The sequence below is a fragment of the Semicossyphus pulcher genome, unplaced genomic scaffold (assembly GCF_022749685.1).
Source record: "Semicossyphus pulcher isolate SPU_LCO1_2020_fin unplaced genomic scaffold, fSemPul1.0.p SCAF_11, whole genome shotgun sequence".
Classification (NCBI taxonomy): domain Eukaryota; kingdom Metazoa; phylum Chordata; class Actinopteri; order Labriformes; family Labridae; genus Semicossyphus; species Semicossyphus pulcher.
The window spans coordinates 13187406-13312047 of record NW_027211615.1 but is presented as its reverse complement, the minus strand read 5'-3'; the positions used below and the strand labels follow the sequence as shown (position 1 = coordinate 13312047).

Genomic DNA, 124642 nt, shown 5'->3' with positions numbered 1-124642 from the left:
TTTATACAGTATAATTAGCCTACATAACTGCACGAGCCTTCTCCATTCCATCTGTATATCTCAGTGAAAATAAAACCTTAAATGGAAAAGTGTGGCACATTTATATTAAAAACTTCAATAAGAGACAATGTCAAACAGGAATACGGCAGAAAAAAAGATGCCACAGTGAATCCTCAGCAGAAACTCACTATTAACATGGTTAAATACTCCCCTTCTTTTTCATCACTCTGGAGGTGCCATGCAAAATATTTGTCGTCTTTTTATCAATGGAGTGCTGAATTGAATCGAGTTGTAAGCGCACTTACTTCTCTACCATCTCTTCTCTTTGTCTCCTCATTGACGGATACTTTTCTCCAAAAGCAAGGTGCAAATAATTTCCCCCCTCTCAGTGTCGCTTCTCGCCTGCGGTGCTCCCACTGAGGGACGTGTCCGCCCTCCACATGGCTCCAGCGAACTGCGCTTCCCTCCACTTTCACACCCTCCGGAGAAAATACATCCAGGACATCTCGTACCCACCACAAGACGCGCTACGACGGAGCGTAAAAGTGAAAAGGGGAACAAATCGCTTCCATGATATCCATGTGTTAGTTGGGGGACATTGAGCCCTCCGGTGAGGTGCCTTCACGGACGCACGCATAGGGTAGTATTGCGCGTTTGTGGTCAGTGGAGCTTCTTCTCCTGCTGCTGAGCTGCGTTCCCACTGATCTGCTGTGGCCACCGTGCGCTCCTCTCCACCCACCGTAAAGCGAGAGAGGGGGGGGGACGCTGCTCAACACCTGCTGCAAAATCTTACCTAACAAAAGATGAAAAAGGTGCACAAAACGTCCTCACAGTTGAGATGTTGACAGTGCAAAAAAGGGGACTGTAACTCAGCAATAAGATGTCTGTCTTAGATTTGCACAGACTGGTACAAACATACATAATGAACGACTCATCTTCCAAGAAGCTCCTGCTCTGCTCACTGCCTTCCCCTGGTGGCTTCTGAGCAGCCATTTAGGCTCAGAGTGCCCGGCTCAAGATCACACTTGCAGATGCATCTAAGCAGAGAGGATATTCTCAATTTTGTGCCAAAACACAAAACAATAATGCATAATTTGCAATTTTTAAGGCAATGAGTTCAACTCAAGAGCATGAACATGATTTATTGTCTTTTCTATAACAGCCTGGGCGCCTACAGTTGGCTTTTTTTTTTCTTGGTTACATTTCTTACGGTGGCTGACAAGGGTGCTGCGACAGCTCAAGAGATTTCATATGGAAAAATAGACCGCAATTTCCGCAAGGATCCGAATTGAAAATTACATACACAAATCCGCAAATGAAGAAAAGTGCTGCAAAAAGCCAAAACAAATGCATGCAAACAAGCAATCCCAGGAAAACAGAAAAACTCTGCATATCCTTTCATCACAACATAAGTGCTCCAGGCCTGTGCATTGTTTTGTTTGCATCCCTTTTCTCCTAACGGAAATCTCTAGGGCCCCATTTGCCTTTGTTGGCCACTATATTCTTCCTCAAGAGCATTTTTGTGTTTGAGGGAGACAGGAGAGCTTTTCTCCTCACTGGTTCATTGATTTATACTGGTGACATCCCAGTCACAAGCCCACATCTCACATCCAGGCAGCTTATCAAGAAGGAGCAGACTCGAGGCAGCAGTGGCTTCATGCCCTGAAGGTCGGCTGTCAGTGCATTTACTTAATTCATCTGAATGAGCGAGACAGTGTGTGTGGTTTACGTCCCTGATGTTACTTATTATCCACCTTGGCATGCAGGTGCATGACATAACCAAGACTGACAGAGATTTTCAGTAATGTGATTGTGGGTTCCAGTGCAACTCCTTTTTGTCCTTGTGTGTGCTTGTATGTGTGCGTTAAAGAAATAGTGTGTGTGTGTGCAGATGTGTCCACAATATTGATTTGCATGAGCTGCTACTGCTAATTTAATAGAGAGACTTGCGCAGCTGTGCTGTTAGTCTTTAGTGCTCTGTCATACATGCAAACACACACACTCAAAGACCCTCCTTGTGTGTTGATTAAGCTTAAAAAAAAGGAAAAATCCTTGTCTAAGTGCAACATGAAAGATAATAGTAGGAACAGCACATAATCCCCACTTTTGCTGATGGTTCAGTCTTACAACAGCTGAGTTTGCTGCAACAGAAAGTGGAAGACAAATAGGTTGTTGTCAACAATAAAAGCATAAAATGCTTTTACACACACACTTGCTCCCCTTCTTAAAAAGCTTTCAGTCATAAAGTCTCCATATTTCAATAACTGCTTCTTCTATCTTAAATCATCAGTGTGCTCCTACTTTTTCGTCCTATTTCCTCTGCGAACCATCATTACCCGTTTTCTTCTCCAAGTAAGTTCTCTCCATCAACCAAGAGGTAGACAACCAGCTCCACCCTAAATTACACTCACATTTGCTGCTTTTGTTTCCTGCCATGTGATGCAACAGTTACATCAGTCCGTTTTGAATCTTATTTTAACACACATAATAAGTTCAAAGAGACGATGTTGCATCACACAGCTGATCTTCTCTCTCCAGCTCCTGTGTCAAATCCATTCCTGTCACCGTGTGCCTAAGAAGTCAAGTAGGTGCTTTTCATTTGTCCAACATTTACTTTAATTTCATCCAAAGACTTTCGATAAGTAGATTGAGTGCTGGATGTTGCTATGGTTACAGTGCTGCAGTAATTCTGTCAATGGATGCTGGAGCTGTTTGCTGTCCTGCAAAGCTTTTGGTGTTGGCTTGAAGGTGATAAAAAACTGAATTTATAGCAAAAAAATCAGGTCATTTTGGATGTTCTGGCTGCATCTAATGAGCTGAATATAACACAGAGAATCACACTTGTATAGACCTTGATAACCTGCTGTTCTTTTACAAGGCAGTGCGGTATTGGTGCAGTGAGCCACATTGCCAACGGCCAGATGGAGAGAAAAACAGCAGATAAAAATACTTAACCAGAGACAGTTTGTCATAATCATTTTATATATTGGGGTCAAGAAGTGTTGTGAGCCCCCATTAGTTCACTGTGGTTGAATCAGGTCAGGTCAGAGGTCACATCAGCCATGGAAGGGAGGGATTCATTAGCACCCAAAGCAAGGTGAATACACTTACAAATATCAGATTATAATTAAGGCTGTAAAATTTAAACTTGATATTTGATTAGTTGATTAAAAAATTAATTATTGTGTAAATAATGAAGTAAGGGATAATGTATAGTGAGTAGGTTGTTATCACGGAATGGATCCCCAACAGGAGACAAAACCCCTTTTTACTTCGGAAATCAATAATGTGACACAATATATTGATTTGGAAATTATTCTTTTACTTTAAAAATGATTATATTTCTGTTTTCTGTTTGAAAATAGTCAGTTACACTCACAGTGAGAGCTGCGTCCATAGCAACAGTTAACTCTGTAGCCTTCTTAAAATGAGCTCACCTAGCTAATATTAGTCACATTAAAATGAGCTAACCTAGCTTTTTTTACTCACATTAAAATGAGCCAACCTAGCTAATATTAGTCACATTAAAATGAGCTAACCAAGCTGTTTTTACTCACATTAAAATGAGCTAATCGAACTGTTTTTACTCACATTAAAATGAGCTAACCTAGCTGTTTTTACTCACATTAAAATGAGCTAATCGAACTGTTTTTACTCACATTAAAATGAGCTAACCTAGCTGTTTTTACCCACATTAAAATGAGCTAACCTAGCTGTTTTTACCCACATTAAAATGAGCTAACCTAGCTGTTTTTACACACATTAAAATGAGCTAACCTAGCTGTTTTTACTCACATTAAAATGAGCCAACCTAGCTAATATTGCTCACATTAAAATGAGCTAACTGAACTGTTTTTACACACATTAAAATGAGCTAACCTAGTTGTTTTTACTCACATTAAAATGAGCTAACCTAGTTGTTTTTACTCACATTAAAATGAGCTAACCTAAACGTTTCCACTGATGGTGAAGTAAGACAAAGTGAATGGGGCCGCATGAATCAGCGCAGCACCTGATTGAAGTTTTCTTTCTCGTCACTGTCAGAGTCTGTTGACATTTTCTTTCCATTCACTGTCTTTAAACACACGTATTCCATACTGTGTTCCGTTTAATGTTTACTTCATGTGCTGTCTTTAGTTTTATAGATCTCTCTGTTGTAGCCTTCAGTTTTTGCATCATTAAACCTTTATTGCCTTCTCACCGCTGTTTTGTCTCTTCGTTTTTTTCCCTCTGTAAACAAGCTGATGTCGGCGGATTGATACGATTACATTTAGTCCTCCAGATTGTGTTATTAGAGCTACATCTCTAGCAACTGTCTGTTCCTCGTTACAACAGTCTGTTATCGAGAAATAACAGACCTCAGAATGCGGACATAACCAATCAGACTCAAATGTTTAACACAGTCATGTAATAACAAAGATTAATCTCACTCTTTTATGCGCCTTTGACCTCATACGTCACTGAGCGCACAACTATCCACAGCAGCTTTGTAAACCTAATGGAAGCAAATGACACAACGAAGCTTGGTTTTCCATTTTTATATTCTATAATATATGAAATATATAAACATACTTACATAAAAGACTTCCTAACTTTAATGCTGTCATGTTTTGCCAGCAGGGCTACAACACTTCAGCAAGGCCTCCGCTGTGAGAATCTCAAAGTCTGCAAATCTTTCTGACTTTGTCACTGTGGCTTTAGGGCTCTTTTGTAACTGCTGCTGAATTTTCATCTGTTTTTGTTTCAGCATGGGAGTATCAAGTGTTTTTCTATCTCAAAACAGTGGATAAAGATGCTGGAAATTCATAAATGCTCTTGTTTTCTCGTCCTTTTGTCTCCAGTAGTTTCCCTTTTATTCCGATTATTTCTAAGCTTTAGTGAAGTTTGCTGTCAGACAACACGGTTAAAATTCTCATCAGGTTCAGAAGAGGAAAATATCCACTTTAAAGCCTCCACCTATTAAAGAAGCAATTATGGCCACAGTCATATATGGTATATAATGACACAGGAGGCTTATCTCTCAATCGTCTGCCAGCTCAGGGTTGTTTGCTATCAATTATTACAGCGTGTGGTCGGGTCATACACGATGGCGCAAAACAGCTATAAGTTAAATGATGTGAATTACTATTGACTTTGAAAGCATCTTATCAGTGGATATGATTACCTTTACATTGATGCATCTTTAGCTTTATGAGAAGTAATCTAACTGGCTAAAGAGGAGCACCCTTCAGGAGTTCCATTAAGGGTCTTCTCTGATAGAAAACAGCATCATGAATGCATTTGTCTCTTTGCCATCTCATTCGTAGTCTCCTCATGAAGTAGAAGCTTGTGCTTCAGCATCTCTTGTCCTAATTTGCTGACCGTTTCCCTCTAACATGACATCACCTGTACTGTAACTGGATGATGTGGCTTTTGTTACATGACAGTAATCTTATTATCAACGGCAGTGTTGCATTAATGGATGCATATTAGCATAGTAATCTCTCCAGATGTCTCGGACACATGTGTAGTAAGATATTCACCTTTGACCTGTTTGACATAAATCGCTTACAAAGTGCTTTCTTACAGGAAGTTAATTAGATATTACATTAAAAATGTTGTGGTATTAACCACTTTTATGAATATATTACTGTGGATGGTTGTTGGGGTGTATACCATTGAGTAGGTATTATACTTGATCTTATAAACATTTGGTTACAGATCAGTTTCCAAATGTTTTAGTCTCAATCATAGACAGTATAAGTTGACCTATTGGTTTGTTGACTACTGTTTTAAAGCATTTTGACCCTCACCATCTTGTCTCTTTTGGAGCCAGAGGTGACCATTTTTGGACAAGAGGGTGGAGCTGGAGAAGAGCAAGAGAAAACACTAAGGGCCTGTGTCCACTGACGGTGCTTTTTGCTCTGGCAGCGCCTATTTTCTGTACATAACCAATGGAGTTCAGCGCTTTCCGCGCTCAGAGTCGTCAGCGCAAAAACGCCCTCAGTGTCAGCAGTTTGTTGTCACAGCGCTCTCGGTTGAAAATAGTTCAACTTTTGGAACACCGCCGGGCTCGTCAATGTCACTGCTCTACCTCACCGACCAATCAAAATCAAGAAGGGTCGGGACTTCAGATATCAACTTTGTCAACAACAGTGGAAGAGGTGAAGCTAATCCTCTTGGTTTTTTTTGAGGGTACAATTTCCAGGTCTATAGTTGCTGCTAATGCTTTCCATATAGTTTATATTTGTAAAGTAAAAGCACATATTAAGCACACAGAGCGATTTAAAACAGACTCAACAATCACTACCAAGGGAAGCGGGAGTGCCGCCAGACAACTTTCATAACCTAACAACATTAAGCGCCAATGAGAGGCGCTCTGAAATTCAGGTCGTGGGCGCTGCAGGTTCAAAAAACAGTGTTAGTGGACACAGGCCCCAAGTTATCAGCTAATGCCAGACTTGTTAGCAGGATGCAGCTGTAATTCATGATGACAGTGATATTATCTGGGGTGCTAATTTAAGCTAGCAAAAAACATTGTCATTGTAAACGTTGTCTAAACATAATGTACCATGTGTCAGTCCTGTGATTGATTGGCGATCAGTGTAGCCCTACTCTCCACGCTACAACCCTGAACAGGATAAGAGGTGTAGATAATGGATGGATGGAGTCGAGGTTTTAGCAGGTTTTAGGCTTCTGTTTTCAGACCCAAAGGTTAACATCCACTTCTTATACAGTCTCAGCTCTCATAGCAGCTACTTTAGTTCTTACAAATTCAGTAAATACTGCAATATTCCTGGACAAACTTTGACAGAAAACAGAATGAAGAAAAAAAAAACCCAGAAAACAGATGACCTGCAACATCAGCAAACAAAAACGCTGAAACCTTATGGAGTTTATAATGACTAAACATACATATTTGATGCTCTTGCCTGCAAGCTTGCATTGTAAAGACTCAGAGGGTTCAAGGTTTGACAAATGAAAAACATTCCGACACCAGATAGTGCTGAACTTCCCTAAATCATTTCTACTAAGGTTGCAGTTTCCTCGCCAAACAGAGAATTACAAGCAGTACTTTCTTTGCTCAGTCTAAAAGGAGATTGCTTTTAGATCGATCTATCATCTGTAATTGAAAGACATACATACTTAAAATAAAGCAAACATAGTCTGAGTTCTAAAAAAGTTTGCCATGGAGGTGAACTGATGAGTTAAGGGTTAGTAAGTGAGGATATAGACATAAAAAAAGTCTCTCAAAATCCTCTTATAGTAAAGATAATTATACGTTTAATGGTGTAGAGAGTCCAGTTTACGGTGATCTTTTTAAAAGATTCCTGTTGTCATAAAGATCAGTGAATCTGAAAGTGAAAGTGAGAGCAGACACTCTATGGTTTCACACACAGTTAGCACTCATTTGGAATCAGGCTCTAACACAGATGTTGGTCTCGAGCTTCCCCATCAGTATGCTGCGTTTAACATCGTACTGCACGCTCGATGTAAGGTGTGGTCGTTCCAGCTGCTGATTCCAGATAACCGAGCATAAAAACCCTCCAGTGGACAAAAACCTTTTACTAAATCCCTGCAAAAGTCAATCATCATAAACAAGTGAGTGAAATGAACAAGTGAGCGAAGTTAACACCTGCAGACGCACACACATGCACGCCCATTGAAACCAACACACAGTGTATGAACTCACTCCGGTGCCTGTGGTGCTTTGAAGTCTAAACACCCGGAGAGCCAGGGAGGAAAGTCTGCTATTAGTTTGTGCTGCAACAATAATTACTTGACAGTGTTGAAGATGTATTCACCAGGCCTTCGAGCTGCAGGTGATTATCAAAGATCATGAATGAGTTGAAGTGGTTAAGGTCAATAGCATTCCCCTCAGGCTCAATGAGACTGTCTGAACTCATTGTTTGTTTATTTAGATCCCCATTAGCGTCAGCATAGCAGAAGTTATTCTTCCTCTGGTCTGCAAAATGTTACTATATGACAATACCAAATACACTTTGACACAATTCATCACAATGCAAACACATAACACTTTATGCATCGCATCTAACTAAAACTAACTAAAAATAAGTATTGACACAAATCAAATAACAGCTAATGAAAACACCAGACAAGCTCCATATGAAATTATCATTATGTCAGAGATCAATGTCAAGAATTAATTAATATTGATGACTGACATTTCTCAGTAATGGCCCTTAAGTGTTTTTTTAGTATTTAGTTGTGCTACATCATACTGTAATGAGTTCCATTCTTGCATTGCCCTGTATCTTCCTGAACGCTGATCTGATGTGGTGTTGCATTTTGGTAAGCTAAAACAGCCTCCAGCGGCGAGTCTTGTTGGGTAATGGTGTGTATCTGTACCGAAGGACAGTTTTTTAAATAAATGGAGTCTTTGTTGTAATGACATTCCTCAAGAAATGTATTAATGAATTTATTTTTAACTACCAACCAAGAGAGAGAGTCATGCATTTTAATAACATTTGTTTTTAACCCACAATATAGAGCTACAAGTGCTGCTTTGTTTTGGACCAATTGCAACTTTTTTTTATATTACTTTGTGAAATACTAGACCAAACCACAGAGCGGCAATCCAGGTGAGAAAAAAACAAGGCCTGAATGACTTGTTTAATTGTTTGTCTGGTCAGATATCTTGCGCACCTTTTGATTATGCACAAAGAGTTTCCCATTTTTGTTAACAGTCGTTGCATTTGTTTGTCCCATGAAAGAGTTTTGGTTTTGAGCACAGGGAAAAAGTGGTTCCGATTACTAGACTAGTAGTTTTTGACACGTTCAATATAAGTTTGTTTCTGTGTGTTTTACAAGACTCACATCTGAGTAGCTTCCATTAAAATACACTAATTGTCTTCTTTTGCTCAAATAGCTGTTTGTCCATAATAATGCCGACTAAGAGGTAACATAACATTTAAATTTTTTCAACATCAGCTCGTGATCAATTATATCAAAAGCTGCTGAGAAATCTGGCATAACTGCACCTATCATATTCCTCTCCTTTATGTTATAAAACCAGTCATCAACCATTTGGGTCAAAGCAGTGGCAGTTGAATATTTTCCTCTATATGCATGTTGGAAATTAGTGATTAAATTATTAGTGAAAAAGTAAGACTGAATCTATTCATAAGCAATTCTTTCCATTATCTTACCAAAAATTGGAAGTAGCCTCATTGGTCGACTATTGGATTCAGATAATGCATTTTTGTATTTTTCGGTATTGGCACTACTTTAAAAATTTTCCAAGCACTGGATGTCGGTCGAATCAACAAAATATCACTCTACTTTCTCTGAGCTTCTGCTTGAATTGTTTTTTTATTGCAAGACATTTATTTCTCAATGTACACAGTGTAACACTTTTTTTACTGTACAAATTTTAAATAAACTCCCACACACACACACACACACGAGTCTTGCATAACTAGGCATGAAACCTAAGGAGGTCAAAACTCAAGCAGCACTCTTATTACACAATCAAGAACAATTTATTGCTGGGCTGCAGTTCTTCAGCTTGTGGCCTTCATGGTAGTTTTCATAATATTGTAAAAAGAGCATTTAGATTGAACAGGCATAAAGAGAAACATTTAAAAGAATAAAAGACACCAAATGATGTATATGTTTTTACTAACTTGAGTTTGTCCACCTCTTTTTACTCTCTATTTTACTAACTCAAGTTTGTATAAGTCACTCACTAAAGAGAGGCAGGTTTCCAAGTCACTGGAGTCACTTGAGTCAGTTACCCAGAGCTTGAATCCCCCATCGGCCCGATCGCCCATTGAGCATATGGGTTACAGGGAGTGTTACTCTGAAGTCTTTTTCTAAAAATGTTACACCATGTAAACACTTTAGAAAGTGTTAGATATTAAAAGTAAGGAACATAAAAGCTTGAAAAAATAGAGAAACATTAAAAATAGCAAAGAATTAAAATCAGGTTGTTTCCTTCAGCAGTGATACCTGTGATGGCAGTGAAAAGGCAGGTTATATCCACTCCTTGACGAGGACGCAGTTTGTATCAGCGAGCAGTATCTAAGGTCTCTAAGGAGAACCCTGCACTGCACAGGTGGAGAGTCTGACTGCAACAACACCAATGGGTTTAGTGTAGACATGCTGCAGGCCTCAAAGGGGAAGAAAAAAATGGAAAAAACACTCTGGTCTTAACCTGGGAGAAAAAAAGCCCATTTTCCAGAGACAAGGACTTTATTTGTTTACATTTGCCCTCCATTCCTCAGCTGGGCTCAGAATTCAGACTTTGATGTAGAGCACACCACGTTTTCTGTCCCCCCATTTCTTCACCACCTACCGGGACGTCATTGTCACCCGTCCCTCGATGTTCTGTCACACCAGTGCGCCACGGCAACGGGGGGTTAATTAAGATTAATGTAGGGCCTGACAAGGGTATTGCTGACTGAGCTGACACACACATATTCATACACACGCTTTCCTGTGCAAGCTGGTGAGAGGAGATAACCACAGGGTTGTGTGTCCATGCAGAATATAATGGTTTGAGAACAGCAAAATAAAGTTATAAAATGTAATGAATGCTAAATATGAGTGTTAATTAGAAGAGAAGTCACATTAGGCCCATAAAGTACAGATTTTTAATTTTGTAATGTGTCTGCTCAACCTTTCTCCCTCCTTTAAAGTCCCTTGAAATGACTTTGGGATATATTTAACTTCAGCGGTATAGTCAGCATTTACAGCTGTGAAAAGGCTAATTTTATCTTAGCTAGTGAAATAGGCAAAACAACAGAAAGTCTACCTGACAGTGTGAAATCTCTATTTTCTTTGATAGGAATGATGCAATCCAGAGGGTCATCTGTCCATATTAAAAGGTAAAACAACGTCCCGTTAGCTATGGTTGGACGACAGATATAGCTATCATTCAACCATTTCCTAGCTAACACTGTATTAGCAAGCAAACATTGCGTTAGCTAGGAAATACATTTCTTGCTAACATTATGTTTGCTAAAAATGTATGCCTTTCCTACTGTATCGTATAACACTACTTAATAGTTATTTTAGCTTTCAGCCACTTCCTAGCTAACGGTAATATTAGCTAGAAAGTGGCTCATTGCTAGTGGATTGTATTTCCTAGCTATCATTATGATTACTTACAATTTACACCTTTACTGTATCATCAAACAACAAAACATCACACACCATGTTTGATATCCTATTAGCTACAACAGTTCATGCTAGCATTCAACCATTTTATAGCTAATATTGTGTTGCTAGGAAATACATTTCTTGCTAACTTGTTAGCTTAGAATTAACGCTTTTCCTACTGTATCATGTAAAACTCAAAAGGCAATACAAGCTGTCAGCCACTTCTTATCTAACGGTAATATTGGCTTGGAAGCGGCTGTTGTCTGATTTAGCTAATAGTAGTATGTATGTATGTATGTATGTAGTTTTCACATAAAATATGACCACGCTGCTCTGTGAATATGGTTAATTAACAGGCATTACCCTACATATTAATGGACAAGTACAGATCTAGTGTTGCGTGTGAGCTTAGTTAATGTTTATTATTTTATGTCCTTATCTACTGCATTGTCATTATGGTGTTTTCTATTTATATCCTCGCATGCCATGGCTCTTTTAACAGTCACTGGGTCATGGTCAAATATAGAGTGCTATGAGCTTTACACTGAACCTCAACTGGATATTTAAACATTATACCTCCAATCTGTAAAAGTTTAAAACAAAGCAACCTGAGTGTCTCTGATTGGCTGGTACATTTATGCACGTGCAAGTGGAGAAACATATTTCAGACTTCACGTGAATGGCTTTTCACAAGAGATTGAAGCTCTACAATAATATCAACAATTTTTTTCCACATGCAGTTTTATTCACGATGATAACAGAGTCGATTCTTCCTTTTTAACCAGTGACTCTGCTCTTTTCAGCCTTTTCTTCCTACTGCAGGATGCAAGATTATTATGGGATCAGCGCAACCTCCTGTCACGACAAAAATAAGGACTTTTTCCTCGGGGGTTGTCTGTTTGACAGGGTGGTTTGCAGAGTGCCTGCCCACACACACACACACACACACACAAAATGAAGACAGCAACAGTGACAAACATGAGCTGAGCTTTTGAAATGATAGCACTCTCTGTGGGGACTATTCATAAAACTGACAGGATGTCATCTTTTTTAATGGTTTGACTTTCAGTCCTGACAGCAAATTGAATCATTAATTACGATGATGTCCTCGGAGCTGAAAAGCGATGACTTCAATAATTGTTTGTTTTTCTCTAGTTCTTTGCTACTCCCCCCCCCTCTACTGTATGTCCTTCTTTTAGGACACTACACACTTACACATGACAACCTTCACTCTGCTTTTAGCGCACACCCGCCTGAGCACTCAACTCTGTCTTCACAGGCGAGTGACACACAGCGGTCAGAGACAATGACAGACGAATCGATGCACGTCTGAGAGCTGAACTGAGGGATCCATACAAGTGGATCAGGCTCTCATATTTAACTCTCGCTACATCCGTTCCTGCTGGAACGACCACTAAACAACATCACCAAATCCCAAGTGAGCATTTTTTGCACCTTGCATAACAAGCTTTAGCCCAAAGACATTATTATGTTGAAAGAAAGCACACATAGATGCCCTCCCTCTCCTCCCATCACACTGACTTTGTGATTTCCCATTTCCCACTTGGAGCCTTCAACCATCAGCAGACAAAAAGCTCATTATCTGTTGGACGGCACACTCATTTACTATACATGGAAGCCAGTATTTATATGCAATTTCATTACGTTCTTTCTCCAACAGCACTGCATCTAAAAGCGATGCATTAAAATGAGCTCTGAGTGTTGTGCAATCCCAACTTGTGCTGCAGCAAAGGACCAGACAGTTTTTATTGCTGCTCTTTAAACACGCACTTCAAACACTCATTGTGCCACACATCAGTGAGATGAACAGTGTGGGTGTTGGGTCACCGCGCTCCCTGCCACATACGTCACAGCAGATATAGCTTACTCTATCGCACACGCAGGCACAATGAATAGGAACAGAGGAAAATGGCTCAGCGGTGTTTGCAGTTCATCTCCAGGCGTTGTCTCATGGTGCTGTGTACTCTCTGCTATCTTGCCAGAAAGCAGGCGCCATCTGTGTGGAAATTATGCCTGTATGGGAACGGATATACACCAGATGTTGCCTTCTGTCTACCTGCGACTGTTAACATATTGAATAAGTCAACAATTATCTCTCTTTTGTCATGGTTGCTGTAGTAACACTGTCCGTCTGCTAAAATTAGAAATTAGATACATCTGGTTATATTTTAGATATTTTTTGTACTGTATAGTCAAAGCCTAACAGAGCTCATTCCTCTACTGTAGACCTCAACTTATATCCAAAAGATAATCAAAATATAATCACTTCTTTACAATAAACATACACACTGTAGGTTTATTTTTTGAGTGAATCCAAAATGCACTGCGGATACATGCTGTAAATACCTGCAAAATCTCCTGCTGAAAATAGTCCCCACCAAGTTTGAGAATAAACCTCACCTTACTTTCTACAGGATGACAGTGTGACTGTGGCTGGGACGGATTGTGTGTTGAAAATAATTGAAAGAAAAGATCACCCTAAAGCCAATATAATGACATAAGAAGGCCTACATTAAAGTAAAGAAGCAGCACCTCTATAATCTTCAGGAGGGACATCAAACCTCAGATTGTCTGCTTCTCTCTCGGTGTCTCTGCAGAGCATGACATTGTAAATCCATTTCTGGAGAGTGGAAAGAACAGGTTTGCGATCAGTAGAGCCAGGGGAAATTGACCACTAATCAATGACGTCGTTCTCTCAGAGGGAGAAATAAATGAAAATAAAACATGACGTTATCCTTAAAGGTATAATAAGTGGGATTTTTCCTTGCATTTGGTCAACAACACATTCAAACTGGGCCCCTCCTCCTGAGCTCTTCGTCACCAGAAGCTCACTCTCTCGTGCGAGAACACGCCCATCCCACCGAGCTAACACCGACAGCATCATGGTGACCTTTGCGCTAGCATGCTAACCGCTGGTTAGCTTGTCCTACCTGGTTTGAGGCACCTACCTGTCCAACAGAAAGAAGTAATTTGAACCACTCCCACACTTACCTATACGCTGTGATTGGCTCAGGGAACCACAACAGCGCTCCTCCTGAAAACGTCGCGTGCAAAGCAAAAGAACAGAATAGATGCAGAGGGAAGGGTCTCACATGGGTCTGCACACACACTCACCAACAAACATGTATAGAGGCCCATAAGTGATGATTTATATTATATTTGTAAAAGTCTATATTTTATTTTTCTAGGAAAATCCTACTTATTATACCTTTAAGGTGTTAAGATGAGTATTGGATGGGAAAACATGGCCCGAAAAATGTTTTTCAAGGATATCATTATGTCACAGTGAAGTTGACCTTTGACCTTTTCATGTAAAAAAAAAAAAAGTTTTCACCTCATCTAATTATTTTATCCATATATGTGGCAGTGTCATAATTTACTCATAAATTCTTGAGTTAAAGCCCAAAACATTTTTTAAAGCTCACCATCTAAAGGTCAGTTAATCCTTGAGGCTATAAGAGTCTAAGAGCCAAATTTGAGGATGTTCCTTCTCGGCTGGTGAACTTTGCCAGTCAGCACTACTTTTAACCGAGAGCTTGAACCTGTGATCAGTACGTTGAAGACTGTAGCCTCTGTAGAGGGGGCGCCTGCTCTACCAACTGATCTAAACCAGCACCCAAAGACTTAACTAGATTTAAAACAACATTAACAAAAATAGGACCCAACCTCAGTCCACTATGCCAAAGCCTTTGTTGAACTCAGTCAAGCAATATCACACAGGTGGGAGTGCTGATATTAAGTATAACAGCACAACCTTGAGTGCAATATTGCTTTTATACAACAGAACTACAAATTGTATAAATCAGTAGACGGATAATCACAGCTGTGCTGATATTCAGTACAACAGCACTCCCCTCTGTGTAATATAGCTTAAATATACATAGAGAATGGCATACTTCTCGCCATTATCAGACTTTTTAGTATTTTAGTGGGTTTGTAACTTAAAATAAATGATTTTTTTCCCATTAAAGCTTGTTTTCTGTTTTATACTGCCTAGTCACTAATCTTACTTGTGCCTGAACCTTAAATTGTCGCCGCACACAGCTAAAAGAGAGAAACACTGAGGTGGTAAACACAAAGTAATTATCTTCAAGTGGTTGATAAAGTTAGAGACAAATGAGAGAAAGAAATCTGCTGCTACACTCACTTAAAGGAGACTACAATGCGTGGCCTGTGTGGCCTGTTTAGCACATTCTGTAAAGAAGGATGCTGATCATGTTGCTGCAACGTTGAATTTGGCTGCTGCAAAGTCTGCATTATGTTTCATCTGGCAGGAATATCTAAGCTGTTGCTATTTGGCATTAATGTGCGGTTTATAATCGGATTGTTTGAGGGTGTGAAAATCAAAGCTAAGATGTAAAGAGGAAGCCTCACATCAAATCCTTTTTTCTCATTTTATGGCTTCTGTTACACCGATGTGTGTTTTTTTCAAGTGTTTTCAAATGGGAAACGGGTTTCAAGAGCCAGTAGCAGGAAAGGATAAGTGTTTGACCCGTGACTGACTGACCTCTGTTTGCTCCTTGATGCCTGTGATTCAGGCGTGATAGTGAAAAAAGCTTGCAATTACAGCTTGTGGCAACTGCAAACCCCGTCTTGCTTCAATTTTACATTCACTCACACACACACTGTGAGAGTTAGTTATTGTAGAAGGGCTCCGTACATTGGATCCGCTTGCACTTTTCAAAAGCTATTTCCTCCTCTCTGACTCATATTATCTACCTACGAAGGAAGAGAAAAGGATATTGCTTCTGGACCTTTTTTAAAGTGCCACTTAGAAAAAAAGGCCTTATGGTGTATAAAAATGAAGGTTCAACATCCAGGTGCTGAGATTCAAGATGCATTTGAGGTTTGCTAAAGAAATCTTCCTTTTGCCTGCTGTGATTCAACAAACACAATATAGTATATATTTTTTTTCGGAACAAGCACCGTCTTCAGAGAGGATGGACTGCTCGCTCCCAGAGTCTCTTCACACAATAGTAAAGCTTGAGTGCTGTGGGCTGTTCATTCTGTTCAAGCGCAGCCGTCAACCTGAGGAGCAGCGAGGAACCAGATGGCCGCAGCAACAGATGAAGTTAGTAATTCTCAGAAGTGTTTCTTCTTCGTGCCTCAAGTGCTGTGAATGAGGTGTTGGACAGGACATGTTCTCGCAGTCAGACAAGGATCTTGTTTACAGTTCAGGGAGATGTGGCTGTCTCGCCAACTGCCAAAGGTCAATTTTCAGGAAAGACTGTGGCTTTCGCTGTAATTGCAAATGTTTCCCCCTCAGACGTTGTGAGTACCTCCGGCTCCATTAGCTGAGTGAGAGCGTGATGTGAGAACAACATGGTGCGATATTGTGGCCCAGCTCACAGTAAATAAAGCAAGTTACTTTATAGTATTATTAAAAGTCATCATCAAAGCAGATGCCAATATGGAGTATCACTGCACAACAATTAATTGATACCACTATCACATAAAATAAAATATATAAAAGATATAGATCATCTAGATTTCTGTTATTGTGTTAAAAACACATTAATGAGCCACACTGTTTGAGATGATGCAGCGGTATCATAGGCTGTAAAAATAATGCCTTTTTGAAACCTCAAATTTGGCATTTTAGACTGCCTTATTGGTTTTCTGGAGACAGAAGCAGTTATTCTTGGAAAAGAGGGCGGCACTGGAGAGCAGCGAGGGAATGGAAAACGCCAAAGCTATTAATCTACTTATTTCCACTCTTTTATAGCCTGTAGAATCTATAAACTTCACAGCAAGCATCATCTGTAAGAAAAAATCCCCAAATGCAACAACATCAGAAACAGGGCGGAGAGGTGAAGTTAACACTAGCAGACAGCAGCACCAACCGTTCACTGAAAGCGGCTGTATCTAAGCCCTAATATAAGTTAATCATGTATCAGCTATAGAGACGGAAACCGTTTTCGCACCAGGCTGTAAATGTGCACATTTTGATATGTTGCATAATGGGGATTGACTCGCTTTTGGAGCCAGCCTCAAGTGGCCACCGGAGGAACTGCAGTTTTGGCACTTTGGTGTTGGCTTCACTTCTCAAACCCAGAGGGATATATACATCATCAATGCAAGAGCCTATTACAACCCATTATTTACTTTTATAATTAAGCGGCCACCTCTAATGGCTGTAGAAGCTATAACAGAGGTTTAATGTTTGTAAAACTTTCGTAGAGCAGAGAGAAGTGACATAAAAACAATGCAATGTCTGCCCAATGTCAGGTCTGAACTCTCAGGTGGGGCCAGCACAAGGAACACTGCTGAACATACTCAATGGGCCACATGACCTGGAAGTACACCTAGACGCTAAAATCTTTATTGGCAAGCAAGGATTTTTAAATTGGAGAACGGTGTCCAAGTCCCACGTGAAAGGCCACTTAAGGCATGTACATAATGTCACTTAGGTAACGTAACTCACCTACATAACAGAACCCATGTAATTGAACTTACTTAAACCTTAACCACAATCTATTTATAAACCTAACCAAGTAGTTTAAATGCCTGACCATGAGATTTGGATAATTAAAGTAGTGGAAGAGTGCAGCAGCCTTTAATTACACAAACTGGCGTGTATCATAAAAACAAGAAGATGGAGTTGGATGTACGCTATGAAATGAATCTCCTCGTGTTAAGAATATCGTGTAGGTATCTGGGATTACAACACATACTTTGGTACACACACACACATCAGATGAAAAAAACATGCAGAGACAGCAATAAAACATGCAACATTTCATTTCGTGTGTTACATAATCCCGTCCCCATCCGCACACTGCTCTCACAACAGCCACTACAATGGAAGAGAGGAAGCCTTTCACACTGACAGTTTATCAATATTAACAAGCTTCTGCTATTGTTAATTTAAAACACATCGAGAGCACTTATCATTCTTAGCATCTGTTATGCTGACTAACACATGAGAGCCGTTTTAAGTCCTGCCCTGAGCGGAGGCTCCTGTATTTGTTACCTCGAATGCCCCTTTGAATTTGTAGAAATTAAATAACACTTCTCATCTGGCTGAAAAATATTCCTTGATCTAATACACTAATGTGATTTTCATTATCTTTCTCTCATGCCTGTGAGCGGTGGCTCAGGTCTAAGGCTTTCAGACGAGCAGGGAGACTCACTGTCTCATAAAATTTTGAGGAAGCGAAATGAGCACGAACTCTGAAACTGAATGACAACACAGATTATGTGAATCCTTGTCTCCTCTGTGACCTGTGATCTCTCCCATTATGACTGTGAGCTAATTATCCAGTACTGCTCCTGTGCAAGTTCAAACCTCTCTCGCTTTAATTTTTCCACATATTAAAGTACCAGTGTGGAAATGGTATGCTTAACCATTTCAGTTAAAGGTTATATGGCATAATTTGCATGGGAAGACAGGGACACACATCACTGCCTATTCATTTCCTGTACATGGGTAGAAAATGTCCATCACCAAATCCCACTTATCAGAAATGGATGATAATTGTTCGGAGTGACCACAATTCCCTCAATGTACACTTTTGATCAATAAGGAGGAACAACCGCCCATTAGACTGCAAGTTTATCACGAAATATGTTTTCCTCATAAATTATTTGATTTATTTAACATGTAGATCTTTCTGAAAACGTATTTGCAGCTAAGGTTATTGATGCTAACTTTATTTGCAGCTAAAGTTGTCCATGTTAACTGTTTAGCTAAGGTTATTGATGCTAACTTTATTTGCAGCTAAAGTTGTCCATGCTAACTTTATTTGCAGCTAAGGTTGTTCATGCTAACTTTATTTGCAGCTAAGGTTGTCCATGCTAACTGTATAACTAAGGTTATTGATGCTAACTTTATTTGCAGCTAAGGTTGTCCATGCTAACTGTATAGCTAAGGTTACTGATGCTAACTTTATTTGTAGCTAAAGTTGTTAATGCTAACTTTATTTACAGCTAAGGTTGTTGATGCTAACTTTATTTGCGGCTAAAGTATTCCATGCTTACTTTATTTGCAGCTACGGTTGTCCATGCTAACTGTATAGCTAAGGTTAGCAGTGCTCTGTAAAGCGCTAATGGTAACTATTGTTATTCTTCACAATTTCAGTATGTTTAGTTAACGTTAGCAGGCACCTGAGCACCTTTTGTGACCTCAGCTCACATAGTGTTCCCTAATTATGTCACACACAGTTTTCTTAATCCTATGAAAAGGAACTGAAAGGTATTTCTTAATCAAATGTAGGTAATGCTTAGGCTATATCCGATATTTACACAAGCTCATCTCCTTTGCTGGACATGCTTTAAGCTAGCTTTTGGCATGTCTGGGCAGTGAGTAGGTTAGTCTTTGACTGAGAGGCTGATTTCACCTCAGGCTGACGCAGCGTATTAAAGAATTATAGAATGCAAAACCGTCTCCATCAGTTTAGAAATAAATATAACGCTCTTCAACGTCCTGGTCTGTGCAGTTAGCAAAACTTGAGCCATTAACAACCACGTCATCGAGTGGTCTAACCTGCCACTCTTCCTCTTATCGCACATGTTAGCTATTTATCTGTCTTTGTATCCTTCTTTCTGCCCTTTAGCAGCCATTGCAAAAAAGCTATAAAGAAGTATCTGTTTGTGGATCTAATGAGACAGTTTTAAGTAAATAAGCACCTAGTTTATCGTTACATTAACACTTTTGGTGTTAATTGATGCTAACTAGGCCATTTATTTAAAGCCATTTGCCTAAAGACCAAACTAATCTTCTAGAAGTTTCTAACGTATTGTACACCTGGTTGATTCTGAGCTAATTCACTGTATGTGAAATATTGCTCACAATAGGTAGCTATTTGATTTAATTTTAATGGCAGCCTCTTATTCTGTGTGTGTTGTATGTGTAAGAGGGGTTGCTGACCTTTTTTAAAACCTGCATAAATAGGTGTAGAAACACTTTGCATTCAAATTCTTCCATGCAGGGCTGGAGGGGTCATTGAAGGATATCATTAGTATGAAGATGGGGTGAGCTCTCAAACCAGGTGAAAAGAATGATCTAATGGGAGAATAACAATAGACTTCTAGAAAGACACAAAATACTGTTTTTTAACAATAGTTACCAATCTATTTTTACACGTATATACCTAATGCCTGAGTCAGCACACAACTTCAGGACATTTTCTCAACTTATATTGTTCCCCTGGTGTATCTGTAAAAAAGCAGTGCAAGTAACTGTGCTTACAGAGGAAACTGTGCCATAAGGCTGATAATATTTACCTTTCCACCTTATGTTTCTGTTTTCTTGCTGCACCTGCAGAAGCTTAAAATAAATCCATATCCATAGATCACATACAGATTCATGCTTCCACTGTAACAAGACAAGGTCAAAACCTAGTATCTGGCTGACTGCATTAGGTCAATGTTCGCTTTTGTGGGCAATGTGTTAAAAGGTGCGCGCTGTGGACGTAGATGAGGACAGCGGACGAGCAGCGGAACTCCCCAAACAAAGTATCCAGAGCCGTATAGACAGTGAGTCGTGTCAGTGGAGGCTGTGGACGTAGGTGAGGACAGCGGCGGAGCAGCCCTGCCTACTCCCCAAACAAAGTATCCAGAGCCGTATAGACTGAGAGTCGCGTCAGTGGAGGCTGTGGACGTAGGTGAGGACAGCGGCGGAGCAGCCCTGCCTACTCCCCAAACAAAGTTTCCAGAGCCGTATAGACTGAGAGTCGTGTCAGTGGAGGCTGTGGACGTAGGTGAGGACAGCGGCGGAGCAGCCCTGCCTACTCCCCAAACAAAGTATCCAGAGCCGTATAGACAATGAGTCGCGTCAGTGGAGGCCCAAACGTAGGTTAGGACAGTGGACAAGCAGCGGAAGAGCCGCCCCGCCTACTCCCTGAACAGAGTATCAAGAGCCGTATCGACAGAGAGTCGCGTCAGTGGAGGTCCAATATGCTCCATGATCCGCCATTGCGATGTCGCAACTCAGTCAACTCAGTCAAATACAGACCCGTGTGTAGGGCTGACCCTGGCGGTCAGCCAAAAATAAATGCATGCTCAACAAGCTCCCTGAAAGTGAAACTATTTTTTTCCAGTCTAGAATTCAGAGTATATCCAACACGATGAATAAAACTAAATAATGACCATTGTGCAGATTGAGAAGACAAAATGACCTCGCTTCAGAATAGGCCAAGCTCTGATTTAAGATATGTAAAAAGGAATAGAGAACAATGGGAGTAAATGTCTTTGACTGAGGCAGATATCCTCATTTAAATTCATGGATTCTTAAGAACTTGTTGCTCTTAACTCACTTCATCCCCTATTAGACATAAAATTGGGGGACAAAATCAGGTAAAAAAGTTGAGGTGTCTGTCTGTTTTGGCCTTTTAAGAAATTACTTCTGGTACCAGCCAAGCATTAAAATTATTTTTTTTTCTCTTAAAGGACCATTGTGTTTGATGGTAAAAAGCAACTTACAATAACTGCGCCCCTCACCCTCTCCCACCAAGGGTGTAGGAGAACTTGCGATGGCTGCCAAACTCTAATGGTTGTGCAACATGGCAGCATTATAGAAAAGGACCTGCTTCCTCTGAAGGTCAACCCCAATTCATCTTTAGGTCAATCGTTTAGCCCTGAAAAGCATCTCTTACTTCTCTATCTGTTAGATTAGATTAGATACCGAAATGGTTTCCAATGGTCCAAGAGGATGAAACCTCTATATGAAGGCCGATTGCATCACAGCGGCGCGTCGAAGGCTGTCCAATTATGAAGGCTTCTTCAGATGTGGCTGACAAATGCTTCCTTTTCCATCGGATGCATCCTTGGTGGCACAATAGATCCCAAGATTCATGCATGCAAATTCAAACAAGATGGTAGACTCTTAAGCGGCCAAAGAATAAACTTTTTAGATGGATGGATGAATTTGACCTGAACCAAAACATCCATACTCCAGAGGAGTCTTTCAAATATTCTTTATTTCCTTCTTTTTTTCCAGTACTTTCAATCTTTTACAAGTATGCTCCACTGTTTATTTGATGTACTTGTTAGAAATGTTTTATGATAACCCCAAAATGATCTCTCTTGTCTTTTTCATATTCAACTTTATAATTGCATTTTACATTAGCAGATATAATGAACGATGAGTCATTCATAGGATTCCCAGCTTTAAAGAAGTAATTAGTCCCTGGTTGCTTCAAAGGGGATACCCAATTTCCCAAATGCATTCTTCTTGTCATTATCATTATTTAAATGATGATTCAAAATAGGTCATACCACTGTGATTAGTACACAAGGTGGGCAGAGAGAGCTTCAAGTTGAAAGGCTGGAGGATGGAGGAGGATGAAGGATGGAGTTGTGGTTTGATGTAGTCTGAGGGATTATGGAAATCCGTCTCTCTGTCAGTCATGAAAGCAGCAGGCATCATCTGCAGCCTGATGCAAAAACATCCATACTCTGCCTTTCCATTTTTCATCCCTCGCTTTGTTTTTGGTTTTTTTCATCTGAGCTGGAACGAGACTCTTCTCCTCCCCATAGATGGTCATGCATTGTTGCCATGGTTACAAGGTCACGTCAGGGAAAAAAAATGCAATTTGTGTTTTGGTATTGCTTTAATAAACTCATAGCATAGTCATAGCTCACTGAAACATTTGTCATTCATTATCTTGGTAAATTTTCCACCTGAGTGTAATGATGAATAAGTTGCTGGTTGGTTGCTGTCTTGTCTGTTTGCAATGGGTCACATGACAGGCCTTGGCTTTCTATTTACAACAGATCCAATTTTGTGCTGGAACATCCCACCTGTACAGAACTGAACTGAACTTACTGAACCATTGGCTTATCTTATCATGATGGAGCTCCAGCAGTATCACAAAACCTTTTTTTGCTTTCTGCTTGTCATTTCACTGATATTTTGCAGTGACAGCTGTGCAGATACCACATAAAAGAAATGTCGGGTGATGCAGTATAAATAGAGAACATCCACAAAGGGAGAAGGTCCAGGTGGATAGACAGGATTTATAGACTATTACCTCATACACAGACATGATGCTCGTTTCCCCAATTGAAAAAAAATCTTGACTTATTTAAACCCAAGTTCAACTGTATTTCAATGTAACCTATTTAATGTAACTAATGTACCAATTTGTACCCAAACAACATCTCATATCTTGCCAAGTAGTTTTCATACCTTAACCACACCAAGCCCTGACTGTTAAGGTCATCTTACTATTGTGACCATGCCGACAAAGGTCATCTCAATCAACAGCATTAAGAAGCTTAACATGCAACATGAAATGTCCTTAAAAGTGTCTTGCTATTTATATCCATCCAGTTAGATGATGTTGGTTCAGAGAAAGTTAAGGTCGATTTGACCGATAGAGAAAAGCCTACGCTTCCTCCCCAGGCTTCCTCTTCAACAAACATCATAACAGCAAATTCCAATTTTGCACAAGTTCTCTAAAGCCCCAGTGAATGATTACAAATATAGTCAGCTGTGAAGTGAGAGCCACTTTTACAGAGCTATAAAAAGACAAGATAGAAAGCTGTGACTGAAGATTCAGGTGATAACATAGCATCATGTATTGTCTCCGTTTTCCCAGTATATGGATGCCTCTCCTGTGTTAACGAGGCGCATACATACAGTATATATGCACTATTACATTGTTGCCTCTTCAAGTTTTGCAAAGCACAGTAAGGTTAATTACTTTCAAAACAGGAAACATTTTTGCACGGACACGCCGAGTTAAGAATGGAATCCATAGTAGATCCTCATTCATTTTAGAGTATCTGTGTAATGCAACCAGTTCGCTTTCAGCGATCCTATTATGGAAAAATGTCATACTTCCAATTTTATTACCTTCCAGTGTGTTGGCATGGGGATGTCTAGATATTGGCAGGGTGGGAGGCCAGTGAGGGAAAAGAGGAACTGCTACAGGTTGGCAAGGCCATCTGTGTGCAGGGGGTTTAATCTAGTGTAGATAGTGTGAACCCACGTACATGCTGTGTGTGTCGGAGGGGTGGGAATCACAGGGTAACTCACAATACGATACACGATAATATCACGATACAAAGATTCAGCAATAATTGATATATTGCTAGACAATCATATAATGATGCATCACATTATCTGATCAACTTCTTCTTCATGTTACCCTCATTCATCTCATGAGCGCCACCTTGGGGAGTCGTGAAGTAGTGACACAGCAAGTCAAAATCGCACGGAAATCTGTTTAGAGCGGCATATACACGTAAATTAAAATATCAATGTTTGGCGCCAGCCTAACAATAATTGTATTGCACGAGTCAGGACGACTATATATTGCTGTATCGATATTTTGTCCCACCCGCAGCGTCAAGGGAGAAGTTGATTGTGACTCAAGTTGTTTTTAACAAGTGTCCTTGTCTCCATTAAGAAAATGTTTACCAACCATTCAGAATTCAATCTGCATAAACACTTAAGTTCACACTGATCAATCTGAATCTGTTTTAGGACATTAATCTGACATCTTCTGTCTGCAATGCTAATTAGCAGGATGTGAATCTTACACAGCCTGCAGAGAATCTCTGCTGCTAATGCAGCTGCTCTAATTCAGTGTGAAAAACATTGGAGTGTGATTAAACACATTCGCTGTGTGATTAAGTGCATGACTAAGCATTTTCCTTCTCACTATATACAGTAACTTAACACTTTACACCATAAGACTTTTCAAGTGCCTCATTTTAACGCTAAGTGTTTTGATTGATTTCACTTAAGTAACCAAAGAGGAAAACAAAGCAAGGTCAACAAGGTCATTGTGACATCAGAGAGAGAGGGAGAGAGATCTGCACAGGAAAGAGTGAGAAAAAGCCCAGACATAATAGTATATCTTATTTTTATATGAAGCTGTTAAATATTATACAACAGCTAAGTACAGAGCAGACCTCACACAGAAGTACATCCATTCTCAGGGTTTACCACTGTAGCTCTCTGCTTCCTCTCCTCCAATGCCCTTCCTCTGGCCCCCTTTTTCCCCCCACAGCAGTGAATCTTTGTGTGCGTCGCTGGGATGGAGGCGGCCATTTCCTATCTCAACAATCAGGAGAAGCGCGAGCGGGCGCTGAAAGAGTCAGAATGGATAATGCAATTGACGGAAAAACCACAGTCCCATTTTACGTCATCAGCAGAGAGAGAGGAGGGACACAGGCTCACACATTCATAAAACATTCATTCAGCACGTCACTCGGCTGGAGAGCAGCAGCATGCTGTGAATGAAGATGTCAAATACAGTAGAAGTTACTGTGTGCGTGTTTTAGGGTGAGTTAACAGAAGCCTACAAATTCATGTGGACCAAAATATCGTGAGTTTAGCTGAGTTCAAGCTCACGACAATAAAAAAGAACAGCAACAAGAGGTCACTAATGTGTTCTGACTCATTGCTACGACCGCTGGTTGTAAGACCTTGAGGAGCCTGTGGTCTTACATGAACTTCACAATGATCGAATCAATATTATTACCTCTGTTGTGATTCAGGTAAAGAGTGAGGTTAAAGTCACTTGCAGGTAGAAATTGTGTGCACGTTTGTTTTTGTTTGTAACGTTGCCTTAATGTCGGATCTTTGAGTCTCTCCCCCGTGCCACAGCTGGCCAGAGGGCACGTGGACACGAAGAAGGGACAAAAACAACATTCGCCTCATTCAATCAGTCGTCTTAATCTTATTCTAGACTACAGCAAAAAATAGCAGCAGTTAAAAATAACCCACCTCTGAGAATGAGAGGACAAATTGCTGTTTTTCAGGTGCAGCTGTGTGGCCATCGATAGGATGACATATCAACAAACATGAATTACAATGAAATCTTATCCAGACATTCTTTATCCTCAGAAGATGAATCCCAATAAATTCAGCGATACCTTAATTCTTTCCCCCTCTATTGTGCCACTTTAGCTGTGACATGTCTCAATATCCTTTGGATGGATTGGCACAGATAGTCATGGTTCCCAGAGGATGAACTGTACTAACTGACTCTGTTCCCGGTTCCATCATGAGGTCAACATTTGTGTTTTTGAGAAAAAAAAATCACAAAGAACTATTCGATAAATTTACTTAAATTATGAAACACACTTCTTGCTCCCCTGAGGATGAACTGACTTCACTTTTACGGTCACTTTACTTCTCATCTAGTGCCATCATGAGGTCAAAACCTCCATACTTTGATTTAAGACCAAACAGATGAAAAAAAAGTGCCATTCCCATCAATCTCAGATGTACTGTATATTAGGTGCAAATTAGCAAGAGTTAGCATGCTAAAATGATAACCACAGTGAGTAATAGGCTGTCCCATTTTGAAGGCTCCTTCAGCTGTAGCCAACAAATGCGTCTTCCTTTTCCCGGGCCATGAAGGACCCATCAGGTGCATCCTTTGTAGCCCAACGTATCCCAAGATTCATCGGGCGCCCATTCAAGCAATATGGCGGCCGAGGATTACACTTTTAGATGTCAAAGTTTTTGGTCTTAACTCAGTCGAATGGCGATACAAATGTTGAAAAAAAATAAAGGGGCCTTGAAACAAATTATCTTTAAAATAATAGGTTAAGTTACGTGACGTTAGTTATGATAGCTGGTTAGACAGCTAGCTACCTGTTGCTTTGATGACACAAGAGTAAAGGTGTTTTCAGACAGGGGAAGACACTCCGCCTGCGTACCCGCTCAGATCCCGCTCGGGTCCCACTGCGCTCCTCATGTGAATAGCCAGGCGGACAAACGCTCCGCAAGTAAACGCCAGGCGCTCTACGTGGGGTGACCATGGAAACGGCTTCTGCGCACTACTGCCCGAGTCTTTAATGCCAACCACAGACTTGTTGATAGCCAAAGCTAGCTAGCTACCGTAACATATAGCCTGGCTTAAGTTAAAACTACGATGCATTACCTGATATCCAGTCTTGCGCCATTGCTCTGCCATGCAAAAACCCTCCTGTTAATGTCCCGGTAACTGGTTAAAAAGTGTTTATAACTCTGGGAATTCACACACAGCAAGGATCAGTCTCTCATCCATTGTGTTTGTGGCTACTACTACACGACGTGTAGAAGAAAAGTTCAAGAACTTTCAACTCTGGCAGTGGACGGGCGTGTGCGTGAGACGAGCACGGCTGCGACAATTTCACGGGATTGCGCCTGCTTGTCGCTCCACCAGTCAACACTTTATTTCCTTTTGCTTCTGTGAGCTGCTTTCTGTGTGTTAAATGATCTTTATTCTTCTGTAGTTTGTTGCTCCTCTTCCAGAGGTCTCCTGAGGAAAAACAAAACAACGCATTGAGGCCATATTTTGTTGCAGACTCATCTGCTGCGCTTTACAAGAAATGTCAGCCTTTAAAAGAATGATTTTCTTGTTTTTATGCTTCAGCGCATGGAAGAGCAAATTTAAAGCAGTGAAACCATATGATGCTGAACATCTGGAATATGGGGGAAGAACAGATGGAGGACTGCTAGTTTCAGTCTCATCAAATATCAAGCTTGCTTATTCACTGAACACATTAGGATAAAATGGTATTAAAAAAGGCATCATTTTGAAGTTTGAAATATTTATTATGAGAGGTACATGGAGTCTGACAATGAGCCCCTTGGATGATCTGTTTCAATGATTTAGTCCTTTTCAGTTTGTGTCATTTGTTTCTTCCCTCAGAGAGATTTCAAGAACATTTTTCAGAATTATAACTCACAACTATTGTTATATTGACCCCTTAGAATAACACTCAACTAACCTTGTAGACCTGTCTCTTACTCCGGGCAATATATTCAGTCCTTCTGTTATGGATTAAGTGGTTTGAATGGAATGAATGGACTGTACTTACATAGTGCTTTTGTAATCTTTGCGACCACTCAAAGCTGCTTTTAAACTACATATCACATTCACCCATTCACACACACATCCATACACTGATGGCAGAGGCTGCTATGTAAAGTGCTCAACTGTCAATCAGCTGTCACATTCATACCTGTTGGCTATGCCACTGGGAGCAATTTGGGGTTCATTGTCTTGCCCAAGGACAATTTGACATGTAGACTGAGGGAGCTGGGGATCGAACCTCCGATTGAAAGACCACTGAGCCACAGCCAGTTTGACTGGGACTACTATCTTTCTCTTATAAATAGGTGACTGTCCATTCACTCTATTAATTCATGGAGGGATTATGTCTGTATTTCACACTGTTTTTATTCACTGTGTGTTGAAAAGAAGCTGTATTCTATAAAATGGAATGATAATTTACCTGAACATGGAGACTAAAAATGACCAGGCTGAAGTAAAGCAAGTGTTGCTTGTCAAACCTGCATTCTCACTTGATGTCCCACTGGCGTGCAGCAGACACTCCCACTGGCCTGTCAGTTCAGAAAGAGCACTACAGTATGTGTGAAAAGCTGTTTTTGTCCTGTGAAGCTGAGGTTTAGCTCTCTGGAGACACGAACATCACAACTAGAGGAGATGAGGGGAAGTAGGGACAGAGCAGGATGGAGCTCTGCTGGGTTTATGATGTTTCTGTCAGATTGAGGGAAAACACAACAGACCAACGTTAGCGTCAAGATTTCTAGAATTTAAAAACTATGTTCAAACATTAAAATATAAACTATCAGTATGGTTTGTGGTTAAATATGATGTAATCAATGTTTCCATATTACCAATACATTACTTTTATCGTCAAACCCACAAAGAATGTTCGAGCAGCTTAGTAGCTTCTTTTCCATCCAATAACTTTGCTGTTTTAAATCACGCTTGCTACTCTAGTTAGCATCATTTTGAGCAAATGCTACCTTACGAGCACCAAACCACACATTTAGATAGTTGTTAAACATAATGAAGCAACTAGAAATTTCACTCATGAGTTGTTGAAGAACAAAACTGAGCTAAAATTGTCATGAGCCAATCTAGTTTAGTTACGTTTTTGTCTTGTATTTCGGTGTTCAGTTATTATTTCTTGATTTACCTTGTCACTTTGTCCCTTGTCATGAGTTTTCATTGTTTAGTTTTGTATTTAGTTTATTCTGTGTTCTTGTCAGTGTTTAGTCTTGTTTAGTTAAGTATTTCACTTGTGTCGCTTTGGTTAGATCATTTCCTGTTTTACTTTGTCACCTTGTCTCTCGTGTTGGTCCACTTCCTGCCTTTGTGTGTTTTCCCGCCTGTTTGATTCTGTGCCCTGCCCTGATTGTTTTCACCTGCCCCTTGATTGTCTCACCTGTGTCTGATTAGCCTCACCTCCTAAGTTTATTTAGTCTTTGTGCTCCCCTGTCTCGTTGCCTGTTCATTGTCATCCAACGTGTGTTAGTCTATGTCCATGACCTTTCCCTGGATATTCTTTGTGCTTCCCCTGACCCCTCGTGTCTCTTGGATTACCTGTTCCTGGTTTTGTTTGTAAGATTTTTGCTGTGTCTTTTGATTTTCCTTTTTGCCTTCTGTTGGAGTTTAGATTTTGTTTTTGCATTTTTGCCTTTTGTTTATTAAATCCATTATTTCAGTCTGCATCTGGGTCCTCACCTTTTTTGTTTAAACCGAAACCGTGACAAAAATGAATCCTGAACCAGATAGCTAGAGTCACAGCAAAACATAAATGCTAACGTTTACGTATTTAACAGATGTTCACCATTTCAACTTCATAAAGCATTGTATTTTTCGGTTTTTCAGATTACTTTTTAACTTTTAGAAGATGATGTTGGAAGTCTTTTTTGATCTTGATATTTGGACAAACTATCCAATGAAACGTAGTGTTGTAGAAACCTCAACTGTTTCTGGTTCTTTGTCTCCTTCAATGAAAAGACAATAATTAACATATTCCTCCTCGCTGCAGTGTGGACGAGTAGGTTAAGTCTCCCCGCAGGGAAGGCACTGAGACTGAGGCAGCGGTGTTCTTGATTAATCTGCCGACACGTGACGCCGGTGACATGCTAAATTAGGACGGGTGATTTTTCTGAAGTGGACTGTAATTAGTGCTCGCTGCAGAGGAAGGTGAAGCCCTCAGGTTGTCCTTATAAATCATTCATATAGGCCTGGGTGGAGGATATACTGTCGAAAGGTGTCACTAGTTGTCATAAATGAGTCTAGGCCTCTTTCTGATGTCCACATTCACATGTCTTTACAGTAGAATCATGTGAAAAATGATAAGACAATTTCAACACAAAGCTCAAAAACAAACTCACTCATTTCATCTATAAATAAGGTATAACGGTACTTAAAAGGGCAACTTAATCATGTATTAACGTGTTTGCGTGTTAGACCAGCAGTGGAATGACAGACGGAATTGAAAAAGTTTGCCGTTATCACTCGGAAATTAATTTGATTAATTTGCCGCCGTTGCACGCTTTCATTTTCAGTAAAAAGTGTCATGAACCGGGGACCAAGAGGAAGGACTCAAATGCTAACAGACGGGTGATCAAAATTCAAGTTTAATGCCAGGCAGGGTTCGGTACACAGGTGAGCAGTCAGATCAGGCAGAGGTATCGAAAACGTGAGGCAGTAAAAGGCAAGGTAAGTAGGCGAAACACGGTCAGATCAGTAGTCAAAATTGAGAGCTAGGAAACAGAATGCTGGAACGCGACACAGAGGAACAAACGAACTGGCAACGAGACAGGGGAAGACGGGGTAAAATACACAATGTAATGGGGCTGATGAGACACAGCTCGGGAGAGCACAATCAGGAGCAGGTGAGCACACGACGAGGGAGGGGCAGGACGCAGACCGCCTGGAACAGAGACAGGGGTGAGTGATTTCAAAATAAAACAGGATATACCAGACATGAAACAGGAGGAAAAATAAAAGAAAACTTGACCTAACGGGAGGACATGACAAAAAGAGAGCCAGACTGAGTTAGCAGCTACTTTCAGCTTATGTCCTTAAAGCGAGACAGAAAGTAGTAATAACACAATCCTCATCTTACAAATGTTGAACTGAATTCGTCAGCAATAAAATGCACCCTTATTTAATTCAATATGTTCACAGGTTTTCCCGCTACAAGCTAGCTTGGTCTGGTATGACTACTAGCTTATTGTATCTTAGCTAACGTTAGCTTATGTTAGCAAGCTTCAGATAGCTGCCGTTTTCACCCGCTTTGTTCTTTCTCTCGATCTTAACATTACAAAGGCATAATAATCACTTTAAACGGCAAAGTACCCCAAATTACGTTAATGTTATTTGTTTTATGATAGCATATAAAGAAACAAGTTAGAAAAACGTCAGATCATGACTCTCTCGGTTGGATTTTTTAACTCTCCTGCTACAAACGACTACTGTACTGAGAAAATTCCCAGGTAAATGCATCAAAACAGACCAAAACAACATCTTGAATCTCAGTGACAGTAGCCTGAGCCACCTCTTCTAGCTGTTTCTGCCTCTTACTAACTTTACCTTAGATCAAGTCTGGCGTGTCCCTCTAGTGTGTTCGTGTAATAAGGTAGACGTGATGCATGGTACCGAGGGGACTGCAGTGATGAATAGAACAGATTAAGTCTGGTGTCTCCTTAAATTTATTACAGCCGAAAGCCTCTAGACCTTGGGATCCTTGGCTGTTGTCTGTGAGCGCCAGTGTGTGTGTGTGTGTGTGTGTGTACAGTTTGAGGGAAACTAAAATCTGATGGATTTGGTTGCATCATGAGAAACAGCGCGGTCTAATGGCGTGCGGCCCAGATAAATATCCGTCCAGAGAATAGTGCAGGCAAGCGATGCATACTGATTGGAATTGACAAATTGATTGATACAGATACTCAGAGGCTCTCAGTGCATTCAATGCATCACAGACAGGTGACAGGGCCTGTGGTCTGTGTTTAAAGGGAAGCTGTGGTTAAAGGGTGATACTGGAGGGTGATAGATTAAGTGTGCGGGTCACAGTGCTGGTGGCTCACGGAAACAATCAATCCATCTGTAAACAAGGGTCTGTTTTTTCTTCGTTACGGCATCGAACTCACAGAGGAACCTTTTCTGTTTCTCTGTGTTGCTAACGAGGACCTTGTCACGTTTCTTTGAAGAAAATATCACCCTCTCACCCAGAGGTCTGATTGCTCAACTAGTCACTGGATGAAACTGCCCTGAAGCTTTAACTTTCACACAACAGTTCATTATTTTTGTGGAGACGGATACACATTTGTTTGTCAAAGAGGCCTTTAAGTTTCATTGATATTTTTTTAATTGTTGGATAAGCTGTTAGAATTTGCACAAGGCATTTAACTGTACATACTGTATATCAGGAAATTATAGGACTTTATTGGCAATTTTTTGTCTCTGGAATTATCTAAATTTGCAGAAAGATTCCCAAAAAAACCCCACCATGTCTAATTTTTCTTACGGTCGAAAAAGAGAGACAAGGTTCAAGCTGTATTGCACACGTTAATCAATCAGTTCCAAGAGCACAGCAGGTCAGCTGAATATGCATATGTGAAATTTGTATTCAGTGAAGCACCTGTTACTTCTGTCCACTGGAGCAGTTTTATTAGGACATTCCTATCGCAACCTATGTTTTTAACTGGTGCTGATTTACAAAGTTCTTTCCAACAACTTCCACTGAAATTGTCAGAAAATGAGTTAGACATTAACATTTTTAGAAAAGTTAAGTGTTACCAATTTTGAAGACTTGGTCATTCCTCTGTGAAAACAACTTAAAACATGACTCAGAAGAGAGAGCTTTGGACTGGCTGCAAATAAAGGATTTTTTGGAGGCTGTACGCACAAACAGATTAAAGAAAAATCATAAAGGTGTTGAGCCAAAACTACCCGCATGAAAGCTTTAATGCTCCTTGGCAGACATTCTCCAAGTCCCTGAAATTCTACTCAGGGGAGGAAAACATCATCCGTCTTGTAAGATATTCCTTGTTTTGACATTTTAATTAAGGCCGTGAGGAGCCCTGGACCAACACGAGTCCCGTTCCATTCCATGGGTGTTTAATCCCGTTGAGACCACGAGACTATGAGGCCATAGCCTCATTACATTTCACTTACTGCACATGATGTCTTTATCACTCAGTCATTCAGATTTTTCCTCTTAAATGGGCTGCACTTACATAATGCTTTTCTAGTCTTGCGACCACTCGTAGCAATTTTACACTACATGTCACATTCACCCTTTAACACACACATTCACACACTGATCGCAGAGGCTGCTACGTTAAGTGCCCAACTGTCAATCAGTAATCACATTCACACACCGATGACACCCGGAGTAATTTGGGGTTCAGTGCCTTGTCCGAGGACACTTCGACATGTAGACGGTAGCAGTCAGGGATCGGACCACCAACGTCCTGATTACGAAAGGATCGACTAATACGAAGTCACTGAGAGAGAGCATCAATTCTATAAAGAAAAAATTGCTAATAAGCTTCTGTTTCCACAAAGCCAGTATTTCATTCACTGAAGATTGTATAACTCTTATTTTATTCAGCAGAGCAAATTGTGTCAGATTAGGCTCTTCTTGTTCTCTCAAATACACACACACTCATGATTTTATTTCTTTCCAGGAACAAGCTGCATTTCCCTGATCCAATTTACATCAAATTCAGAGTCTCACTAACTGTGTCCTTGTTCTACGTTAGCATGGAGCAACAGCTGTTTCACCTTTAGTAACAGGCTGTGTCCGTGAACTCCATTCGTTTTGCTCTACACGTACCGCCAACACAGAAAGTGAAATACCTCCCACCCTCAACCCCCCTTCCTTCCACCTTCTTTTTACACCGCCACGACCTGTCACTCATCCTGTCAAAGTGTCGCATCACTCAGCCGCAGCTTTTCGCTCGATGTCAACATGCTGAGAAAAGCCACTTAACATCATGACAAATGTTACCCTGCTTACTCCCATGATGAATAATTCAGCAAGATGAAATGTTTCCAATGCAAAGAATCCAAATTTCATTATGTTGCCTCTTACATGATAAATCATAATTTCAAAAGGCTGAAGTGGGAAATAAAATTAGGCAACAGACTTATATTTTCAGTAGAAAGTCACTGAATGAAAGAACTAAAGAGCAACACTGAGTTGGCAGCACCTTTTCACGTATGCCCTCAAAGTGAGACAGAAAAGTAGAAATAACAATGTTGAGCTAAATTCATAAAATGCACCCTTTTTAAATTCAATATTTTCTCAGGTTTTCCCACTACAAGCTAACTTTGTCTGGTATAACACCTAGCTTTTTGTATCTTACGCTAACGTTAGCTAATGTTATCAAGCTATAGCTGCCGTTTTCATCCGCTTTTTTCTGTCTCTTTATCTACGCTTCATCTAACTTCCTGGTTGTATATTTATGTGAATTAAAATTAAAATCATGTTATTCAGCATGAACATAACAAAGGCAACATAATAATGACTTTGAATGGCAAAGTAGCCAAAATTATGGTTAACGTTATGTGTTTTATGCCTATGTTAGCCTATGTTGCAAGCTTTAGATAACTCCAGATGTTAGATTTAAAAACGCTGTTTTGAGTACCCTGTGAATCCAAAAGTCAAAGTTAATTTAGCCCAAAACACGTTTTTTCCTCAACATAACACAGTATTTTTGTTAAGTAAACGTGACCAAACTTGTTTGCAATGCTAGCAGTGTGCTAGAAACGTTTGGCTAGGTTCAGGAAATATCATAGTTTCACCAATTAAGAAACAATGCAAACAAATCTTAGGTAACCATCTCGCATTCGCCGTAACATGCAAGTATGCCTACCTTAAGTAATTTTATAACTTACTTAACTTTATACACTTTGACTTGACTTTAACTTAACCCAGCAAGCATTTTATCGTTGGCAAGACGTTACAATTACCACTATGGCCCCTGTTGAAGTGAACGTTTTTTAACCGACTATTTGTTGATTAAACATGTTTAGACCAGATATCACCTGCTTCTGTAACAGGATTCATCACACATTCACACACATATTGACGGCAATTTTCAAGTCTCATATCGGCTAAAATGATTATATAAGTGAGCAGTGCATCACAGTCAAAATGGGTTGAACTGGATTTGATCAAATGATAGCTTCACTCCAGCCAAGCACTCAACCCAATCGGCTACCGAGTCCTTATGTACAACATGTTTCCATTAATGACGTACGTCAGCATCCAGGGGGTCGTTCTGCCTTCACAGTCAGTGCTGCACAGCCTGGGCATGCGCACAGCCCATAAAGCGTGTTTATGAATTTTGTATGAAAAATAAAATTTGTTGAAATTACGTCTTTGCGTAGATGGGATTTAACCCATCGCTGCCAAATGCTGCGTCACCCTTTCAACGCTAAAATTAACAAAATTGTGTTTCTGACATGTTGATGTTGTAACTGTATTTTAGCTGGTTGAAAACAGTGTAGGTCTTTGGTGTTCAGAGCTGATTTCACCCAAATTTCAACGCTGAAATCCCGGTTGGTGCTCACTGGGAACCGTACAGACTTGCTCCTCTCTTCCAGTTCTGCTTTTACGATACATTTTAGCATCCAGCAATTAAACACGATAAAGTCTTTAATAGAACTGGCTCATTAAAGTTTGGTTAGGTAATTCCTGATATCACTTTAACTTTTGAAAGATCACCATCAGCAGCTATTAATGCTTGAGCAAATGTATGCTAATCTTTATGTCTCAAGTTGTGAAATGTTTGATTAAGTAACCTGTCAAAGTAACAGCAGTTTATCAAACACAATGGCGTGAAACTATCTCCATTCATGAAATACTTTATGACTGATTGTAACATGGCAGCAAATAGGCCTAAATAGTTTTTTATCCTGAAACTATTTGCACCAGATTCAGTGAGGTTTAACGGATGTAAACTGCTGACACAAGTTGGAAAAGATACATTTCCTTCTCTTTAAATTTCTTGAACAGCCTTTCGTCCTGGCACCAGATCACCAGGATCCCACCATAAATCAGGTAAGCAGACTTTTCTGATGTAATATTAAGCTTCAGTGCCTTCTGTTGGAAACTTTGTCTTTTAATTCTGTTCAGTTATTTCTTATTTGGACCCTTTAGTGGGGAAGTACATTTTCAGGACAGTATAAACCAGTTGGTAATTAAGTTGTTAGATGCTGCCACCATGTGGTCTTAATCACACAGTTTCTCTTACACGCATTCAACAGACAACATAAGGTGTGCAAGCCAAACCTTCTTTAATATTTCCTAGAGATAACCTATAGAATTCAGTTTGCATGCGTTAAATAAGCCACACATAGACATTGCCCTGTCTTCTGTTTGATATGCAGAATCCTTTAAAATATGTCTGCAGGGCATCTTTGTGTACAAAGCTCAGCGTGAGAGTGAGGCCCCAGGTGGTGTTGCAAATTGATTTTGCACAGTCACATTAAAGAGAGTTGTTTTTGGTTATGTTTTTGTGTTTTATTTTATATTGAAGAGCTTCTTTTAATTGTTTCATATAAAAGAAACAATTGGTGTTGTGTTTTTTTTTACTTACAACAAGGAGGCCATGCATGCAGAGCCATCGTGGAGGGCGTAAAGATGTAAAGAGCAGCTTGGCAACTGTAATAGGATCAGCACCCCTCGCACTCCCACTCACATCGGCCTTCATTACCGCTCGCTGTGAGCAGGATTATTGTGCCTGGAAGTGATGCTTATGTACTGGAGGTGCTTTTGCGCTGTGCTGATGCATGAAATGTCTTTGCGTGAAATTCCAAGGAAATGAACTGAATCTATTTCTACTTTTTGCTTTGAAAAATGACTCTCTTATAACTCTGCTCTCTCTATTTCTGTGATATATCTATCCACTTATCAGATTCTCATTCACAATATTAAATACAAATGCTTTGCTACGGTGTTTGCTGCAATCAATACACACACCCTATAAAGCAGCGTGATAAATAGGTGATTGTTAACAAAGACATTCATAAAAGTGATTCTCCGATATGTTGCTTTCCCCAATAATTTCATTATTGCCTCCCTATTGGTGTGCCTCCCTCCATCCGTCAGTTGTTGTGAATCCTCTTACAGGTGGATTATGGGACTAAGATGTCTGCGCTGAGAGGGACAGCGAAGCAAAGAGTGACCATGAGGCACACAGACTGAAAGAGAAAACGAAACAGGAAGAGCAGGAGAAGAGGAAAATGGAGAGAGCCCCTCGGCCTGGAATGGGCCGGGAGCGGGGCAGAAGGTGGTCAGTAACCGGGGTGAGTAAAACAACGTGTCTACATGTGCAGCAGGAGCACAGTTCACATTTGAATTTCAAATAATTAACAAAAAAAACGATTTGCTGCAATTTGTCGTGTTTGTTGCGCATGTTTTATGTCACTTAGTGAAAGTTAGAAAGTTAGGAAACATGAAGGCCGTTTGCTTCCTCTTAATTAAGCTTAGTTAAAGTTAAAATCTCAAGCCAAGAGCAGCTGACATGGGCACGCTTGTGTTTGTGAGTGTTTATACAGTTACCTGAGGGCAAACTACAGTAATGTGATAGACTGAGGCCATCACCTTCCTCCTGATTCATCTCACCTCCTAAATATTGACTAACAGGCCGTTAACAGAGAAAGAAGGTGACAGTGTGTGCTACAAAGTGTCTCTTTTTGCTCCGTGCAGGGAGAACCAGCAGAGCCTCACAAGGTGAAGCACACACTGCCGTGTCCCTGCCCCTCTCTCACTGACACAGCAGGAACACACTAACCGGGCAGCAGCAATGTCTCTACTGTCCTTTATCAGCTCTTCTGGCTGGAGCGTGTGCTCTGCTCTCTGTTTCCTCATCGTGTTGCTTCCAGAGGCCAAAGCCGACAGCTTGAACACGACCACTCAGCGTAATGGTGGGGGAGCGCAGTGTGGGGAGTACACTAACCAGGTAATCACACCCTGAATACAAACCAAAGTGTTTATCAGAGATGTGTCAGCGGTGTGAAATAGCATCTCACCTCTGCAGGAATCAGAGTGTTTTATTTCCTGCTGCATCTGAGTGCTGAACAATACATGGTTAGATGTGCCGCACAGCAGTAGTAGAAATTGTGTTGTGCAAAAGTACTGGTCAAAGTACAGATGTTTTAGCAGCAATATATAAGAGTAAGTTCTTCTTTACAAGTCTGTATTTATATTACGGACCTTTCTCTAACGCTTTTATTGTGAAATACTGGATACTCACGTATACCTCTTTGGGCCTTGAACTTGGTGACATTAATACATTACGTTCCATTATACCGTAATTAAAATCAGAGTAAGGTTTCAACTCTTCATCTTTGAAGTTATAACTTAAATTTAGGTATTAAATACAAGCTGTGGGCTGAAAAGTACAAGTAGTATATTAGTAAAGTCGATTAAATGGAAATAATATCTGTCTGTATAAGTACTGTAGGCCTACTTAATAAATTCATTTCAGGCCTTTAAGTGCAATACCATACAAAAATGCACAGGACATACAGCAATCTTTTAGGGACATTTTAGATGTGTTAAAGTGTGAAAAGAAACTGCACAAACAGCTAAGAGCAGGTTGCTCAGTTTGAGTATATTTTGTCATGAATCAAGTAGTTTTGTAGAAATATCAAACGTCAAGAATGATGAAGACTGACCATCAGCTGGAGCACAGAATGATGTCTATAGCTGTGTTGTATACGCGCCATCAACAAGAAGCTTTCATGCAAAGATCGTTAATTAAGGGTGGTGATAAAAACATTTGTCATGGTATATGCCGTTTAATTTTTTTTTTAAAACTACATTTAAAAAACAGCTCATGGATAAAATAAAAGGACAGGAGAAAGGGTTTTTTCATCAATCCAGTGAATTAAATGCTATAAAAAATTAAGTTACTTCAATGAAATACAGCCTCTTTTTAGATTTGAATTGAATTTCAAAGAGATAGCTCAAACGCTACAAACAGTACGTCAAAATCCCTAATGACTGAGAAATGTATCCAGGTAAAAACTGTCATAAGGCACAATCCTAATTGTATCTGAAGTAAAAAAGAAGCTCCTTAAATACTGAAGCATAATGGCGGTGCTTGAGGAAAAGTCAGGTTCATCCTGTGGGGCACATAAATGTTAAAGTTTGATTGCTGGCCCTGCCGTCTTGCGGCTTAATTAGTACATGCAGTATTCATCAATTAACGGATTATACCTTCACTAATTGAGGTGCAAAATTAAGTTTTTGACCTGCAAAAGTCCCCTCTATATATTATGTAAAAAGTTAAGGTCAACTTGTGGCTGCTTATGTTAAAGCATGACATTGAAGGAAAAAGTGCTGCAGTAAACTTTGTTCTACAAGTTCTTCCTGAAAACTCCTCCATCCTCGCAGGTGATGGAGGACGGGATGTGTCGCCTCGTGGCCACGCTGCCCCAGCTGGACGAGCAGAAGTGCCCCGATATGTTTCGCTGCACGGACGAGGTTTCCTACTGGCTGAATGAGAACGAGGAGAGGAAACAGCAGATCGTGGCGCTGAAGGAGACCATCTCGGAGCTGCAGGAGGAGCTGAGGAACCACCGGCACCGCATCAAAGTCCTCGAGCTGCAGGTGAGACTTTACATATCGACTTAGCGGACCTGGGTCAACTTTCAGCAACAATCCTTTCAACTGCTTTGAGTGCTTGTTTTAGAGCTCACTGGATGTTGAACTGACCTGACATGTAACACCAGCCACTTTTTGTGCTCACTTGGAGAGTAACAATAATCTTTTTTTTGTGTCTGTAGTGTTAAATATAACTTTTCAGAGCCAGACTTTTCGAAAAATACTTACTTTTTAAAATATTTCCTCCTCATTTGACAAAATGTGTATGTCTTTAAACCAAAAAAAGTCTTGAACATGGTTTGATTTCAGTAAGGAAATGCTCCTAAAATTTCTCTCTATATGCTCTGACTTCCTGTTTGCATTTTGGGAGCACACTTGGCACTCTGACGTGTTTTAATACGGGAAACACATTCCATTAGTTGAGCACAGTTCTGCAGTGTAACGTCATGCCTGGTCATCAAGCTGGCTTCCCCCCAACATGTCCTTGACCTCAGCCGCTAACAGGATTAGCCTGCTTCTCCTCCACGTGTCGCCTCATGCGTCTCAAGCGGTGAGCCTACATACAAGCTACACCCAGCTGGACCAAAGGTGGCTGTCGGGAAGGTGTTGCACCTAAGAGCAGAGAGCAGCTCCAGGGTTTGTGTGTTAATGGGAGTTAGTGTTATCCTCAGTGTCCTGCACTAGGAGGAGAAAACAAACTGAAGGTTCTGGTTTTTTAAGAAAGGGCTTGTTCTTTTTGGCCAAAGATGTTGCATGTTATAGTTTTAATGTGCGCAGAGAGATAGACTAGATGAATTCTGTAGTATGTAACACTTGAGCTTCCCAAAGTGGATCCATCCTCACCATTAGTGTCCTTAAGGACGGGGCAAGTGTGTGTGAGATTTGTTAATGGGGAACCTCTAAGTTATATCTGAGAAACTGCAGATGCCGGTATGAGAAGTTGTAAGGAAACATGTTTAACATGTATTCTTACATAGATTTCAGTCATTGTCCATGTTTTTATATGTGTGTATGTGTGATTGGGTTCTTATATGTCTGGTGTCAGAGTGAAGAGAGGAACCACCTGAATACCTCCTTGGAGCAGCGTTTTCATGAGCTGGAGATTCACTATGCTGAAGCCACCACCCTGCTGCATCTACAGGGCACACTCATCCTGAACCTCCAGGTAGGAAATTGATCATAATTCACTTCAGCGTTTCTTTTGCAAGAATTTCTGAAGGACAAAAAAAACTATGTGCACTGGATGGTTTTTGAATTTCTGTTTAGAACCAGCTCCAAAATCTGACACATCTGGTGGATAGAGTGAAAAGAAGCCCAGGTTGCATGATCAACATTGTCCGACCTAACCCACTGATGAATGCTCAAGAAGCTCTGCACCCAGGTACCCACTCACAGAAATAACACCTACACGTCACATACAATAATCCCCCAGCAGAGGGTGCCAAACTCCCACTTACGTCCTCTCAATCCTGTCTTCTGGGCCTCTTCCCTCAGAGCTCCACCATGTGAGGAACTGTCCCTTAGACTGTGCTTCCATCTATTACAATGGAGTGAGGAGGTCAGGTCTCTACACAGTGGTGCCATCAATGGCCGGCATGCCTGTGGAGGTCTACTGTGATATGGACACAGAGGGTGAGTCTTATACAATCACACAAAGGTAGAAAGTTGGTTTAGCTCTGTCTGGAGTCCAGCTAGATTTCCAGAGTTTCAGTTCATGTATACACACACTTGTTCTGCTTCTGAGCTGAGCAGGACACACAAGGTTTGCTGTGCAGTTGCCCTGTAAACCTCCTTCAGCTGGTAACGATTCCATACAATACACGATACATTACAATTCGATACAAAACTTTACAATGCAATAAGGTACACTACAATACTATACAATAAGCCCGTATGAGATACTATACAATATCGTACAATATGATAAAATATGATATGACCGGATGAGATACGATAAGATACAATGCGACACGACTGGATGAGATGAAATACAATATGATACAATATGATACGATACATCCGGATGAGATGCAATACAATATGATCATTACGACCGGAGGAGATACAATACAATACGACACGACTGAATGAGATACAATACGATACAACAGGAAATGACACGATCGGATGAGATACAATACAATACGGTATGATATGATACGATATGACTGGATAAGATACAATACGATATGATACAACACGATATAATATTACCATAATAGATACAATATGATCCAACACGATCGGATGACATACAATACAATACAGTTTGGTACGATATGACCGAATAATGAGATACAATACGGCACGATATAAAACAGTTCGATACAGTACAATACACTTTATTGTATCATATTGTAACACGTATAATAACCTGTAAGGCATGGCATATGCTGACCCTTCCAGTTTGATGCCTGTTTTTGCCTCAGGTGGGGGCTGGACTGTGATCCAGCGACGCTTTGACGGCTCAGTGAGCTTTGACCGCAGCTGGAGGGACTACAGGGACGGTTTTGGTGACCTGCAGTCGGAGTTCTGGCTGGGGAATGACCACATACACGACCTGAGCACGCAGGGAGACTACACCCTCCGCATCGACCTGGAGGACTGGACCAACAAGCACAAACATGCTATCTACCAGAGTTTCAGGTAAGAGACAGGTAAAAAACATGTCAACCGTCTGTATCTCTTGCATTATTTTCTCTTTCTTATTGTCTCTTTATGTGTGCGCAGCGTGGAGGATGAGGAGCATCAGTATCGTCTCCATGTGTCAGGCTTCAGTGGGACAGCGCAGGACTCTTTCAGCTGGTACCACGACAAGCAGGGCTTCAGCACTCCGGACAGTGGGAACATCTGCGCTGAGATCTCCCACGGTGGCTGGTGGTACAACCAGTGCTTCTACGCCAACCTTAATGGTGTCTATTACAGAGTAAGTGAGAACAGAAAATCCACGCAAGTTCTTTTAAAGTCATGTCAGTGTTAACAACTTCCTCATCCTGCAGGGAGGCCATTACACCCCAAGGAACCGGGGGCCGCTGGGTCCTGATGGGATTGTTTGGTACTCTTGGAAGGACTCTGACTATTACTCCCTCCGCAAAGTCAGCATGATGATCCGGCCACGCAGCTTCCGGGCCCGTTTGTCACCCTGACCCGCTGCCATAATGACCCCAGTGAGGACACAAGAACAATAACAGACATAGGGATCATTTGGGCATCTCACTGGGACGCTGAGGTGGTGATGTCGTCCAGTGATCTTTTATAAGACAGTGGAAGTGAATGTCGAGTACGTCACTGCTAACAAATTTTCTACATAATATTTTTGAAAGACACTTTTTACTGCAGATTTCGTTTTTGGGAGATGGGTTATTTTTAATAGAAACATGGGAAGTAAGTTCTTCCTGATTTTATACTTCTATTTTGTACCTTCAGCTTCATACTAAACACTTAAAGGGGGGGTATTATGCTAATTTCATATTTCACTATGTGATACCTGTGGAGTAGCTTAGCATAATTTACAGTTTAAAAACTCAATTTTTCTCACACTGGTGCTCTGTGCAGGCCCTCATACAACCTCTGTCTGAAACGACTCACTCAACTCTGTCCCTTTAAGAAACCCCGCCCCAACAAGCCTGCTTTCTTCTGATTGGCCGGCTCTCCGAAGCCTGCTTTTGAAAAAAAAAAAGGGAAACCTGGCATTCACAGCAGTCTGCAGACGGAGCTGAGAAGCCTGGGGATTACTCCAACATACTTTTACCTACAGATTTGAAACTTCACCCACGTTTAGTTTGGACATCCAACATTGAAACATATATATATGTAAAATGTGAAACAGCATAATCCTCCCTCTTTAAGGCACAATTAGAAACCAAGCCAAAAAAAACCCAGTATATGTGTATGATGTGTTGTTGGAGGAGTCACAGTTTCTCATACAGATTATGGTGTTTATTGCCTATTTATTCAATATGCTGCACAGGTTTGTGCTTATTGCAGATTTATGATTACTCTAATATTGTTTTGAATTTCAGCCAAGTAACAATTTAATCATTTGTATAATGTTTATTGTAATAAAAGAGATTTAAAACTATAACCCATTTAATACTATTACGCAGCCAATTCAAGACATAAGAAAACCGAATTTATCATGTATAGTAACCCGACCCCCTTTCATTTGAGTTACTGTCTCCCATCTAGAGTCAGGCAGAGAGGACTGTGTGTACAAACATACTGTATGGTCTGTATAATAAACATTACAGAATACTGTATTTGCAAAATGTGACACAAAGGATACTGTTTTATAAAACAGGCGACTGAAAGGGGTGAAAAAATGTGTGTCTCTTATCTTATAGCATACTTAACTGTGGCATCCAGGGTGTTACTTACATTCAAATTACTTCACACGTGGGTTTCCAAAGACCTTTAGCCTGTTGGCAAGCTTGTGTCATTATAGCAGGCATGTGATGTGAGGAGGGAAAGTTTACAGGCCAAATGATACAGCAAAAAGCTGCAGATTTAAAAACCCACTTACCTTTAAACTCTTACACAACCAGGAAATAAAATAATCAATGCTGTGCAAAGTATTTTAGGCTGAGTGATAGCGTATTTTCATAGTAAAAGATTGATGTTGTCACCAGAAAACATACACTCAATAATAACTGCAAAGAAAAAGATAATGCATGTTTTGTCCAGTGTATAAAATCTTCTTGACTGGCTACTTTATGTGCCAACGCGTCCAGCTGCACCTGATTGGAGCGCGAGCTGAACGTGCGGTAAAAGGGCTCTTTCACTTCCTCCACAAACACACTCTTTGACCCTTCGCACAGGCTGCCGACTCATTCTCATTCCTGTCCATCTCTACGCAAGGGCCTGCCGAGGCGAATAAGGGCTGCACTGTGAGCGAGTCAGAGAGTGCGTAGTAGTGCCTTTCAAACACACAAAGAAAGAAATACATCAAGTCCCAATGAGTACAAATCATTGTTTAATAAATCAAACAGAATTTCTGCTCCTCTTCGAGTTACACTGTATTGCAAATACTTCTATACATAAAATAGTATCTCAGTGACAAGAAGCACCTGATAGGTCAGATAGAATATATATATATATAAATGTATATTTTTCATGTATCAAGTGATAAGAAAACAAAAAGTGTACAAGATTAGAGACTGATTGAAAGGTGGGCAGTGAAAAGCAAAACTGCATACGGGACATAATCCATGTCTCCGCCCTGAACTCTCCTTACATTTAACATTGCTGCAACACCTTCATATAAAACACCATCATCTGGTCAAAACAAGGACAAATATTCTTCAGGAGAACCAGGAGAGAGAAATCATATTTGGCAACACCTGCAGGGAGGTATCACTTTACCAACATTTAAAAGGACTTGAGCATCTAGATCCCACATTTTCTCTCCTCAAATGTAAACCGCAGTGTCATGATACGCAGGCTAAGTGTGGGTGGCACGACTAAAGTCAACCATTTTTTCCTTTTCTTAAAGGGATAAGGCACGCAGGCAAGACGGGAAGAAGGTGGAGTTTCCTGTTAGCTTTTGAGGAAGTGCAGGATGAAAGGGGTGGAAGCAGTGGACATACAGAGAACAAGCGCTCTGCCTTTGTTATCTCTTCAAGGACTACTTCTGGAGCATGTTAGGACTCCCGCAATGTTAACAGTGCTACTAAAGAGGCCAAAATAAGCCTTCAAAAAGAGGCAGTTAAGCTGTGTTTCGCATTCAGGAATCCAACTCACTGACGGAGGGGAGGATGGCTTTGGTTTTCGGTGTCAGTTCGTCACTACTTCAAGGTGCAGACAACAGTTTGCCACGTGTAAATCCTTTCCTTTACCTTTATTTTTAACGTGGAGAAAGACTGCTAAAATGTTAAGAAATAACGCAAGCACATGCATGTTTGCATTATAACGGTTTGCAACTAGTTTGCATCCCACAATAGTAACTCCAGGGTTTTACTTGGACCTGGATGTTTACTTCCTCTGTCACAAGCTGCGGATATTTGCCAGATGAATAAGTGTGTGTAAATAGTGTGCATTGCTCTGCTATCATTGCTGCTCCAGAAGAAAAAAAGCCTTCTTCTCTCTTCGTCCATATACGTCTGAGAGCAACGGACAACATGAGCAGTAGAGGAAGAGATGAGGTAAAAGCAAGAGAAAGAGAGAAGTGAAATTTAAATTGAAGAGAGGAAACAACGCAGAAGAAGCAAAGTATTTTGGATGTCGCGCTGGTTTCACTCTTCTTGTCTTGTAGTGAGAGACCGAGGACTGTTTGTTTCACATGGTAGTGAACTGGCTGTGTGCTTGTCTCAGTTTTTCAGCGATCTGTACATGGAAACACAAAAAGCAGCGGGAGGTCGTTAAGTATCCGAGCACAATGATGCTGCCCAGGTAACATAAAGGACAGATTGTGACACGCTCCAATTAACCGTGAGAGATGGGCGATAAAAAAAGCCCCTTACCGTCTCGTAAAACTTGACTTGCTCTTCCAGGTACAGCTGCATGACCCTGTTGTAGTCATAGATACGGTTGTTATGGAAGTGGTTCATCTCAGCTGTGGGAAACAAGAGGGGAAACAACTTGAGTCAGATATCATGTTTCCATAAACACAAACACCTACATGTTTCTGATTGAGTGCGTTACCTTGTAATGAGTAAGACATGGTGCTAAGTCGTTTAGCCATGGTGACTTTGTCCTGGTGGGTGATTTTACTGGCGGCCACCAGCTTGTCGCCCTCCTTCACCTTGTCTATGGCCGCCTGCAGGAAATAAAACATGATATCTTAAAAGACTAAAGCTGTCATGTTCAATACCTTTTATCTCTTCTAGGCCACATTCACAAGGCGGCCATTTTCCTCTGAGGTGACGCTCAGGGTGGGAAGCTAAAATGCTTTTATTATGTTGTACTACTCTGTTCAAAGTCGTATAAATTAAGGGTATATGACAATACTTACAATAACATCTTGCAATTAATGAGCAACTGACAATTATCAGAGAAAATCATGAGTCGCATTTAACCATATTTCCAAGGAAAACAACATATTTGAAAGTTATAATTCTTAGCTTAGCGCTTGTTTTCAGTAAATCACAGTGTAATATTGCATTAGATAGAAACTTACACCTTTCCTTTGTTCATTGTAACACTACTTAAAAGTAATTTTAGCTTTTAGCCACTTCCTAGCTAACAGTGATATTAGCTAGGAAGTGGCAGAATGCTAGTATTAGCTGTTGTCTGACCATAGCTAATAGATTATCATATGTTAATTTAATTTTTAAATAGTTGTAATCTGGAAGATCTCAGTTTCGTTCTCTTTGGCGCCACCTATGGCAATAAACGGTAATTGCGGGAGCACACTTCCCAGATATCCAGACAGTGTTGCATGTGTGACGTCCACGGTCCCTTTGTTACGGTTGTAACTCTTGATTTTCCTCGCTGACGGACGCTTTCCTTTTTAGACAGTTTGCCTTCATCTGAGCGTCGAATTTGTTCTTTGTCTTTAAATTTTCACTTATTTATTTATTTATTTTTAAGATTATTTTTTTGGCCTTTCATGCCTTTATTGAGAAAGTTCAGTGGATAGTGTTAGAAGCAGGAGATGAGAGTGGGTGATGACACGTGGCACAGAGCCGAGGGCGGGACAGATGGCACAGACTTTTCACTTATTGTTGAAGTTGTATCTGTAGTCATCGAGTTTTTCTGTGTTTGTTCAGCCATAGTAGATTACTGTTTAAACGCAACGCTTGCAGAGACCAGAAGAGCAGCCACTTAGCTCCACCTACCCTCTCTGGCAGACCAACCACTGCTGGCTGATGGAAAACACGTCACTAACTGGGCGCCGCTTGTGATTTTTTCTGCAAATGTCTCCACAGACACCCAGTCTGTAATAATACTATATACTGCAAATGCAAAGGCTTTCATCAGTGGGCCATAGGCTCAATCATTATTGTGTTACCTCATACGGTGATAGATAGAGACTTAACAGACATTTATTTAAATGACAATCTTAGAGATTATATCTTTAAGGTTATGACTTATATCTAAGTTTGAACAAAGAACATCTTGATGGTGTAAACAAAACAGACATCCCATTACATTTGTTTTTTTGATAAACCTTTGTGTAAGTGTTTCCTGACGTACCTTATGGACTCCAATGGTGTCCGGGAAGCATCCAAGCAGACCTTTATATTCATTGTTGGTCTCCATGAGGAAATGGAGGTCTTTCCTGGGCTGAAAACAGATGGCAGAGACAAAAAAAGAGATACATGTAACCTAAAATTGGAACAAAGATAAATCCAAAACAGGAAATAACACACAGGTCGAAAGTGACAGGAAAGAACACGTGGAAACTATACATCACAGGGGAAACACAACAAACTTTAAATAAGGGAGATTCAAGTAACATTTTCATGAGGAGACTGAGGAGCATCGAGCTGGGCGAGCTGCTGTAGCACTTGATGGAAAGGTGTGTGTGGCCTCTATGGGTTAATGCAAGATATACATTGCATTGCCATCAGAGACCACAACCATCACAGGTATAGCTAAACTAAAGACTAGAGGAGCACAGAGGAAAAGTGTCTGCAGCAGCACACGCTTACCAGAACAATCCTCCCTCTGGAAGCTGCTGGGACATCAAAGAAGGCCTAAGTATGATTTTATTACTTCACATCACACTGATCAGAGCACACAGAATGACCAGAAACGCCACATTTAAACAGCAGGTTTAACGTGATTCAGGAAATACTACAGATATGTTTCCCTGTGGCTTCTTCCTGATACAGACTTCACGCGCAGGACGCTGTGTTAAAGGGGTCATTACAAATGCCAGAACCAGGACGTAAACACTGACTGCAAGCAGGAAATGTTCACTGACGTTGTGAGATGCTGTGATTATTGTGAGAACGCAAAACAATCAGCTCCACTGTCGAGCACTTTAAGGAAATTCAAGTGAAGAATATCTAACGCCCAAGCAAGGAGCTGTGTTGAAGGTACAGCACATACCTGCTCTGCAACCATCTGAGCTATCTCCTCGTACGTCTTTCCCGCTGCTGTCATGGCATCAGTCAGCATTGACTCGCCTGCAGCAAAGAAGGGGTTAAAACGTGTCACAGCTGAGTTGCTTAACAGCACCTGTGTGCTAACTTGTTTCAAAACAGACACACATAGGGAATGACTCCATCTACATTTTAAAGGTGTTAACAAAGACAGCAAAGACACATTGTTGTACCTTGGTATCCACTGCTGGTGAAAACAGACGAGAGGTTCTGGAAAGCTTTGCCGATTCTCTGGTACTCCTTTGGCAAAGCTGTGGAGGGGAAGAAATTAAACATGAACACACACACTTTAGTTGACAAAATACTCAACATAATGGACCATTATATAATGTAAACAGTAATTACAGCACAAAGTGAAGGTGTGGCTTGTGTGTGCCGAAACATTTAGTGCAGTGTGTACGTACGGCCTGTACATCTCTTCCAGTGCTCGTTGCCCACCGTCAGGATCTCCTTCACCCCGTCATCCATGGCTTTGGTAAACTTGCTGAACTGCTCGCATTTCTGTTCCCTGTGGGCACATTTTACATACATAAATAGACATCAGCTGACGATACAGTCACACAGTTAATCATCAGCAGGTTTAAAGACAGTGTATTTGCAGTGGTTAAGAGTAATGTTTGATCAAAACTCACACTTCCACAGCATCCAGGTCTGCAGCTTCAGGCTCTATTGTGGAGAAAATCATCACTCCAACCGTCTCGTCCTTCTCTGCTTTTCTCTTCCCCATCTTCCAGTCCTGTAACCAACAAATTACTCATTTTATTTAAGCAATAATCAAAAAGGTTTCTGTTGTTCAGTCTTTAATAAAAGGTCTACTACATACAGCTGGTGAAAGACAAACTAAAAAGATGATTCAAAAGCTCAAAGGGAGAAGAAGTGGAGGAGGATTAGCAAACCTTCTCATCCTTGTAGGTGAGGAAAATCTGGAAAACTTCGCTGCTGGAAACAATCGGGTGCCTGCACATCCGGCTCATCCAGCCCTGCAACCGCTCCATACGCATCTTTATAAACTCTTCCTCAAATCGGCCTGAGTATGCAAAGAAAAAAAGCATTTTCATGTGGTCTTCAGTGACGTTTATCTTTTCCGTGTGGTACATTTATTGAAGTCGAGAGCTTACCCGTCACCTGCTTGTCCGGTAAAGAGGGGATGGGGATGGCTGACCCGAATTTGTCTAGCAGCCTCTCGTAGAGCCAATCAAAGTGCTTGTATCTGTGATTGACTGGTCGGTTTGTGGTCTGTAAACCAATAACATATTTAATTTACTGAATATCTCCAGAAAATATGTTCGATGTAGCTCTTTTTCGTCAATTGACACATGATAATGATGTGATTCGGCCTACAGTTCCTTTAGTGCTAACAAGCAAAACATTTACGGATTATATTTTTAGATGGTTAACTTTATCAAGTTTAGTTTAATCCCAGATTAAAACTAAAAAAGGTGCCTTGAAAATGCTACTTGGGACTCACGCTTGGTGTGATTTGGTACTCGATGTAGCTCTTGAGGCCGTACATCTTTGAGCCTTTCTTGGGATCAGCCACCACGCAGTCGAGCTGACTGTCAGGGTAAGACCACACAGGACCAACTTCTCCCATCTAAGCAGAAAACATCACTTTAGAAACCTGCTACTGTGTATTTTATGGCATACAAACACAACTTTCAAAGTGGTAAACCATAAATATAAAATAATCATGCTGTAAAATTACTTTATATACTGTAGGAAGTATAACATCTACAACTGAGATGATCTGTTTTTGCATTATGATACATCATATTGTTCTTAGATCACATAGGGAGTTTAAATTACTGATATAACAAGTAAAACCACATCATGATATAAAGCAAACAACAGTTAAGGATATTTTGAGCTCACTCACATAGATTGGCAGCTTTTCTTTGCCCTTGGTGAGCTGCTTGCACAGGAGGTAGAGCTCAGGACCGGACTTGGAGAACCCAGGAAACCTGCTCAAAGAGAGAGTGAAAAGTCACGATCGCTCACTTTAACTCTTTCACCACTTTATGATGGAGCTTAAGACAGCTTCCTGTGGTCCTGGAGGTTTTTTTAATCTAGTAGCCCTTTCGAAAAGTGTTTTCATATAACGAGCGCCTGTTTTGATTAAATCATGCACACTGGTGATGCAATACACGTTCCTGCCAACAATTTCACACTATTCACACTGATCTAGAGGTGGTGGCAACATGCCAAGTTATGCAGCAATGATCCAACAAATACAGGGAGGAGGAAGACTGCTACGAACCTACAAACCTTTGTTTGTGTACAGAAAATCTCCACAGGGCTCCTTCAGTCATAGGTACGCTACAATATGCAGCATTTCAGTCTTTGCGGTTTTAACAGGAATGTTTCTGCTACTTAAAGCAGTAGCAGTAATATAAGCAGTGTTATTTTACTTTAAAAATATGCAGTTTGCTCTGCAGTAGCTTTAAAGTATGTTTTGATCCAAATGTTTGCAAATTTCAGAGATTAAAGGAGCATCAATACTGCTGCTTCATAATTCAGTGAAACTCATTCTATGACTTCCTTACTACTTATTAAGTCTTACTTGTTGAGGGAGATTTTCATTGAAGAGCCATGAGCTCCTCCTCTCTGTATCGCTCCGCTGTCTCCAGATTCTGACTCAGCGTAACCTCCAGTAGACTTCATGTCGTCCCACTCATCGTCCCACTCATCATCCTCTGCTCCTGAGGGCATGAAGCGTTGTTTTTTTTAGAACGCACACACTCGCACACAGTATATAACATATGTCGGAGAACCTTTTGTACAATCTGTAAATGTACAAGAAGCCGACCGTGAGACTAAAATTCACAGCTGCTGGGAGCGACTAACTGATACACAGAAGCTAACAAACCAGCACACACACAAACCAGGCAAAATAGGAAATAATAAATAAATAAGTCACATTTCTGACATTTGTTTGACTATATAAAGTATTACTATCCCATAGAAACAAATACAATTTCAGATAAAACAGCCTGTAAAGTTAGCTAAACTACAAAACACAACGTTAGTTAAGCTAGCGGGTAAAACAGCCACAGCTAGCCTAAGCTAAAGCTAAATTTAACTACTATAGTTTGTACCCTGTTCCTGTTATCGTCAAGTCTATTTTAAAGATCTAATATTGTAGAAATTCAGTTATTAGTTTGACACTAAAAGAGAGAATAAGCTAAATCCTAATAATTCATGGGTGGAGAAACAAAAAAAGGCTAACAGTGGCTAAGCTAACAGTCCTGCTAAACGATTGCTAGCCTAGCTAAGCAGAGCAACAACTACCATCTGAGTTCGCCAGCTTGGTTCTTCTTGCACGCTGTCTAAAGGTAGAGTTAAAAATCTGTCTGAAAAGGCATTACAGTTACACTAACAAGCTAACTAACAAGCTAATTAACAAAGCTTAAAACCTTTGCCTCTCACGTGAGCTCTCTGTCTTTGTAATTGAAACTTATCAGTTAACACTAAACTACAACAGAAGTCAGAGCAATGTCGATGCTTTAACATTCTGATTTCACACAAAAAACAAGTGCAAAATGTGCAACAAAACCCATTTACTCTCCTTCTAAATGTCAGAGGTTAGCCACACGAACAGCACTTTCCCACACAACACAATAAAGTTAATGCCAGGGTTATATCAATATACAAACTGAAGTATCAACACACATGCTTTTAAGGCTGGAATTAATTTCCCAAAACTATTTGTTGCAAAGTCTCCTCATGAGCCAGTCCACACGCACACACACATTAGGAAAGAGCTTCCCCCAGGCGATGCAGGGATACCTGTGTAATCGATAAGGTAAGGATACGGGTAGATATCTTTGGCAAGAGAGAGAGAGAGGGAAAGGAAAGGTCTGTTATTTCTTCTTATTGCCATTTATTCGCCCAGTTCTCTTTTTACAATAACAACAGGAGAATTTAAAAAGCAGGTCCACTGATCTGTCCTTCTGAGTCATGCATGAGGTTAACTTTTCCATACTCCGGCAAAAAACAAGAATCATGCCTTGATGGTCCGGTCCACGTGCTGGAGCATCTGTGTGGACGGACGGGCCAGAGACAGACTACTGAGCAGAGAGACTTCTCAATCACTCCCAAAAGCTTATAGATAAAACATACAGGATCAATATACTTGATTTCTATATCTTTCACTTAATATCAGCTTAAGCCAAGAGCGACAACACTTTACTCTGTCCTGAATATTAAGAACATTTTTTGTTATGTTGCTCCCTGATGCAAACCCCATCTGCTAAGTATTATTTTCCAGAACTACCTGACCTACATTTCACAACACAAAACATGTGTTAAATAATCTTCCTGTTGAGCATCAAAGGTTTTCAAGGCTATAAATAGGGGACATGTTATACATTTAGGGCATTTCAATCTTACGTTGAAGGCACCTATCATAGTCGCAGATAATATGTCTCTTCTCAAACAGTCAGGATTGTCTTCCACTTTCCAAAGACCACATGCCTGGAGAGCCGGATTATGGTCAAAAACCTCACATATACACTATATAGAGGGTATTATTTTAAACAGTGAATGTTATAGGGTCTGTGTTTCAAAATGAGCATCCTAACAGAAAGACCAACATAATTCACAAGTCATACAAATAACTGGGTTGCATAGCGGTGTTACACAAGCTAGCTTTATTTAGCTTTTTGATGAAAGCAACACCTCCAGAGGGCTAACCAGTCATTTTTGGCACTCCAGGACACCCCATCCAACCGAAGCCATATATTCTATCTGCTCCCACAATCACAGTTAAAAAAGTAAACAGTTAAACTGTCTTGCAAGATAGTGACAACAAGAACCAGTGTGTGACGAGCTAATCATAGTTGCTAGAAAGCTCTTATTTGTTTTGGCTAAATTAACAGGACAGATGAGGAGAGACAGGAAATATGGGGGAGAGAGAGTGGGGGGATGATATGCAGCAAAGGGCCGAGGACAGGAGTCGAACCTGCGGCCGCTGCAGAGAGGACTGTAGCCTCCGTATATGGGGCACCTGCTCTACCGACTGAGCTAAACCAGCGCCCCGAAAAGCTGTTCTTACCTGGGCCCTGGTAAGCCTGAGGGTGGCCCTGTGATACTGAGCCCCACGGGTCTGCAGCACCCTTCCCAGTCTGGGTGCCCTCCGGATTGGACGCCCAGTTGTTGTTGGCTCCTCCTGAGGGGTCCGTGTTCCACGCCGTCCAGGGATCATTACCGTTACTAGCCTGGAAGGTACAGATAGAGAAAGAAATGAGGAAGAAAGAAGCATAGAAGAGTGGAGTGTAGTTTGGAATCTATTCAACGAGAAGCTCGCATAATACAACATGCTTTTTTCAACACATGAGCAGGAAATCTTAAGATCATCAGCCTTACAGTCGCAGTTGCTTAGTGCTACTAAATACTGTAAATGCAGAAGCAACAAATATCAAAATAGTGCATATCTAAAAAAAGGCACATGCTCACAATGTGCACACTCGTGATTAAACACTACAGTACTAAGTCCATACACACACGTTTGTTTTATACAATAGTTACAAGCTTGATGTGCATCTGCATGCCATGCTTTCAAGGCAGACGTGCAGACTGTGTCAACACTTTGAAAACGTATGGACATCGGCATGCAACAAAATGTATATGTGACTTTTGTGGGTTGAAGTTAACCTAATGCTAATCAGTGCTAACACAGACCTGCTGCAGGGCAACTTAATACAAACAGACACAAAGAAAAGTTCTGCACGAGACGAGAAGTTTCACAATAAAAATGACTGTGATGGCATCGTCAAGAGTGAACACAGCAGTGCAGCAAGGAACAACACTTTGAAAAACAGCATTTTCCTGCACATAAATACATTGACAGGAACTTTATGTAACATTCAGTCAACATTTAATTAATAATCTTCAGTTGTATTTGCAGGATTCATCATGTGGAGTCAATTTTCATGTTCTGTGCTGATGATTCGTCTGTGAGATTATTTCATTAAGTGTGAGGGACGAGAATCGTTGGCTCTGAACTTCTGATCTGTGAAGTTTCACTGTGGTGTTGATTCATACCACTGAGATACATGTGTGGGCGTCGATTTGTGACATGTGAGAGTGTGTGTGTGTGTGTGTGATGTGTGTGTGTGATGTGTGTGCACTGCAGTTCAAAGTGAGGCTGAGATCATGCTTTCTGCAGGCAGTAGGAGTAGGAGAGGGAATTTGCCAATCAGAGCGGAGGGGGGGCTTCAGGATAACGGGTGAGGGCGGAGGGCTCGATTTCATGCCACTGGCCTCATCCACCGCCCCCCCAAGTGGCGGTTACCTCATCTGGGGACGAAAGGTAGGGGGAAACTGGGGTGTCGGGGGTGTCCGGCGGGGGACTTAAGCCCCCAGCTTCAACCTTGAGAGGAAAAAAGGTGACATCATCACAAAGCGCCAGCAGTGAACACTCAGCAGGGGAAGGGTTAAAGTGATGCTGGATATAGAAGTGTGTGTGTACAGAGAGAGAGCTGAGGGATGAAGGCTGACACATTTCCTGTGCCCACATTTCTACTGATCCAGCAGTACAGCTCATAGTTGTGGAACTTCCTGCCTGCGCAGGACAAAAAGACTTCACTGCACTTATTTCCTCCTGGTTCAATTTTACAGTTAGAAATGACACACGGGCAACGAATATGCTTCCACAGCAGCTGCTCTCACTTCTGCATCTCTGGGGTTCACACATGCTGCACGAACGTCAGTAAAAAGCTGTCATCGGGCCACTTCTGCTTTTTTCTTCGACATCGGACCATCACAAATAGTTCTGTGTGGGTGAACTGGACCACAGGAGGTGCTTCACCTTCTATTTAGAGAAGTTAAGGCTGCACACTAATTTACTGCTCTTACTTAAGGTCAGCAAACAGCCAAAAAAACAGGTTTGGATTTGATACGAGAATTAATTTAACACATACATATAGCTTTATCATGTGCATGCATTACCTGTGCAGGTGCAGACGGGGGAGCGTAGGCATCAAAGATGGACAGATCTGGCGATGCGACATTTCCTAAACTTGGAGCAGGTGCTGCAGGTGCTGCAGCTGGGAACGATGGAAATGTCTGACTGAACTGAAAACGAAAGGATAAAAAACAGGCACCGGTGCCATCAGAAGAACAAATTCAGACATTCATTCAAGTGTGATTTAATGACTTTTAAAGGTGCATTCCTCTGTGGTAATGCGATCGTGTCTTCTTGACATCGCCTGGTTTTGCAAACTGTAACTTTAAAAGTTTAAACCAGTCTGTCCACCTTGGATAAACACAAAATTACATATTTAAATCTCCTTTATTCCTTGTAAATACGCAGATACCAAACTTATGATTATTTTTGCGGTTCAACTTCTTTCTATTCTTAGTTTCCCTTAGGGTGCGCTGACATAGAAAGCAGTTTCTTGAGAAACAGACTGTTCCCTGATGTTTTTCATCAGACATTACATAACCCACCAGTGCAATTGTCATTAGTGTTTCAATGACTCAGAAACAGGATTAAATTAAAAAAAATGTCGCTGCAGCTGGGTAGGTTGTGTAAGGTCGCACAAACACACAAATCAACATGAGCTTGTTAGCTAAGTAAAGCAGACGGATAATAATAACCTCTCTCTTGTACACGCACAGATACTGCTTTGTTAGATGTTGCATCAAATGTGGTTGAGAGCGAGGCTCAACTGTTAAACAGACTTTACTTTAATCTCTGTTTCTCTTTGTGAATGTCTTCAGAGTGAATCATATCCTCATGCATGATGAAGTCAGAGCTACTGGATCAAACTGGACACACACACACGCACACACATAAACACCCTAATCAGCAAAACCCTGAAGGAGGCACATCCTGTTGTGATTTTAGTTTGAGGCTAGAGACAGCACCGCCGCTGCAGTCTACACAGGAACATAATCCTCGTCTGTAGTGACAAATATCTCACTGATAGAGACTCTGAGAGAGCGCAAAGATTATTATTTGTTTGTACTTTTGTTTACTTAGAACATACTGTGCGTCTTGACCTCAGAGATGAAAGCAGATTCTTTCCAGCTTAATTTTCTGGATGTTAATCTTTGTCACATACTGTGAGGGATGTGAGATACCTGAGGTGAATTCAAACATCACAGTTAAATCTATCTTACCTCGATGTAGTCCTCTGGTACCAGTCCAACTTCCCCTTTGGAGTTCTGAGCTTCAATCCAGCCGCCTCCAATATGCTGAAAAAACAACAGAACCGAAGGGGCGGCAGTTTAGCTAAGCGGCTAAACGCACAAACAGAGGTTCAGTCATCGGAGCGGCGGCCCAGGTTCGACTCCCAACCTTGGCCCTCGCGCTGCGTATCTTCCCCCGGCTTTTTCCACCAGTCCGTAAGAATTTTAAATAAATAAAACCTCTACACACACAAGTGCAATTAAACCCCTTTTGTGCAATACTCACTTGTGAATGTGCAATACCTACCAGGGAATGTATATTTCCACCTCTGCCTTAAATGTGTATATTATGCCTACATTATATATATTTAGAAACATTTACATATCTCTCAAATATCCTTATTTTTTATTTTGTTTTATTACTGCATCCATTTTTTAGTTAATATATTTTATTTTATTATAATTGATATGTGCCTTATATCTAATATTAACCCTTTTCATTGGAGCCTCCCAGCACAAGAATTTCACACAGCTGTTCTTGTATAACCGGCGTGACAATAAACGGTTTTAATCTCTCTTAACCTGTTTCTGACTCTATCCACTACCTCCTTTCAATAAAGGCATGAAAAAGGGCCAAAAACTAGGGATGCACCGAACATCGGAATCGGACGTTTTCCGCTGTGTTGACAGACATCGGTCCATCGGCAAATAAGGTGGCATGTGCCGCATGGCAGTAGCCGATGTCTTTAACTGCTTTAATTGTGCAGTAAATTTAATTGTGACATAAAAGTGTTTATGTTTTCAGAAAGATTTTTGTTCGGCTATGTAAGCACTGAAAAATGTTTGTACTATTACCAGGTGATTCTAAAAGATTATTTTTACGTGAAAGAAGTTTAAATAAAAAGATGTTTTGGGAATATGAAAGATTGAATTTATGCCTTCTCAAAGAGTGTGATGAAGGCCTGAATAAATTCAATTTTCTAAAATTAAAGTAAATTTTGGCCCCTTATCCAGACGAGGGCATTAAAAATGACAAAAATTACAGTTATTGAAAAAAACATTGGCATTGGCAAAATCGTTGTTTTAAATCGGCCCCGATTTTCTCAATCGGTGCATCCCTACCAAAAAGTAATCAGGAACAAAATAAGTAAAGAGAGAGACTGAAAACAAACATGTCGGAATCAATGGTGGAGAGTGGCTAAGGCTAGCAGGAAGTAGTTGTGAGAAACAACCGGCTTCTAGGAAAAATCACATTAATCTGCAGTTCTCTGAAATGATGCTGCAGCCAAAAAACAAAAACATCAGTAAAATGAGGGCGTAAACATTGCTGTGCACACGAGTCTTCTTACCCAAACATGGAGCTAATCTCAATAGACTTGGTATGTTTCAGTTTCATTTAAGGTCACACACATTTCAATAATAAAGGTGCAAAGCCACAATGCTTAAAGAAATTCCCCTTAAGTGTGGTTGCTCTGCTGCCACAGCCACACTTACTGATACTGTACATTTGACTGCATGTGTGCATAAACGTGGAGAACACCATGTTTCTCCCTGTTACTGTAACTGTTTCCCTGGATTTGTTTCTGCACTTCACCAACATTTAAAGGTTCACGTTATAGCAAAGAGCTGACAATAACCAGGTTACCCAAGTATCTGTAAACACAGCCAAAGCTCGCAGGACAAATTCCTCCACGGTCAGTTTATTTAACGAGGAAAAAGTACATTCTGTTGTTGTCCTTACACAGGAGGTCCTGATTGGCTTAACACCAACTTTGATTAGAAAACTATGTAGGTCAGCACACAGTGAGTGACCTTTGAACTGTTGCGACTGTGCTATAATGACATCATGTTTGCTCCCTCACTTTCGTCCTTCCTTCCTCTGCACTTGTTTGTCACGTGAGCTGGGCCTTTACAGGACTGTTGGTTTCCGAGAGCGACGTACCGAACTAGTCACAGGAACATTTGGATGGAATAGAGGGAATACAGAGGAGTTGTAGTAAGGATTTACCTGATTGGTGATAGTAACCGTCTCTCCTTCTTTCACTGTCAGCTCGTTGTTTCCAGGCTCAGCAGAGAAGTCGTATAAAACTTGTGCCTGGACACAAACAAGAAAAAAACCCATAAGACTTGCTGCATGTTTTATCAACACTTGTGTTTGAACCTATACCTGCACTTGTATCAACACATTCAACAGCAACCCCATTAATCTAAGTGAAATAAAAGGCACAGTGAAACAGGACAAACTAGTTCTTCTAGGCCATATTCTGCTGAGTCTTAACTAGGCACCAGCATCAACCAAAAACAAGGCCAGAACCATCAAGTTACCTGGTTCAGTTTAATACAGGAGCCTGCAGGTTCTCTCACACTGACCCACATCCACTAATCTGCCCTGCCCCTAGGCCCCCAGACACGCAGACAAACAAACATACATATGTGTGATAAAAAATACAGAAATTTAAGAGTGAAAAAGACTTTCACAGTTCATTTCATGGCTAATTTTCAGGCTGACTTTCATAAATATGACTATCCAAATTTGCTTGTATTGCTGGCTCTTATCTAAACAAAAAAAACAAAGAAGAAATTCAGCTTGCGATGTCCAACCAGTATATTATTAACTGTGTTTGACTATCTAGCTCTCATGTTCATTAGCCGATGACATGGATTACAAGGCCATTTGTTCGTGAACAGAGGTCTATTTTTAGTGTCAGCCTGCCACCTCCCAGGAGTCAAGGAAGTGGGATGGAGCAGGAACTCTTGAATGCTTCTGGCCGCAGCTCTCCTGGCTCACTTAGTATTTGTATGTAGTGAAAGCACTATGTATTGTTTTGATGCCTGCTTGATGGCATAACGTGACTTGCACAGATGTTGTTGTTGATGCCCCCCTCTAGGCAAATAGATGCTTAACTTGTTGTTACTTCACTTTGATGTTTGACACTAGCAAGCTGGTGGAAAAGGGGGTAGAGTTTCTCTTGGCTCACTATATAAGATAAGGTAAGATAAGATCCCGAAGGAAATTATAGTGCCAGATAGCTCCAAAAATACATTACAAAATTAGAGCAATAATTGTAAAACGCAAAATTGTAATTAAAAAAATCAACCTCATATCCACCAATTTCACGTTATTATAATAGCAATAATACTCAAAGGCAGCAACACTATTAGTACTTTCGGTAATTTCAACAACTGAATTATTGATGAAAAAACTAGCTGTGCCAAATCATGATTACTCATCGTAGTCTATGATGATGAATAACAATCTTCACTCTCTCAATATCGTATTGAATAGACAAAAAGCCCCACACACGCCTAAGACGCCTACATTTCCCAGCATTCCATAGAGGCAGAAATGACCCGCACTGGAAAGGTAGTAAAATGTCACAAGACACTGTCTTAATGAGGCACATTTTCCATGTACAGCAAAAACATTCGTTTCACATTTACTGCATGCAAATGTGTGTTTTAAGCGCCCATTACTCACTTCTATATCAGAGTTTTTAAATGTTTTTGACTCTTAATATGAAGCTTATCGAGTAAATTGTGGCTGTGAAACTGTAACTGCCTTTGCCTCTACAAGTCTGCAACGCGTATTAGTCGTCAAAAAAAGATACAACTGTCAGGGGAAACTGGGGAATGTTATGCACCCGGGTTGACGTTAAAAACAACCTAGAAAAGTGGTCTGACTTACCTTTAGCGCCATTGTCGAAGCATTGATCAATCATTACAAACACAGGCCCTGTAGTTTTCAGTGTTTCCAGTCCTCAGCTGGACATTTCCCCCCGCTGCTTTTCAACTCAAAGCGAAGAAAACACGGTAATTCCTCCCGGTGTACAGCAGCCGCTCCAAAGACTTTAACACATTCGTAAAATCACTTTGTCACTTAAAAACTCAAAAAACTTGGAAACAGGCGGAAGGAGCAGACGACTACAGTACGGCTGTAAGTTTGCACCGCGTAGAGAGCTGCTGTCAGCACGGAGGGAGTGACCTGCACCGCCGAGAGAAACCGGAAAGGTAGTTTCACTCAGACATGGCCCTCCAAGACCTGACTAACGTTTGCAAGAGTTAAATTAATATGATATTAGAAATCAGTTCACTTGATGTAAAATAAAGAAACAAATTGAAAAGTAGACTGGAGGCTATACTTGCGAAAAATATTTTTTTATAAAATACTTTAATTAATATTTATAGTTTTGGACAAAAGCGTCTGCTAAATGAAATTGTATCTAACAGCTATAAATCAAGGTAAAAAAAATAGTTAGCTCTTAGTTGTTATGATAAAAGTAATATAGCATCAGTCAAATTGCAAATATGCTCGACTACATCAGTCATCCAAATGCTTCCTTTTAAAAAAAATGTAATGTTTAAATTTGCTTCGAGTATTTTCCAAAATACATCAAATCCGACTACATCATGGTTAGTTGGTTTTGTTCTTCTGAGTCCAAGCAATGATTAAAGTTTCGTCGTATTATTATAATCTCAAGGCAGCTACTGTGGTGTGTTTACTGACACTGTTGTTGACGGCACACAGCTGACTCAACGGTTGAAAGGGAGGGACCCTGAATGTGTTTTGTGGCTAAGTCGGCCTCTGCTGGAGTCACGGTGCAAGTACATAACTGGTCCATTAGCTTTACATTAAACACGTAACTACTGTCCAGTTTTGGAACATAAAATCAAAACTCAGAGACAAAAAAGGACACTAGTTATAATCTCTAATGTATATTAACTTAGCTCACATATTTCTATTTTTTTTAATAGGCATTTTAGTCTCAAAGCAAACGGGTGACCTTCAAAGAGCATTCCCATTTAAGTTATACAATTGTCTTTCAAAGTTTTTTTTTTAACTTAAAAATATAAATTTAAGATGAAACTACAAATAATTACAAACTTGATTTCATGTTGTACACAGTATAGTATGTTAAATGGTATTTGAGCATTCAATTGAAAAGTAAGAAATTAGTTGAGGATGAAAGTAGGTGTGTGGTTATACATATTTTAAGCAATATCACATGAGAGGGAGTGCTGTTGTACTGAATATCAGCACAGCCCTGATTATTGCTTTTAACAGTTCTCCAATAAGCATCTGGTAGTAAACAGTAATAAGCAACAACAGGTTGTTGTTGGGTTTTTTTTGCTTATTTAATCATTAATTTGTCTCCGCCAACATAACTGCGCAACCTGACAGGAATTGGACTGTTACATGTAACCGCAGACCAGCTACTTTTAAGTTTTGCAAATTAATCTGTATAGCCTTAATCAATTTATCATGCAACCTTAAAAATTAGATTCTGTTGATAGTTCCTTCAGTGGCCTGATTGACTCCAAGGTACCACTTTGATCAATCAAGGCAGAGACAATCTGCTGTAATGTTAATTAATAGTCATAAGAACTCCTGGTGGAGTAATACATATAGTTAAAGTCCCAGTGCTGTTATACTCTATATCAGCACTCAAGGAATGCCTCATGTCCAATCAAAATACTTGCTCAGAACTAACTTTTTTTATGTTCATTATCTTTATATCTGAGTACAGCCCCAGAAGAGTGGTCACACTATTCACATTCCTTTGAGATGAAATTATTTTGGCTGGTATCAAGTGTTTGATATCTGAGAAGGGCACAAAGCAAGACAGTGGATCATAGGTAAAGCTTTCATATTAGCCAGAGTCAATACATTGAAAACCTTGACTGTGGCCAAATTGAGAGGTACAGCTTTCATTCCTGCTCCCTCCTCGCCACCTCCTCAGATATCAAACACCCGAGTCCAGCGGCGGTCTCACTTGTCTGTCAATGGAAAAGAACCGGTGGAGCAGGTTGTTATCAATGAGGGAAGGGCTGAGAGGGGATACTGTTTACTGTAAGTAGGTGAAGTCCTCAACCCCAGGTCGTCCAAAAATGCTAAATGACGAAGCACTTTTCGCCTGTATCACTTTGGTTCATCTAGCAACGCAGGTGTGTCGGAGCAGGGAGGGAGGGTCTTAGACACCTCCGCACACAGCACGCTCAGTTTGAAGATCTCCACCTTAACAGAAGCATCATGCGCTCTCTGCTCCCTCTCTTCTATCTGTCCGTAGTCTGGAACAAACATGTGGGGGCTTCGGACCCTAACTTGCCTTTCATGGAGTACTTGGACCAGAACCATTTGGTCTGCCTGAAGTGGGGCTTTGCTGACCCGCAGGGGGACATTACATTAAAATTTCTGGTGAACACAACAGGCTGGATCGGCTTTGGATTTAGCCCAAACGGAGGCATGGCGGGGGCAGATATCGTCATGGGGGGGATTGGACCCAGTGGAGTCTACTTCAAAGTGAGTCTCCTCCATACTTGTATATGTTTAAGTATAGCAATTGATCTGTCTGAATGTATTTATTTGTGTCCATTAGGATTACCATGCCACAGGGAACTCCATGCCGATGGAGGACAAGCAGCAGAGCTACACTCTCCTCTATGCGAACGAAACTGAAGGTCAAACCATCTTGACCTTTCGGAGGGCCATTCAGTCGTGTGATGACCAAGACTTCCATATCACTGTAAGACATTCAAATGTTACTTCTTGCAATACATGCTAGAAAATATCAACTTAATTCTAAGGAAAAAATAAGTTGAAAAGAGCAGCAGGAGCTACCTTTGCCACAAAACATTACTTGAGTATTCACTTATAGCATCAAATATTTAGCTTTAAGAATCTTTTATTTTTTTGTTTTTAATCGCTTCATAACCCCAAAATAAGTAATAAAATGTCCTCACTATATAATATTGGGCAAGTGTAGTGTTGTCGAAGTCAGACTCATCAAAAACTACGCCAAACCAAACAACCATTTGTTATCTAACTATAGCAGAACGCTACCCCAAGAGGCTGCTGTTTCCATTGTAACTATAACAACCCTCCCTGCTGTACCTCACTATTTGTCACGCTATATTCTTTTGTGTTGTTGATCTAATTTTCACTGTAAAGCTCAAGTTTCCAGTTTGTATACATGTAAACTCTGCTGCAGTTCTTTTGAGTTGAGCTCTTTTGTTCGGTTCCCCTGACAGTCCCTTTATATTCCGGTAAATTGGGTGTTTTCAGTTGTGAAGACAATGGGAACAACATAAAGAGGCATTTGGTTCTGCATTGAGTACCTGAAATACTATACGGTTTTGGTTATAAAACCTGACCTATGTGTGGACTTTATGAAGCAAAGTGCAAAGTAGGAACATTGAACTGTCTCTGTTAATCACTTGAATTATACATTTAACAACGTTTTAAGGTAAATAAGGACTTTATTTGTCAGTTTTGGGAGCATAGGATCCCGTTTGACACGATAATAAGTCCTTATATGTTGTGGTTTTTGTATTGCATCATTAAATCACTAAAATCTCTTTTTCAGTCTCAAGCCATTAAATTGATCTATGCATACGGAACTACGGATGAGATCAATTACCACTCGTCCCGTAGAGGCACCAAGGAAGTCAACCTGCTGAACTACAAGCCCAGGGCGACCATAACAGACCCCAACTGTCTCAGTGTCAGGGTGGACAATGTAGGAATAATAAATATTACAACGGTTATGAAAATGTTTGTTGGAATTGTGGAAAAATTCTTATCCATTTCGTAATGCCTTAAGATCTGGAAGAAAAAATTATATTCTTAATCCTAACTGGCTACTGACAGCCTTTTTTTTAAAATTTGAATCTTTATTTTTGCAGATCACTGTACCGCAAAATCATACCTACTACCACTGCAAGGTGATGAAGTTACCAAAATTGAAAACCAAACATCATATTTATATGGTGAGTACGACTTTACATTAGCGTCACAAGCAGGGCCCAGTTGCGAATAATCTTATCAGATTACAGCTAAAGGATTGTATCAAATCTTGAATGAATAGGTTGTTCAAAAGGAAAAAAATGTTTTGTTTTTTATCTTTTTTTTTCTTATATAGTTGTTTATACTGTTGACATTTTTTTTCACTTAAATTGTTGTGTCTCTACAGTTACATCCAATCCAATTTTAGTTTGAAAAACCAGGATGAAAGTAAGATGGATTTGTTGATCCTGGATAGGGAAGAATGGGTGTAACGACTAAGATGGTAGAGATGCCACGTAGAGCGTCAGGGGACTAGAACTGTGATGTGTATTGTTCTAAAAGAAAGTCCAAAGTCTGGATGAATTTTAACCTTTTATTAAACAAAAGCCGATAAGTACAGAAGTACTGAAACAAAAGGCAAAAATAACTTGAAAACCACGTATTGTATTTCGGCATGTATTTCTGTAGTTTTTCACATCACTTTAAATGCTGTTTTGTATGAAAATGATTGTTTCCCTGCACTTCTTTTTAGCCTTTAGAAATATTTTTTTTATTATTTGACTGTTATTTATATATTATTTAACTATTTAATATTAATGAGGGAGAGAGACATGATTAGTGATGAATTTGGAATCTAATTTGGCGTATGTTTTTTCATCTCCTTTATTGTAATGTTTGATATCATTAGACAGCGGATGTTTCAGCTTGTAGTGATTGCTTTAACTCAGTCATTTTTCTTTTTTCTGATGACGCATATATGTGGGGTCCTCTGGTTGGCTCGTTGTGTAATTAGGTAGCTCTTGTATGCCTATATACGGAAAGGCACGGAGATGCTGGATTCACAACCCGGATGAAGGTCGGTATGACCGAAACGTCGATGATATTAAACAAATATTGACAGCAACAAGAAAGACAGTGTGCGGGAGTTTCATCACCTATTGTTGATGACAAAAGAAAATACCAAACCCACTGAACCTTTTGTCTGCTTCCTGCCACCAAGATGAACAGATACAAATAATGAGAAACCCCACCCAAGTGCGAATTACCGGAGATAATAATAAACCCATAAAAGGAGTGAAACGTAACAAATAAAACACACAGGTGAAACACACATTATGGCTCCTACAATGGGATGCCCCAAGTTTAATATGCCATTAATCCTAGGGTGAACTTTTTAATGGAATTTGTTTCGGGCAAATGTAGCTGCAAGAGAAAGAATTGACATTGTAAGTGTACATGTTGTTTATAGGCATAAAAAGTAAGTACAAATTTACTAAAGCACCATAATAATTATTCAATATTCAATAATTCACATATTTTTTTCTATTTCTTTTCCAATTCCCTACCAAATGTCCTCTGACTTGTCTCAGGTTGAACCAGTGATTGAGCACCCTGACCTCATTCACCACATGCTCCTGTACCGCTGCCCCTCCATTGTCACCGAACAGTACGACAGGCCGTGCTACATGGGCGACATCGGGGACTCCTGCTTCGACACAATGGCTTCATGGGCCGTGGGAGGAGGGGTGAGGGAGAATCCTGCGTCCATCTTTGAGTTCTTTGATTTATTTTGAGATCCTTGTGCTTCAGTGTGTTTCTATGTTAGTGTTGTGCATGTGCAGAATGATCCACTGTTTATCCCCTGCTTTCTTAGGTATTTGTACTTCCAGACAAAGTGGGTATTCCTATCGGAGCTGAGGAGACTGAGACATTATACAGGCTGGAAATCCACTACAATAATCCAAATGGGGATGCAGGTAAATACTGTTATTCCTTTTTAATACTGTACAATGTATATATTCCAGAACTGGGATTTTACAAAGTACACGTGCTTGCTTCTATGAGGGATTCAGTGTATCTATTGCTCTGTAAAGGCTGACCTATCCACACATAGTTTGTCCGAAGACTCATGGACATGTTATTAAAGGCTGACTAGTGATACATTTCCATTGGTCTGTTAGCTCATTTTTCGTTTTCCAAGGGGCACTATAAATAGCCCTAGACCAAAATACCTTCTGACCCTACAACCAATCAGAGCATTGAAACGTGTGACTTAGCGGTAGTCTGCTGGGCGAGGAAGCTAGTTCCATGTTCAGTGTTTTGCAGACATGGCTATGTAACCAACACTAATCATTTGCACATAACGTAAAATACCGTCTGGTATAAAGTGATATATCAGCAGCGCATTAAAAATGCCTCAAAAAGCTTAAACCCGCCCCATACTAGATGAAGGGTTTTGATTGGCCCGACCTGAATCAGGCTTGATGAATATCTGTCTGAACTAGAGGTGGACAATATTCATCTGCAAGAGTAAATAAAACTTTAAGGCTAGTACTTCCCACAATTGGTTCATGATTTTTCCTGTGTAAAATTGGTAGAAGTTCCCTTTGAAGTGCAACCAGTGCACTTTAATACAATGAAAACAACTGGTTTTATATTTTTCAAATATAAATAAAGCTCCTGATATCGAAGTACTATTGCACATGATAATGAACATAATGTAGCCTGATTTTTGAAGTATTATTGCACATGATAATGAACATTATACAACCCGAAACTGAAAAGTAATATTGCTCATGATAATGAACATAATATAGCCCAAAATTGGAAGTAATATTTCACAAAATAATCAACATAATATAGCCTGATATCTGTCATACTATTGCACATGATAGTGAACATTATAAAGAGGACAATAATCATCTGCAAGAGTAATAAAACTTTAAAGTCGAGCTGAAACGGCATTTCAAGAGTATCTAGCTTCCGTATCGTGACGTATCTCCGAGTGAAACAGGACGTGCAGGCGGGACATATCATTAGAGGGATTTGATTTGATCGTTGAAAAGTGGGCGTAAACAGACGTTCTCCACAGCGCAGTAGCTAGCTACTTGACCGAGCGTTCTTGGTGCTCTGCGGCTAAATGTTGCAGATTGATTTGTTGAAATTGTTTGGTGCTAACTTACGTGAGCACGCGTGAAATTTAGTTTTACCGGAAGAAAAAATGATCGGGTTTTGATATAAGAATACGAAGAAATTGATTTTCTGTATTTTTTTGGGCCTATATTGTCAAATAGATGCACAATATTACTGAGGATGTGATCTAAAAGGATTAAAATGACATTTTTCATTTCACCTCGACTTTAAGGCTAGTACTTCCCACAATTGGGTCATGATTTTTCATGTGTAAAATTGGTAGAAGTTCCCTTTGAAGTGCAACCAGTGCACTTTAATACAATGAAAAACTTGTGTGCCTGTCATGTAACACACAGTATACACTTATGCTAACAAAGTCCTGGAGCTTATGGCTTCTTTTCGTAATTTCGTAATCTCTTCATCCCGTCACCAACATTTTTTTTAAACCTCTGCCTCTCTTGTTATAGGAAGGACAGACAGCTCAGGCCTGAAACTCTGCCTTACAGACAAACTCCGGCAGTACGACATGGGCACCTTGACTGCGGGTTTGCTGCATTTTGATCGTATGGAATACAAAATCCCTCCAAAAGCCACTCAATTCCACTCCTACGGCGTGTGTAACACCAGTATGTTTTCTCAGGTTTGTAGTTGATTTCCAGCTGTAACAGAGGATATTAAAGACAACTTTGAATGTAAATCTGTTGTTAATAACTTTGTTCCTGATCATCTTTACTTTCCACCTGTAGCTTGTGAATCCTTTCCCTGAACTTAATGTGTTCGCTGTGATGTTGCACACTCACTTGGCTGGGAGGAAAGTCAGAGTTGTCCAGTTCAGGTAAGAAGGGGACATTGGGAGTTTGCTTCCATAAATATCTAAACTAGAAGATTTTTTTTTCTCCTTTGAAACATATGCTACTCTTCTTTCATATTCATGGTCTCTGTAGAAATGGAAAGCAGATAGACGTCTTGGTCTCAGATGACAACTACAACTTTGAGTATCAGGAGGCCGTCAGTTTGGGAAAAGTCAAGACCATCGAACTGGTAAGTTCCCCTTGCATCCATGCCCACATCTTACAGGCTGAAGTTGTAAAGTATTTCTGCTGTTAAAAAGTATATGATATCAATATTAAATTAATATATTGTTATACCATATTATTTGTCTCCCATTACAGGGGGATGAGCTTGTAGTAGAGTGCACCTACAGTACAGCCAGTCGCACCAAAGTCACAAAGGTGGGTAAATATTGTATAATAAAATCAGTGCTGTCAAGTAAAAACACAAAAATAACTTTTGTGAAAAACATATAAATCTGTAAATAAAGTTCTTGAGAGAAGATTGAAGCTACTGGTCAAATAAAATATGTACAACACACGACACCATAATACTGGAATGTCTGGCTCACATTTTCCCATAGTGTATTGTTTTAAAATTCTAGTGCTAGATTGCTCCAAAATTACAACTTAAATATAGATGAAATGTAATATATAAAGTGTGTATGGGTTGAATATAAAGAGACAGTGAACCAGATGGTAAATGTAAATAGAGCGCATGATATTAAAAGTAATTGTAAATAATAGTAATAAAAAGTAATATTGCACAAGATAGTGAAAGTAAAGGTATTTTTGCACATGGTACTAATAACAAAAAAAGCAGTAGTATTGTCGATGATAATGCACATTATAAATATAAATATAGCCCCTGATATTGAAAAGTAACATTGCACATGATAATGAACAAATTATAGCCGGACATTGAAAAGTAACATTGCACATGATAATGAACAAATTATAGCCGGACATTGAAAAGTAACATTGCACATGATAATGAACAAATTATAGCCGGACATTGAAAAGTAATATTGCACATGATAATGAACATAACATAGCCTGATATTGGGACAGTATTATTACACATGATAATGATCATAATATAGCCTGATATTAAAAAGTAATATTGCTTCTAGATGTCATCTTCCTTGTGTGTGTAAGGTCTAGGTCTTGAAAAAAATCTACATCTTTTAAATCTACATTTTACTTTTCTTTCTGTTAAGTTGTTATTGTGATTTTCTGTTGAGTGTTGTATTTATGTATTGTTTTTCCATTGTTTGTTGTGTGTTTGTACTTGTATGTCCGTTTAAACTCAGTAAAACTCAATTGTGAAAAGTAATATTGCGCATGATGATGAACATAATATAGCCTGATATTGAACAGTAATACTGCATATATTTTAAAGTATTATTGCACCTGATATCAGAAGTTGTATTATATCCATAATAGAACAATAGCACATGACAATGAAATGAAAAGACGCTTCATGCTCCATTTTCCTCCTGCTGGACTTTGAGGAGTTTTACAGTCTGATGGCCACAGGTAAAAAAGAACTCCTGTGGTGTACTGTGTAGCTCCTAGGTGGGTCTGCGGCTCAAGGTGCTCTGGTAGGACTCCAGTCTTTAAACTATGTTTAACATTTCCCTTCTTCAGATGGGGTTAGGAACTACAGACGAAATGTGCCTGGCCTTCCTCCTCTACTATCCAGAAGTCAAGATCACCTCATGCATCAGCCACCCGAACACCCTGCATCCAGCCATGAGCACAAGCAGCCAGTAAGACCTCCTTCACATCATATAACAACTCAGACTGAGCAGGTTACATACTGTACATATATTTTTCCATGCTGATGTTTTGATATAGCTCTTTACTTATTTCTGCCAGAATGTTTGAGGGGACCTCAACTGCAGACCAGGATGAAATTGCAAATTATGAGCATTTGTTAAAGAACATGCCACAAATTCAGCTGGTCTCGGATTCAGAAGTAAGTAATAGTCTCAATTGTTTGATTCTGTCTTTTCTTTTCTAACTCCAATTTATTAAAATATTTTTTTTCATTTTCATGCATATAAAAGTTTTGAGTTTTATGTATTGGTGTAACTAAGTCTTTATTCATATTGCCTCCTCCACAGTTTGTGGCTTTAACGTTAAAGACACTGACAACAAAGCAGGCTTTTTGATGTTTGTTTGATACTTGTTTACTGCATTAAAAGGGGTATTTATAAATGTCTTTTTTTTTTTTTTACAGAACAACTTCTCATTTTATGACAAGGGCATTATCAGGGAGATTATGGAGACACCCATCTTCGCTTGTCAGAATACAAACGGATCGAGCAGACTCAGCACTTCCTGGATCGTGAACACAGCAGGAGTCATACTTTTGCTGCTGTCGATTGCAGTTATGTAGATGATTGTGAGCAACAGATCCAAACCATTGCAATCTTGATAATGGCAGGCAGTTTAGACACACACAGTGTTTAGACAGGATGTATAACATTTCTATCTTTTCATAGCATACATTATCTATTTGTTATTAATCTCAATTACAAATCAGGTGTCTTAATATTTAGCAACTGTTATATTGATTATCAATTCAGATTTACATTGCTGTTTTATTTCAAACTGTTCAAAAAAGCACAGAATTGTTAGCCACACGTGTCTGCTGACAAATTAATTACTCTAATACTCTAGATCTATACAATTTAATGTTGTTTTATTTGATTATTTAGGCTAAGATCAAATCTATACCTATAGCATTATACCTTGAAATTAAAGTAGCTAAATGAAATAGATCCATCAATAATTTTGTTGTTTACACCTAATTTTGTTGATACAATTATATTTTCCACAACCAGTCTATATGCCATTATTATGTATTGTGTGTTTTATGGTACTTGCACATATGCATGTATCTGTTTCTGTACATGCACTGTGGCCTTATTGCTGATTTTCTGATTTTTATGTACCAGTATAAAACCAATCAAATGATAATCACTTATACAGTAAAATGTATGTTTCCCAAGTAACTTAAGATTGCTATTGTCATTATTCTACTGTATAATTGATTCAAACGGGAGTTGCATGTAGTTTCACAGTCTATCCTGTAGGGGGAGCTCTAGCTTCTGAGCCTTACTGTCACTGTGCTGCTGTCAGGGAATGAATGTGTACGGCTAGCCGGCTGGTAGCTTTGGCAATGTTGTCATTATCAGAATGATATCGCAGCGGGACAGAGGAGAACTTGCTCGGTTTTATACTGTTACAGATCCCAAAAAGCACCAGAAAGGATATACTGTCTACAAAGTAACCGCAAGGGTAAGTAAAATGAGGATGGGCACTCTGACACCAAGGCTAATGCTAGGTGTTATTAGCTAGCTAGCTTTCTAAGCTAAAATGATGCAAAAAGAAGTAACGTTACTTTCACTTCATCTGTCAATGGCAACAGCCCGTGCTAACACCGCGGATAAAGCAAAAATACACAGTTAAACATGCTTTTATTTTAAAACGTAGGTTTTTCCTTCCTCCCATTGCCAGTTAAGATTAGCAGTATTATCCAGACTGGTTAAATCCGACAAAAAACCGTATTAACCATTAGAAAGCTAACTAGCTAGCTCAGTTAGGGTTTGATTTAACGTTAAGATAGATGAGCTTTACGGAAATAATGTAGAGCATCTCTAGGCAGAAAAACAGTTTGTACTTCAACATTAATTATATAGCTTGTTAATGTTATTGTCATTATTTTTTGATGCGACTTTCCCTGAAAAAGCCTTGAATTAAGCAACAAACAGGGGATCATCATTACCAAGCCAGACCTGCTGTCTAAGCTGGGATGAAGACATGTCAAAGCCTGGGTTAACTGTATGACCTATCTCACTACATGTGACAAGGGTTTCAAGTCCCTGTACATCTCCTAGAGTTACATGCTGCTTTACTCTGAAAATACTTAGGGACAATTTCACTTGCAGTTTTGGACAGATCAGGCTGTGTTTTCTTTTCTTTAAATATCTTTATTGAACTTTTCTGATGTACAGATAACAAAGGGATGCTTATGTGATACATAAAAGAAGCATAAGGGGAAATAACATCTCCATCAGGCAGGGTCAAAGTTTTGTACTTCACTATATGCAGTATGACATCAGAAACACACAAGCAAATACACAGACTAGTACAAACAATACAAACATAACCCAACAGTAAGAGGTAAAACAACAAACAAAAAAAAACACAGCGGGAGGCAATGTCACACTTCATTACCAGAGAATTATAGAATGAAATTGTATGGATAAAAAAATCATAGACAGAGTCCAAGTCTTACAACCCTGCACTGTACAGCATCACTAACCCTTAAGCACTCCATAGCAATGAATTCCTAACCATGATCTACCAAACCCTTCATTACAATGGCTGCCATTCTAGTACCAATATGTTCTAAGAATGGGGAGCAGATAATATAAACTACATTAATCATACACCTAGATCGGTATGTCAGGTATTCCACAGGTACAGGCTGTAACTTTGAATCATCTGTCCCCCACAGATCAAGTCTTGGTACAAAGTTAAGTAATGTGGAAGGTTAAAGACGGGCTAAGTTTTCTTGTCCCTGCCCGTCTGCCTGCCATCCTGCTTGTTATTATTGTTGGTGATGTCTCGTTCCTACTCTCAAGGCTTCCGTCATTCGCACTATAATACACTCTTTGTCGCACTGAGAGCTGTGTCCTTGCTCATACTTGTGTCAGCCGCACAAGAAAGTCCTCGCAGCAAAACCACCACTGAAATCTAGTACTTTAAGACTGAAAGGGTCTAAAGCTTTGAGTTCTTTTCTTCCTCTTCCACACAGATAATCTCCAGGAAGAGCCCAGAGGATGTCCAAGAGGTAAGACATGCAATTATTGTTTTTATGCTGTGACTTTGTGAGTGTGCAAAACAGGAGTTGGAGGGAATATTTGGGAGTATTTAACCTGCAAGTTTAGAAGATAAGCCCTGCTAGTTAGCTCAGAAACCTCCCGTTTGAGACGTCCCGGTACCAAACAAACAATATTTGCAGCTGGAGTATTTATATTAAACATTTAGAAGTGACACAAGTAGTTACATTTGTCGCTGTAGACAATAGTTTTTTCTTTTATAAGATTTTCCAGAACAATCTACTGTTTTCCTTCCCATAACAGATCTACAAACACGCAGTAAAAGACACATGAATGCTCTGTTACACACTGAGGAATTTAGCCTAGCCTGTAACCAGCGCAAATGCAGCAAGCATGATGTCAATTACGGCCTGGAAACACACATGCCTCCATTATTGAGCAGTGCTCCTGTTTGAGAGCTCAGTCTAGTTTTTCTCCCAGCAGCAGGCTGGCCAGGATTTTAGCAAATCGCACTGGAATCTCATCATTATGGGCCAAATGTTGCTTTATCCCACAGAGACAAGAACTGCTTCGTCCAGGTTTGCTCGTGAATGTTGTAACTTCATTCGTTCATTTATTTTGTTTTCATTGCGAAAGATGGCGATAACACGAGGAATTCAACTTGTTGCATGAGTTGGATAGTTTAACGTGTTGGCATTTGAGCTGCAGCAGATGTGTTATTCATTGTAGTCAGAGTTCAAAGTTTTTTTAATGGTGTATATTTTAATGAGCAGGATATCATACTTAAATAATATTCTGACAATGAGATGAGAGTCACAAAATAGATATAATCCATCGAGTGAAACACAACTGCTCCTCCCTATCTTCATCCATCTCTCCTCTCCTTCCTGCAGATAACAGTATGGAAGAGATACAGTGATTTCCGGAAGCTTCATCAGAACCTCTGGCAGCTGCACAAGAATGTATGTAGCCAGTCGGAGCTGTTTCCACCCTTCGCCAGGGCCAAAGTCTTTGGTAAGAAACCAACCCCCTCGAGTCCACCTGTGTCAAAAACGTCCCTGTTCTCATAACAGAAAAGAGACCAAATGCTTATCCTCTTTTTGTTTATGCTAGCATTGAACCCAGGAGTGTGGATCCATCTTTTACAGCTAGCGCTCTTCTCTAAAGTGTCCAAAAGAAACATAGTGACAGAGTTTGGTACAGCACCAGAGTACAGTAAATCCTGCACCAATGGAGAAGCAGTGATAACGCTCCCGCCTGGAGGCAGCTCAGTGGTATTACTCAGTCAATAAGCACTCCATTTTAAATGATCCTTTCTCTCTGTGTATGTACATGCAGGCCGTTTTGATGACTCAGTAATTGAGGAGAGGAGACAGTGCTCTGAGGATCTGCTACAGTTCTCTGCTAATATCCCTGCTCTCTATAGTAGTCAGCACATCCAAGATTTCTTCAAGGTACTTAAACACACACATGCAGAAACACAACAATGCTCACAGACAGACTACTCACTGCATTGTTTTTGATTCTGTCCAAGGGAGGTGAGGTCCACGACGGCTCGGAGCTCATCGGACCAGCGGAGCCCTTTTCTGACTTCCTGGCAGACAGTTTGTCAGACTGCAGCTCTGACGGTAGGTTAGGAACTCTTCCTCTTAATTACTGATCATGTTCAGTCACATCTGCTAAGAGATGTTTGGACATGTTTTTCAGTGCAACGAGACCTGAGTGGTGCAGATGATTTGACCATCACATCTGAGTATGGAGGTAAGGTTTGTTTAGGCATCAAAATTACATCTGCTTACATGAGAGCTTAATTAAATTTCAGTGTGTCAGTCAAAAGTGTGTATTGTCTGTATTGACCCTACTTTCCTCCCCAGGCCCGTCCAGTGACAGCGACCTGACCTCCCTGGCTGTGGACACAGACTCTCTGGCTGGGCTGGATGATGGCATGGCCTCAGGCCGCACCTCCCCAAACCAGCCACAGGGGGGAGCCACAAACATTAGCAGCAGCTGCAGCCCTCGCTTGCCCTCCCTGCACGACCGCCGCACCCCATCTCCCGCCCCGGTGCCTGCCTCCTCAGCCCCTAACCCAGAGGTCAGCTGGCCAGGCCGAACGGCGCTCTTCTCCGGCAGCCTGAGGAAAGCCAGCGGTGGAAACCCGAAGGACGCCAAGTCAGACTACTTAGATAAAGCAAGTGAGCTCATTTGTGTGGCTGTACAGAAAGAGAAGGAGCAGGACTTCCAGGCAGCTTTCTCCTGCTACCGCAGCGGAGTGGACCTTCTGCTGCAAGGGGTGCAAGGTCAGTGTGGGAGAGAGCGGGGTAACTTGGAGAGAAGAGGGGAAGTTATTGAAGAGCTAAAGTATTGCTTAAGTAATAAACAGCACCTCGATTTTCATAACTTCAAACTATTGTTTTTATTTAATGTGCAGCAGTGACACAACCTGTATATTTATTCTTTTGCAAAAGATTTTACGAGATTGCCACTATACTAACATGCTGTTTTGTCTAAATCCTAGCACATAAGTATCCAACTCTGCACTGTAAAAACACCTTCACAAAGAAAACTGATTAACTCCCTCACCCCTCTTCAGGTGAGCCCAGTCCCACGCGGCGAGAGGCCGTGAAGAAGAAGACTGCCGAGTATCTGATGCGCGCAGAACAGATATCCAGTCAGCATCTGAGAAGCAACATGGGTCAAGGGTCGACGCAGACAGTGGTGAGTGGGAGGGAACGTTTCCCGGCCTTGTGCTGTTTTAGATTATGTAAATATAACTAATGCATGCACCCACAAGTGTCCTCAAACCACTTGATGAGTATATCAGAGTGCTGTTGGGTTTGTTTCAGATGAAAACATAGCAGGAAGTCTGGACTGGATAACCTTATCTTGCTTTGTATATATACAGTCTAAAATAATCATAATACTTTGTATGAAAACAGTTTGTTTGGGCCATATTTGAATGAAAACATAGCTCATCATTAGAGCACCGTGTCATGTGTTTCTGTCCAAGGCTTTGGGGGCACAGTGCTGCCCGTCCACCAGCAGAGGAGGCCAGCAGAGTCCATCTGAGGAGCTGAGGTCGTACAGAGTGCTGGGGGTCATAGATAAGGTGAGTCGTTAAGCCTTCCAACTGACAGCCGCATGGTGGCAGTTGACTTTAGTGTTGCTTTCTTTCTAATCAAAGTCCATGTTTCAGTCCCCTCAGGACTTAAATGACAATCAGAATGTTGATCCCCTGAGTTCTGCGATGTTGTAAAAATATCTGAGGGCATCTTTTACTGTATTACTTGCTTGTTACTGATGAGCGTGTCATCACCGATTTCAAATCGTCATTGCACAATGAGATAGTAATCCCTGTCTTTTATCTACTGCTTTAAACTGCTGCGACAGCTGAAATAATGAGTAGAACGGCGTAAATGTAATAAGTAATGTTTAGATTCTCCTTTGCACATATGGATGCCATTGGATGTGCACGTGCAGGGCGAAATGAGCATTTCATGACTATTGACTTTAAATTTTTACACATTTTATTTTGCATTTTGACACGGAAATTGACCAGAAGTGATGGCCGAAGACAAACAGCTCGCCCAGCCAATAGATGGGTTTATTACAGTGGATGTGTATGTGGTAAAACGCTGCAAATTTCATTGCAACTTTTTAAATAACTCCAGAGAAATCAGGCATTTTTGGCTGCAACAATCACAGAAAATGCCCACGAAATCATGCAGGAACTGATCATTTGAGTAAAAAGGAAAAGGACCACAAAGAAAATAATACAACTTTCCCACTGGTCAAAATAACGCTAACATTGCTAAGTGGGAAAGGTTACAATCAGCATTCAGACAGTCAAATCACTCTGCAGTAGACATGGATAATTATCGCCTCCGATCGGCAATGATGGAAACACACAACCCGTATCGACACGATGATCTCCGCCCCCTCTCCGGCGCGATGCTATGCTCCGTTTGTAACTTCTGCGACTCCTCGTCATCTCAGCTACAAATTCCTCCCGTCTCCATCTGAGCAGCGCTCGAACATCGTTCCAAATATGTCTGCGCCGAGTTTGATTCACAGACTGAATGAGTAATAGATACAATAAAGACATAACAAGACGTAACATCTTCACTGTGACTGTTTGTGACGTCAGACGCTGACGCAGCAGAAAAGAGACCGAAAGGAGAGGACTCCACTGGCAACGGGAAAAGAGACAATCGGCATCTATAAGCGGGTCTTCCTGGGTCTGAAAAACCTGCAGAAACGTGCTAATTTTGGTGGGAAAGGGGTATTGAGTACAGCAGACACACTTTAATAATCGCCCCGCTCAGATACATTTCTCCTCCTTGTGTCCTCTCCTCCTTCGACCATCACTTTCACAAAGCCATAAAACGCAATAGATTTACTGGATGGTGTGGCCCGGGCTGAGTGTGTGTATGTTTAGCGTCGGTTATGACTAGCACAAGGTCAGTTTAGGTTGCTGGTCCGCTCAACCAGCTGCCGGCGAAGCAACTTCGCCACTCAGCCATGAAATGACTTGGCAAGCGGCTCAGAGAGCGGCACACACAACACTGAATCAATGATGCTCGTCCTCTACACACACACACACACACACAAAACCCCAAGGAAAATGTTGACACAACACCGACATGTGTTTCTCTACAGAGGTGCACACAGAATCCACAATATGTCACAAACAAATCAGACACACAGAGAAAAAACACCTGAGATAAGTGGATACTGTGTGATGCAGAAATGGCTGAGCTATCATCTCCTCCTCCTCCTCCTCCTCCTCCGTACTTCCTCCTTTCACTTTTAATGGGGACAGAGGGGACAGATGGAGAGAGCTCCTCACCCTGCTGCCCCTGCCTGCCCCTCCCCTCCACCTCCCCCCTTCCCTGATGTTTGTGTCTTAATTATATTAGCGGCCTGGCCGGCACCGCCACTCTGTTTACTCACAGCTCCATTCATATCCATTTAGCCTGCACCTGTTTGGTCCCCGCCAGGGTCACATGGAGAGAATGCACTCACAAAACATACGCACGCACACACGCGTTACAACACGCACAAACACGGGCTGGCTCACACACATATGCTCAAGCTCTCACTGGGGAGATGGTGAGGGAGCAGAGGAGCAGTAGAGATGTCAGAGAGGAGGAGGGAGGAAATGAAGATATAAGGAAGAGGGAGGAAGGAAAGACAAGTGGAGTAAGTGATGCTGGTAGCTTTGTTGATTACAGATGGAAAGAAGGTGGGGGTTTAGAGACGCCTCTGCTAGAAAATACTGTGTCTACTAGGGGTGGGAATATATCGTTGTCTTGATTAGTGCAATACAATTATCGATAAGCTGGCGCCAAATATCAACGTTTTAATATACATACGGCGCTTTGACTCACTGCGTCGCTACTTCATGACTCCTCGCGGTGGCGCCTATAACGTGTGAGGATAACGTGAACGGAAATAAATTGGCCGAAAAAGAAGTTATCAGATACCGTGATGTATTACTATATGATTGTCTTGCAATATATCCATTATCGCTGAATGGCTGTATTGCGATATTATCGTCATTGCGCATCGTATCATGAGTTGCCCTGCGATTCCCACCCCTAGTGTCTACTAGATACTACCAGATATCCAGACAGTGTCACATGTGTGACGTCCACGGTTGGCTCCGGTTGTAACTCTTGATTTTCCTCGCTGACAGTCGCTTTCCTTTTCAGACTGTTTGCCTTCATCTGAGCGTCGAATTTGTTTCTTTTTCTTTGGATTTTCACTTATTTTTGAAGTTGTATCTGTAGTCATCGATCTTTCTTTGTTTGTTCAGCCATAGTAGATTACTGTTTACTCGCAACACTTGCAGAGACCGGAAAAGCAGCCGCTTAGCTCCGCCTACCCTCTCTGGCAGACCAACCACTGCTGGCTGATGGAAAACACGTCACTAACTGGGCGCTGATTGTGATTTTTTCACACCCAGTCCATAATAATACTTTATACTCCAAATGCAAAGGCTTTCATCAGTGGGCCATAGCCTCCATCACCATTGTGTGACCTCATTCGGCGATAGATAGTGACTTAACAGACATTTATTTAAATGAAAATCTTTTTTTGATTATCACTTAAAGTGTCTCATTTTTTGGTGAACATTTACCTACAACTAATGATAATTTTCAATATCTTAATTTTTTCAAAATATTGTTAAGTGTACCAAAACTTGTCCTCTGATTAACTGTTTTGTTTAACCAACAGTCCAAAATGTAAGAAACTCACTTTCTTCCTCTTGGAGAAACAATCTCCAAATTATAGAAAATATATAAACTGTCAAATGCTTGGTATTGGTATAAAATCCTTAAAAGTAGCTGTCATTTAATTTTCTCTCATTTATCAAATTAACTAATGAACATCAATTCAGATAAAATGTGTTGCAATTTATCCTCTTTTCCCGTTAATACACTATAGACTCTAGAAACCTTAAAGTGGTCGTTATGTGGCTGGGATTTGGTTGGGTCCTCGCAGCAGGATCTAACGTGCTAATGCCAGTTTCTCTAGTATAATTTAGGGACCTACATTTATCTTGCAGTGACCCTTATGTGTGCCCTGACCCAGTGGTTGAAAAACAGTGCTCTGGAGGACATAACCACTACATCATGTTAGGCCGTGTATGTCTGTTCATACCAATTAATGGCACTCTTCCATCACAGGTTCTTCTGGTCATGGACAAGAGAACGCAAGAGACGTTCATCCTCAAAGTAAGTGTAATATGTGTGTGTGTGTGTGTGTGTGTGTGACTGTAAGTGTGCCAGCAGCCCCTGTGTGTGACCGGTGTAATTGATTCTAATGGGCCTGTCCCTGTCAGCTCCTCTGCTCTCAGGTGTGAGACGTGTGCCAGATGCCAACGCACAGCGCGGGCACAGATGACTACACACATGTGCGCGCATACTCGTACACACTCTGGCGGGCCAATGTGAACTTTACGTGTAGCGCTGATAAATGTGTGTGGCTCTGTTAAAGTCACGCGCTGTATGTGGCTTGATGAATCCAGTGACTTTGGGTTGCCACGGGGCATAGCTGGCACCTCTTTAATGGGAGGTTTCTCCTTTGCTACGCTCCCTCCATCATTTTTGTCTACATCTTAATCTTCGCACAAACACTCACCTCCCTTTTCCTCCCTTTTTATTTCGGTTTATTTTCATTTACTTCTACTTTTTCCCTGCCTTAATAACTCACCTCCTTTGCCTCTCCCTTCTTATTTCAGGGTCTAAGGAAGAGCAGCGACTGTGGACGCATTAAGAGGACAATCATGCCTCACTCTGTGCCCCACATGGTGCAGCTGAGGAAGTTCATCGTCTCCGAAGACGTAGTTTTCCTCCTCCTGCAGTACGCTGAAGGTACAACCCACACATCTCTAACTTCCTCCTTCTTTTGTCGTCTTTACCTCCAACTTCCTCTTCCCCTCCTTCCCTCGCTTCCTCGTCCGCTCCTCCTCCACCCGTCTCTCTGCCCTTGTTCCAGACAGATGTTTGATAGAGATGGGTGTGTGTCACAGGTCATTATTCTGAATACCAGGTGGCACCATGCTTCATTAGCTATGCCAACACCTGGGCCTCCTTACATCCCACTCACTCCAGGATGTGTGTGTAGCTGGTGTGTGTGGGTGAGTGCGTAAAATGAAATGCAGCCATATTTTTTAATGCCCTGTAACCTATTCAATCTGGCGCACTCAATAACCACCCTGCGCTAATATTAGTGGACAGTATTGAGTATAATACGAGGCTGTTCGACATAATCTAATAATGCTAATCGAGTATCAGAGAAGGCGTACTTTCGCCACAAGTTAACCCCAGCTTTGTCAGGGTTGCTTCTTCTGCATCATATAGTATTAACGTATATATATTTAGCATACAGGAGCTGATGGGTTAAATGAGGACAGACAGACAGGCAGGCGGAGGAGAGGCAGTGACCTGAGTGACATTGAACAAAACAACATGTGGATGGTTTTACTTTCTAAGCCATCGAGCTGCCCCGCTATCATTATCATCACTGTGAGCTCCCTATCTGTTCTCATCACACACAACAGATGCTGGCTTCCAATTGCTCACTCTACAGCTGTGTGCGTGTGTGTGTGTGTGTGTGTGTGTGTGTGTGTGCGTGCGTGTGTGTAAGACAGAGAAAAGTCAAAATGCTTAATAACACAGAGAACCTAAAACACAAACTAACCCCATCTCCACTGAGCTAAATCGGGTTCAGTTATAACTGTTTTTGTTTACCTCGGTTCACAAGCGGAGCCTAATTACCCTGTTCCCTAAAAGCCCCAGTAACTAAGAACCAAGACCAGGATCTAAAAAGCTCTTTTGCACATTTATCTCAACATTTGCACAGCAGCCAGAGAACTGTAAATATATTACGTGTATTAGCCAGATAGCAGTAAAGTGTTTTTCTTGTTTGTTTAGATGAAATATTTTGAAGGTTAGAAAAAAAAAAGGAAAAACCAGCTTCAAGGTTCCTAGTTTAAACCCAGATTTGAATCAAGTGGGCCTTTCTGTGTGGAGTTTTCATGTTCTCCCCGTGCATGTGTGGGTTTCCTCCGGGTACTCTGGGCTTCCTGGGTGAGCAGCTTGTCTCACTCTGATAGCCGCTTATTACAGGCCTATTTACCTACGAAATCACTAATTTGACACAAAATACGGATTTTATTAATCTAAAAATGATTATATTTCCGTTTTGCATTTAAATATAGTCAGTTACACTCACAGTGAGAGCAACAGTTAACTCTGTAGCCTTCTTAAAACTCACATTAAAATGAGCTAAGCTAGCTGTTTTTTTCCACTGACGGTGAAGTAAGACACGGTGAACATGACCGCATGAATCAGCGCAGCACCTGATTGAGGTTTTCTGTTTCGTCACTGTCAGAGTCTGTTGACATTTTCTTTCCCATTCACCGTCTTTAAACACTGCTGTATCCCACACTGTGTTCCGTTTAATGTTGACTTCATGCGTCTTCAGATTTGTAGATCTCTCTGTCGTAGCCTTCAGTTTTTACATCGTTTAACCTTAATTGCTTTCTCTCCACTGTTTTCATCTTTCTTTTTTTTCCCCGCTGTAAACAAGCTGAAGTCAAATTTACCTGACTTCTTTCAGCGGATTGATATGACTACAGTTAGTCCTACGGATTGTGTAATTAGAGCTGAGACCCTAGCAACGGTCTGTTCTTCATAGCAACGGTCTGTTATTGAGAAATAACAGACCCTCGGAATGCCGTAATTAACCAATCAGAATCAAGTATTTAACACAATTGCTAATAAATATCAATAAAACATCCCATTCCCTCTGTGTAAACTACTGGCTCCCATTGCTCCTTCACATGTGAAGAAATGGTTTGCACACATTTTAGAAGCTTCGAGACTTGTGTTTGACCAGTCAGCAACTTTAAGAGCTGCTTCCCCAGAGCAGGAATATTTTTGGACAATGCAAATGAGCGCTTAATTAAGACCAGGTTTCACCCAGTTAAAACACAGGTGAAGTTAGCAACTTCCCCTGAAAACATTCCTGGAAAAGTTCCCGTAATTCTCCCTCTAATTTGCCCTCTTAATACCTCTGCTCACTGCTGTTTCCTTCATCTTTAGGTGGGAGGCTGTGGTCTCACGTTGGAAAGTACCTTCGTAATTCCAGCCCAGACGAGAGCTTTGACATTCCTTTCATACAGAAGAGCCACACAGCGGCTGTACACTCTCCACGACATGCTGTACCAAAGCTGGATGCCGGTTCAGCCAGTTCTGGTTCTGGGCCGCTCGCTTGTTCTGATTCTGTCTCAGGGCTGCAGAAAGAAGGGGAGAAGCTCAGCAGCTCTCCTCAGAAAAGCGTTCTTCCTTCCAGGCTTATTGAACAAACCGGGGCCCAGTCGGACTCTGGAGCCAACTCCGAGGAGGAGTGCACCAACAGTTATCTGACACTTTGCAATGAGTACGAACAAGAGAAAGTAGAACCAGATGCACTAGAAGAGGAGGAAGAGAAGAGCGAACAGGAAATGCTGTCGCTGGACGTGCCCAATGCGACGACCACGTCCTCGCGAAGCCGCTCACTGCTCAGCAACGACAGTCTCTCTTCGCCCATCAGCTCTCAGGAACTCGGCTTCTTCACAGAGTCGTCCGATAAAAGCGGCCACACCGCCGACAACGAGCAATACCGTGGCGACGGTCAGGACAACAGCGAAGTCTTCAGTCCTTTGCCGTCTCCTGCTGCACCTCTGTCTTTAGACCAATCCAAGCACACGCCAATGGAGTTCTTCCGTATCGACAGCAAAGACAGCGCCAGCGAGGTGACCTGTGTGGATTTAGGAGAGCAGCGCCCATCTCAGAAGCAGGTTCCCGTCTTCTCTACGTCCGACCTTGGCTCAGATGTCAATGAGGATCTTCCGGAGCTGGCTCAGGAGGTCAAAGGCCACAGCTCGGAGCTTTGGGGCTTGGACTGTAGCGATAAAGGCTCTAACGAGTCTGTGCCAGTCATCTCTTTTAAAGAGGCAGTAGGTGAGGATGAGGGTCACCCTCCAGACCTTTTGGTCAACCTGCCTGAGTTGAGCGGGACGGTCGACTCTTTACAGGAGGAGCTGGAGTCTTCAGGAGTGTGTCTGGGCCTCGAGGCGACAGCGTCACCTCAGAAGTTCATCCAGCCTGACGTCTTACAGCTTCACAGCCAACCCGAGGACGAGGAGGAGGAGCAGCAGCTGGAGCAGGAGCTCTCTTCTTTCTGTACGGCCTCTGCAGCCTGCGACACCAGCGTCGCATCTTCCTCCCCCTTCAACTCGCTGTGGGAGGACTGCAGCTTGGCGTTTGCACAAGAGGCCTCTGATAAAATGGTGGTGGATCCTGCATGCCAAAATAATGACCTCCCCTTCGACCCTCCAGTTACTGACTCTCTCAGTGAGAAACTAGAGGCCAGTGCAAGCGTTAATAAAGACTTGCTTTCAGAGCCCAGCGGCGACAGCCTAAATGGTAGTGAGGCCTGTGAAGTGATCGAGACTTTATCAGCTCTTGTTGGTGAACCTTCAAGAGTTCTACGTAATAAAAGTGGCAGCGAATTTGATAAAGACGTATCGCGGCTGTTCGCAGAGCTGGACGAGCTTTCGTTGGCTGCATCTCAAGCTCGCATCCCTGAGGAGTTCGTGTGCTGCTGGGCCGTGGAGATGGTGACCGCCCTGGACATTCTGCACCAAGAGGGAATCATCTGTCGAGACCTGAACCCCAACAACATCCTGCTCGACCACCAAGGTTAGACATCCATTAATAACACAGCCTTCCTCATTACTCTGTCTTGAAGACAAGGATCTATGTGAAAATATTTCACAACCTTGGTATATATTTTCTAAAGTATGAGGTCGCACTGGATCATTACACACAGTAAATGTATTAGCCTCAATACGGCTAAAAAATAACAACATGAGTACTGACAAGCTGTAATATACGAGCAGCATTACAATACACTTTAAAGCTAGAGCTAAAGAGTTTTTCGCTGGTTATGAAACAGACTGAAATTAATTCTGATGACTCTATATGACCCACAAAAGCAAACCAGACCATCAGCGACAAGACTGATTATTTCTATATAGTTATTTTAAAAGCCTGAAACTGCTGGCGGGAGGTAGGTGTCAGGCGATGCGATTTCTGTAATCGATGGAAGCAATAATATTTGAAATTGGCGCCATAGCTGTGGAGAAAGTTGTACAAACAGCTTGTGTTTTTGCCCATTCAACATTCCTGCAACACCCAGCGTGCATTGTGCCCCATCCCTCTGAAAGGAACGACCCAGCAAGAGACGCTGGAGTGAAATACTACCTTTTTTACCGAGCAGTATAGAATCCGAAATCCTACGAGAATATACCGGTGGATCGTCTACATAATCTTCAGGTCTGCAGTCTACTTTTCAAACCGGACGATTTTGAACGAGACATGACATCAGAGGCGGGCGTCCTAGATTGAGGAAGTGTAGTTTAGCGAGCTCCCTGGCCTCTGCCACATGACGTATTTTACGTAGTCTGGCAGAGGTTTTCCAGGACCCATTGGAGAAGCAGATAGCATCCTCCAAAGGCACAGAGCAAAACTGCATTTTTTTCTACCATAATGGCGTTAGCTCCCCGTGATAACATGATAGGACTGAGGTTGAAAATCGGCGAACTGGCTCTTTAAGCATGTGCAGGACAAAATCAGCGGAGATAAGAGGTACAGCTTTGTCCACAGGGGGCGCCAAAATCAACACAAACTAAAAGTTCCTCACAGGAGCTTAAATTAACAAAAGGTTATTAAAAGAAGTAGATGATATTAGAGCATGATACAGCTGTGTGTCTCATAAAACCTGAAAGGACTAAGAGAATGCAAACATCTTCTTTCTGTTACACTTTAACGCATTATTCCTGCTGATTCATGGTGGAGAAAAAGCCACCTTGTTGCTTTTAAAGTTGGCAACCTCGATTTTACAAGAGTTGAAATCCAGAAAAACGTGTCCTAAACAAGAAACTAGGTATTATTAGTAGTATTAGTTATTAAAATTTTCTTCTGCAGTAAGAAATTAGGTTGAAGTCAAGATCTTAGTGTATTCCTTCCTCCGCACACATAGTATATGTCTGTCTCTGTCAGTCAACCATGATGTAATCTATTCCCAAAAAACGACGGCTCTTCCAGAGGCGAAAGTGTTGTACCGGGAGGTCACAGATTCCCCCTCAACTTCTTCTTTTGTCGTCCTACAATCATCTCTCCCCACCTCGTTATCAACAAGCGTCTAATTAGCTGAGTGGCTGTTTTCGTCTCCCTGGCGGTAATTATTGTTCTAAAGGGCCCATCAACGGCGTAGTGTGGTGCATCAGTCTGGCTAGCCCAGGCTAATGGCCACGGCTACCTAATGACACCATTAGTTCTAATGATAGCGTTAACGGGTAGCAGCTAAACAGGAGTAATCGGTGGGGCCGTGTGCTTGAAAAGCTCGCAGAGGGATGTAGAGAGGCGGAAAGGAACGGAGGAAGGAAGTGCTCAGAGGGTGAGTAAACAGTTAGGAAAGTAGCGAGTCGGAGTGACACTTGACTGCGAGCATTATGAGTGTTTTACTCTTGTAGCTTGAACACTTCCTGTCCCTTCCTGTCTCCTTAGGTCATGTTCAGCTTACCTACTTCTGCAGCTGGAGTGACGTGGAGGAGTCCTGTGACAAAGAGGCCGTTGCCAATATGTACTGTGCACCAGGTGAGACATGTATACACTTAATCTCTCTGATTTCTCCTGTTATTCTTATTGAAAAGGACCCATGCTGTGTGTGTGTTTCTGTGTCAGTTAGAAGGTTAAGGTGGGGTTAATTCTATGCAGGCATGCAGGGCCATAAGTAGGCCGCTTTCCCATGGTCACAAAACTCTTATTCATAATCAGGCATGAATGAACAATCCAAGTGTACACAAACAACTCTCCAGAGCAGAAACAGCTATTCTTCTTGACTCTGAGACACAGACATCCACATGTAAAGCTTCCCGTTCTGTTATTTTCATTTATACTTTTGCTTTTATTGCAGTTAAAGGAAACTTGATGGTCTTGTTGTAATTCCCTCATCGTCCTGTAGAGTGTGCTCTTGTGCAGCGATCAGCCAGCAGCGCCGTAACCCCGTGTGTTGCCCCCAGCAGGCTCGTGGCAGCTCTGGTATGCTGTTTACAAGCTGCCGAAAACAAACTGCTGCTAGACTACAGCACCATGTCCCCACTTAGCACTTCTGTGTGTACGGGGCGAGTGTTTGACATCTATAGGCGGATACATTTCCCAATATGTCGCTGCTTTAAGAACACGGCTTCACACTCTGTTGGATAGATTAAACGTGGCGGGTTAAATGTCTTCGATATGCAGGACTAAGAAGCTGAAAACACTCGGATGCTCTCTGAGACGTACGCCCTCACACCCACTCGCTCTCCAGCGCACTTCTATTCACTCATATTCAATCCTCTCTCTCTCTCTCAAGCCAGGAAGGTCACTTTAGATTTAAATCCTCCTTGTGACTACAACGTACAGTATGCCATTGCTGTAATAAATCTGAAAGCAACAAATGCTCCATCTAATATCCAAAGTGTGCATTTTTTTATTCCCTTAGCAACAGCTTGTGTAAAAGCCTGCTAATGGAAAAGGAAGCACACAGAGGCGTATAGTGGCCGGCAGGAGATGACCTAAAGACGCAGAGGTAAAGCTCAGCGCGAGGATCTTAATAAACAGACGCATAAAAAAGGCAGAGACGGGTTTGCCGCTGTAGTCACTGTGTAATTAATGTGGTAATTCTACTCTACTGTAGTGTGGATTGTAGATTTGAAGGTAACTCATGAAACACAACTCAATAGAAAAAGAATCGGTGTTGAATCAGTGTCCCATGTACAGAGGCCACAGGTTTGATGTGGCAGCCCCAAGCTCGATCCTCCACCCTCAGCCCCTTGCCGTGTGTCATTCCCCATTCCCCTGTTTCCAACATTATCCACTGTCCTCTTTTCAATTAAGGCTTAAAAGGCCCAAAAAATATATTTTTTAAAAATGCTAAAAAAAAATTAATCACAAAAGGTTGTATTTTTTGCAATATGTGCTCTTTCTACAGTCAGTTATTACAGCAATGTTCCAGCTCAGTCAAGTAAAGCAAAAGTTTAGGGCTGCAATACATGATTATTTTCATCATTAATTTATTGATTGACATTTGAGAATTAAGCACCAGTACAATCAAATTTTATTTATATAGTGCCAAATCATAACCAAAGTTATCACATGACACTTGACAAAAAGAGCAGGTCTAGTACTCTTTGTTAAATTATTTAGAGAGACCCAACATGAATCCACCATGAGCAGCACCCTGACAGGAATCCATTCACAAACAAACTGCTATAAAACAGGGACACTAATATTAAGACCTCAGCAGCTATAAGCAGCCTCGGTGTCTTTACTCTACAAATGATCTAAATGATACGTTAACTTTTAAAATTGTAATTTAATATGTCCTTAATGTGTAGCTCTGTAGTTGAGTGTTAAGACAAAGACAGTATCATTGAAGTTGGACAGAGAGTCTGTGCATCACTGGAGGAGCTGATGGAGGCAGTAAAACAATAGACTTGGCTTTATGTAAAAGTTGCTCATCATCTACAAAACACAATCAAAAACATTTTTTTGGCTTTTTTGGCCTTTATTTATAGGACAGCTGAAGAGAGACAGGAAACGTGGGGAGTAGAGAGTGGGGGATGACGTGCAGCAAATGATCAGCAGACCGGGAGTTGAACCTGCTCTTCCAACTGAGCTAAACCAGCGCCCCTAAAGTTTATATTCAGCTCACACAAAAAGTTTCAACATTATAAAGCACTGAAAGCCTGTTAGAAATATCGGGGGATAAAGCCTCACCTTTAGTGAAATGAAGTGTGTGTGAGCTTAGTGTCTTGTTAGTTAAACGACTGTTGAGTCCATGTGGATCAATGGATGTAGTGCACATGAGCAGCCAGCAGGGGGTGTGTCATGCTGTAGTAGAGAGATTGTAACACTTTTTCATCCTACTCGACCACTGGCAACTTTTATTTGAGCCTTTCTCTTTAATTGTTGAAAATCTAACATACACATTAACAAAGTAATGCCTCTAAGCTGCTGTTTCACTTGCATTTATTCTACCTGCGTTAGGTACATGTACCTGTAAATGTATGTGCTTGTGAACACACACACACAGTCTAACGCAGAGGTTAGTGAGTGTGTGTCTCTCCTGCCCTTGTTATGTATTGCTGTTTATCCAGACAGGGTCAGCTCTAGCGATGGCTTCATTCCTGATGACAGATTTATGACTGTTTGCCAGAAAGCTAGCAGGGGGCCTGCTGTGACCGTATGTGCGTGTGTGTGCGTGTGTGTGTGTGTGTGTAAGAAGGAGGGAAACATGTTTTTATAAAACGCACACATTCACACCCACAAAAAAACACGGGAGTGGACTCGGAAAATACAGCAGCAGGGTTTTAATCTATTTATTCTGCTCTCCTGCTTATTTACATTTCAGCGTTTTGTCATAATTGATAAACATCAGATGGCTTATGTTTTTTTTTTCACTAAGAAGAAGAAAAAAAACAATGTGTGTCAATGTGACGGGAAAGGGACTTGTTTATTGTTCGGTTGAGAGGGAAGTAAGGACAGAAGCGATTGTCTTTAACGTCTAAGAAAAGGGAAATTCAGTGTTTTCTTCCCCTCAGAGGCATCAAGCCTGTTACTGAGAACTCACTCGTTAACTGATTTGCTTTTGTTCTTCTACCTGCTCAGCCAAAGAAAGATGTAATGGAAGATAACGTGTAGTTCCCTTTTTTTGACACGGAGCTGTCATTGTTTTTAGAAGACTGTTGAGTAAGAAAAAGTAGTCCCTCTGATATAAATTTGAATATTTCGCCTCTGCCGTAACACTGAAGGTGACTCACAGGGTTGATTTAAGTTTGTGTTTGACTATATAAGTGATTTGGTTTCATAAAGAGCGCCTGCAAAGCTCATAAGACACACACGCATTCTTGGAACATCACACACCGATGCCTCCTCACTTCCTACCTGCACACTTCCTCTTTCAACAATGACTTTCGGTTGAGTTTTTAGGGAAGTGTGTCTAAGAGGAGAAGAGAGAAAGTTCCTTATGGCCCCCAGGAGAGAGGAGATGCAGTGTGATTAAGATACAAAGCAGGAGGGAACTGCGTTGTTAAGGGGAAAGGGAAGAAGAAGAGGCCACAAGGTGAACAATGTGTGTTTGTGTACCGCTGTTTCTGAACTCCTCGGGTTCCTTTTGTTTTCTTCAAACTCTCATTAGCGGTGTTAAACTTCTCGTGCGCCGTCCCAGAAAGAAAACGTTAGCGAAGGTGTGGTCAGGTTTGAAAAGTTTCCCCCACCACACACAGCAGTGTGAGAGTGAGGTTTGAATGACCCATGGCCTCTGGATGCAGTTAATTCTCCCTTCTCGTCCTCTTCCTCTCTGTCTCCTCTTCTCCCTGCCTCGCTCTGACAGAGCGGTAAGTGTAGCCAGCTCCACTGTACTCTCCCTGCAGCTCCTTAGACATTAATCCATTGTGATGACATCGACCTTGCTCTGAGACGTGTGCGATTTTGTGTGTGTGTGTGTGTGTGTGTGTGTGTGTCCAGTATCTCCCCTCCAGCTCATAACCACGCAGGTATCACTAGTCCGTTCAATGACGATCTTCTCTCCTTGGCTGTCAAAACAGTCGTCCTGGGGAGCCCTGAAGACCGGTTGCTCAGTTCGCTGTGTGTGTGTGTGTGTGTGTGTGTGTGTGTGTGTGTGTGTGTGTGTGTGTGTGCAAGTCGTATCATAGCCCTCTCTAACCTTCGCTGCAAGAGAGCCACGCAGCCCCCCCCCAGAGTTCCCCGCAGCCTCCACCAGGAGACGAGGGGGTCTTTGTCTCTTCTGCTTCCCCAGCTGAGGAGCCTGGTCTCTGGGCACACACAGCCGTGACCCCGGGGTCCCGGCCCCTCTGGAGGGAGCAGAGCAGAGGGAGGCTGAGCGGCACAAGAGGCCATCTGGTACCCAGTGGAGCTAGCTGCACACGCACGCACAGTCGCTCTCATACACTTTTGACTTTAGTATCACTCGCAGTTTGTGCTTCTTGCTCAAACACACTGAGGAGTCCAGACAGAGTGAAGGGATCGACAAACTTTGTGTGTGTTTTAAGCTGAATTTAAAAGGGAAGAGAGCCTTTATTTCTGATTAAAAATGAAGAATTAATCAACTTTTTTCCAGAAGATCTGCGTTTAAATGACTTTTGTTTAGCCTCACAAACAAACACTTTGAGGATTTGTTTGCAAAGATCCAAATGAACCCGTTAATTCAGAAAATAATCATCAGATTAATCGATGATAAGAACATGAATCAGTTGAAGCTCTTGTCCTTTTTGTAGATTATTTTCAGGGGCTGATAATCGTGCAGAGATAAAGAAAACTGAACAAAATGTTCTTCCTGCTTTACATTTCTTGGTGTGTGTGTGTGTGTGTGTGCGCGCGTGTTGTACGAGTGTGTGTTTGTGTTTGAGGTCAGGTCATGCAGATGGTGTGAAGTTGCAGCAGACGGTTTCCTCAATTTAACTGCTTTTTTATTATGCAAATCACCCTTTTATGAGACACACTTGTTTGTGTGTGTGTGTGTGTGTGTGTGTGTCTGAGTGTGTGTGTGAGACTGTGTCCATGTTTTTGTGCTCATTTTGAATTGAGTGTGTCGACTCAGTGAAACATTAAGTAATCCAAGATGTCATTGTGGAGCAGGGTTTAATGTTGAGGCTTTAAAAGCAAGATCTCTAAATTGGTGTAATCGCGTGAGGGGTCTCGTGCGGTTACCGTTTGAGCTCAAGATCAATAAGATTTAATTATACAAATTTGATTATTTTGCATCCTTTGCTAGTTGATTTTTCTTCCCTACATTCTTCCCCGCCTCATTAATCTGTTAATTTATTGATTCATTCAGTGTCTTCCATGTTTTTCTGCTCTCGTTCCAGAGGTGGGAGGTATCGGCGAGGAGACGGCCGCGTGCGATTGGTGGAGTTTGGGCGCCATCCTGTTCGAGCTCCTGACGGGCACGGTGAGTGAAAAAGTACAAAAAAAAATAAAAAATCTTTGTTGCGAAGGTGTTGTGGGATGTCTGTAGGTGTCTTGGCTTTCAACTCTCTCACACGCTTTATGGTGGTGCCAGCTTGTGTGTGATTCCGCGCGCGTGTCGGTGTGTGTCTGAGTAGGAGGAGTTTTGTTGTGTGTACGTGTGCGAGGTGCGTCTTGGCTGCCGTCTCGTACTCCGGTTCTCGGGGAGTGCCAGGGGTGTCGGTGTGACTTTCTCCCCCAGCCTGAGCTCCATCTGCTGGGCCAGGGGGTCAGCTCTCGCCGGGCCTCCTCGCTGGCTCCTGGAGCAGCGCTGGGCTTTGAGCGCGCCGCTCCGAGGTCGGCGTGGAAGGTGAGGACCGGGGCGGCTCTCGAGGTGCTGGAACTCGGCTCAGGCGCCGTCTTTTAAGACAGCCTTTTTATTTAAAAGATAACAAATTCAGCCACCACACATGTACACAAACGCATGCTAATTATAACTCTTGAAGGACAAACACAAACAGTAGCACCAACAGACACAGTGCAGGTGCAGAGCGTCTCTTCAATTCTTCATTATCTATTAAATTTGAATAAATTCTAACTGATTGCCAGTGGGCATGTTTTCATATCAGCCGTTTCCATCAATGGCCCAAAACGTGAGTCGGGGTTTTAGGTTAGTGATATTTCATTGAACAATACACAACCGCTTACCTGGGGAAAAAAAAGTCCGTCACACAGATGTCTCCTTTGATGATTATGTCTGGGTACAGCCCTGGCAAGGATACACACACACAGGCACACATAGTGTCTCTTGATCCTTGCAGGATAAGATCTCGCCTGGAGCAGTCTTGACTGCTGCTAGGAACCCAGCCAGAACTCCTGCAGCACGTATCAGAGAGAGAGAGGGAGGAAAAACGATCTAACTGATGGAAAACACACACACACACACACACACAGGGTCTCCCAACGCAAACACACACACACACAGTTTACGGATTTCTCTCGCTGCACACGTTCTGCTTCAGCATTTTCAATTTGTGGTTGTAGACACGCTGAAAGATGTGCTGCTGCAAGATACAGTGATTACAGTCATTATTGTCAATTATTTAAACAATAGAGCCACTTTCTGTGGGTAGAAGCTCGCGCAGGTCTTGTGCTCCCTTTCTCTCATTTATTGTAGTCGCATGTGAACGCAACAATTCCTTTTAATTGACATTTTCAACAGGTCAGATTTGACTGACTTCGTATTCCCTTTCCAGTAAAGTCGCTCGGTATAAACAATGCACAAACATGTCATTCTTTCTGTTCCAAGAAAGAGCAGCAGCAGTTGTTGTATTTGATGGGATCAGTGTTGTTTCAGGTGCTCTGGCTCTTTGGTCTCCTCCTATTTGTCCAGTCCCGCTGCTCTCGCGGTGACCTGCAGGCCCCTGCGGGTGTCAGTGTATCTGTCCCTTCAGTTCAGCTTTTCTTTGTTTTGATTGATAGTTATCTGTTCTTTCCACCCCTCCTTCCTCTCCCTGCAGTCTCTGCTGCGCTGCCATCCAGCGGGAATCGGTCGCCACACGGCCCTCAACATCCCCGAGTCTGTTTCAGAGGAGGCCAGGTCTCTGCTGGAGAAGGTGAGAGTGGAGTGTGCTGCTAACGTGTTTGTTGTCGTCTCATCCACAGAATCTGACAGAGTGGCCAATTTAATAGATTTTCTTATCGCTGAATGTGTTTTTTGTAATTTTGTATTTATAATCATCTTTACAGTCACAAACATTTAAGAATGACTTGACATAAAGTGCGTTCACTGCAGGAATGGGTCTTTGAGGGAATCGTGCATGGTGCATGATAATGTTGGAGTAAAAATCTGTTGCATTTTTGCTTAAATTAAAAGTACGGTAAGTTTGTTATCACAATAGTAATTCGACCTACAAAGAGTTTCTAAAAATGTGTACATGTGATATTTAAAAGACCCACTTTTTGTAAGGCCTCAGATGACAGGAAAACAAGTTTTTATAAATATAACTTCCTACAACAACGACAACAACAGTGGTTTGTTTGAGAGACATACAGCCTGATCTGCTACAGTGGCTCAACAGTACACCAACACTGTGTATGTATCAGAAGGATTATTAATATCTAGTAAGCGTAGCAGAGAGATCACTATCTAAAGGTGTTACCAAAATAAAAACAAGACCTTGCTGTAACTACATTAAATGATTACAGGTGTTAGATTTTCAGATTATAATAGATTCAAAGACAGTATACACACGGTGGATATGTCCTTAATAACAGAGGTGTTACAGCTAATCCCAACTCCACAACCCTTGCATTCCTTAGATGTATATTAATATGGTTAGCATGAATTAACCTCTTCTTAATGCAGCTCAAATCTGCCCTGAATCCTGTGCTTTAAGGGAGAGGATTAACTTACTTACTTACTTACTTACTTAATTTACTAAGTGTAAATTCAGTGTATAAGACGCACTTTTAATACTTTTTTAAATCTAAAAATGGGCAACTGATATACCAGTAAGAAATGCAGGGAGAGATATTCTATTGTGCTACGGTGTTTTACCCAGACAATGGCGCTATAATCCAGCTAACGCTTCGTCACGGACATCATGATCGCATAGAGCAGCCGCCACCCTAACAACAATAGCAAACTATCAAAAGTCAGAAAGGCATTAATGTTAATTCTTTGGGAATATTAAACTGAATAACAAACATCTCTAAAAACGATAATGAATAATCACATAAGTGATTAAATAAATGTAACTTACAGATAAACGTATTTGCTGTTCCCGTCACCGTCCACCGTATTTGAGAATGAGCTGGACAATCACATTTGTATACGTCACCAAGATGACTATGAACTCAGGGTAACTACCAAAGGAAAGTTTGCAGTTGTGCGGTCACGCACTTGCTGATTTTACAGTGGGACAGCACTAAGCACTCACACACTTAGCGGGGAACGCGCCTCAAAATCTGTGAGTGTGGAGATTGAGATTTAGCCAATCAACGTTAACCGTAGGCTGAGCTCAGCTACCGCACCGGTAGCTAGCAGGATTGCAAACCTCCACATGGTGAAAACAGATGGTAGACTTTAATTTTTGTGTGTTTTAATGTGTTTCGAATGAAGATAAATCAAAATATTGTTGAAATAACTTGTATACGTATTTTAATGAATAAAAAGCCATAGAAAACCTGTTTTCCCTCTGGGAGACCCCCAACAACAGTCTGATATTCTAGTGTGATTTATATTCTGGATTTTACGGTTAATTGTAAAGACCGCCCGATAACTTAACTTGTGATTTTATTCAGTCATTTCACCTGGTTTCATTAAACTGCCTTTCTCACTCTGTCTCTATCTTGTCCTCTCTTGCAGTTACTCCAGTACAACCCGATGGAGAGACTGGGGGCAGGTGTGGGAGGCGTGGATGATATCAAATCCCACCCTTTCTTTGCCAAAATGGCCTGGTCCAAATAGACGCAGTGCATTGTGGGACTGCAGAAACCAGAAATGCATGCTGGGAAACTGGCTGCCCTGGATGCACACCTTTTAAGAGTGGACACACAAATAGACACGCAGTAACAACAGATGCATCTCTGCACATGTCTCCCTGTTTTGTGCGGCCATACAGTCCAAACTACTTTTTTGATTTTGTACGAGTTTGCCAAGAAGCAGTATTACCTTCCTTGTAAAATGCTACGTTCTTTATCACACAGAGGGTTTACTGTGTAACCTTTTTGGTGCACTTAACACCGTGTGTGGTGCAATAATTTATACAGTGAGTGCTGGTACCGAGTGATGATCCACTACAACATTGTTGCTTTTACACTCCTCATACACTAGCTGTACGCCAAAATGACACAACTGAGAGTGAGAGGTGACATTTTTGTGTTCTTTCCTGCATTCGCTGCATGTTACGCATTAAAACTGACACAGATTTACGTCACCTTTCGTAAAGATCCACGTGCAGTACACTCAGTTCGTTGACCTAACACTTATAGCATTCCTCACAGAGCCCACTGAGATTAGCTGTGAGTGAGACAAGGGTTTTATTTATTGAGGATTTTTATGCTCTGATGTCGAAGCAGATATGATACATCATTTCCTACAGCATTGTCGAAGTTTTTTTTTTCATTGCCAAAAATCCCACATACAGTTACATAGATGGACACTATGCAAGGCAAAGACAAGGAGAAGGTTTTGTTTTCACATGAAGAATTTAGTAATATCAAGATTTGAATTATGAAGTATTTATTGGATCATATCTGGAAAATGGGCGGTGTAACTGACAGCTTAAGGTCTTGTCTCCACTAATGCCGGCTCAGCGCTCAGTTGAAAATAGTTCAACTTGTGGAACACCTCCGCGCTCGTCAATGTCACTTTTCCCTCACGACCAATCAAAATCAAGAAGGGGCGGGTATTCAGAAGTCATCTTTGTCAACAACAATTGCAGAGGAGAAGCTAATCTTCTGTTTTTTCGAAGGTACTATTTCCAGGTGTAGAGCTGCTGCTGATACCAGGACACGACGCCTTTCTAACGTTTTAATGTTTCTATGAAAAATTTCCTAAAATAAAAGCAAAATATTAAGCATACAGAGGGATTTAAAACAGACTTAACGGTCACTACCGAGGGCAACTTTCGTAACCTAGCAACAGTAAGTGTCAGCGAGAAGCGCTCAGATATTGAGGTTATGGCCGCTGCCAGCGCAAAAAGCGGCGTTAGTGGACACAGGCCCTAAATAAGTTTCATTCATTCACAAAAAGAAGGATAAAGGAGGACGAGGCTTAAGCCACGCATTTGAAACCAGCCCTTTTACAGATTTCAGTTGTTTTTTTAATGAATATCAGATTAAACTCTGCACTGAATTTTTCTGCATGAAAGAATATGATTTATGTAAAATATTTAATACTATGAAAAAAAAATCTATCGAACAATAAATAATGTGTGTCCTGTAAATAGACCTTTTAAAGGATGTCGTGCTGAGTGACAGGTACACCCAGGTCTCCCATCATGTCCAACGTGTCAATCACTTACTGCCTCATCAATCAAATCCCTTTTGTTTGAGCAGTTTTACTTTCATGTTTGAGTAACACTCACCACACAGATCATAATGCTGATTTTATAATATGTATCATGACAATTACATTACATGCCATTTAACACTTCTTGTATAACAGGATGAGGCTTTCGGAAGTCATTGGAGCAAATATCAAACACATCTTTCAAATAGTTGTGTAACACCACGGATAATCACTCTGTAGAGGCTGCACTCTGTCGTCCTTCACTTCAATGTTAACTGACAGATTCTGTTAATGACCAGGTCCATACTCCACCTGTTAACCCTTTCTATCTGACATAAACATCGCAATGAGTTGTTGTTTTCTATTGAATGATCACTCTCATGTGTGCTGTATGTCAGTCACCCTGGATAACAATAAACATACCTGGATGAATACATGCGGTGATGCGTCTGTTTCACATAGAAGAGGTTGGGAGTGTGTTTGTTCTGAGGCTACAGCCCCTCTTATCGGCAGGACTGATGATACTCCTAGAAAGCCCCTGTCACTCCTGCTGAGTGTCACCCTGACAGAAATACGAGCCAGCACACACACACACACACACACACACACACACACACACACACACAGCAGGGTGAATCCTCAGCACTCATTCATACACATGGGGTACAGTTGTGGAAATACACGCCAGTCTTAAAAAACGTCCTGATTAAGCAAATAAAAAATGACACCTATATTTGAGTTTCCTTTTCGGTTGCAGGGTGTGTCCAGGTACGCTTGGGATACGCGTATTAATAAGAAGTTATCACCATGTTTTAGCGTAAACGTAGGGAACAAGGAATGGTTTTGAGAGATTTGCTTAGTTGCTGCTTTGAGTTAGATTACAAGGTTGATAAAAACAACCAGCTACTAGTTAGCTTAGCTTTGCATTAATACTTGTAACTAGGGGCGGGACAAAATATCGACACAGCAACGTATCATCGTCCTGACTCGTGCAATACAATTATCGTTAGGCTAACGCCAAATATCACTATTTTAATTTACAAATATTTGGCACTCTGAACAGATTTCCCTGCAGTTTTGACTCTCGGCATCTCTACTTCATGACTCCTCGCGGTGCCGCTTATGACATGAACGAGGCTAACGTGAATGCAAATTAATTATCGGAAGAAGTCAATCAGATATCGTGATGTATCATTATATGATTGTCTTGCACTGTATCAATTATCGCTGTATCGTGATATTATCGTTATCATGGGCCACGTATCGTGTTATCGTATCATAAGTTACCCTGCGATTTCCACCCTTACTGGTAACAGTCTAGTCTTTTGTTTAATCCATACAAATCACAAAATTTAAAACTGACTCTTTTTCTTTTTTTGGTGTTGTGTCCCAGACTATTTCTTGGCGTGTACGTGCAATGCGGCAAGCAGACCTGGCCAAGAAATAATCTGATACATGAAGCTTAATTCTGGTTTTTATGTTTTTTGTACTGATTTAAATAAGAAAATATAGCGTACGTAGTGTATATATGAGTTTTTGTTAAACAGATTTTTTTAACCATTAGCCAGGCTAGTTATTTCTCCCTGTTTGGAGTGTTTAAGATAAGCTAAGATAGCCAGCTGCTGGCTGGAGCCTATTTTTAGCTAGCATACAGATGTGTGAGTTGTATTTGGGAAGCAACTTAGCATATTTAAAAAAAATCTTACTATTGCTTCTGTTAGCAGAAATGGACAAGCCTATTCGTTAGTAGGACCTGTGTAATCTCTGCTGAAGGTAAAGTTTCATCGTACATTATTTGTATTTTGGAGGGACTTTGGCTTCTTTACACACCTAAAAATCAAGGAAGTTGACTTTTTGGTTCAATACTGTTCTCTTCCTTTAAAACATATTTTTTAAAATCCTCAAATAACATTTTAATATCAGACTGTTTTAACAATTTGAAGACAATTCACACCTTAGCTTGACTGAACTGAAGCTGAACTCATTCCTACGTCTTCACCTGAAATGACACATGCTCCTGACGCCTGACACACGCACACATACTTACCAACAGTGGACTATCATGTTACTCTAGCCAAGAGGGGACTTCTGTTTCTATCCATTAAAATAAAAAAGAACAGAAAATATACTCTCTTGAGTCTTATACCATAATATGACTTAAAATGTGTTTTTAATTGTTTTTAACGAAGGTGCAAAGACAGTACTTGCAGGCTTGAGTCATGTCTACCTATCAAAGAGGGGACCATATACAGCAGTAGAACTGAGCCGGATTGAACTGAAGCTGAACTCATTCCTGCCACGTCTTTATTACCTGAAATGACACATGCTCATTTACACACACACACACATGCAGGTCTGGGGAGTTGTTAGCAGTGTCGGGGTGTATCCCCTCGTGTCAGCCTCGCTGCCACGGGGTCGAGAGTCTGGGCTGATTAGTGCTCGTCATAAGACCTGTCTCTCATTACACACTCACTCAGGGCGAGAGGATCACTTCAGCTCAGAGAAGAAACCTGTCAATCTTACTCAGTGTACATGTGAGATGTGCCTTCAATGTGAGCACAATAGCTGAACAATCCCTCCAAGCACATTTTAGCTGCTTAAATTGAATCCATTTTCCTCCTGATGGCTGAAGTTCGTCTAATATGGAGGTAGACAACGTAGGATAGAAACCCTAAAATCCATGCTCTTGCGATGTGTTCAATGTCATCACGTCAAGTCTGCAGGGCACAAGAGTGCCTCAGCTGCTGACGGACAGGAAATACATTTTAATTCCCTTTAGAGCCTGCCTCTACACATCTTTGAATCTTTGATCAAATATGATCTCTGACTTACATGACTCTAGAAATGTTTAAAAAAGAACTTGTTTTAAACATTCACAATAAGTTGGCTTAACTACTGTCTGATCATATTGAACGAAGGAGTATTGAGGCCACGTTAACAAAACAAAAAATCTGAGGTTATAATTATCACATTGTAAATTTATGCTATGGTTAGCCTTTAAGTTATTATGAAGAGGAATATCAGAAGAGCAGCCGCCTGCGCAAAAATGACCACGAGTCATTTTTAAATATCATCACTTTTCAGAGTCCTGATACTATGACAATGTGGTGCTGATGTGCCCAAAAGAATAAGTATTTCGTATTTGTGAAACCTATACTAAAGTATGTCATATAAAGCAGTTTAATGAGCACAATTGCGCATTACTACGTAGGAGATCTCACATGTTCTGGGCTGCTCTTCTGACATTCCCCTTCATAATAACATATAGGCAAACAATGGCCTAAAATAACGACTTTATTCTCTTAATATTACGATATGCCCCTAATTGGATTCAGCTTAACTCTCAAAAAAGGACTTATACGGCAGTGATGAAAGTAACTAAACACATTTTAAACCTTTAAAGTAATACAGTTTCGAGGTAATAGTACATCGTTAAAGTTTTTACTAGGAGACTTGTTGGGGCCTCTTGTCACCTTTCAAATGTCTGAGTTGTACGCACTGGACTGAGTCAGGCTAGATGTTCCCCTTGCTTACAGTTTATAAGCTAAACTGGGGCGCTGGTTTAGCTCAGTCGGTCGAGCAGGTGCCCCACACACGGAGGCTACAGTCCTCGATGCAGCGGTTGCAGGCTCGACTCCTGTCCTTGGCCCTTTGTTGCATGTCACCCCCACACTTTTTTCTTCTCATGTTTTCTGTCCAGCAAAAAATAACCTTTTTTAAAAAAAAAGGTTAATATGCTATAATAAGCTAACAAGCAGCTAGCCATAGTCTAAAACTAACAGACACTTGAGACACATGAGAGATATCAACTCACTTTACTGCCCAGCAAAAATTCACCTCAAGCACATGTCCAGAAAAGTTGAACTATAACTTTAAACCAGCTCCACCTTGATGAGCTACAACAGGAAAATGGTTTTGAATTGCTTAATTGCTATTTTATAGTATGAAATAATATTTCACTCAGCAAGTACTTTTACATTTAATGGATTTTGCTTGTTATAATACTTCACTTTTACCTAAGTAGGCGCATCTGAATACTTCTTCCACCACTTACTGTTTGACTCCGTCCACACAAAGAACCAAGGTGCATGTGTTTGAAACAAATGTGTGTGCGTGTCTTTGTGTGTACAAAGCCACAGGGAAGGATCCGTCTGGTCAGAGGCAAGATGAAGAGGACACACCAAGGACTCCCGTGATGCAATATGAGCCCCTCGTTCTGAGCCCTGAAAGCGTCACCCGGGCCTGCAGGCTGAATTGACCCCTGAACCTCTTCTGCAACTTCCTGGACCTCCCTCTCTGTTTCTCTACAGTCTTTTCCCACCTCTCTCTCTCTCTCTCTCTCTCTCTCTCTCTCTCTCCTCGTGCCCATTGCTTCCACTCAGAGGCTGCAGCGAGCGGGCAGCAGCCAAATGGCCTGCCCTCTGCTTCATATTGCTGTTGGTCAGGTTTTGTTTTTGTCTTTGACGGTTTGACTTTCGTTCACAAAGCCCAGGAGGACTCGTATGGCCCAGGGACGGCCACACACACACACTCACACACACACTCACACTTGCGCCAAGCTGAAGAGTTCCGCTCAGAGACCCCGGGCATCTTCTCCAGCTTCTGTCAGAGCCATGATGTCATTATGAGGAGACACAATGCCTCTTCATTACCCCCCTACACACAAACACGCACACATCCTTATTACTAAACACACACACAGGCTTTAAGGGCAACATCACATGAAGACACAGGTGAATAACACTTTAAAACAGGTAAAGGTTGTGTGTCTGGAATACTTTATTTTTCTTATATAATGTCTCAACATATTTGTGACAATAAATCGACTGCATGTTGCACTTTCCTTAAATTTGGTAATATTTTTTAAAGTAGGTTTTGTTCTTTTCTTTCCCTCTTCATCTACTTTATATAGCGGTAAAAGCTGTTTTGTAGCAGCAGCTGGTGTCCAGTGTCTTCATATGGAAGGGATCATGACCAAACAGTATCAATACACAGAAGAAGAAGCAGAGCCATAAACAAAACCCACTGCTGTTCAGTTCTACAAAACCACTCAGTTACCTCCCAAAGCCCAGCTGTGTTGCCTTAAAGAGCAGCTCCTGTCATGTTTTAAGACGTATAAAATGCTCTTGAAATAATAAATTGTGTCTGATATGTTTTTCTGCAAAATATATTTAATTACCTTGTGAAAATCCTCCCAAGGCATCTCCTCCTTCTCCCTCATTAAAAATTCCTGCATCTGTATAGGCCCCGCCCACTTTACAGCGGAAAACAAAACACGTCTCTGCCATCGTTAAGTGGCGACTTGTTGAAACTTAGCTTGCTTGAAATGTTGTAATTAGTCGTAGTAACGTTAATGTTAGTAGTCAGTAGTGAGTTTGCATAAATTACAATGACGGTTACAGCTGGCTCACGCATCGCCAAAGTGGTTGCCATAGGTTACACATAATGATATGCATAGCATTACCCCGTCCATTAACGGGATTGGCTCCTTAGGTTTGTGACGTCTCAAACCTGCCAATCTGAAAACGTGTTGTTCAGCCTGTCCTTGGTACACTGCAGTTTAAAAGCAGACAGGCCCAGCCATGGAGATGACTGCTGATGTTGTTCCTGATATGTCTTGTAGCACATGAAGAACACCACATGGAGATGTTTACAAGGTTAAACACTTGATTTTCACTGAAGGAGGGGTCTTTAAACATCTCATAAAATGGGCTGTTATTTGTGTCTCAGAAAAAGGCCCAACATATCCACTTGTGCAGAAAATCTACACATATATCATGAAGTTACAAAATGTTAAAGTGGTCAGTTTGAGTTAAAAATAAAGGTCTAATTAAATCTCCTCTTGCTCTGCCCTTAATGAACTGCTCTAACACTACTTGTCACTGCTGCCTCTGGCCGTCTCTCGCCTTAATCTGATCACATCGGATAAAGCAGCTCTGTCTCTTACCTCCACTCTTACGTCTAGTACGCTGAAAAAAACGGAGCTCTGCAGTAGTGATGAAAAATCAGTTTCAGTAGATATCAGTGTCTGTGAACACAACCCCGAAATTAATCACAAATCAGCCTGAAGGGTTCGGTGATAGTACTAATAGGTCGTTGACCTACAGTGTGCTGGTGCACCTTTATTAGCTCTATGGCTTCTTACTGTAATGCAAAACAGCACAACAGTCACTGAGAGGTCAGTGGAAACATATGAGAGTACCTGGTTAACATGTGTGACCTTTGACCCTTGAGAATATGAGAAGTCCTGTCAGTAAATTTACAAAATAAATGTTTTTAGCGTCTTTTTTCTGAATTTGTATTCAATTAAATCTATATAGCTGAGTAAGGACATAATGCCATGAATAATCAACAGGACACAGAACCAAACCTGTACAGCTGAGAGAAAAAGAACAACAGACCCGATAACTGGATAACATGAAAATACTCCCAAAAAGATTAAAAAAACAAACAAGAAACAACAATTAATATTAATTTTCAAATCACGTAAATGAAAATGAAAATGAATTCATGTTTTTGTTTTTGTGTTGGTTTTATTCATATTTTTATTTCAGGGGTTTTCTTTCCTGTCTTAAGGTATTCAGAGTTTCGTGACCTGCCGAGGAACTGTGGATGAAAATTAGCTTTAAGCTAACTGTGGTACGTTGCATTGAATGGTCACATCTATATTTAACACTGTACATGGTCCTTTTTACAATAAATGAATGAAATAATTATAATACTTATGATTAGGCAGGAAGAAAAAGTGATCTTATTTTCAAGTATAAGATCAGATAAGATAAGGTAATCCTCGTCCCACAACAGGGACATTTACAGTGTTACAGCAGCAAAGTGGATAGTGCAACATTACAATAAAGGGCATATAAAAAGAAGTAAGTAAACAAGTGTATCCTAAAAAATATGTACAGAGCTAATAAGATAAGTATGACCCTACAAAAAAAATGTAAAGTGAAGGAACATAGCATTAAGTTAGTGTATCGAGAACAGTGTGTTTTAGTCACCTAAACTGAGACCGAGTCAAGACCGAGACCAGACCAGTGTAAGCCGTCCACTTAAAATAAAACAAAAAAACATAGGCACTCCACAAATTGATCACAGATATGGAAACTTCAATGACTGTAGTGATTGTTTGAGTTACGTCTCCTCTAAACGATCCTCCTCCACTCTGCTAATCCAGAACAGATCGGCTACAGGAGACGTATTTGTCAACAGAGCTGTCAATCATCCTTTTTACAGCCTCAAATAACAAATTAAAAATAAACTTGTCAGAAAAATGAACACTTAACGTAAATCAGCATGATAAGAACTAACTATAATGACAGAAAGCACGTTTGAGAAACATTTATTTGGCATGTATGTTGATTTTATAATTTGACTCATCTGTTAACGTGGAGGAAGCGAGCTTTATGACCTGGAGCTGTCATGTCGTCCATCTTTTTATACAGTCTGTGGTTGCCACCTGTTTAAGACCAAGAAACACAAACACAAATGAAGGCCATTGTCTGTTGTTTCATTGTAATCTAGGATTCAATCTGAAACTCAGGCTTTCTCTTGGTGTGTCACCCTTTAGGCATAATGTTGGATGGACTTTTATTTTGACGTGTGTTTTTCATGCTTAAAGACATAGGTCACTTCCTGTTTGTCATTTTGAGGAAGCTAGCTGAATCTGACCACATGGCTTTTTGTTTTGACTACAGTCCACGCTGTAAACACCACAGACGATGACGTAAGTACATTAAAAAAAAGATTATAGTTACACTTAAAACTTGATGATAAAAACATATTTTTGCGTTGAAAAATAATTTGTTGTAATTAAAAAGTTTTACTGACATGCAGTTACATTGTGAAAACACATAGCAAACAACATGGTGATAGTTTGTCACAGTTTTGAAAGCCTGTAACAGTTTTCACTCTTTGCATGAAGATGTTAAATCTTACTGTGACTCTCGTTTAGCTAGCAACACTTTAGCTAGCTGGATAGCTACAGCTCCTTCACTGTAGTAAAGACAACATACATGTTTGATTGTACGGTTGATTTGAATGATGCTAGTGCTAATGTTTGCTCTTAAAAGTGTACAGGACAGTCTCAAGGGAAAAGCGAGAGATGCTAAACGCAGCCTAAATGCCTGAGAGATGTCTCAACTCCTCTCAAGTCAAATTACCCAAGGTGCCTTGCTGCACAAAGCATCCTCTGTATACCTCGACTGGAAGTGTCGGTTATTTTTCCTGCTCTGAGCGCTGGTCTGCCTCACCTTCCCCGCCACATTACATTTAGGCGTCTCTTTATGTAACCGGCATGTCTGCGTGTGAGTCACGATGATGCGCGAGGCTCAGATGGTAAAGGAGTCCCAACCGGTGCCCAAAAGACGTGTCACTAGTAATACCTCCCCCCCAGACCTGAGGTGTCTCCTTTCGTTGTGCTGTGGGCCTCTGTGATCCGTGTGGAAGGGCGGCGCGCTGGGTCCCAGGCATGCCGTTAGCAGCTCACTAACATAGCATTAGCTCCACGGTCATCTCAGTGGGCCTGCGCTGTCTCAACTGTTTCCTCACGCTCGGCTACACACACCTTCTGTGGCTCCACACCGCTTGTTAGCCGACGACCCCCTCTGTCATAAGACCCCCCTTCCCTCTGATTGTATCTCCTCCAAGGCCTTTATTCTCCCTCCTTTTTTCTCCTCTCTTGCTCTCTCCATCCTCTCTCTCTCTGTCCGGGGTTAAAGAGGCCTCAGCAGGAGCTCCTGTTAGCGCTAACACACACATGCTAAAACACCTCACGCTAAAGGCATTTGACTGTCCCGCTTAGAAAAGTAAAGTTAAGGAAAAAAGAACAGAGAGTGCCATCAGATCGGTCTCTCCCCTCCTTGTGTTTGGGGTTGTGGTGTTGCCGCGGGCGACCTGGAGGGGAATGAGATGCTCGTTAAGGAGACGTTCCTGGGAATGCAGCTTGAATGCCGCCCTGGGAGCAAATATCTACCCGCTAATCTGTCTGTTCCTGCGAGGCGCGAGTCTTCCTGGCTGTGAGACACATTCTGTTACCACACACACACACACACATAAAACACACACACACAGCGTAAGTTAGAGTCCCAGCCAGACGACATCTCACTGCTCACCCTCGGGGGGAGAGAGCAAAGGAGGAGGTTCAGAGGAAGAGAGAGAGAGCAAGGGGGGGAATAGGCGGCAGATTAGGGAGGTAGATAACATCTCACACATCCTGACAGGGGGCATTAGACGGTGGAGGAGAGGCGGAGAGGAGAAGGGGGAGGCAAATAAGATAAAGAAAAGGGGGAGCCATGTGGAAAGGTAACTTTGATCAGTCAGGTGAACAAGTAATGGATTACGGGATAAAGATGAGCTAGTTTTGGGAAACATGGAGTTACTTCACTGGATCAAGGTAGACGCTACGTCTGAGGGTGAGGTGTGAAAGGGGGTGAGAAGGGGGGGTGAAGGGTGGGGTGAGCAGGGCGTAGAGCAGCGTTCTTGAGGGAGCGCGGAGGATCCTTGGAGTCCTGGCACCTTATGGCATGGCCTGCAGTCAAACAGATGCTGCAGGCCTTGCCAGCCTTGAGCAGGGCACAGATGAGACCATTTAGAAGCAAAGGAGGGACGTGCCTCGTCTTACCGAGCAGTGCAGGAGTGTGTGTGTGTGTGTGTGTGTGTGTGGACCTGTCTCTCAAAGAAAAGAGAGCGTGCGTAGCTTGTTAAAGTTATGCTAATCAGTTGTCTTCGGTTGATTAGGCTTTCGGTTGGTTTAGACCATGATGCACTTGCAGGTCAGCTGCTAACAGGAAGTAGATTTTCTTGGAGGTTGTAATTAAAAAAATCTTAACCTTTACTAATTTCTGTGACTAAGTTTGAGCTAAACATCTTTACACTTTTCTGTTAACATCTCATGCATGCACGTCAGAAAAAACAGTGCACATGAGCGACCATAAGAAACAGCAGAGGACAGGTTCCATTACATCTAACTCCAAACAGCCCTTCCTCCTCTCTTTCCGTTCCTGTCTCTCTTCACAAATCAAACCTGCATGTTTAAGGATGGTAGACAGGTTGTAAAAAACACCCCGCTGTATCTTTACTTGAGAATCTCTGCCTCTGTTTTGGAAAACTACTGACTCTAGTGGGTGGAAGCGAGAAGTAAGTGGAAGAAGAGCAGCGCCAACTCTCTCCTCGCTGTCTATTCCCTCTCCTCCATCTCTATTTTTTCAAGTGTAAGTGATCATATCCTCCCTTTCTCTACCTCTCACTGGCTTGAGTGATTTGCTAAGGCGGTGTGTGCATGTGTGTGCGGACGTGTACATGTTGTGCGTGTGTGTGTGTGTGTGCGTCTCACATTAGCCTTTTTCCATTAAAGCAATTTCGCCGCCCATTGTATTCCTGAAGAGGACCTGGGAAGTCACTAATGGTGCCTTGCGTCCACACTTCGCGCGCTCAAACACACACACACACCTCGCATGAACACAGCAGAACATCTCTCAGCGCGTGTGCTATCATCACCTGTCGCCTGATTGCTGTAAAACACACACATTAGCATAGAATGAGACACATTATCACTCCTGATTATGGGACGCTAAGAGGTTTCACAGAAAAAAAAAGACCTCGCACCTTTTCTCCACAATGCCGGCTGCTAGTGAGATAAATGCATGTTGTCCAACATCTCTGACGCTACCGAAACAGCCTGAAGACTCCGCTGATGGATTTAATGGCCTCTTGTTGTCTATGATCATAACTGCTCAGATTTGTCATGTCAATACTAATTTTTTAAATTCGTGCTCTGGCTGCCTCCATCAAAACATGTACTTTGTATGTTTCCCGCTGTGTGGAAAGTGGAGTGAAAAGCGCCTGGCTGCTGGTGATTTCAATAGATTAGTACTCGTTCCAGTGGGAACACACCTAAGTAGGAACAGAGCAGAAGCACACAAACTGCATCCGCCATAGCGAGGTGACAGCGCATGGTTAGCAGGTGGCCCCTTTCTGCCCCATCTTGATGAGTACAGGAAGTGTCAGCCGTGTACAGCGGAGGCAGAGGACACTTGTTTGGGTCAAAGGTCGCTGCTCTCTTCCCTTTGCAGTGTTTTCTTAAGTCTGGGGTCCCTGACGAGGTCCTGCCACACTCGTTTTAGTTGGAGGAGGAAGGAGGGACGACGTTGTCATTGATGAGTTTTGACTATTTGCTTTAGCATTGCTGGGGTTTTCTCACCGGCATCCTGGAAGCAGAGGAAGGGGCCATGTCTGGATCCCTATATAGCCTGGCAGGGTCACGAGGTGATGGGCAGAAGGCTAAGATGGGAATTCCCCTGCCTTTGGGTTAAGATCATGGCAAACTACTTTTAAGGGTTACCCAAAGCTTTAGAAAATTCACCCTCTGGAGTGAAATTGGGGCGCAAAAGGGAAACTAATAGCACAAGGAGTTGGCGTTACGAGTTCAACGAATAAAAATTTTGTATCCCTTGCCAGGAGCATGGGAAGATTGATGCTGTAATATATGTGGGGCGGCTGTGGTTCAGAATCGGTCGTCTCGCAATCAGAAGGTTGACGGTTCGCTCCCTGAATGCTAAAGTCTACATGTCGAAGTGTCCTTGGGCAAGCCACCCGAACCCCAAATTTCTCCTGGTGGCATAGCCAGCAGTGTGAATGGGATTAGTACTGATTGAAAGTTGAGGTCTTTAGCAGCCTCTGCCATCACTGTGTGAATGTGTGATGGTTTTAAAAGTTTGTTCTCTCTCTCTCTCTGTCGTTTCTATTTAAATTATTCACTTTTAACTGAGGCAAACTCCAAATCTTTGTCGATGTGATTCTCCCTGAAAGTGGACTGTTTATCAACTTTAAAGGACTTGTTTTGTTTGCCTGAAGCTGAAGTCAGAAGCTAGGTTGATTAGCTTAGCAAAGTTTATTCGGACATAACCCCTGGTAAAACCACAAAATATGTTTATTACACCTTTATTTTTGTATAGAATAAACAGTGAGCTTTAGAGATACTATCAAGTTAGGGTGGCATATCCAGCGGTGTGAATGGGATTAGTACTCATAGGCACTTTACGTAGCAGCCTCGGCCGTCAGTGTGTGAATGTGACTGAAAGAGTGAATGTGATATGTCGTGTAAAAGTCGCAGGACTAGAAAAGCGCTATATAAGTGCAGTCCATTACTATGTTAAATTTAAGGCTACAACAAGCAACACGTTAGCTTAGGTTAGCTTACTTATGCGTGGGGAAAAAGGGACGCAGGGAAACAGGGAATACCTTTACCTAGCTCTGTTCAATGGTTAAAAAAGATTAACCTGCTAGTACTGCTTACTTACACCTGGTAAAACCTGGTTTTACCAGGTTTTATGTGCGAAATAACTAATCCCTCTACCTTCTGACTTTAGCTTCAGGTAGCAAAACAAGTGCATTAAGGTTCCCAAATGGTCCCCTTGTTGGAGAGAAACTAGGAAGAATCACTGCAACAAAGATGTTAAGTTTTGTCCAGTTAAAACAGAAGCATTTAAATAGAAACCACTGGACAGACAGAGAACATACTTTTAAAGTGATTTTTAAAAGCAACCATGAAAGTGAAAGTGTGAGTTCATATTTTCTTGGCACTTAGCAGCTTCGTTAGCCCACCTGTCAGCCAGCACACACACACATACAGAAAAACACACATACACGCACACACATAGAGGTCTGTGATAATGACATAATTGTCCCGGAGCACACAGCCATGCAAATAGGGAAGATGGCTTGTGTTGCCATCCGTAGGTCTCTGCCATCTATTTCCATTATTCTAATGCACTGCTACTGATGACCTCCTCTCACACAATTAACAGTCAGAGAGAGAGAGAGCGCGTGAGAGAGAGAGACAGGGGGAATGTGTGGTATTTGAGAAAAGCATTTTTCTGTCCTCGTCCCTCCACCCTGATCTCCTGGCCTGTTTTAAAAAAAAAAGGCGTACCAGCTGTAACATATGGTAACGTTTCCTCTCTCGTTCACTCTTTGACTTCTGTATCCTCTCTTCATCCGTCCCTGGAGGCACAGTTGGAACTAGTTAGACTAAAAGAATTAAGGTTGGAATATTACTCGCTTTTCTATCCATGCCATTCTCTCCTCCATATCTGTGTCTCTTCTTGCCCCCTTATTTTCTGCGTGTGTGCGTGCGTGTGTGTGTGTGATCTTGGGAGAATGGGCTGTTGATTCTGGTCTGTTCCTTGGCTCCCCGTCTCATGGTCTTGGCCCGGGTCTGATCCCCTCCGATTGGATCGGGGGGCTTTTGTGGTGGCTGATGGGACAGAATTAAGCCAAGTGGCACACACTGAGCACGCTCCGTGGCGGGCAGATGGACGGAAAGTGAAAGAGCTGTGATTTCTCATTGTGTCCCGCCGTCTTTTGGGGTGTGTGTGATACCCCCAGAGCACGTCCTCCATCCAAGAGCTCTATTCTTCAATCAGTGGCCACCGCTTCCCGGGTCCAGAGACACGCCTCTCCAAGATTTCATCTCGGTATCAGACCACAACTGGGTTGTAAGCAGCTTAGAGAAGAATAATGCAGGATAGCAAGATACAGCAGCTCAGTCTTTGTGTTCGGCTCTGTCCAAAGAGTGGAATACACTTTATTTTGTATTATTTCAAGAGGCTAATTGAATAATCTGTTTTTTCCACACAAAAGTTGAACTAACTTTTTTCCATTGGATGCATTTGCAGTGCCCTAAACATTAAGCACTGTTTTCTGTTTGGAGAATGATGTCAAAATGTACCTGCCCGTACCTCTAAGCACTCAACTCTGACCAACGCTTAGACACTGAGATGAAGTATTCTAAATATAGTTTTATTTTGTAAGGAGAAAAATTACATAGGAAAGTATGCCTATTCCAGCGGTTCTCAACCTGGGGGTTGCGACCCCTGAGGGGACCTGAGATAGTTTTGGGGGGTCGCCAGTAGGGCTGTCAATGTATATTCTAAATTTGAAGATATAACCGAATTGTAATAAAAAATGGATGTACGATGATTAAAATTAATATTCAGCAAAACAAAACAAAAAATCAGCAGTACTGCGACTGTCTGACGAGCTCTTGCATGTTCTTGCGTGTTCTCTTGTGTCCTCGCGCATGCTTCTTGGTTACTGAGCATCTTTGAATGCATCACCACATCACTGTATCCGTTAATAATCAGCTTTAGTCTAGGTACAACGAGCAAATACAATAACTGTGTGGCGTGTGATAATGACAGCAGTAGTCGGCAGGTGATTGTAGAGAAAAAATAAAATAACATATTTTATATAAGATTAATATTTTAGACTGGGTATGTTTTTTTTTACATTACATACATCCATAATTTGCCTTTTGAAGATTTTAGTGTTGTTTTTATTATTGTATTTTTATTTATTATTTAGTGTGTTTGTGAGAGTCAAAGTGTCAGAGTTCAGATTGGACACAAAAAACAACAACTGTTTTTGGTGGTTTTGTGCCGCAGTATCGTGTTTAACCAAGCAGCTGTAGCTGGTTTTTCTAGCTATCACTTGGAACGACTATGGAGCGATGGCTTCTCAGAAAAAGTGAAAGCAGTTCTTACACTTAGGCCTGTAAGACCATACGGCTATATAATCTTTTTATGCATGTTAACAGGACCACTAAAGTGATTATTCTAGGGGGGGAGGTTGTGACTTGAAAAGGTTGAGAACTACACCTAATGTATTGTAAAAACATTATACATACACAAAACAATTTGTAAAGCAACAAAATAAGTGTGAATCGTAAATTGCAAAATAAAAAAAAAAGGTTTTCATTAATTTATCGTGAATGTCCTCTCACCTGCAGCACCTTCACGTCCCACCAGGCTGCAGAGACCCACACTTTGGGAATCACCAATTATAAGGTAATTCTAAAATATAGTGTTGTTATTTAAATGAAGTCTCTGCATCAGTGCACTTGCACTTGTGTCCAGCTGTTGACAATGAGCTTGTATGCTCAAGAGATTTGGGAGTAAACAGATGCCCGAAATGTCTGTTTGAACATATTCTAAACCCGATTAAAAAGATATAAAGGGGTTAAATGACCGACGCGGTAAAAGTTCCCACAGATCATATTTAACCTTTTACCTTTGGAGCCCTACCCCGAAAGCTTAGTCTCAATGGGATTTACACCCCCAGTGTGTGTAATAGTTATTTGACCCACTGCTTTTCTGTGCATACATATGCGAGTGTGTTTGGGTGAATGTGACGATTACAGCAGATTACTTACACCCATGTTAAAACAGGAATTAGTTCCCAATAAGAAGTGCTTACAGGGCCTAAAAACGGCAAAGATAATCATTAAGGCCAAGGGGAGCATTGCATCACGCAAACACCCACTCTCACCATTACACGTTAAAAAGGAGGAAATATGCCAACCCCGCCTTTCTCCATCCCCTCCACCCCTCCCGAAACTAGCAAAGTGAGCTGTCCGCTGCGGTGCTTAACTGCTCCTCTGATCTGGACATTAGCGAGGGGGCTTTGCAGTTTAATTTTGAGGAGGGAAATCATGTGAAAGTGGACCAAAAACCTGGAGTTCTAGCAGGGAAGGGTGGACAAAATGCTCTCTATTCCATCATCTCCTCTCTCCAGGACGGAGTCAGGCCTGATCTTTTGTCCCTCGTTCTGAGAGGGAAAGAAAGAAAGAGAGACCACAAGAGATAGCAGCGGTAACATGGCGTCCCCAGTAAGGGTTGAGTGATCTACTTAGAAGGGCCATGGCAGGCCTGGCCAGCAGAAACCAGATAGATGCCTGAGCAGGCTGGCCGAGGACCAGACACCCCTTTAAATCTGCTACTATGGCTAATCTCTAATCTGGAGATTTACTATATCTGTTCCCCTCTCCCTCTGTTTCTCTTTTCTCTCTGCGCTTCTACGTTTCTGCATCTATAAATGGTGCAATCTGTGAGTATTTCAAAAATGCATTTATCCCCAAAATGTGTTATTAAAGACTGTCTAATTCCCCCGCAAACCCCTCGGCTACTCCGGCCCCGCCCCCTTAATCAGGCACAACAACACACACACGCTCAACATTTTTTGCAGATGGTCACATAATGCACAATCAGCCAAACAAGTCGGCTGATTTCAGGCTGGAATGTTGGACTCCCTCTCTCTCTTGGAGGGCATCCTTGGTGGACATTGCTTGCTAGCTAGAAGCCATCGCTGGCTCCATGCAGCGAGCCAGTGATGGTCACAACCAATCCTGAGTCGTCCTTTAACTGGACCCAGTTCCAGGCTTGTCTTAATGAGACAATGTGGTTGGGATTGCAGAAAGACTTAATGGATGCATTCGTACCTCATGCCAAGGCTTGGCCGAATAGAAAAAAATATATGATCACAATCCTTTTTCTTCTTTTCGGATACAGGAATTTAAACTCAGTTTCACTTATCTTTTTCCTTTGTTACAGAAGACATCCACTTTCTCCAGCTGGAATTAATGTGTACTCCCCCGAGCACTTCACGTGCAAGCCAAATCTGCGGACTACCTGACTGTTGTCGCCATATCTGCTCTTTGACAGGCTTTATGACCTACACGTTTTAAGTAAAAATGTCCGAGGCTTATCATCGTTATCAACGTCCATCTTGATGCGATTCCCTACCGAGTTCTTTTAATCGCTTGGCCCAACCTCGCACAACTTACAATAAATAAAACCCCAAAAAGTTTCCTTATTTACAAAAGTCTTGCCAACAAATTTTTGGACTTGTAACGGATTGTTTTTGCAGTCATGTGTTGGGTTTGGTTTGGCCTTCCTTTGCAGTCCACAAAAGCACCTTTCCCCCTGAAGCAATCAACACATGGCAGTCCTGAAACTTGCATGATGAAGACATGACGTGTCATAATAATTAGGAGGTGGACAAAGGATCTGCTGTTTAACATGTAAATGTATGCAGTCCTCTGTGTTTTCTATCAGGCTAAATTCTAGCATTTCCCCCTTTTTTTCGCCTTCCAAGTCCGGATCCGTTCAATTCATTGTCACCGTCCCTCCGCCTAGGATAGGTGAATGTTCACTGACACTAATGTGGCGCGGGTCAAGAGAGGAAGGGTCCCCACTTAATGTGCATCTTCTTCTCCGCTCTGCTCTTCGCTGCCGCCAGAAAACAATGCTTCCCTCCTCCCTCGTTCCTGCTTCCCCGTACTTAGGCCCTCGCAGCAATTATGCCCAATCACAGGGCCTCAATAGGAAGCAACCAGGGCTTGTTTGTGCCTCTGCGGTCATTAAGAGGGGGGCGAAGAAAGGAATTAATGACTTAATTGAGGAGGAGAGAAAAGGGGGAAATCACACAGACTCTGGGAGCGGAGGGGAGAGTATGAATGGGGCGCCTGGAACGCTCCTGGAGCAGGGGATTGTGGGATTGCTGAAGTGTGTCAAGATTTTGGTCGTCCTCCAGAGCAGATGGCGGCTTGTCGTTCGCATACCATCTATTCTCCTCTTTGTCAACCCAGAACGGCTTCTTTTGTTCGTCCCCATTGCTTTGCTGCAAAAGTTCATGGGCGCAGAGAAGAAAAAAAAGGAAAAAACAACACGACAAACTGAAACATTGGTCCAGTTTGCTCCAGATTAACAGTCTCAACGTCTCTCTCGCTCGCTCTCTCTCCTAAAGTTTTGACCAAATCAGAAAGGATGCTGTGTCTAAAGTGTTGCTGTGCCAGGCTTGGCACATTGCTATTCATTCCTCTCTAATGTGGCAGGGTCCCCTCACTGCCAAGCCTCCGCTCCTGCTCCACGGACTCCTGATTACTGTGGATAAACACGCAGGAGGAGATCCCCCTCCTCTCCTCTCCTCCATCCACACCAACTGAGACTTGAGAGATACGCTACCTCCAGGAAATTCTGGCTCCGCTTGCCCGCGCAATTTCTCTTCCCATCCAAGATTTCAAACGGATAAAGTAATCAGGAGGAAGCTGAAAAACAGCTTGCTGACTGTTCAACACACCTCTGAAAGTCTCCTCTTTGATTGTTGCTTTAAAACAAGAGAAACGAGGATGGACGTAGCGCCGTTAAGCCCCAGGGTCTACAGAGCTGATGATAGCAAGCTGAGGTGCTTTTAACAGTTTCCTTTTTTTCCTCTTTCTTTCATGTGTCCTGATTCCTGGAAGCATTCCTTCTGTCAACACCGACTGAAAAAACAACAGAAGCTTATTTGGAAAATGGCTAGCACCTTTGCAGGGCTGAATAATTAATGTATGCTAATGCTAACAACGTATTAGTTATTCAAATGTGATCCTTTTAGACAACAGCACTGTTTACCCCCTATTACTCCCTCTGATCGTCCACTCCAAAAGGGCGGCACATAAAGAGAAGAAAGCAGAGGAAGAGAGCAGAGATGAGTGTATGTGACACTAGCAGACACCAGCCAACACAACAAAGAAACACAGTGAGATTAGCATGACAGAGAATAGTAGCGCTTCAGACATTAATGCGAACTATAGCCACAAACCTCAGGGGCCCGATGCAATATTCATCTCCTCAAATCTTTCTCTTTTCACACCTCTCTGTCGTGTCTTTTTTTTTTTCACGTTTTACTCCACTCTCTCCAGTGTTTTCTGTTCTTCTCTCGTCTCTTCTTCCTCTGTTTCCCACCCCTCTGCTCTTTCTCAGTAGACGTCTGAAGGGCCCTTCAGCCCAGAGGAGATGGGGACTGGTCTTACCCGGGGCAGGGGGCACTGTGTGGAGGGGGTTTGGCTCTGTGTCTGGAGGATGGAAGGATGGGTATGTGTCTGAATGTTGGGAGACGAGGGCCTCCCATTGACACATTAAGGACCAGGTTGGCTGTACTTGAGGACTATGGTTCTCTATGGCAGGAGGTGAGACTGGAGAGCCGGGTCACACATTAGCATGTGTTTTGTTTGCGGCTCGGCTGTCCCAGAGTCCGTTACTCAGTTGTATCGTTAACAACCAGCGGCTGGAAGAGGAGGGTAAATCCACCATCTTGTTTGCTGAGTGGTATTTACACAGCCTGTTAGGCTTATGTAAAGTATGTAAATCTTTCTAACACACATTTATACGACACAGACAGGGGATTGGTTAATGTCGCTACACCTTTGCTACTTATGAATATACTGTACGTTCTCAAACTGTGACTGCCTTAGTACTAAATATAATCCAGCTGAACTGTAAAAGAAAGTTAGATGATTGTCAGCATCTATTTATCATCTCCTGAGAGCTCCTCGTGATTAAGCAGACAATCTGGATGTGGCACCGCTTTTGGCGAACTCCACCACTTCCAAACAACGACTACACAGAGAAGAAGTGAAAGAAAGTTCTGTTGGACGAAATCTCAGAGACCTGGCACGCTTTTGATTGTGCTGTTCTAACAAAGAGTGTCCTGGTCACCATACACCAACCAGCCATAACAGCTGAAGTGCGTTGATTATCTTGTCTTATCTCTTTGACAAGGGCCAAATTGTGATAGCTGGACGACTGGGTCAGAGCATCTCCAGAACTGCAGCAGCTCTTGTGGGGTGTTCCCGGTCCGCAGTGGTCAGGACCTACCAAAAGTGGTCCAAGGAGGGAGGAGGAACACGGGTGAACTGGCGGCAGGGTCATGGGGCAGCCAAGGCTCATTGAAGCACGTGGGGAGCGAAGGCTGGCCCGTGTGTTTGGATCCAACAGGAGAGCTACTGAAGCTCAGACTGCTGAAAAAGTTAATGCTGGTCCTGATAGAAAGGTGTCATCACAGTTCGTTGCGTATGGGGCTGCGTAGCCGCAGACCGGTCATGCCGACCCTTGTCCACCTCTGAAAGCACCTACAATGGTGCACGTGAGCATCAGAACTGTACCATGGAGCAGTGGAAGAAGGTGGCCTGGCCTGCCTGGAGTTTTCTTTTACATCATGTGGATGGCCGGGTGCGTGTCGCTTACCTGGGGAAGACTTGGCACCAGGAGGCACTATGGGAAGAAGGCAAGCCGGCGGAGGCAGTGTGACTGAAACATCAACTCTCAATGAGAAACACTTTAACAAGTCTACGTCTGCATTGATCATTTTTCTGAAGACAATTGTGTGAAACCGTCACAAAATAAGCCAGACAGACACTTGCTGAAGAGCCCTGCTGTACCCAACCACCAGGAAATATATGAATGAAACAACTCACCAAACAACCACCAAAGTTTTCCCACTCTTTTGTTAGGCCTGTCTCCATTTGCAAAAGATAGTCATTTGTACCGATACTTCAAACCTACCTCATACAGCCCGACTCAAAACCAAACCCTTTAATACAGATTGTTTATAACTGAATGTCAATACAAGATCTTTATGGAGCTAGAGGCACTTACAGATGCAGTAACACTCGAATTTCAAGATCTGAGATCAGTGAACTTAAGTTGTACGATCTTAATATTTCTGAAATTCCCTTTAGGAAAGAACTTCATTTTGAAAACCCATGTTCATACAATATTTTCCACCAACACTTGGTCTGGATAAACCTCACTGTCTTTCAAATAAACCTCAAGATTTGCTTCCTCGCATATTATTGGCACACCAAATTCAGATACTGGGAAACACTTGCATGAATGAAACCTTCCTGGGAGACAGAGGTTGTGTTAAGCAGTCACAACATCTTCTCAAGGGGTCTTTAAAACATATTTTCATGCCAGCTCCCGTCTGTGAGCCGCTTTCATTTGAGAGTCAGTGGGGCTAAGAATCGCCTGAAGCTAACTCCTCAAGGTGATCCAGTCTGGGAATGTCTTTGAACCTCGCCAAAGCCACTCCTGCCGGCACAAAGGATCAATGCGTCTGTGAAAACGCACACGCAGTCGAGTTCACCTCCCTCTCCCGCCTTCTCCTCATCAAAGATGGGCTTCAATTAGGCGCAATTAAGGTATTTCCACAGCCACCATAAAACAAAAACCACATGATAGCAGAGCTGTGGCTTCACCATCGCCAATAATCGCCTGCGAACTTCACACATTGTCTCTCAGCAGCAACAAGGTCAAAGATGTGACGCTGACCTGCTTTTTTAAAAACGTACATGCCACTCACGACGACAGAAAAATCCCATGAAGTCGTTTAAATGCTGAACGCTGTAGACCCCCTCCTCTGTTTCCCCTTTTGATAATGATATCAGTAATAGAGTCTTTTGTTTGATAATGAGAGCTGCGATTTCTGATTGGGAATAATAATACATGCTATTACTGTATCGTCTGTTGTTCCTTCACACTGCAACACACATTCTGTGCGTCTGTAATTGTGGGGTTCGATTTTAAAGTGGCCGGCAACGTGAGGTCAAAGGTCAATGGAGTTATTGTTACCGTGGTAACAATATAGTCAATTTTGGAGTGTTAATCATACGCTTTGGTCTGGAAATAAAGTCCTGGCTGTGTTTAACCTTCAATGAGACTGTTTTCGTGCTAATTGTACAGTAGAATAATAATGAAGTTAATGACATGGAGCTGTTTGGATGCGATTTAGACGGACATGTTTATGTCTGTCACTCGTGATGAGCGATGTTTACAAAAGTTGGAGAGGTCGAGATCACATTTACTTCAATAATTATCGTGTAAATCTGGTAACTGGGACATTAAAGCTCCTGTGAGGAACTTTCGGTTTGTGTTGATTTTGGCGCCCCCTGTGGACAAAGCCGTACCTCTTATCTCATTGCTGATTTTGTCCTGTACATGCTTATCCTGCTTTCTTTAACAGTCATATGTACTATAAATTTTGGCCCTGGAAAATGTCAACAAAGGACACTGCCTTTGTTGACATTTTACAGGGCCAAAATTAGATAACAGTTAATCGCTTTGTCTGACACTACCCCCCGCCAGCGGTTTCAGGCATTAGAAATAACTATATAGAAATAATCAATCTTGTTGCTGATGGTCTGGTTTGGTTTTGTAGCTCACAAAGAGGCATCACAATTAATTTCAGCCTGTTTCATAACTATCGAAAAACTCCTCACAGTAGCTTTAAGGGAAAAGTATTAGCACACACTGTATAAGAAAGATTCTGAAACTGTAGTTTTGCATCCAAATTTCTTTCAAAGTTTTAGCGTAAAATGGTAAAAAATGTCACTGCTGCAATCTGTGAAAAAAAGATGGAAAAGTTGTCAACAAATTGTCAACTTTCTGTTGCCCCTGCCGCCTGCCAACTTCAATGACTCCAGCTGCAGCCGCCAAAACACTGATTCACAGTGTGACAAAACTGGATGATGACAAAAAAAAAAAAGTGCATTCTTAACTCAAAACACTGTGCCGATGCTTGAGATAGCATTTCTCTCCTTTGTGGGATGGATGATAATAGGTGAAAACAAAGAAAGCGGGGTGTAAAATGCTTCAGCTGAGCGTGATTACAGCTGTGGCCGTCATTAGGCAGCCTCTTTAATGTAATTGATGGAGTGGATTCTCATAGCAGACCTCAATAGACTGGGCAGGGTGTCCTCGTTTATTTGGACTCATCTGCATTTGGTCTGTGTGTGTGTGTGTGCGTGTTTGTGTGTTTATGTGTGTATGAGGCATGAGGTAGAGCCAGAGTGTGCAATAATTACGACTTCACACTCTTCAGACACTTAGAGAAAAGAGCAAAACAAAGCTCAGTAATCAGTGTGTGTACGTGTGTGTGTGTGCGTGTGTGGTACAGTCTAAGTGCAATTGTGCAAATGTGGTCTCAGTGTCTACGTGTGTTTGCGCACACACGCTTTTGTGAATGTGTGAGGCAACTGTGCACAAGTGAGTCCCATAAGTGTGTGTGTGTGTGTGTGTGTGTGTGTGTGTGTGTGTGTGTGTGTGTGTATGTGAGAGAGAGAGAGACTGTTTGCATTTGCTCAAGGATCCTGACCCTTCAGAAATGACACGTTTTCTCTATCTACCCCATCCTTTCCCCACACATTAGGTGCTTACAAAAGACAGAGCACTAATGCATCATCTAATTGGCCTAGGCTCCTGCCTCTGCCTCTCCCTCCATCACTCTATTAGCTCAGTAATTACCCATATGCCTCAGCGAGGCGGGCGTCCAGATAATGGCCGCCTCAAGGGCCCTTGAGCGCGGCAGAGAGGGGCCGCAGTCTGTCGCCGCGGGAACACAGCAAGCTCTCCAAACTCTCCCAGCACCGCACTGGGAAAAACACAATGGGGAAGGAGTTTGGCAACTTCGTCCCCAACCACCCCTCCCCACCTTCTTCCAAAAAAAAAAAGAAAAAAAGTTACGAGTTGAGGGAGTGGAGATGCAAATTGGGGCTGTTCAAATTAGCTAATGTGCCACTGTGTGTGTGTGTGTGTGTGTGTGTGTGTGTTTGTGTGTGTGTATGTGTGAACGAATCCCAGACATGCTTTTCAATGTCTTCAAAGCAGACATTTTTTCACATTTGTTTAAATGATGCTGGCTTAGATTTGGTCCATTACCAATGGTCTGTTGCAATGCAGTGCCCTGTATTTTTGAGGCGTATAGTCATAGTTGTGATATTTGGGTGGTTGATGCTGGTTTAGTCTGACTTGGCACATTTTAAGGCTTCAGTTTAAACCACGCTAGGTTCAAACGCTGGTGGAGGCATGTTTTTTAAAGCTCCTCAGTTTGTGTTGATTTTGGCGCCCCCTGTGGACAAAGCCATATCTCTTATGTCTTTGCTGAATATACTCTGTAGTGTTCATCGTCAGTGCTTCCTTTAACAGTCATTGTATCACTCATTTAAAATGTTTGCCCTGGAAAATGTAAACAAAGGCAACGTGCAGTTAATTGCTTCGTCTGACACCTACCTAACTATATAACTATATAGTAATACTCTCTTGTCTCTGATGGTCTGGTTTTCTTTTGTAAGTCATAAAGAGGCATCAGAATTAATTTCAGTGTGTTTAATAGCCAGCGAAAAACTCCTCACAGGAGCTTTAAGGTACCAAACATGCATAACATTTTGCAGAAAGGTTTGGTTTGAGTGACAGAACTATGGGACTTTAAGGCATATTAGTTGCTGAATATTGTTTAAAATACTCTTAACAGCAACATTTTGCAACTTTGGAAAGTTTGATAGCAGCAATTATTTTATCTGAAATCTACCAGGACTGTCTGCACGTGCTTATTTCAATGCTGCTAATAGGTTACTGTTATAAATGCTGCTCTCAGATACTGGCCTGTGAAATTCTCGTGTAGTGCACTGCACTATGAAGAATCAGGGACAGGACCAGGACATATCCCTCCATCGCCGCAAAGCAAGAAAGTGTTGATTCATGCCTAACATGCGATCACATTCCTCCTCCTCTCTCTGCCGCTCTCTTCCCTCTAAATCTAAATCTCTCAATTTGAAAATCATAATTCTCCAATCTTCAGCCTCTTAATTGAAATCTCATAATCTGTCACAGAATAGCAGCGACCGCCCTCATCCCATCCCCTAATGACACATCCAAAAAGAGTACAACAAAGAGCTTCTTAAATAATTCCCTCGCTCTCAGCGTCATATAATATGGATTACAGAGCTCTCTCTTTCTCTCCCTCCACCTCCCACTCTTGCTCCCTCAATCTGGGATATAGTCTCATCCCTCCATCCCTACCCAAGGCAGATTTTGTGACACTCAAGCTGACCAGGCGGCATTATCTGTTTTTAAAATCAGATAAATATATAAATAAAGCATCCCGCAGTAATGCTAATATATGCCCTAAGAGGGTCTAAGGCTGCAGATCTGTGGACTTAATCTGGGTTTTGGGAAGGTATCTTCCCTTGGCCGTTCAGAGATTTGTGAGATCACTGTCAGTCCTGCGCCGGCTGAATTATCTTTGCGTATTGTGTTAATCTGTTGGCATACAGATTGTGGTGGACTAAGGTTCAAGTGGGAAGGATTAGGGGAGATCTGAGCAAAGCTGATGCAGGCAGCCTTCTCAAAAACGCTCCATGCGTTCGCGCCCCTCTGAGGGTTTTTTGAACGCTGACCAAAGGGACCACTGAAGCATCGTCTCTCTCTCTCTCTCTCTCGCTCTCTCTCTCTGTCGTACACACTCTTACACAAAGATACACACAAATCGCCTTCACTCCACCCTCTCCATTCCAGATAATTCCCCTCTTAAAATCTCCCCTCAGACCAACCACTGCGAGTGCAGGACCCAAAATGCAAAAACCAGTGGCCATGCCCACTCCACAAATCCCAAAACCTTTTAGAGCTACTTGACAGAGAGAAATCCATCTGGAGGGGATATCCAGCGTCCATTACTTAGGGACTAATGTCTAGTTTAACTCAGCAGTATTTATTTACATCAGAGCATCTAGATAAAGCACATTTCATGCCCCAAACTCACCCCGGTAATACCTTATTAAGCTGAAGGCTGAGCATGGACGAGGTTTGCAAGTTTGTTAATTGTTCGTTGTCAGTTCAATAACCCAGCACTTTGTGTCGGACTCTCCATGATTATCTCTGGAGAGTGATAAAATCACTTCAGGTAAATGAGTGATTGGACTGGAGGACCGCTGAAGTACAACTTAGCAGTCCTTTAGCAGCTTCTGTTTGCTAAATGGAGCCGTGGAGTTGGAAGTATGAAGAGGCTGGAGGGGTCAGAAGGGTCCGCGTGGACCAGCAATTGGACGACTCTCGGAGGGATGAGCGACCAATCACATCAATCATTCTCTACGAATCCTCGACCCGGAGATCCAGCAGGAGAGCCGAGATTTCATTTCCACCAATCACTTGGCTTCAATGGAAGCTAATTGAACAATTCTTATCTCTACAATCGTATTATTTGGTTTAAGTTCTCGGTGACAGAAATAACAGTGGTTGAGGTGCACTTGTCTTTATGGAAATGTAAGAAAAAAATCATTGTTGAGTCGTCCAGGACGAAAATGGCTTTGATTCTTAGGAAGACACAAGGAATAAAATACGGATACGTTGCTTTAGCTCTTGCACCAATTGACATGAATAAAACTGGGGCGAAAATCAAATTAACGTATGAATAAAATAAAAAATGTCCTCAGAAAACTGTTGTTTTATTCTACTCAGAGACTAATGAGTCCCTTAACCAAGACACTACAACACAGAGATCACGGTTACGTCTACGTAGTTTAATCAACCAAATGTCTTCGTTTGTGCTCCGTCTCACGATCCTGCTTTATTAGAGGCAGAATCTTCCGGGTCTTTCTGCCTGCGTTGATAAGGTTAATAGGTCTCTAATACGGTAATTGTTTGGTCAGGGAGGAAGGAGACCAAAAAATTTTAATTAAGGAGTGAGCGGCCTTTCCCCCCCCCCCCCTCTCCTCACTTCGTTTATACTCCGACCCTTAAATTATCTTCCAGATGTCAAGACTTCCAGAGCAGTTGTTTTGTCATCTCTCCAATTAAAACAGGCGGACCGTCGGAGGAAGTTGCCGGCTAATTTCTTCTTTGCGTTTGTGATCCATGAGCGAGCAGTAAGGACGCTGATAAAATGTGATTAGCAGTGGCCACAGGAACTCTTGATTGATTCTTGTCCGATGTTGTTTTCCACAAATCTAATTAGGTTAAACTCGGGAGAATAACGCAGTTTTCTCTCTTCAGATTCTTTACTAAACGCTCTATAATTACCAATTATTATTGCCCTCCTTTTTCAGAGGATATATTTTTCAAACCAAGGGAAGAAATCGCCTCAGGAGGGAAAACGATCAAGCAGAACTGAGAGGGGGGAAATGTGAAACAAATCCTTGTAAGTCTGCCGAAGAAGTTACAAAGAAAGACAAAAGCTTGATTAGCACTAATGTCAAACAATTAAAGCAGGAGTATTCATAAAGGGAAGGATCTTATTAGCCGGAGAAAAACAGAATGAGACGGACCATTTCTCGGCCGCTTAAGCCTCAGGATTACTCAACCTTTGGTGGCAGCGAGGAACAATGTGGCTTTTAAAAGCCCATTTTGGAGAGAAGCGTCTGTTTGACAATTATATGCCTCTAAGCTGTTTAATAGGTGGTTTCGGAAGAGGTCTTTAAGATCCTCATTTAGGAGTAGCGATCTGGGTATCTCAGAGTGTGTATGTGTGTGGTGTGTGTATGGGGGGTATGAGAAGGGTTTAGGAAGAGACATAAGACACAGAGAAAAGAAATAGTGAGAGCGAGAGTTTTAAGCCTGCTAAGCAGATCAGTGTCTTTGTGTGTGGTCAACAGGGGCACTTGAAACTTTTCGTTAGCCGGGACTTGTCTGGAGCTAATTCCTCCTTTTTTTTATTGCTTTTTTGAGACTGAAGAAGGGCATTTACAAATCTTTTTTGTGCCTCTTCACTTGTTGAAATATTTTGTTGTAAAATGTTACATATCAAGGGATCATAGTCCGTGAAACTGAGGATTAACTGAGGAATAAAACACAAACTGATGACTACCATTTTTTACTTTAAAACCGAGGTGAAATCTAAATGAACGGATAAAATCTTAACTGTTTCCGACCTCTTTTGACTCCTTAAAGCAGGCTGTTTGTGTTTACAGATTGATTAAAAAAGGGGGGCAAAAAGAATCAGTCAATAATCTGTTTTCCCAAACGATTTTTAATCACCCTTTCAAATATTTGTGCGGTCGCTTGTGTGGAGTCGTGTCCTTTAGGATTTGAGATGGCCACAAACAACAGGAGGGGGGGAAAAAAACGCACAACCAGAAAAAAAAAAAAAAAGATCAACAAACAGGCGAAGCATAGAGACAGAACAGTTTGAGGATGAACGCTGCTAATCCTGACCTCGGCTAATGCTAATGCAAATGCATGTTTATCAAATATGTAATCGACATTAGTTAGAAAAACAAGGATCTGCCAGCACTCTGCTCTTTGTTCCGTGATTGTGGAAGAGGGAGATTAAGATGGGCTTTAGTGATGCTCAGATGGATGGAAGGAGAGAGGGATGGAGGGACGGCTGGATGCACTTATGCTCACTGTCAAGAAAAGAAACGAACCTTTGCAGTCGAATCTGTTCCTCATCTAGCTAGTGTTGACAATTAATTTTTTTGTCAGTTACATTTTGTCAATTTTGTTTATAATAGCCAATTAAAGACATTTTAGGGAAGTTTTCCACGATTAATTTATGGGGTCATTTTTTTTCAGCGTTATAAGGCAACAGCTGTCATCATCTTTAAAGGAATATTTCAACATTTTGAACAACACTTTTCTTTGCTTTCTGGCGTATAGTGAGGCGGCTCGATGT

The 124642-nt window shown here is 41.6% G+C and overlaps 4 protein-coding genes across 12 annotated transcripts; 3 read left to right on the top strand and 1 right to left on the bottom strand.

The window, feature by feature from the left end:
- The first annotated feature begins 37657 nt into the window (after nucleotides 1–37657).
- On the top strand, nucleotides 37658–42608 carry LOC138585298 (angiopoietin-related protein 1). Its single transcript, XM_069657586.1, has 8 exons — nucleotides 37658–37813; nucleotides 39253–39468; nucleotides 40508–40627; nucleotides 40729–40843; nucleotides 40957–41094; nucleotides 41892–42108; nucleotides 42193–42388; nucleotides 42462–42608. The coding sequence occupies exons 1-8, from the start codon at nucleotides 37658–37660 to the stop codon at nucleotides 42606–42608; spliced, it is 1305 nt and encodes a 434-aa protein (XP_069513687.1).
- Nucleotides 42609–44411: 1803 nt separating this feature from the next.
- On the bottom strand, nucleotides 44412–60606 carry snx9b (sorting nexin 9b). Of its 9 annotated transcripts, none has more exons than XM_069657339.1 (20): nucleotides 60328–60606; nucleotides 58651–58737; nucleotides 56634–56708; nucleotides 55458–55583; nucleotides 54802–54879; nucleotides 53563–53725; nucleotides 52296–52331; nucleotides 51070–51208; nucleotides 50386–50473; nucleotides 49978–50103; nucleotides 49628–49745; nucleotides 49406–49536; nucleotides 49142–49245; nucleotides 48914–49017; nucleotides 48683–48760; nucleotides 48457–48533; nucleotides 47596–47685; nucleotides 46102–46216; nucleotides 45921–46012; nucleotides 44412–45783 (listed from the first exon to the last, which is right to left on the bottom strand). In XM_069657339.1, the coding sequence occupies exons 1-20, from the start codon at nucleotides 60337–60339 to the stop codon at nucleotides 45736–45738; spliced, it is 1887 nt and encodes a 628-aa protein (XP_069513440.1). In that variant the 5' UTR covers nucleotides 60340–60606; the 3' UTR covers nucleotides 44412–45735. The 9 variants fall into 9 exon arrangements, with proteins under 9 accessions (XP_069513440.1, XP_069513442.1, XP_069513445.1 ...); XM_069657341.1 differs by having other exon boundaries at nucleotides 50386–50470; XM_069657344.1 differs by lacking the exon at nucleotides 52296–52331 and having other exon boundaries at nucleotides 60328–60605.
- Nucleotides 60607–62670: 2064 nt separating this feature from the next.
- moxd1l (monooxygenase, DBH-like 1, like) lies at nucleotides 62671–70569 on the top strand. Its single transcript, XM_069657583.1, has 13 exons — nucleotides 62671–62940; nucleotides 63017–63163; nucleotides 64004–64156; nucleotides 64323–64406; nucleotides 65793–65948; nucleotides 66077–66179; nucleotides 67803–67975; nucleotides 68082–68170; nucleotides 68280–68376; nucleotides 68508–68567; nucleotides 69816–69937; nucleotides 70047–70146; nucleotides 70411–70569. Exons 1-13 carry the CDS (start codon nucleotides 62671–62673, stop codon nucleotides 70567–70569), a joined length of 1713 nt encoding a protein of 570 aa, XP_069513684.1.
- A 750-nt stretch (nucleotides 70570–71319) lies between these two features.
- rps6kc1 (ribosomal protein S6 kinase polypeptide 1) lies at nucleotides 71320–97033 on the top strand. Its single transcript, XM_069657544.1, has 16 exons — nucleotides 71320–71474; nucleotides 72997–73032; nucleotides 73915–74035; nucleotides 74360–74475; nucleotides 74556–74649; nucleotides 74729–74782; nucleotides 74896–75318; nucleotides 75612–75736; nucleotides 76029–76127; nucleotides 79711–79758; nucleotides 80265–80397; nucleotides 82633–84273; nucleotides 86143–86232; nucleotides 91506–91588; nucleotides 93105–93200; nucleotides 94955–97033. Exons 1-16 carry the CDS (start codon nucleotides 71373–71375, stop codon nucleotides 95054–95056), a joined length of 3363 nt encoding a protein of 1120 aa, XP_069513645.1. The 5' UTR covers nucleotides 71320–71372; the 3' UTR covers nucleotides 95057–97033.
- The last annotated feature ends 27609 nt before the right edge of the window (nucleotides 97034–124642 follow it).

What these genes read in the sequence shown, in the direction of transcription:
- rps6kc1 (XM_069657544.1), top strand. Translation starts at nt 71,373, where the DNA reads ATGATATCGCAGCGGGACAGAGGAGAACTTGCTCGGTTTTATACTGTT. An exon ending in GCCCAGAGGATGTCCAAGAG is followed by an intron (nt 73,033 to 73,914) that starts GTAAGACATGCA and finishes TCCTTCCTGCAG; the next exon opens with ATAACAGTATGGAAGAGATA. An exon ending in TCGAGCTCCTGACGGGCACG is followed by an intron (nt 91,589 to 93,104) that starts GTGAGTGAAAAA and finishes CTCTCCCTGCAG; the next exon opens with TCTCTGCTGCGCTGCCATCC.
- moxd1l (XM_069657583.1), top strand. Translation starts at nt 62,671, where the DNA reads ATGCGCTCTCTGCTCCCTCTCTTCTATCTGTCCGTAGTCTGGAACAAA. An exon ending in CCAAACATCATATTTATATG is followed by an intron (nt 64,407 to 65,792) that starts GTGAGTACGACT and finishes GACTTGTCTCAG; the next exon opens with GTTGAACCAGTGATTGAGCA. An exon ending in GTCGCACCAAAGTCACAAAG is followed by an intron (nt 68,568 to 69,815) that starts GTGGGTAAATAT and finishes TCCCTTCTTCAG; the next exon opens with ATGGGGTTAGGAACTACAGA.
- snx9b (XM_069657337.1), bottom strand. Translation starts at nt 55,203, where the DNA reads ATGTGTGAACCCCAGAGATGCAGAAGTGAGAGCAGCTGCTGTGGAAGC. An exon ending in CTCAGATGGTTGCAGAGCAG is followed by an intron (nt 47,686 to 48,456) that starts GTATGTGCTGTA and finishes ATCTGTTTTCAG; the next exon opens with CCCAGGAAAGACCTCCATTT. An exon ending in AAGTCAAGTTTTACGAGACG is followed by an intron (nt 45,784 to 45,920) that starts GTAAGGGGCTTT and finishes TTCCATGTACAG; the next exon opens with ATCGCTGAAAAACTGAGACA.
- LOC138585298 (XM_069657586.1), top strand. Translation starts at nt 37,658, where the DNA reads ATGTCTCTACTGTCCTTTATCAGCTCTTCTGGCTGGAGCGTGTGCTCT. An exon ending in CACTCATCCTGAACCTCCAG is followed by an intron (nt 40,628 to 40,728) that starts GTAGGAAATTGA and finishes ATTTCTGTTTAG; the next exon opens with AACCAGCTCCAAAATCTGAC. An exon ending in TTAATGGTGTCTATTACAGA is followed by an intron (nt 42,389 to 42,461) that starts GTAAGTGAGAAC and finishes CTCATCCTGCAG; the next exon opens with GGAGGCCATTACACCCCAAG.